General features: G+C 41.2%; 3 long non-coding RNA genes across 7 annotated transcripts; 1 reads left to right on the top strand and 2 right to left on the bottom strand.

Annotated features, from left to right (window-relative positions):
- Nucleotides 1-57,931: 57,931 nt before the first annotated feature.
- On the bottom strand, nt 57,932-59,848 carry LOC147753197 (uncharacterized). Its single transcript, XR_015311920.1, has 2 exons — nt 59,277-59,848; nt 57,932-58,710 (listed from the first exon to the last, which is right to left on the bottom strand). It is a non-coding gene; the product is annotated as an uncharacterized LOC147753197 (long non-coding RNA).
- A 638-nt stretch (nt 59,849-60,486) lies between these two features.
- LOC111262468 (uncharacterized) lies at nt 60,487-100,143 on the bottom strand. 5 transcript variants are annotated; one of them, XR_015311914.1, is made up of 4 exons: nt 81,704-82,010; nt 81,279-81,342; nt 80,460-80,513; nt 60,487-60,929 (listed from the first exon to the last, which is right to left on the bottom strand). It is a non-coding gene; the product is annotated as an uncharacterized LOC111262468 (long non-coding RNA). The 5 variants fall into 5 exon arrangements; XR_002681620.2 differs by lacking the exons at nt 60,487-60,929; nt 81,704-82,010 and adding exons at nt 77,684-78,061; nt 99,917-100,143 and having other exon boundaries at nt 81,126-81,342; XR_015311916.1 differs by lacking the exons at nt 60,487-60,929; nt 81,704-82,010 and adding exons at nt 77,684-78,061; nt 99,917-100,143.
- On the top strand, nt 90,277-102,844 carry LOC111262469 (uncharacterized). The gene is made up of 3 exons (XR_002681621.2): nt 90,277-91,474; nt 101,351-101,796; nt 102,065-102,844. It is a non-coding gene; the product is annotated as an uncharacterized LOC111262469 (long non-coding RNA).
- The last annotated feature ends 41,335 nt before the right edge of the window (nt 102,845-144,179 follow it).

Genomic DNA, 144,179 nt, shown 5'->3' with positions numbered 1-144,179 from the left:
CCATCACACATCGATTCGGCCGGGTGGACCGAATGAGGTCGTATACCGAGATGTGTCTACGTGTACTGGTATGTGTGTACCGGGTCTCGACCGACGCTACTGCTGCCGTCACGCGGCTTCTGGGTCGATTAATACAATCGGCAGTCGGCGCGGCCGCTTGCGGAGCCCGATTGACTGAGATATAGAGGATAGGCTTCTCCTTTCTTTCTTCGAGACTTTTCCTTCTGTAGAATCGTCTCAGGGGAATTCTTCGGACAGGAGAACTCGTCGACCCACCCATCATCACTTCTTGGCACTACCTGGCTCTGTTCCTGCGAACTTCTGCGCGGGACTGTTCTGCTCGTTAAAGACGAAAGTGCTACTGATCGTTTGGCCTTCCAGCATTCTGTCTGGGCTGCTTTCTAATCGGGGTACCAAGCGATGTTCGCCAATTTCTGCCTCGAGCCGTGCGTGCTGCCTGCACAACAGGCAAGTTCTGTGCACACCTCAGACAACCCGTCTGATGTTGCCGCTGTGACTGTCAGCTAGCGAGTGAATCGACAATCGGCGAGGTATGACTCCCTTCTTAACTACTCTCCCCTACTAGTACTACGACTGCAAACAGCCTTTCTAACGCAGACGGAAGGTCGGTAAGCCGTGGAAGGCAGCGCAGTGTTCCCTAAGGGTTCGACGTGACCATAATTTTGATTACATCGAGAGTCAACGAGAGGGCGCTAGGCGGAAAGGGTCACACTCAACACTAGCGTGCCTTGGCAGCGGGTGTTGAGTGAAAAGACGCACCTCGACAAGAAGAAGCCTAATCAGAGTGGAGTTAACAACAGCAAGAGCAGCAGCACGTCCAAGCAGTTCAGACGGACGAACGGCTCAAGATAAAAACAAAGTGGCGAAATGGCCAGACGCTTAAGAAAAGGCCGATGGCTAACGCTGTAATTCCAAGTCTATTTGAAATCATTGCAGGGCACTGACCCTGTAAAAGCGGCTAGTAGATCAATTGAATAGCGCTCCCTCAATTTATTAATGTTTCATTTCAAGCACGAATGACCGTGTACTTTGAAGCAGTTAGAAAAATCTGCTTAGGAAAATATAGGAGTGTATGTTTTTCTTTCCGGATTGAGGGGTTTTCTGGGCCGGCGGCCCACTTCTTTTCCAGAAGCTGTGTTTCTTATGTTGAGTGTAACTTTATACACTACTCAGTTCGATAATAGCAGACACGGTGTATCGTTCGCATTTTGCTATTGATAATGTAAAGTTCAACATATGTAAATTCATCTAATATATATATATATACTAATATTTTTTACGCCACTTTGTTCTCGAGGTAAATACGGCGCCTTTGTTTTGATTTTTCTGCTTGCCTATTATCTAAACGGGATTAATTGAGATAACTAAGCACTAAATTTTTTTTATTTAGTTTTTTTTTCATGTGGGAAAGCTGACGCATGACATTATTAAATTGAAATATGCTTGGGGCTCAAAGCACGGATCCCAATGACAACGATTTATTTATTTTCCATTAAAATCAATGGCCATCTCTGGACTTCCATATGCCACACTGATTCCTCTTCAAAGTATATCATAAAAAATTATAGAAGTAAACAGCATGGAGTTAAATAGCTCATACGTAATAGGCATCTAAAGTTGTCCGATTTACTGATTAGTGCTTGTGCGTAATGGACTAGGCAGCATATCTGTGTCAATGCAAAGGTGATAATACTTAAAAGATTAACTTCAAATTTGTGTTCAGCAACTAGCACGATAATGCACCATTTTTAGTTCAACTTGCCACATCCGTTAAACTTGAGATACTAAGGAATAACAGCGTCACCAACTTGCAAAGGTTTGTTTGGCTAGGGAAGAAAATATTGTCGCATATTTAAACACTCAAGCCAATAATTACATTTAAGATTAGTGCTTGTACATACGCTCGTGGCAGTATGCTCATACAATCAACATCTTAAGATGTTTGTGCCTTCCCTCCGTCCACATCACTTATAGCTGCTTAAGCTGTTGCCTAAAGGAAACGTATTCGTTTGTCGCTATGCATACAGCACGATTTTGACACTTCAAAGTTCCTTCCTAAGTGGAGTTTTTGGCCTACATACAAGAGTCCTACAAATGACTTTTCTGTTGGCTACAAAACAACTAAGATGCAACAACTGTCAATGTGTACTGATGTACGGGAGCTTATAATTTCAGTGAAAACCTTCGTCGACTAAAAAAATCCCATGCATTGTACCCTACCGCCTGCCGTGCTTCCCTCCTCCCGCCGTCCAATTAGATTCAGGTAGAAATTTTCTCTTAAGTCGTGCTGCGACATGAAAAGACACTGGACCATTACTTTGATACGCTAATAGGGTTGGTGGCTATCACTCTCTAGTTTTTTTTGCTACTGTTGCAACTGCTGTTGTTGTCGCAGGTGAAGATCTTACTCCAGTCTCACTCAAGCTGGTCGTCACTGGGCAACTGAAGCACGCCATTCTTCTTTTCCTGGTCTTCTCATAATTTCCTCTTGCGTTAAAAGTATCTCTCAAGTAGTAACTCCAAAGGCGACATCAGTTGCCAAGGCTACACAGCCAGCCGATTAACGAAGTTCACGAAGGAGGTGATCATGCTGCGAGCAGTTTCCATTCCTAGCATCAGTAAGGGTCCTCCCGAAAGGCCGGCAATATGAAACGAGACAGCAGGTAAAACCTGTACGACAGCCAAGCAACCGAGGTCATCATGATAGCTGTGCCAGTTCAATTTTCATAGAAAGTCTCAAATGTTGGCGGTCCCAGCAGTGCACGTTGCTTCAGGATCTGAGCCTGAAGTGCGGGAAGTTATGACGTAGCTGCGGAGTTAAGTTTTTTGCGCGCTATCCTGAGTCTGTTACCTACATGACATGCACATTTATGCCGTCGCCTGCTTGTTCACATAAGTTATACTCGAGGAAAGGTTTAGGTAGAGGGAGCTTTTTCGTTCGTGCCGCTATCATCGGCCGTCGAAGTGGCTTGGCGTTTCTACGTTGAATCATCATGATCGTCGTCGTCGTCGTCGTCGTTACCAATGAGAGCTCTATGGGCATTTACCACAAGCGCTACACGAGAAAGCGTTGGTAGGATCTCTCTGTTTGCTTTTGTGTCGCCTCCCCGATTCGTCCATCTGCCCGAACGTAATTACATAATCATTGTCTTAATAACACTTAAACGCTGTATCGTGTTACTAACACTGATTTTGCTACCACCAGCGTCGCTAATACCATTTGTGTTCAGTGGCATTTGTACGTAGTAATGGTACAGACAAATGGTGAACGTATGCTTGTATGAGATTTTCGTGGTGTACCAGCCCGTGCGATGGGTGCAGAAGTCCGTGTTCTTGAGCGGCATTCATCCGCATAGGCACCCCTAGATAGCACAAAACTTGCTATCTGCAGTAGCGAGCATTACGTTCAACCGAAGTAAACGCGTAGATTGAAGGAAGGATAGCAAACGTTGGGAAGAAATAAAAAAACTGAAACACCGAGAAACTTTGTATCATTTTGCTTTGAATCCCTAGTTGTAGTACTAGTCGCAATTGCTGATGTTCAGTATAATAGTACTCGTATCGGAGACATCTTTTCAGGCGCTAAAAGATGTTCATTTTATGTTTGTAACACATAATCTAGTAAACTAAATATTATCTGATAATTCGGAACTGTAGAAGATAATTAACACTGGCTATACGGTAATAATGAGTATGTAAAGTGCGAACAGGTACCTTACTTTATTACAAAAATAAATACTTTTCGCTGACGATCGACTGAAAGGCTGGCTACCCAAACCTCTGGACACAGGATATGTACATTATGGAATATCATGACTGCTGATTGAACATATAATACTACCACAACCCAGGTATTTAGTAGTGGCAAACTCATTCATCAGTTCCTTGGCATCAAATCATTATGAGCCATTGATGCAATCATATTTCAGACGCAGTCACCTTGACAGTTTTGCTTTTATCTAAATGTCCATATAATTTATTCATTTACTGAATTAGCAAGTAAAGTCTTCTGGGGTACAATGGTAGTACACGGTAGGTCCTCCGTACACAGATTCACTATTTATATTAAAAGATGACCCTGAATAGCGCTGCAGAGTGTTACTAGGGGGATAGCTGCCGATTCAGCCGACATTCGGCTTAAATGGAAGAATCGTGTCCTATGCGCGAGATGTAGTACAACTCAATCTAAAAGCATCCGATCTGATAAATACATAATTGTGATGTTTCAAAGGGTGGTGTGTTCTGGGTGACTGATACGCGACTCCTGAAGTGCCCAGTCACAGAAACTACAGCTAGCAAGCATGCTGCTGCGCTGGTTAAAATCTCAGTGCTGGCAAAAAGTTATCATTAAGTGTTAATTAGGAGTTATTAAATAAATTACTAGTTGCTTGTATAATTTTCATATCGTTTCACAGGTTACTTACTCCAGTTAGATGGGGGCGGGTCTTTGATGTTCTACTTAAAAAGAGGTGATTTCGAGGGCTCGTCCAGATACGACAAATAACTAGTAATGCTAAACAAGAAGCCCCCGCTATTTTGGGCTAGCTTGAATTTGTTTCATAGTAAGCTAACTTCTTAGTTTTTTTCTCAATTTTTAGTACACCTGTACTTATGGAAAACGTGCATAAAATTTCTAAGATTTATTTAACATTAGTTTTACGCAGTGAGGTTCTTGTTTACAACTCATACGCATCATAAACGAAGACCAATAATGATGATTCTGTCGACAACGATGATAATAATGATGGTTCTGATAAAAAGGTGGTGATGATAAAAGGTTGTTGTTTGTCCCAACGTTATTTTAGCGTTACCTAATAAATGTCCGCCTGAGTAGCCAGCATTAGATAGCGGGCTAACCTTCGTTAAGACTGTATGCAAGCATACATTCAACATGCGCTTGAGATCGGTGGATTCACACACGGTTGGATAATGACGGTACTCTCTTAAATAAATAAAAACAAAAATGGACACGCCGTTATTGTCTAAATAGCTAGTATTTACGAGTTGACGCACACGAACTATAGCGTCAATGAAGCGAGATTGTCGAGGTTTTTAGCAAATCCAATTTAAGCCGGTTTAAAGAATATAGCCCACGGCATCTATTGAGGGAAACACTGCGATAACTTGATTACTTCAGCGTAACCAATTCAGCAGAGAAAATTCATTTCTTGAAAACCCGGCTCTGAATCCGACTTGTTTACTCGTAAGAGGCCAGTTCCCAGATCTAAACATATATACATACATGCATATTCAATCTTAGACAGCAGTGTCGAGTTTTCAGAGAGAATCTGATGAAGCATCACCTAAAGAGAAATAGCCGCTCTTTCATTTTATATATATACATATATATATATTTCTAAGTGGAATTCCAACTCAGCTGGTGATGATGGGTGCCAGTGGACATCGTAGCATTAGTCCATTGAAGATTTAGCTGAGCGCAAACTCTAAGGTTCACCTGACTCACCTCTAAGGTTTGACCATCTATTGATACCGTTGGTCAAGGCATCAAGTCAGGTTAGCGATCGGTTTAGCTGCTTGGCCCCCGAAAACAGCTTAGAGAGGGCAATACTTCCGCTTAGCTGATCTGATATCCTGGAATTGGAGCCAGCCCTTCTGCGCTTGCTGCTAGCTACACTGGTTCTTTTCTTTTTGCTACCTATCGACACATACAGATGGCATTGCACACATATTGCGGTCTGGCTAATATACGTGGGAAGCGCCCGACGTCACACAGCAACCATGCCCAGACTGCACCTTTCTGTAAGGTTGAAATGTCGTCTACTTCGTCATTGGATTGCTGAACCGAGCCCCCCCCCCCCAGACACTGGGATGTCTCCAGCCTTGCAACAGTACTAGCAATAGCACAGGCCATTGCTCTGATCTAACCGGATTACTACTAATAAAACTGAAAAGGCGTTCGCTGATTCGAGTTGCTGTACATCATGGATGGCAACAACGAGACGGTGGTAGCATTACGGTTTGCGACCAGGTCAGAAGCACCCGGGGCCTAAAAGCTTTATTCGACTCCGAAATCTGCGCTGTTAGATACAGTTTCACGCCTCACCAACCAGCCCGTATACGCGATCGGCTAATAAACAGCTCTGTTTCGTAACTGGCCCAGTCTGTAAGTTGGGGCAGGGCGATCGTGGTCTTCGCGCGCGGACAGCGTCGCGCAACCCGACGGCTGTAATCTACGGAAATAAAGAAAGGAAGAAAAAAAGACAATTGCCTTATCAGGCTTTTGTCTTAGATATTGTCTCGAATTTAATATAAAGCACAGGAGTTTTTTATATTGTAGCTCGATATACGATGTTGGCTAGTGTTGGTTGGAAAATGGGTCGCGTAGGGATGTTGTTCATATTGACTAGTTATATCCTAGCGGTTATTAGTTCGTATTCTAATGACTGACTAAAGGCGAGCAGCGGCGGAGTGCTTTCCAGAATAGCTGTAAATATCAATACTGCTATTCATTTAAGTAATGGAACCTACATGGGTGTTCTGTAAGGGTTCCAGCTTCAATATGAAAATAATCTTGTTTGTTAAAAACAGTCTTGTTTTCTAATTATGTATGGATTGTGTTGCGAAACTATCGACATTTTAGCCATGTTGGATACCCAGCTGTTGTTCGTTTGCGTCAGTCGATGCTAGTCTTGGAGAAAAGTGTTGTTCCATCAGGACGACCAATAATCTCACACGGTCAGTGGTTACTATTGCAAAAACTCGCAACTAGGGTTCGAGTTGACTGACCACCGAATCTGGCACCCAGCGACTTTTTTTTTTTTCTATTTCTTAACATCGAAGTTTTGCTCGAAAAACAGAGATTTCCATCGAATGAGCAGGCGAAGGCACCAATGACAATTTTAACGGGCTGAAAAGGTGGGAGCTGGGGATTATTGAGATATAAAGTACTATTTGGTAAAAAGTATCCGTTTGTGCGTTAGACTAGAATTCCTTTCGGACGGCCTACGTAGCTATAATTCTTGTGATACATATTATACTAATCTAGCAATTCGTTTTTGGTGTAGGAAAGGCTATCTCTCATCTCAATCATAAAGACTTCAGCGAAATGGAATTGATTTAGCCTCGTTCGTAGAGACCTCATAGAGCATGTTCTCAAGTTTATTGGGTAGTCGAAGGTTAAGTACGGTTACCTCATTTGAGATCTTGAAATATTAGCATGTTGCACTATACACATATGGAATTTCTACTTGTCTCTTTCCGATAGCATTGAGATACATTTAGAAGAACCATTGGGACCAGCCGAATTGATAGATTCTAATTTCGATCTGAATCCATCTCAAAACTTACTTTTAGGTAAGGCAGTATTATTCCTCGTTGATGTACCCAGCCCAAAAGCGTACCGAACTCATCGAGGGCATAATTTGTCACAACGCAGCAGAGACCTTGACGCTGTTTTATGCTGAAATCAGACACAGTCGAACGAGATTGACCCAACAAAAATAACAAGCGAAATTGCGGGCCTGTTAATAAACTAACTACTTTGTTTTGAGATGTTGAGTATAATACTAGCCTTATAGCATAAAAGTGTGAAGTCACCCATAGTGGTATGTTTCTTCGACTAAGTTCTCCAACACTTCTATAAAAATATGAAAAGAATCTAAACGTACCGGGAGGCGGAGAAGGGTAGATTATGGCCGGGGCAAAAGCAGCTTGAAGCGTAAATGGAAATGGGTATATTGATGGATACTGTCAAAGTGGCAAAAAGGTACACAAGTAACGACCGTGAGAATGCACTTATCATTTCACAAGGATAGTTTCACTCAATCGATAATTTATTATAGTATCAATGATCTGCGGTCTGATTCGCCGATGTAAACTTGTGTTTTGTTAAACACTAATGTTGGCATTGTCTTCGCGTTACTACACGCAACAAAAGTCACACAAAAAAGAGAACGAAGAAGCCAGCCACATGAGTACAGACCTAATGTTGACGCGTGAACTACAACACGTTTGAATTTCTTCATCAGACCGCCTGGCAGATGTCATCTCGTTGCTGATTCTGCCGTTAACAATAACTGTTAACGGTTTTTATCGCTATAAGGTTACGACAATGATTTTATGCTAAGAACAGAAACGTGAGCTACAGAAGTGGCTGTAGTAAACGCCACTTTCGGGTATGTATGTGAATACTGAACGGGCTATTCGAGAGTTGCTGGGTTCCTCTATTTAGATAAGATGATTACGAAATGCTAGACAAATCCGATTAGAGACGGTTTATCAGTAACGCTAATGATAATGTCCTTGACCGCAGGCGAGAATGGCAGTGACGAATACATTGCAAAAGCTGATCTAGAGGTATCTTTTAATTTTTTTTCCAAATTTTTTTTCCTGTTTCAAACTGTAGTGTAACGACGAAAATTTGACAAGGACTTTGGGTCCTATCTCAGTAAAAAATAATCGGGATCGTTTTTCTTGTAATCGTACGCAGCAATTCTCAACTAACAAACGCAGGGTCCCTCAAAAACTTGTGCGGCTTGATGAGGTCCGTGTTAAGGTTTCTACCATAGTTGCGCCTAGTATTCCACAAAAGGTCTCCATGTGGTAATTGACGAACAGTTCAATAAACCTTGCGGGCCTTGTCTTGCAATAGCTATCGATGAAGCGTGTCTTTAACGTACAGTTCTCAATGAGCAGGTAGATAGGCCAACAAAGCCGAATGCAATGGTCGGCGTGATCGCTAGGGCTCATTCTACTGGACTTCAGAGTAATGGCAAGAGTAATGTTTTTGAGTCGAAATCGAGATTCAACGACCAGAGACTAATACCAATAAGGAACTACGCGGTGAGTATTAAAAGTGCATCTGTGAATAACGGACGTAAGGACTATGAATATTTGCGTGACAAAACAATCAGGGCAACGTTATCGTTGAAGCATCACTGAACTATTTTTTGTCCTATTAAACATTGATTAGCGAAATGGCTTCCATTTCCGCTATGACTGTAAATACGCCAGACTTATCGTGTCCTAATTAGACATTCCGTTACAGAGGACTACTTGTCTATTCGACTGGCACGTAACCTAAGGTCTACTTTTGCGGACTTCGTCGAGAACTAGGAAAAATGCTCAGTGCTGCCTAAGCAATTAGTTTTACTTCATTAGAATTGCGTGGAATTGATTATTCCCGATATACAAATCATGTTTGCCTTTCATAGACATTGCTGTATGTTACGGTCGTAATACTGATCACTGATTTGTCCTACGCCTACAGCTATAATCATAGTAGAGTTCCCTTGGATTTGTACCGTGGCGAAGTCCATGTCAAGTATTTCGATGTACTAGAGTTCGATTCACCTAGCTCTTCTCGTTCCATGAGAATAGGTCCGTCCGTAAACTTCTTTACAGCAAAAACTGGGTACTACTCGTCGCAGTATAAAGCCACTCAATCATAGCATAGCAAGAGTGCCAACCTCTCTGAACCACGTTCGTTGTACCATTTTGCCTCAGACTATTAATTTCGTTAATACCCGTATATACCTACAATATAGAAAATAGATTCCGTCTGATCGAATAAAAGGCGAAGGCTAGTGATTCCGGGAGTTGAGTCATTTATTATAATATCATTTACTATAATAATAAATGGATAGATATATACAATAATTGTATTATATTAACTAATGATTGAACTTATTAAGAACTATTACCGGGCGCTTAGGCAACCTTAAAATCAACCTTATCGTCCTACGTCAGACTTGACGTTGTCACTTGTGGGACGGGAATTATTTTTAGCTTAAATTCAACTCCAACAGAATCAGACAATTCATATCTAGTAATTATTGCGTGATCCGATTTTCAGATCTAGTAAAATGGTTCTAGCGGCTCATCAAGTAAGCCATATAGGCAGACCAAGTTAGGTAACTTAAGTAGAGAGTAATTATACAATAATTGACTTTGAACGTGTTTGTGCACGATGCCGAACATCTCCTTACATCTTTTGACAATGTTGGCTATGCGTGTCCAATACCCTTAGCGAATCGCCTTCTGAATAAGTTCCATACTAAATTTGTTTACCGTATTGTTTGGTGCCCTCTTGCTTGTTGCCCCGCTGACGCTTCAACGCAGCTATCCGCTTATGTATTAGAACACCAGCTCCACTAACATTGCAGAATAGAAGGGAAGCGGGTATTTAAGCAGAAAATCATGTTTTTAGCCAACTACCTAGAAATAACTTGATAGCTTAACAATTTTCCATTGGACGCCGTGCAAAATATTTAATTATACCTAAAAGTAAGTAACTTCAGTTGAATATCGGCTCGAAAAATAGATTCGTTCTAATTCCTGACTTTGGTTTATGGTAGTTCCTATTCGCACTGTATATCAATACAAGCTATCATACTGGTTAAACATTGAATAGAGACACAAATCTCATGTGCTCTTTTTTTTTTAATGAAGTGTTTTCAAAACTAATATATGAAATACCTAGAAAATATCAATTAATAACTTGTGATTAATAATAATAATTATAATAATTAATAACTTGTGAAGCCGATGACCTAAGGTGTCAAAACTATTGAATTCACGATCAATAGAGAAAGGAGCGTGTCGTAAGCTCGATTTCGTCGAGCTTTCTTAAAATCTCCAATATATTTTAGAGTCCATTTCGAACTATAAACTGGAGCATCATAATTCGCACACGTTTGATGGGTCAGATGTAAAAGGCGAGTGGAAACAAGTTCGGAAATAACTCACTACAAATGTAACTGTATTCTAGTATATAGAACAGAAAGGGTAGCAGAACGTTTGTGCTTTCAAAAGAAATTTTTCGCGCATTTTTTTGCCCTCTCCTGTTACTCACGTGTGCTTTTAGACAGCGGTATGCGTTTGGAGGCACGAAATAAACTATAATAATTGGTAGGTACAAACCTTAAGTACATCTCATACGATTTAGTTAACGATCATATTATATATTCAAATAATAATAATATTATATCGTATAATAGGCGCTATTGCGTGAATAGCTTAATATATCTAACATTAGAGTTTAATGATTGCAGGTAAGAACCATGTAGCCTAGGCGTAAGAATAGGTCTGCATGGATACTTACCTTCTCCTAAAAAATGAATAATGTCGAGATTTGCTTGTCCTACAGGATGGTTCGAGTAGGCAGACTCATCCCATATGTATACGACTAATTAACCACCTTTCAATATTTCACAAAGAGCCTATAAAAAGGTACATATCCGGGACGAAGAAAAAGTGTGCTAGATAGTGCTATAACTAAAAACGCAAAATGGTTACGTGTAGCGTAATGTATGTCAAGATGTATTTTATTACTAGGAACAACTGATAAGCGGGACTGGATTCCTGAAAAATCTCTACAACTATATATAGATTATAAAACTGTAGTCTATTTTGCCATGTTTGCATTTCCTTGGCCGAGCATACGTTTGGTTATTTTTTAAGCTTTTTTTTTTTCAGTTTGATAATATGTTTCCTATTTGCTTTGGGAAGCTTTACAAACTCGTTACCTTTCGATACATTTCGTCCTATAGGACACATACTTCATACCTCCGTATATTGAACCTAAAATTCCCTACCTCAGCTGGCTTGGACTATGTTCATGGCACAATTTGTATCGACGATTGGCATGTATTGCTTGCCGTTCTATAATCATGATCCAAACATTGATGGTCCCTCCCAGAGACACCCGTAAAAAAAGGCCAACCATGCATACGCCATCCAGCGTTCGACGCTTGAGAGGCTTTTAAATTTTTTCCACCCGCCTTTTTTATCACTAGCGTCCGTACATCAGGCTCATATACCCCCTAATGCTTATTTCTGTTTGCTACTCGCGATCAAATAGAGCTCGTCTGCCGTTGTCTTTCATGGCGGCTGCGGATCGTTCCGTCAATGCGTAATACACCCGTCACATATTATATGATTATGTACTATCCTATGTGAAATAAGTAGCCGCTTAAAGAGAATGATGGAAAGAGAAAGAGAGAGGCAGAATGCGGGGCTTTAAGAAACGGATGCGTATTTGCCGTTCCGCCAGTGCTTCTGTGCGTATCACACCCAATTTTCTTGAATCGTGGACTCTTTTCCTTAGATCGTGTAAATTGCCGCCCATTTCTCAAAGACATCGTCCCTTTCTGTTACTGTTAGCACAACCGTCAGCAGCGGTTTCTGGCACTCCCGCCTCAGTGCTCCTGGTCACGAATCCTGGAAGAGGAAGGCATCTTGCGACAGCCGGAGAAGATTTTGTTCGGAAGCTGCTCCGCTTTAGAACTCTCGCTTTGATATAGTCCGGCTTGATGGGCTGTCGTACTGAACCCGCGTGTCGAGGCGACCGCCGACTTCCTAGCGACGTTGCTATGGTGCACGCTGTAGAACCTAGCAGCTGAGGTTGGAGCGGAGGCCAAGACTGGCATGAGCCTTCTAGGCCAAACTGGAGTTCTATTATGTCCTAGATTTTCTGCTATGGCCCAGTGAGAATCACGAGCTGTAGGCCAACGTATCTGGCCCAAATGGAGCAGACATCGAGTTTTGGCCGTGTCGCGTCCGCCGCTTCTCAGACTACAATAGTGGTCCAAAAAGGCCCAGTCTGAAATTCAACGTTAGTCGTCCAGATGGAGGGTCTAGAAGTGTCGAACCAATGCCAACAAGGAGAATACGGAGGCTTCCACAAACACTTCGATAGCAGACACTCATGGCGTAACCATGATCTGCCGGTCTATGCGGACGCGCTACGCAAACCTAAGGAATCACGAGCAGGAACTAACCGATTTTCTATCTTAATGAGTTCGACAAAGCGGGTTTCAGGAAAGTTTAGCTACAAAGCAAAGGTGCTAGTAGTAAATCTAGAATTGTGATGCACAAAATGATAATCTGTACAGGGTAACCATGTGTGCTTGTATGTTCATTCTGGGCTGGTCCATATTGAAATCAAGCAGATGTTGTTGAAATTTTTGTAAGTATTGCAATTGAACTTCTCCATAAGAGTCTTCTTTTTGACTTTCGAGCATAGCCTCTACTATAGTTTTGACAGCAGTACACTTACGTAGATCAGCCACAGATGTGGATTTTATTTACTTTCTAGACTAAGCTATTATCGCACTGAGCTTGACAGACCAGCCTAACGGTATAGTCACTGTTAGGAAAGATGCAAAGAAGAAACGTTACAAAAACAGAAAATTTCTCACTTCCATTAATGTTATCCGATGTCTTCGAACTAATCAAAGCGACCCCTTCGTTACAAACTGCAAATTATGATCCTATAATATATCACTTTGTTACAGACTGCGGCATGTTTCAATGGCATATGCAACAGCGTTAGCACAAAGTCAACATTATGAATATATTCGTAGTTACGCGCATTATTTGTGTAATTTAAATACGCTTGAGTAAGCTCCAACCATTACTATCATTAAAATAATATGAATATTATCTTAATAACGGTAATAACTGACGTTAATTCATAATAATTCATAATTAAAGCACGTATGAAAATTATACGTACTGCGTAATGATAGTTGCATCTTAAGGTATTTCATAGAAGGACAGCGTAGCTCAATTGCTGGACACGAGGTAGAGCGGTGTCAAAGAGGAATCAGCTAATTTTTTCGAACTAACCTTGGCATGTTTTTTCGAAATAGAGCACACGGGTGTTTGATCCCTGATTAACCTCTCAATCACCTATCTTGTCCGTCCATCAAAAGCCACCTTAAACGCTTACTTTGTGCAGAAGTTTAGTATCTGCTTCTATAATATATAAATATAATAATCTATAAATGGCTTATTTTTTCGTTGTTACGCCGATGCCTCTATGTTTCGAATTATGAACGAATTTTACGCCTAGGATTGTCGTTAGGCACTTTATCAGAATACGAAACTAGGAAACTACGTTAACCTCTAAGCCCATGTTTTCGACCAGGCAATATACAAGCCAAAAATTAAGTCTTACATCTAATTTATCTAAAAGGTAACACGATATTGTATATCATCGTTGGCTAAGCGTATGTTTCTTGTTTTTTGTTGCGTGACCATCGCCAACGCCACCGTTTTTAGCAACGTCCTTCAAGTTGTCAAATTGCCAATGCAAACGATAGCAGTATGTTGGTATTTTCATTACTTTTAATGACAGATGAACTCAGTTAAGTTAACGCATTTTTCTTTATTAAGGGAACTATCGTACACGCGGGCCAGTCACATGTACACATTGCATGTCCTTACATTGTATTTCTATTGATCGTTGCATCCCTTTCACTGCATCAATACAGTATACTGTAACAGAGAAAAATGGTACTATATATCGTGTTCGAGAAATGAGTATTGGCGAAGACACCTTCTATAATGATTCTTTACTGAATTACGTGTAACATTTTAAACAGTGAAAACGTTTGTGGATTAGAATCGTGCCGCCTAGCTTTTACGGGACTTTTTCACAAGGCCACAGATTGAAGCCTATTCAATCGAAATCATAGAACTACTTCAAACGACCTCGACAGTCCGCCGACGACTATATCGCGCGGTGTAAATCTATAACGAACTTCAATAATTTTGCCATTTCGCTCGAACATCGATTTCTTTTATGCTTGTTTTCGTAATTTACGCATTCGACCGATGAATAACTTGCACTGGCAGGGTATCCCTTGACAAAAACAAATTTTCTGCCGTCACAAATTTTACGGCAACGTAACTATAAGAGGCTCAGTTGAGTATGCATTAGATTCTGGTCTGGTTCAGTCCTTCCCGTTATTCGCAACCACGAAAATTTAAGGAGTGAGCCAGACAGGGCAACTCCCGCGTTCGGCTGCCCCTCCAGTACAGCGCTTTATTGTACATTTTAAGGTGATACCAAAGGAATTTTGTCAGATGCGCGAGATTCAATGGTCGATCATCCAAATGCTAATTTGGATGCGCGCTCAGCCTGGTTCTAAGAATCAAGTTTTAATGCGATTTACTGGTTGGCCGAGCAGAGGCAACACATCCGTCAGTGTCACAGGCGTTGAAAGCCTGATGCGAACAAATAAATCATCACACGCTGATCTTGGCCATTATTCCCTTGAACAAAACACTTGTTCTGGTTCTGAGTAGTATACGCAGATTCCATTACGCTTGTACGACATTTCATCTGATTAATTAATCGATAGATAGTAAACACGTCGTCTTTAATCTAAAACTCACAAAAGTATCTTAAAGAATTAAGATGAATAGAGTCTTATTTCAGTAGATCTATATAGATCTCAGTCGAAACATAGGTCGTTAGGCTACAAAATGCCCCGAGTGCAAAATCCTAACGCCGTAATAAAAACGGCTGTTAATGAACTAAATTACTCACGTACCATTTCGTATGCGTGGTCACGTAGTGAAGGGACGAGACGATATTGGCTAATATGGGGACACTTACAGGTCATTTTTTCTTAAAAGTTCTGTCTTGTCTCTCAAATCCAGATGCTTATGAGAGCATATCGTGCCGACTCGATACCTATAAAGAACCGTATCTCACAAATACAGCTAAGTGCTAATCTAGCATGGACTTCGCATGCATCGAGTGCTAGGCAGTGGTACAGAACCCTTTACGTGTTCAAAGCGCTCATCTGTCTGACCATTCCACCAGCAGCAATATAAGCCGATGATTAGTCTGTTTTCCATGCTGTTGTTCCTGTTGCAGCATCTAACGCCCCATTTATAAGTACAGTAACCACCTAACCCCTTCGATAAGCATATAAATACAAGATGATTCTATGGAAAAATAGTATCTTCCGTAATATTTGTATGGACTTCACATGGATGACACCGCTGCCTTACCTACTGATGGTGTGTGTGTATATATATATTACTATTTGCACGTGAATCGTGTCTTCTATGTAACATAAAGCCGCTGAGCCGCTTGGGGATGGAGAGACAAGTATTCTCTCTGCTTATTCTTTTTTGTGTGCTTGCACAAACTAAATCAAGGTAACCAGGTCGCTCACAAGCTAAGTGGAGTGGGTTTTGCAGTTTTACAAGCCTGTAACTACGGCTGCAGATAGGGGGCGGCACTTAGGAAGAGAACTCATCTCGCATTTATCTTGCCTCTAGCAGGCTTGTGTCGGATCGTACGTATCTGGATGGGCACTTTACGCAAGGCAAAGGGCCACTCCGTCGCAGTGGGAAAAACTCGACGCAATAGAGCCACATGGTAACTGACGGCAGACAGTTGCCCCACCAATCGGTAAGGTGCGGAGCCACAGGAGCGCGCGAAATGCGGTTTACACTGCAGTGGCAAGAGAGACATTTGCAAGACAGAAGCGAAGACGACGATGAACAGTGGTGCGATGTGGATCGAGGCAACAGCAGCATCGGCGGCACTGGCAGCAAAAGGGGCTGCAGACGCGCCAGCATAAAAAGACAGTGGCAGTTAACTTTTTACTTAATAGTACTTCTGTGTGTGCGCGTGCCCTCTTGCGTTCTTTCTCCCTCTCTTTCTCATTCTTGCTTGCTTCTTTCCTTCTCCTGTCCCTCGTCTTTCCTTTTTCACTGACGCCGGATGATCTTGCTGCTTTCACGCGAGCTCCGCACATAGGGGCCTCGAGCAGTACGGTCCAATCTCACGCCATGCACGTTTCTTAGCTAAGCGCCGACCGACCGACCACACAGCCCACGTCCCCCTGGCAACCCGCCACCAGCGCTTCCTCTTAGAAAGGCTAAGAGAAGCCGCTACACAAACTTCACGCTGACGCTGCCAGCATTAAGGTGTACCACGTCTCCCTCAGGTAATAAAATGAAAGCTTACAGCTAACTCACGGTTGCGGGAGAGTGAGAAATAGTGAAGTCCGAGGGGAGAGTAAGAGAAGACGCGTGAAGAGTGCCGAACGATGAGGAATTAACAGCAGGGACTGCTTAAAGAGAGAAGAGATAGTCACCGGGAGAAAATGGCTAGATCACGGAGAACCTGAACGTCCGACAGAGTAAGTTCGATAGGGGAAGAGCACGGAGAACGCCGGGAAGAGCGCAATATAGGAAGACGCAAAACGAAAAAGAGCAGAGGCGGATCAGCCGAACCGCGCAATTATGAATTAACGTCGTTCGTTGAAGTCAATGAAGGTAGCGAGCAGAAACATGAACGAGTAGGCGCAGAATTAAGGGAACCTCGTAAATCACGTATCGAGGGAGAGCGTCTGGTGAGCTCTGGATGTTTTTATTTTTTTTTTTCTAAACTATGAACAAACGCCTGCTTATTCGCGTTATAGCATTTTTAGACAGTGCGATATATACTACTAATTTCTGGAAATCGGCTCGTCGAGATAATTCTAGCTGATTGGAGACTTCTGGCAAACTATCGGTGAAAGACCATACTTTGCGCGGCCCTAACGCGTGCCAGTCTTACCGCCTACACAAATGGCATTGGCTAAAGATTGATGCCAAGTATTCTAAGGCGACAACATAAGTGTTTGTTTCCATGAAAGCCGGACCATGTAAGGCAACGCTCTCTCTAATCCGAACGGTCAACACGTTTTGTGCACTGGCGTTTTACCCATTCTTAATAGTTCAACGGTTCCATAACTGAAAGTAACTGAAATAGATTTGCATCTCAAACCGTTAAAGATAATCCGCGCTATTCTGCGAAAATGGTAGGTTTCTTCGCTTTACTTAACACTATCGTTAGAAAAGTATAGACGTACGAGTATGTGAGTTTCGAAACGCGTTATAGATAAATGGTCTTTCTGCCATGTATGATAACTCTGGAAGGTCTATTCATATGTTAAGAAGGAATAAATATACACAGATATACATTAGAATTATTAGTGAACCAGAGGTGCATGCTAGTTAATGCTAGTAATGCTGTGTTTCCGCTAGTAACATGATGACTGTTTCTTAAAAGGTTGATACGGACATACTTCAAGCTATATTTTGCACCTATATTAAAGTGACAATAGGCTCTTCTAGAAGTTGATCAACTAAAATTATCCTTTATCTTACTGCCCCTGGAAGATGCTTTGAATAAGTTTCGAAGATCATACAAACATTAATGGTATGCGGCAATAAAATTTCTCCCAGTCTTATATAACGGAATATATGTATGCATCGCAAATTACGCAAGAGGTTTCATTGAATGAAGAAATAAATAGTATATATATATATATATATATATATATATATATGTAGTCTTACTGCAACTGGTTATAAACAGCACAGTATGAGATTAGATAAATTCTACAAAACATGTGCTCCCCAGTAGGCGTCCCTTCATTGTCCTCTGCCTTCCCTAGCATTTTGTCCTAGCGAATTTTTTCGGTCGCGCCAGCTCTAGACACGAAGCGTGCGACGTGTTCTGTTAAAATCAGGGGGTGCCTGGTATTAGTGATATTGCACTACAGTTGCGGTGGCTGCCGGTTTCTGCATCTGACGTTGACGTCTTCTGCCTTGAGGCATTGGTGCGTTTTGCCTATGCTTGTTCCTAATCGCTATGACATAAAAACATTGAGGCCTCTGTAAAACGTATGCCGGTCAAAGGTGCATAACAGTTCGTTTAGTAAATATAACTCTCGCAGAAAAATTCTGCTAAATAAGCTGTTTTTCCAATACATAAATGAGTTTATAAGTGATCCGTTTTCGTATCGCGAGCATTACTAGACTAATGTAAATAATGGAAGTGTACTTATTATTTTTATTCGATTACGTAAGATCTAGTGCAGTATATTTGCCATGTTCTGCGAACTCAATTCGTTGTGAATTTTCTGGCGGAGCTGACTTAATTCTATTAAAAACGTAGCTGTAACAAATAAAAACAAAAAAAAAAAAACTGTAAATTTATAGATGAAAAACGTAGCATTAAAAGCCACGCTTGGATGTGTTGGTTGTTATTAAGCATTTATAATTTGAAACAGATTTTGTTTATTTCTTATGTTTTATCTTAGCTTTAACAATACCGATGCGAACATAGCTTGCAGTTTGCATTGTTTACAATCTGCTACACAATTATTATTATTGGCAAGGACGCAAAGTGGTCGCCAAACAACTCTAATTTCACTCGTCAGCTCCTTATTACAGATTTGATCACAATACATGGCGTCTTTTGGTAACAAAGTCACTTTGGGTTGGGTGCACTAGATTTGACCCACTCACCGCAAACGATGAGTCGCTTCTATCCCCGGTTGGCTCAGCCGTATAGTTGGGTCCAGCTTATTGTGGTCCTGTTTACGCCTAAAATGTGTGGCTTTCTGCAGCGAAAACAGTCCAAAAGAGGCAAAACTCAGTAATGATGCTGCGGCGGTAATGATGATTAGTGTTACTATTAAGTATCCTACAGCACGATCGAACACTATGGGGCGCTTAATGTTCAAAGATCACTGAATCTCGGCGACAGTGCCCTATCTGGCTGGTCTTACCAACTTTGTCTTTCATATTAGTTTTCTTTGAGAAAAGCTTCACCCCATCATTTCGTTAGTTAGTTTGTCTGTCATGTTGACTGTGACGATATGTTAGAAAATATTTATTATGTGCGTTATCGTTATTTTTAAAAATAAGTACTACTAAATATATGTTTAAATATGTGTACATCTGCAACCTCTAGATTCCATCTGTGAAGCAAATGTTAAAATAAGAGCCTATTTGAGTTAATAGAACCTTTGTTGAATCAGCAAAATAACCAGTTACGTTTCTTTGTTTGTAATTTCAGCTATTCTCACATTTTCTAAAAGTTGTCTTTAGATTGGAAAGGAAGTTCCTACGTTGTCAAAAAACCGGGTTTCTTGCTCCCCTTGTTTGTTGTTTATTTCTAATATACCGTTCCAGAGCATTTTTCCCGCTTTGTCCGCGTATTGCGCTGCGGGTACAGTCTCGACTGGAAATAATTAATCATAGATAGATAGATAGGTAGATAGATGTTGTAAGTAAAGAAGATTTATTTTTGACACCGTTTGTACTAAACAGAGACCAAAACGCTTCCGGAACAGCTAAGGACACTTGCTCTGTACGCGACCACGATACTATGGCTAAAATGACTGCTCGAAACGGTGTCCGGGACTTAGAGGATGCCTCCCCCCTGGCCGGCGACTGTTTGAATTTGACGACGACCATCTAAAGATACTCCTAGTGGAAGACGGTTGGAGAAAACTTGATAATTGACCGAAAACATAGGCTGTAGCCACATGATGATGGTGACCATCTCAAATCTCTTGGGTTTATACACGCTTGGAACCTGAATACGTAATGAACTTTCTAGATCTAAGAAGGAGTTACGGTTTAACCTTTTATCTCAACTCGACGTTCGGTAGTGAGCGTCACGCGGCCTTAGTGAACGATTTCCGCACGGAACTGTTACCAGCGATGAGATGTGCATAGGCATGAATCAAAGGTCGAAATGGGTAGTTTCAGAAGAGGCTCGGGTTCTAAACAGACTTTCATCCAAAAAAAAAGTTACGCTTTGCATTTGATACGACTGCTAGAATCTGATTCACTGGTAACTGCTTCCTACAAACCAGAGAACTGATCGCGAGCTCACTTGATTCAGTCATATAAAATTAATCAAACTACTTAAGAGAAAGGACCAGACAAACGAGATCAGATCGTTCCGCTTCATGACAACGCGAGACCGCATGCAGCAAACATCGTCAAAGTTGGTCTCTTGGACTTCTAAAGAAAAGTTTTATTGCAGCCTCCATATTTTCCGTACCTTGCGCCGACGGATTTCTAGCTTTTCTGTTTACTAGCAAAGGAAACTAGGAACCACACATTTGACAGTAAAGGGGTCTCAAAACATGAAGATTTCCCATGAAAATAAATAATTTCGTAGATTGACGGCAAAAGGTCCTGGACAATGACAAGAAATACATAACCTGGTAACTTAATACAATAAAAATTAAAAAACGTTGTGTTTATTTAGTAAAAATAATAAAAGAACCGCAGTAGCCTTCCTTTTTAGCGTGCATACAAATGTGTATATATATATATATATATATATATATATATAGCAAAATGTATTCTTTAACAAAATTATCGTTAGCAATGAGATCTATGGTCATATTAATGGCTACATGAGTACTTACACAGGCTTCAGCAAAATGGTGCGCTTATAGTTCCTATTATCTCAATGTTTTCTAATAGAATACGCCTGGCTAAATGGAAAGAAACATACATTTTCTAATTGATATTTCCTCCGTAGTATTGTATTCCCTATTTTGATAAAGAAGTACTATGCGAACACATCGTTGTCACTTTTCTTCCTGCCAACAATTTTTCTCCATTACGTTCATAAACATTTAGCTGATAAACACTTATTTAGTCTGTACCATATATTCCTAACACACGATAATAAACAATTTACGGCAGTATACCCTAACTACATAACTGTGGATCCCCTTTGACTGGTATAATAATTCAATTCATAAAGACGGACCTAGGCTGTGTGAACAACTAGTACGCCATTGCTCAAATATATTCAACGTAAACCTACGAAATGTTTAGTAAAAGGCCGAAGCGTTAGCAGAGTCTACGTTGATAAATCAGAAATCACTTAGATGATACACCAACAAATGTACCACGCGATTCCACTCGCCTCTTTGCAGTTCGGACAAAATCGTGAAGATCGCGAAAAAAAACTCGTTGCATACAATATAACTTTCGGCTTCTTTGCCAGGCTCACTTTCGCATCCTTCTGAGTGAAAAAGCCCCTCGGCTCAGCTATCTTGTATATCATACATATAGGCTGCCCACAAAAGAAGCCTCCGCCTTCGCTCCGAAAGTCCCTTATCCTTACGGTCTCTTTTCTAAACAAGATGACATAAATTATGTCAAATTTATAGACTTATTTATAGGCAGGGCATATCTGGGAAAGTTACTCCACCCTTCTGGTAGCCATCAAAACAAGGGCAGTCGAGCTGCACTGTTCGTGAGATGGGTTCGACTAGGTATGCCCTTGGGCTTTAGCAATAAAAATTAAAAAATCGACGGTAACAAAAGAGACGGATACAGAAATAATATAGAGGTTTGGATTTTTTTGGTGCTTTCAATATCGCCGACGGCCGCAAATCAGCTAAGCGTTTGTTGATAAGACTGTCTAACCGGCGTATTAGGTCAGTGAAGTAACATATGCATATACAACGAAGCAAAAGCCTTTTGATTGTTTAAAAACCTTCATTTTACAGTTCTTAAAATACTAATAAAAAATTGATGAAGACCAAGATAAAAAAATGTAGAGTGAAGACTCAAACTGGCTAGTGATTTTTCTCAAACTGCCAAAATATTTTTGCCGCGACAGTATATATAGCTCAGATGGCCTTTGCAATATCGTTGGCCACTAGATAGTGAATGAAAGCATAGAGCAATGCAAAACTTTGTTTTATATACCTGCGTATGTAACCCGAATGCATTGTTGTGGGTGTCAATAGAGCAGAAAATGAAAGGACTTTTCGTAGGATAGGGAAAGCGGTTATGATAGAAAACTCTGCATGCGCATGCCTACGACATACGACAGATGCATTTATTAAAACTTGATGGCGTGCCCTATTCTTTAGCAGATCCTGCGTTTAACTAGCGCGACTTTTTGTTAAGAGCTGGGAGTATTTCCGTCTTTGTCCTGTTGCAGCGGCGAATCACTGTGCCGTAATAAGCTTGCTCCGCAGGCCTTTTGCCATGCTAAGGTGACCGGAAGGTACGCAGTATAGGATCAAGGTAACCGACGATGAAATTCATGCGGTCTGCCACAAGCTTGACATCCTTCGTAGATCGCCAATACTGCTCTATGCCAGACCATGTACATTATATGTTAACGATTGAAAATGTTCCCTATGCTTTTATAGCGATCACAGTTCCTATAGCGAAGAGGCACTAGTCCATGGCGTTTGAGCCTTTGAACATTGCAATAGAGGAGACGTGTCCGTTTTTCGCAATGTAGCGTCTGTCGGTATTCCTTGCGTGCTGTTTTACGTAACTTGCTTAATTTAGACAAAAAGTGCGCCACGAAATGATATAAGTATTTTATCCGTTTGGTCTTTTGTTTCTCAATTTCGCATCGTACCGTCGCTGAATCCGATGCGCGATTCTCTTTGGGTTCATCAGGAAAAGATCGGATTGTCAAAGCTTTTATTATTATTATTATGAATAGAACATGATTTTCGATTGGCAGTGGTATGAACAAGTGAAAGTAAAGGCACGTCACAGTGTTTTCTTCGATACGTTGCAAAACAGTATTATAGAAAAACAATACCCTGTATACTTTTGGAATACGATATATGGAACGCAATCATAGATCGACATTAGGGACAACGTAAGATTACGCGTCTTTCAACGTTATAGAGAGCTTTTTATACTTTGAAATAACAGTCTAAGATTAGTTTTCTGTAAGCGTAAGCCCCTTCTAAAACAAACACTTTCTAAAACAAAAAGAGGGCTCAGATCCAAATCGGTTATATTGGATATATTTAAGTAAGAGCTTTTCTAATACTAGTGTTTGATTATTTACTAATTTTCGGCAAATATTTAATATAGTGCTTAGAGGGCCTATATAGACGGTGATGCAATAACATCAAAATCAGGCTTTAAGTATCATAGAAATGCTAGCATCACAGCCGTTAGCAACGAAGTCTTTAGCGAACTTTGGAAGAGTGTTTTTCAAGATACTTACGGCCACCTGCTGTGAAGAATTGAGCAAACTGCCGAAGCGGTACCTATGTCACACAATAGCTTGTCACCAATGCCTATCGCGAATGATAGTCGCAACATAGAAAATTATCATTTATGAGCGAAATCTACGGTCTGTATAATCTTCGTCGATTATTCCCTGTTTAGCTAACACACTCTGTACATACAAGGCTGTACATTTGGCAAGCATGATCAAACATTTTACACAGCTCTGCTTGCGGAAAGCTGTAATAAACGAAGAACCCTATCTTTTTTTTGCTCGAACTGTATCACAATGAAGCCCAGATCAGTTCTACCTGTACACACCAGCGTGGCTATGCCGCCACCATTGACAAAATAAGTCCTTTGATATGATAAGCTCTGGGAGCACTAGGGAAGAGTGGCTCTGCATGGGGTGTTTCCCAACAAAAACGACGCTGAGTCATTTCTTCTACCCTTGATGAGCAATTAACGAGAGAACAGGTCTTTCTCCTAATTAAGAAAAAGATAATTGGACATCCCTACGCTAGCGGCCGGGCAGGCTGTTTGGGCCTTCGAACTGAGTGTCCGACAGCAAGCACATGGGTGCAGCTCATTTTCCATCTCTTTCACCGCCGCTTTCCTAACGCTAAACAAGAAGGTTGCACGCAGTGTCCTTTTTTCTCTATCTTAAAATCCTTTCTTGATTCTTGGTGTCGCGTGATATCTTGAATGTTTTCGGTTCGTTCTATAATTATTCGAGTGGAATTATTGACGATTTTCAGAAAGGTTTCTCATCCCCAATGGGGACGCGGAAGGCGTGGGTCTGTGCATAGTACACGATAGAAATAACAACTCAATTTAGCGAATATGCTTAGCTATTTATTTGAATCGAAGGTGTGCGTCAAGCTTTGACTGGGCAAATTTGGTCGCATTGAATGGTTAGAATCTTGCGGTGGATCAAGTAGTGTATAATTACAAGATGCATGCCTTGAGAACGTGTGTGAGGGCTGAACTAAGGACAGTCTTAAACATACATGTGCAGGGCCGGCGATCATCAAGCTACACAACCCTATAACACCCTAATCGAAATTCGGAGAATGGCCATATGCACGGATTTAAATAGTAACGCGCACGTCAAAGCAAATAAGCAAAAAAAAAGAGTCTTTTTTTTTTAAGTAATAGCGTAAACTTGACTTCGTACTGTAGACTACGTTTATGAATTGTTTTCGTTGTGATTCTTAAATATAATTTCACAAGGCTAGTAGATCTTTAGGGAGAAGAGCTATGTATATTTGCCCCTCAAGACCATTAGACTTTGTCTGATACATTTATGATCATTTATGATGAAACTTTGCAAATCCTTTGTAACGTGTTGATAAATGCCCGATCATGGCTCGAGTTACTTGGTAGGATGGAAGGTCTTCAGTAATCACTTGAGTAAATAATATCAAATAAACACTTAATATATCTAGCAATATATATATATATTTTATATTTCCTTATACATCGAATGAAAACGATCTGAACGTTTATGCACTTGTGTTAATAGAAATTTGGTCGTCTCCTAACCTCTCGTACCCGTACGCTCTACAATGATAGTCAAAATAGTACTTGGATTCAAATGATTAGAACTTTTTTTTGGCTTGTCTGACCTCGAAGAGCTACACACACAATCTGAATGTATCAGTATGGCAAATCCAGACCTTTCAAGTCTATTTCCCTATGGGAAACTTCTGTCTGCGAACGTTTCATCTATAGTCAATAAAAATTGTCGATTTGATGTTTATTTTGACGTCTACAACCAGACGTAGCGGACGAAGTCGCTATAAGCACAAAGAACAAGAGCAGACAATAAAATCGGAAGAACAGCTCCTCTCTCGGTGAGGTGAAACACTATCCTACGATCTAGTGGATAATGATCCTGAATCTAAACTGCAATCTTCGTAGGTTGTTACATAATCTGCTGGGTGAGTTGGCTAGGACAGGGGTCTTGATCTTTTAATACAAAGTGAGACGGACGTCGGACTACGGATTGGTATCCAGTTGGGATGGGGGCTGGCCATGGCGGTTACGATAGACGACAAAATGCTCCCGCAGTCATCTCTGAACGCTTCAATTTTTCGAGTATTCATTTCCCCAGCTTGTATTCAAAGCCGGGCTAACAGTAATCAAGAAAGGCAGATAACATTGAAGAAAGAAAAAAATGTATTTGTACTTTGAATTGATTTGGCTACTAGCTAGCACTGTTTCTTATGGTAAAAAACTGCGGTCTGCTCCGCGCGGAAACGGTTTGCCCTCACAAAGATAATGCTTGAAAAGTACGCTCATGCCTTAGTCACCTACAGAGTCTTTCTTGAAGTGAGTTCCAGACAAAAAGGTACTGTTAGAAAATTAAAGTCTCTATTCACAGAGTACGCGGTTAACATCCGCAACAGTTAAGGCGTTGTCTAACATATACAACTTCGTGAAAATCGAGTTGTTTTATTACCCTGTGAAGCATATTGACAGCTTTTGCATAGAATTTCAGTGGAATATCCGCTGTCGTCGCTTATATAAAACTGGTAGAAGTGGTTGAAAGTATCGCAAAACCTTAATTAGCAGGTATATGTCATATATATGACTCCTCATTGTTTCCAAAAGATAGCTAGAACGTTGCACGATTTTTATCTAAATAACAATGCGCCCAAATATAGGCTGGTATTCGTGTGCCATTGTAAGGGTTCAATAATCGCGTCGTTCGTTGCTCTCTGCAACGCTCTGTAAGTGACATCTCTTTGAGCACATAGCCTTTCTCAGCAATGCATCAAAGAACAGTGCTGGCGCAAGAATCATGACTAAATGCCCCACCTTCATTGTATGGACTGCATGTAACATTAGGATGAATTGATAGGTCAAGCTTTGTGGAATTCTACGAGCGATATATTCAAGTTTTTCTATCTCTAATAATGTAGTTGGTAATTTGGCAATGCCAACACGACAATTACTAGACTTACTATTATTAGACCAGCTTTCAATAAGTTGAGAAAACTCATAGGTTGACGCCTCGGTTCAAGTTAACGGTGTTCTATATACAACCAACAGGCAGGCAGGCACTGCTAATAGATTTCGTTACACAATATGAACTACTGTTTTAGCTGTAGCCCTCAAGTATGTACGGCTCACCGACGCCCTTAATCAGGCCGAGAGGCCACTTCTGTGATAACTGGCCTCTAGCTGCGAATACTGACAATAACAACAACAATAAACTAAACAATAGCCATTGATTGTGTCTTTGATATGTTACTACTGACGTTTTGTCTGCACGCTTAAATAATATTAACCCTTACGTGTGCTACACTTTATAATTTAGCATAGCAAGTGAACCAGTTAGACGTATATTATTTCTTCGATACTAGTAGAATGTTCTCATTGAAGGATCCCCTCACGAAGGATAATTGTTTTTAGGCCTTTTTTTCCAACGAGCAAGTGGCCATGTTCTTACATCAAAGTGTCTTACTCGAGGGTGTTATATCTGTATTTAGTTGGCATTCAGTCAATGTCATGAAGAACAGCGATATCGAATCGGCCTCAAGCAATATGTAACCCCTATATGCCGACAAATACGCATCTATTTAATCGAAACGTCGGCCATTGGCGTACGCTGAAGGGTCTTTGTTGCCGGTCTGACGCTTGATCTGCTATCTATTCGGTATTGATTCGTCTTCATACTTCAGTACTACGAAGAGAAATCAACGTGAGTGGATATGTAGTAGATAGCAAGGTAACAACCCTTGAGTTTTGCTCCATAAGCCAACTGGCCAATAAGGCAGTAGAACCAGGTAGCTAGTAGGTCCTTTTGCAGGTGGGCGTTGGTGAATATAGCCGAACCGTCGAGCACCCTCGAAAATAATTAGACTACTTGACTGTCGATGTGCACGAGGTCTTCTGTGCGATTCTCTGGGACATATATACACGTATAGCATACACTTCAGCGCACTATATGTTGGATCGTCATGACGGGAGTGGCACCGACGCCCGCTTCCTAGGAATCCAATAGCGTAAATATATTATAGTGCTTGTATAGTAAGAGGGTTGAACGAACCTCTATGGACTGCGTTTGGTTTTTGTGGGGTATGCAATGTGCATGCACTGAAGGTAAGATCAATATGTAGTGTACTTCGCATTTCCTAAAATTGAGGTATTATAGCCGCGTGGTACAATATACAGCGCAGCTAAATTTCCGTTAATCCGGAGAGCCTGCTATGAATGAAGTAGCGAATGGGACGTGTTTGTCGTTCATGTCTCGCTATGGTAGCACTCTTTCTATGTAGAAAACAAGATCACGAGCTGTCGCCGCAGACGGAGTTGTGAGGCGTACGTTCTGTAAAATGCGTTCAGGACTCACTGCTTGTATCCATTATCCTATGACTAAAGGTTCATCGATCATAATCCTATCCAGAAGATAAACATTGTGTATTAAAGCATTTATTATCATGGTATCGAAATTGCCTAAGTATTTTCCTATGTCGCCTGTATTTATACACCTCCGGACACTTATTTCATTTTCAGTTGCATCGCCTAAAACATTAGATACTAACGTAGATACGTTGCATGCATAATGCGACCTCTGGGATCTCACTGCAAAAGGCGCTCATCAGACGGCCAGATCTGTCTAGTTCTTCTGTCGCTATTTGTGCCGAGTTTTATACCCTTAGACATGTAAAGTTCCTACGCGAAAACGCTTTCGACTTTGTGAGTGCCAAGCAAGGGACAGGAAACTTAAAAAGCACTCGAGCACCTCAAACCTTTGCTTCCTTTCCAGGCTTTAAGCAAGCAAGTGTCCCACCTGCCGTCTGTGGCCGGTTCCCTGCCCCTGAGCCGCTTGGCACTTTCACTTTTGAAACGACGATACGCCCCTACCGACGCTCACAGCACCCGGTCAAAATACGGACGAGACGCAAACGACGAATTGGCAACGGTGCCATTTTGCATAGAACAGTTAGCTCTGCTTACCTGTCCCCCGTCTGTCTGCTGCCTACCTCCAACAGCCTGGCTCCACCCTTTTTTATCCCTTTCCAGGCTGTTGATGCCTTGAAATGCAAACTTACACAAGGAGATAGAATGAAACATAGATAAATAAACAGACTGGACCTATGGGTTTGCTGTATCCAGCAGTACTCGTATTGGTTATCGAAATGGAACAAAGATACAAGGTACGGCGAGGACGTAACAAGCGTAACACCGGCAATAGCGTACGGCAGCTGTAGCAGGAGAATGAGACTCAATTCTTCACCGGGTGTGAAGTCCTATTCGCTCGTGGAAGAAGGTGCTGACAACGGCTGAAGCAGCTATGGACTGTTCGACGGAGACGGCACTGATAACAATGACAAGGCCGATAACAAAATATAAGAGACCTGTCAACTGCAAAGTGGTCCAAAGGACTAAAGCCGAAATTAAATATTACGAGAAAAATAAGGCCGTATGCGAGAACATCGCAAAAAAATGCTGAAAATAGGTTCTGTTCTACTACTTTTTGATGCTAGGTAAATATTTATAAAATTTAGTGTTAAATGAAGAAAATAAAAACTTTAACAGATTTATGTAGAAACGGCGAACCAAACCTAGTGTACAAGCAACAAACCGAAACGAGATAGATTTGTAAGCTGACAAAGAGAAAAGAACAAAAAAACGTACTCGTATCATTTTACGCTTGTATTTATCAAAGTATTAATTTTCAGCAATGCAGACGCCCTACTTTGGGTCGTGATTCGGACGGCAGCGAAAACACAACGCACAGATAATAATTTCAGCAAATTATATATATATATATATAGAGCATATTAAGGTTACTGTGTCTAAGGGCCGGTCACCGTAGCTATATTTTACCGGACAGCAGCTTCTTCTTTGCTAAATTACAATGAAACATGATGTACTGCGTAATCGTTACATCGATCAGTGGTAACGAAGAACACTTCGTTCTTGGCTCGAACTTCGTGCAGGTCTGATTGTCCGGTATCACGTACTGTTGTATTTCATCCTAATTATGATTACTAGTCTTCAGGCTACAAAGATCTTCAAGGCATTGTGGCAGTGTACGATGAAGCATGCATGAACTTTCATGACCAGGATCTTATATCTAACTTATGACAGCCGAGACATAAACAGGCGCTCGTTGTGAATGGGATATTGCTGCGATAACGCAATTGTCATCATGTTAAGCAATAATTAACATCAGGTATGAGCGTTCGGGACTAGGGTAGGCTTTGTAGCCAAAAATATATGTCTCATTGCCCTTGTGTTCGTCCACGCAGGCGCTGTTGTAGGCGCTTCCCGCGGCTCAGGGGATCAGAACCCGGAAAGTTGACTCGGTCGACGTCTCGTGTTGCGCAAGTTTGTTGGGATAATTGTGTCGAATAATTTAAAGTTTGTTCGATTATCAGTCATATAGTTGAAACCGCGGGGGCGGTAGCTTGATAGTTATTATAACTGTACTGACCAACCAGTTACAGGGCGACCCAGTATCTAGTAGTGGCTGTAGTAGACACGATGTGTATGCACAATCGTACGGCCTTTGTAGTCCTATTAAGTGTGTGTCAGCAAGTGTACATATAGGAAGGAGAGACAATTGTTAAAGTAGCACTTGGCCAACTAGGAACAGGGGGCAAAAAATGCAGAACTGCCTTCGCCTATACAGTGTAGTATTAGGTGTATAGCTAGCTGTATAGGCTATATAGTTGAAGATGGTTTTCCGACTCCACATAAATTCAACGTTTTCCTATCTTTAAAGCATGTAAAAATGTTCCGTTGAGCTCGACGGATCACGCATTGCTACGTTTTTAATAACATATTTGGTGTTTCTATTTCACCTTTTTCTATCTAACCTCACTTATTTTTCGATGCTTTTTAAATGAATTATTTTAGTCAAAACCAGGGGCTTCGTAGCTCAATCCACGCATATGTTGCTTTTATAATTGACCGTAGGTTTTTCGAACATCTGCCTATGCGATCTTTCTACACTTTAGGCTTCGTTAACTTTTGACGGTTTATACTTATAAACTTCTAAATATCCATATAGTTCTGTTTTACCAATCGTAAAAATCCACTTGATATCTATTAACAATTTGAGCGGCACGATTTGACTTGAGGAAAGGCAGCAAGCGACTGAGAAAGCGAAGGTGATTATATATAATTTTCTTTATCAGAATGCGTTAGTGAAGGCGGCCATGGCTGTCGGAATGGTTCGTTGCACAGTTTTAGGTAGAAATTAACACAAGATAATAACGGATAATTGCCAAACGGTATCATTCAGCGTAATTTATTTTTTCTTATAGCACCGGAACATGCTACAAGAGATATATAATGTTTTGACACAAAAACATAGCAAAAAAAGAAATACTAACGAAATAAACAGTGATAGCTTGGGGAAAAGTAAACATTTCATGAGTACCGCAAACAACTTGACAAAAAAAAATATATCACAAGAAAAAACAATACGAAAAACCTTGGCGAAGAAAGCTAACGGAGCTTCCGAATGTCGGGCTGCACTCACGATTTTTGAGCGCTCTATTTAGTAGCGAGGTTTCATTCGGTCGGTGGCAGCTGGATTTACGTGGCCTGGATCCCTCACAGAAGCAAGTGCTGGAATATTTAAAACGTTGTTGCCTGAGGCACATTTAGCTGATAATAGAGCGGCAATAAATTGCATCACAAGTCAGCACACGTGTACATAGCAAATAAGCGCGGGCAGATTTGAAAAAAATAAACTGGAAAATACAATATCAATGCTGTCCAAGCCTGCAACAAGATTTAAAATGTAATAGCAGTGACTAATTCAATCGGTACATCTGACGGTCAAAAAATGATGTAACGGCAGAATGTGGGTGAGAGTCAATATGCTTTATATCCCTGGCAGGCCAAGATACGACTGGCGATCACAGCGCGTTGGCAAAGGCGTAAGAAGACAATAACATCTATCGTGTTACAACAAGAGGCCGCCTCAGTGTAAAAGTTATAATGCATATAAAGGAACTCTGTTATCTTCTACGAGACTGCGAAAGGTATAAGCATTAAACTCGATAGTAAATTTTAGTACAAGAAAGGGAGAGAAAACACTTCCGAATTTAAACATTTGAGGAGAAACCTCAGCCGAATTGGAAATGGGAACTCAAAAACTTTGGGTCCTCGAGTCTTAGCTCGGAATCGAACCTGCGTCCTCCCAGTAGCGAGTACTCCATTTTTCATATTGCAGTCACTTAGATAAACAAAAAAGACTACGAGAATATTCTTAGGGCTAACGAGCCTAAAGTTTCGCGGAATACGCGTTTTCACACACAAATAAAATCCTGTTAGTCCGCAAAACTTAACTTTGCTGCCTGACGGTAGTTTACCATTTGCGGCAGTCTTTTAGATCTGTTCATTATAAAAGTCAACATTTTTGCTGATTCTGAAATTTGTTTTGGATTGAACTAGGTGGACATGTAGACACTTGAAACACATAGTCAAACACGTGTTGCTATTTAGAGAGTAACTAATGTACAACGCCGTATATGCTGTTCCGGTAGAGAAACGGAGCTAGCGAAAAAAACTTTGTTAGTGCCAGCTGGCAACAAAGCGCAGGCGAGCGTCAATATCTTAAGATTTCTTAGCTTGACTTGGTCTGAAAGAGCGAGATCAACCAAGGATTTGGGTAATAGTTTGGCAAGACAGACCATCGAATATACCTTTGAGAGATAAAAGTCCTGAGCTGTAACACATTTAAAAATAAAAAATGTGCCAGTCGCGAACATTTCCATATTAAATGTAGAATGGAACATCGCCTTTAAGGTGAAGATGGGTCTCAAAAATTTTAACCGTTCTCTATGGCATTCTGTGTTTCTTTGCTTAATCATCTACAGCAACTGTACAGACGTATCAGATTTAATAGTGATTTGTAAACCATTATCAAAACCTATTTCGCCAGTCCATTAATTTAAATATGCCCAGGGGCGGAGCAATGCTTTATGATAAAAAACATCCTATATGTGAGGTCATTAAGGTTGAGAGGTCGTAGGCCAATTATACCCTAGATCTTGCTGCCAGACAATTCGCCAAGTAAATTTTAGCTGTCAGTATATTTCAAAACAATTCAATGTAGAGAACTAGTACCGTCATCAGTCATGACCTCATAATCAACATGGGACGTCCAAATTTTGCGCAGATATAATAAGCTTTTTTCGACAATGCCAGTTTTGATCTAGTGAATCCAGCTACTGTTCCATGGTGAGATCAATGTGCCATGGAATATTCAAATACGTATTGTTTCTGGAAGGCCTTCCTGCTCTCGGCAGACAGTCTTCCTGAAAGCTCCGAGTCGTAGTCGAAAGTTTTAGCGGTTTTCAATTATTAATTTTTTTTCCACAAAAAATAAATATCATGGAACAAAAAAGGATAGAAGAACCAGACCATGTATGACAAGACCAGTGACAAGCATAGCTGGACAAAGTGCGTCTTATAATAGAACATTGCAAGAGAAAAACAACTTCTTTGTCTAGAAAAAACCAAACACGTGGCTGCCAGTTTCATCTTCAACACATAGCTACACCGCATCGGCAATAAATTAAAAGCAACGAAAAATCAAATGTTGTTATTAAACGCCGGCTAGATTGCTTTAGACCTGAAAAATTCGTTGGCCGATGAAGTAGATAATACTGTGTCCTTATTGGCCAAAGGTAGCGATTTACAACGCTTAACGATACAGGTAGCGCTTATAACCACTGCCAGTGCAGCCGCATTGAGCGCCATCTCTGTGTATACGGCACAGTCGCTCGCAATCGTGAGCGATTAGGTCAAGGGAAGTTTTGCATCCAAATAGCGCCTGAAAGCCGTGATTATATTTATCACAAGACAAATGAAGGCCCCACCCACCAGTTCCTCTTTACACGAGCAGACTTGACAGTCGTCCGTTCGACGCCGTTAGCGTCGTTTGGTCCAGTAAACATGAAGTGTATGAACTCTATCGCCAATCAGCGGACGAAACGCTTTTGACATTGTCGATGTTTATAACGTGTGTTAGTTACAACGGCAACCGCGGCAGTTGCGGCGTAAGATCACAGTCAGATAATGACAGACAATTTTTTGAAAGGACTCACTCCAAGGTAGGACAAGAAAAGCAAAACAGCATCAAGAATGATTGTCCTATTTGTTTTGTCTGCTACCACCATAATTTTACCACCGTAATTCTGCTTACGGTTTGCGTTCAGTTAATCGTTGTCGATTTCGTCATTGTTGCTGCTAGACTGTACCAGCACTTGCTGAGAAAAGTACGTGACACTAACTTTACTCCCGTGGCCGCCACTCGACTACTCTGACGACTACTCGCTGCATTGCTTTCCCCCTTCGTCAATTTTGTCTCAGCCAATTCGCTTTCACATACATACATACGGTTCTCATGGGGTTTCTTGTTTGGAAAATAAAAAAAAAACGCATGACATCATTGTCGTCGGTCGCATTATGCTCCCTCGTGACACCTCGTCTGCCTCACGCCTCTCAGAAAACCACATCTATTCCCTTGTCGTGGGCCTGTTTTGCGCAGTCACGGTCGTCTTCGCCGCTGTTGCCTAGGCTGTCTGTTTCCCGTATCGTGCAGCCTTTTCCAGGGCGTTTACAAGAGGCTTTCCTTCCGCTTTCTTTCGGCATCAAATGGGTGGCAAAGCCCCTTCACCCGTACTTTCGAGCCTTGGGCGATTGCGTCAACGACGTGTTAAGTGTCGACCACAACAAGCAGCCAGTGGCTCAGAGAGGGTAGGGTGACGGCAGTAATTTAAGGCGGTGGCAGTCGTCGTCTTAAATTGCCTGCAATGGTAGCGTTGTGTTGCGGTAAGATGTCTTCTTATTTTTTCCTCAATGATTTTGCCCCTATTTACGATAACAGTAGCGGTAGAAGCGAATCCTATAGTGACAGGAGCGGCTGCTACCGCGACTGCGGCACCACCAACGACAACAATCCAAGCAACGGAGGCCAAGTGAATGAGAGTTGAACATACAATAATGAACGGACGATCCTCATGCTCTCGTCTTTTTCGTCGACCTCTCTAAACGAATGACTCGTTGGCCCCCCAACGAAGGCTGCGCCACCATCGGCTCTAAACAGCTGAGGTAGGCTCCTTGAGCGTTGATATGTGAAGAAAACATAGTGATCAAGCAAAGCAACACAACTGATGTCTTCAAGACGTTTGAACAGAGGGTCTAAACGCAACCATCCGCCTTACCAGCTACTTCTTGTCTGGAGAAGGAAGGAGGGGGGGGGGGGGGTATCCTCCTCGTCTGTCGTTGCTGAGGCTGAAATCCCTTGGCTCCATTAGCTACTGTTTAGTAACGAATCAGTGGCCGTAATGCCAGTCCCGCTGAATTGAGCCAACCTAGTTCACTAGGACGAGTTGGCGCCGCGGATTGTGATTCTACATTTATAAAAATAGCTTGATGCAGATATAAAACATAAGCGCTGTGTCCTCATCCAGTTGTATCAAGGAACAAAGTAGATTGTAACAAATTACGATACTACACTCATTATTGAGTGCTTCTAATTATGAGTAAATAGTTAGACGCATGTAAGAATATTTGAACGACAGGACGGACAGCATTTATTATCTGGTGGTTTATTAAAATGATCCTACGTCAAAAATTAACAATGAACTTTTCTAAGCAGAACACGACGTTTCGACATTGCGTTTTTATGTGTGTGCGCCGAATTTTTGAAACGATCTTATACAAAACTAATCGTGTTTATTGTAGATGTAGATACCTACGCAGAGCATTGAGGCGGTGTAATCGACAGCCGCTATTGAATCAAGGTCGACCTGTTATTTGTAATGCACGCTAGCAAGAATTTAATATCAGAAGCAATATTTCTACTGTTCGATGTCATGTTCACCTTGTTCCTTTTCTGTTCTGCTTGTTTTTACCTGTCTAAAATAAGCAGTCTTTTCTTTCCCAGCCATACAAGACGAACATAGATTTCTGCTATTGCAATTTCAGTTGTACGTAAGGTTATAGGTTTCGGCCTTGGTTGGCTCTCCCCAGTCCGTTACGGTCCCACCCCAGTAGAACGCTCTGTGGTAATATCACTACAGAGCGCTTTGTCGGGGGGTGCGCACCATGTATATATATATATATAATGCAATCGAAGTGCCAGTACAGGGATTTGACGTCGAAAACTTAAAAAATAAACGGTAAAAGCTTCCTCGTACACACGAACATATATGCCACTGCGCAGGTAAGGCTTAGTCACGCGTACAGAATATGTGTGCGCCTGCCTGACAATTTTATCTAAAAGTTGTCGGCAATTACCAGCAAATTTTTAGCTAGGCTTCTATATAGGAAACATATTTTTCAAGAATTGAAGTCTGCCGCAGGACACGTCAGTGCTGCCGTCCTTAAAACGGTAATCAGTAATTCGCCCTGCACGGCCTGTGTGTTGACTATTTGTGGGAAAGGACGACAGTAATCCATGTTTGCTATTTGTCGACTGCGTTGCTTTACGACTGGGATGAGCAAGTTGCTAGGTCATCTTTCCTGGGTTTCATTTCGTTTCGTTTACTTAGTTTTGCCAGTATCGGTTGTGCCGCTGTGCGGAAGGCGTGTGACTGTTCAGGGCAGGAGGGCAACAATGCCGACGCGACTGGAACATGCGATGAAGAACCTGTTGAGACTAAGTTTGGGTTCGTTTTGCTTGTTACACAGGTGATAATACTGAGGATAAACTGTATCATAAAGAAAAAGAACATCGGAGAACTAATCTAATTCATAAAAATTTGTTTGATAATGCACTGACGTACTTTTTTGTACGCAGCATATATTCTTAAATGTCCTACGTCCGGCAAGCCTGAAGTGTCGAGCAAGTGACCGCCAAGTAGACTGAAGTTGAGATCTTGAAATATCTTGCAAGCTCGTAGATATGATAACCGTCATCATCTCGAATAAAACGTGTGAAACAAAAAATTATTCCTCTTATCCTCTTGTGTAAAGGTTATCCTTTATTGGATGCTACAGGATTTTTTCACACTATAGGTGAAATCCATTACTTATTTAGCCTTTTCACTGACATTCAATCGGCCTCCGTCGCACAGGTGCCTCGCTGTGCCGATGGTGTCTAATGTATAAGCTCAGATGACGCCCACTGACCCATACATATGTATACGTGAAGTAGCGCTGGCGCTCTTCCTGCCCCATTGACGTTAGCCTGCGGCCTGGAGTCGGCCTATGAGCCATTTGCAAGGCCGAATACCCCGCACCAGCCACCTAGCCCGACACCTTCCCCTTCGTTCATTGCCGAGGAGTCATCATCGAAGAACGCACTGAAAATCGTCATTGATGGCAATAGGGTACAGCATGGAAAAGATCGAGTGACAATAAAGTAAAAGGGGATACAAGGCAAAGGAGGCGTTTGGAGATCGTTTGTATCTTTCGGTATACATTAACAGGCCAAAGCTAGAAAACAAAGCTGAAATCAAGCCAACTAGAGTTGCGAATATCGGCGCAACTAACTTACCCTGCTGTTGTACTGGCTGTAAACTTTTCATTAATATGTGGCAGCCGTATAAACACGTGATGGTGGGTATGTATTAGGGTCGAGCCATCACCGATTCGGCTCAAATTGTGCGTAGATCCATCGACTCCGACACGGACGATCATCCTTCGTAAGGGTAACTTCGTTCTGCTCTTTCTAGTTAATGAACGGAATGGCAGAGGTGATGTACAGAAATGTTTCACTTTATCATGTCTTTTGTATCAGAACTAATCTGGCAGGCAAACTAAAGCTTAACCTTGTTGATGTTAGACATCCGATATGAGATAAACAGTCCTGTTGTAGTAATGGAGCTGAATGAGAATCTGATATTGAAATGAGGGATCCGATACATTATACATTAAAAGTCTTTACATTAAAGTAGGTACTGCTCAATGGTCTTATGTATAGTTTTGTAGACAACAAGTCTATCCTTGGGTGAAACAATAAATGACCAACATGTCACATGTACACCATATAGTCCATTCTTTTTGTCTTCTTTGCATTCTTATTTTTCGCTAAAATCGCCACGAACTGTTTCCCTGCCACCAACTTCCGAATTTCAGCCCGCCGTTGGTATCCATACATCGTTGACATCAGCGGCTCTAGCCTTAAAATGCTCTGGGATATGATTTGGTGGTCGCATATTCGATGAGCGGCATGTCTTCGTCTTGCCAAGCTCAACGCAGCGCGGCGTTCGATGAGGCTAAGCCATCACCAGCCGCTGCACCGTGGTGGTTGCTTCGTATCGAGATATGACTAAGGTGTGTTCTCTTCCTTCCTTGCTGTCATGATCTTGACGGGCTCACCGGAAATCTTCTCGGAAGTGATCGTGCTTCCGTTTGACGCGATAAATCGGCTTCGCTGCCGGTCGCCCCTCCAACTCCTTAACGGCTGGTTCCCTAGTGCCGGTTTCCGTCAGTGACGGTCACAACAACGGCGTCGACCCGGTTGCAACGAAAGTGTCGTTGGTAAAACGACACCTCAGCCGTCCGTGGCCTCAGCAAATGCTCTGTCTAGCCATGATCCCCGGTTGTGCTGCTAGTCGGCAAAACGCACACAAATTGCAGCTAGAAAAATCGCTCTTTTTTCTTCTCTCGTTATAAATCTCATAAAATGACCGTTTCATAAAAATCCGCAAGGATCTGCTTACAGTATACCGACAATCATCACCCATCAACGCTAACAGCATAAGTAGCGTAGAAAGAGACGACCCTTCGATCCGTTTGCGGTATCTATCTTTCGGCAAGCTATGTCTTGTTCGTTTACGTGGGAGACCCATGCTTTCAAAGGTGGCCAAGCAGGCGCTTACGGCAGGAGGACGTATGATGCGTTACCTTCCGAAGGTGGGGCAGGAGGAGGGTAAATCGCTTAGACTGAGGAACCGACAACAACTTCGGCCTCTACTAAGCAGATACGATGCGGCTCGAGATTCCACGCCTGCTGAAGCTAACGTGAGCTCACACAGTGTGAAAAATATCGTGTTTCAAGGGAAAATGCTAAAAAAATGCGGATTGGTGGCAACAGCAGCGGCAAGAGCTCTTTCTTTATGTACATCGATACGCCTGTTTTGCACGCCAAAGGATTTCAGCCCGATGCCACTTTGATATCAAGCTACGATAGCCTGCTTACTTCACTGTAGACAAAATAAATACAAATTGCTGGGTACAAACTGATCCGGATTGAAAAAGTGGTAAGTTCCGGTGTATTTCGGCATGCTCTCTTTTGGGATGAATTTGGATAAAGTTATAAGAATGTACAAGTAGATGTGCCGTTAATAAGCTAGTAAAAAGAGTACATACAATTTTTGCAAATAATAGATCCAACTATCAAATATATACGGTACGTATTTCGAATAGAGTTGATTTTGCAGTATTTCAGCTGTGGCATGACAAAGGACGAAGCACCGGTGCTTTTTTTTTACCTCTAATAGTATATTCTAGCTGTGCGTTTTCTAGTTCTGACGCACGTTATGGCGGATCGTTGAGTGCCTAGCGGTATTGATAAAAATAGTGCATGTGTTGCGTGAGAGCGGCTGATTCAACGACAGCAATTCAAGGTTTTTTTTTACATTGTGATCTAATAGTGATCAAAATGACGACCAACACCTCTCCCTTCCCTTTTTCTCGGGAAGTGGAGTGAAACCTAGTGGCTTTTGAAATGCATGTTAATCGGAAGGAAGTCTTGCCTTTGCTACCAGTCACATTATGTTATGGCACCTTTTCAACGCAACGTTGTGTGGATAGCCATTTCCATAGTTCGAAAACAGCTTAGAAGCGAATCGATACTGTAGGCACGTTCTATTTATAAAAGCGGTATATTCACATTGAGGTTCGGATTGAATGTTAGTGATGCTGTTACCGTTTGGTCATCCAGCCACCCATAAATTGGGGTCGCAAATAAACATGTCCATTGGTAAAGGCCATCAGGTACGGCAGACGTGGTGGCCTGGGTTCAAATCCGCGTAAACCTATTTCGTTTCGTGCTGGAAGCCATACACCTGTTGGGAGGCTTCACGACAATAGCGAACGTAAGGCTCGAAACTTTTAACTTCAGATACGGTAGCCCTAGTTGCCTTCGCCGGTCGAAACTTCTAATCAGGGAAACCGTGCACGCGTACCAGAGTGCCATTTGAAAGATAAGGACAAACGGGTATTTCTACTGCAAAAAACGGTAACGTTGCTACCTTTAAAATTTTTGCCCCTTCACTGCTGCTATCTAGCATATATAAGCTAACTGTCACGCAATACCCGTATCCTGATTCGAAAAACAGCCCGTAGTGATTTTTGAAATCTGTTTGCGAAACACTTCCTTTACCCAAACATGGCACTATATTACCGCTTTGCTGACTATTACGGACATGTTATTATGGAAACAAAGTAGACTGTGGTAGTACATAATACAATTGTGTATGTACAATAGGCCTTTCGTCAGAGCGGCAAGAACGAATTAATTAAATATCGTATACCGCAGTAAATGTTTGTATGTGAACATGAATGATGATCTTTATACAGTATAAAATAACGTCGTTCCTTCCTGATTTCTTGTCTAAGCTATTCGACGTACGTTATAATAGTTTATGAGTAATCGTAGGCAGCTCCAGTTATTCACGTTCTAGTAAGCCTAAATTATTCTATGAGTAGAGTGTGCCCAGAATAGGACGGAGAGAGACAGCAAGGTGCTGGGGGAGTTCCCGAACTCCGATAGGGTTACATGAATGAGTTAGGCTCCGTACCGGTTCCTCCACGTCCCTCGACCCTATGGGTACAGGCAGAAGAGCTCCCGTCGAAGTCAATACACTCCGTTAATCAAATGGGAACGGTGGTGAGTAGCGGCCCTATGAGATAACACGCTTCGATTATTGAGCATTTATGTTAGCTCAGATACCCCAGCGACGTATCGCCCTCCATACATATCTCCTAGGTCCGCTTGGCGGAGCAATACCGAGCGGACGAGCATGCTTGGCAAGGCGCCTTGAAACAACTACCGAATGAGCGGCATCGGGATTAAATAATTATGTTGATGATAACAGTTTTGTGATGTAGGCCAGGGAAACATTTTCTATGAAACACTATAATAACTTTCCGAACTTACAGACTCAGTGTGTAAAATTCTACTATAGTTAACTGTCGTCATTTTTTTCCTGAATTCTGTCAGTGAAGTTGTTATTATTATTATTTGTTACTAGAATTGTGACATGTCATTATTGTTAGCGACATTCTGGGCGTGACGAATCTTGGTCACGGCTTAAAAGGAGTGATTAAGTCGGTCTGCCGGCCAGTAGTCAGCGGACAGGGCCCAACATTCGATATAGATGGGACAGCGCGCGTGTTCTCTCTTATCATCCGATATATTACGATTTTGTCTGGAATCCGTCCTTTCCGTAATGCCAGAGATATCATTCCGACAACGGTGATAAGAGCATGTACCTTGTGAGCTGTGTTAATAGCGTAACCAACAACAAATATTGTCGCCATATCAAATAAATATTTTTGTAATTCTAGTCCACTCCTGCCGCAGTACATCATTTGCACCTGTTCTATAAAAGCGGCATCAGAGTTCGCTCGTTCGATACATGTGAAGCACATCATACGTAGTCAAAATTTGTCACGAAACGACAGTCGCTTCTGTCAGGCATACGTCAAGCGGCCTTAGAACAGGACACAGTGGAACTACGCTTTGTCTATAATGTATTACATGTCTAGTTGTTTGTCATTGGCTTCCGGGGTAATCTGTTTGACGAAACCACGACGAACCATGTCATGGCTTGTGTTTCATAGTAGTTCATGAACACGGTGCACTATACGTACGTCTTATGTTTGCTGGACATCATCATGGCGTAGCAGAGGCCAACGGGTAGTAAGCTACTATTTCTATTATCGAATGGCATTTTGTCTCTGAGTATGGATGTCCGTTACATTGCAGTCTTGATTGGCGCGCTTTTTAGCGCGCCCGTCAAACACGTGGAGAAGAGGCATAAAGGACGTTCAAGCTTATTGATCTAAAAAACCTGACTCGGCCAGAAAAGCCAGCAGTAGTCAGCCGATAGTAGCGGGGAGCGACGTACAGAAACTGTTAGCTGCTTTAATTAAATGTTTTCCAGATATCGAACAGCCACTGCTGCTTCCAGCCCTCACAGCGTCGTCACAGACAACCAACACCGCTGCGATGAATCGCTTGGCCATTGGCAATTCTTTCATGCTGCTCGCTATGTTCGCAAATAGGGAAAATAGAGAGGGTCATCGTCGACAACTCTATTGGTCTTGTGCTAGCCGTAAGGGGCCTACACGGACCACCTAGGCTCCAGCAAATCATCGATATCTGACGGACAGGAGAAGAAGGCTTAGTAACAACGCTTTATGCAGATCCACTATCTGATATTACCTAGGCACCTGATTTCGGACTTGCACTGAGTGAAATGTCTACATAGCAGAAGATATTTTGACTAACGGTTTAGTTTCCGTAAGGGCATTAGAGGAAAGAGATTGGCAATGGGGCGCATATCCGTTAGGGTAAGGTTTTGAGTAGATCTACAGCTGCACTGTTGCCTCATTAGGCTAGCGGTCGAGTGCTTGAAATGATGGCCCTGGGTTAACGACCCACATTAGTCAACTGATCATTAGCCAACTTAACGACGGAACAGCATGATTGAGAGGAGAAGAAGCCCTTTGGTTGCCAAAATCGACGCCAACTAATCTAATTAATTTGTTACCACGCTTCTTTATCGTTTGCCACTGATATAATGTGTAGGGTCAAACGTTAGGTACGGTGTCAGCGGGTGTGCGTAGAAGGTAACAGTGTGATAAATAAATAGAAGCAGTTTTCATTATGGATTTGGAAAGTATAACGGTTAACTTATATGCACATTATATTTTAGAATTTAAGATGAGTGTCTAGCTTTGGTAATAAGAATTGGATAAAGGTGGGTTTTACACAGGCGGCGAATCAGTCACCATAAGTTTCGTGTGTATTATTTTAAAGCTATGCAGTCTTAATTTCAGTAAGTACACATGCATGGTGATACAATATGTGTAATAGGACTATATAGAAAGATTATTGTTCGCGAAGATAGGCATAGAGCAGACGCTTTTTCTTTCAGGTGTCTTCTTGACTTGAAAATGAACTGACAGGAAGTTCATGCCCCTTCAACCAGAGTGAGCTCACTTACCCCTCGTAAGTTTCATGAAGGGCAACCGATTATATGGTGCGTATCGATACGCGGTATCGCAGAATTTGAGGTCAATACTCCAGAGCACAATAGAACCCAGTAAACTAGGAATTTTTGCCAATGTCATAATGAGGAACAGATACCCAAGTTTAAAAATAAAAGTTGACGTCTTGGCAAATGTCAATTTCGAAGAATATACAATTTGATTTTGATAACAATTTTTTCGAGTGAAAAAGCAAAGACATATGCGTCAAATGGAGGATCTGTTTTTTGTTTAACTTTATAACTATTAACTAGTAATTAGCTAAATAGTAAAAATATTGCATTCGTCACCTTGGTCCGCTCGGCTTCCTCGAACATTGCAGCCGGATATCTAGATAGGTCCACGTGCAGCTCAGATTCAGATATGTTATTTGGTGCGACCTAGTTATATAATTAAGCTAGCGAATTACTAAAGATCAAATTCTTTGACACAAGAGAATACTTTGGCAGAATTCAAGAATAATAGCGTTTTTTTCAACACGGCTTACACAGATATACGTACAATTTGTTCGTATATCAGCTTTTACTAGTACTAGACTTCGCTGCAATGAATCTTGCTAATTAGAAAAAGCTTTCCTTTAGTATCTATGCACAGGAATCAATATCGTCGTGGTTGTGTCAACATATGCTTAGCATTTGATAGAGCTGCTCCTCTCAGTGGTCAATCACTCTTCATGAGGCGCCCGTTTTCTGTCCACGCGCCTTCCTCCATTCCCTCATGTTACTTTAGGTAACCCTTTTATTCTTTTGAACGAAATGAGGCTGTTGGAGCAAAAGTTGTCAACGCCGCAGCTCGATGCCATACTTGACCTAGTCCGAGTGTCCCGGACTGCCTGACTGACTGGACTAAGTGCTTGAATATTAGCCTTCTTTATGTGATCACATCATCATCAAGACAGGCAAGACGGGAGCTCCTGTCACCCAGCCCCACCGAACAGCTTGCCGGTATTGGCCAGGTTCCAATCGAGAAATGAACCGAACCTATCCCAGGCAATAGAAGTGAATGGTCGTAATAGCAGCAGCAGTATTCAGCCAGTTAGCCTTTTGCTTTACACTGTCTGGTGGCCAAAGCCCGCCGGGCAGGTTCTCTAGGGACTTGCAGGTGAATCAGATGATTGGCTGAAGATCAAATATTGGACTCAGTCGGCGAGGAAGTGAGTAGGAGAAGAAGCAAACGAAAAGAGCTAGGTAAAGAGTAACGGAAAATGCGGCCTGGAGCTCTCAAGACGGTGGCAGTCTTGAATAGAAAGAGGAGAAACGAACAAGTAAATCATCGGAGGAGTCTGAGGCCCTGAGAGATAATCTGCAGTCAGCGGCTCAGTAGCTTGTTCCCGGGTGAATCGTGCACGTAGATGGGACCGCACGACCGAGCAGATCGGAATAAAGCACATGCAATGATATTCACATACGGACAGCTGCTACTGCCGGTGCTTCACGTACTCAAAAAAATAGAATGATAGTGAAATGCATCGAACGTGAAAGTGACGGCGGCGGATCGAGGACGAGCCACGCTTAACAGTCGTGCGGAAAATTCTGACCGTTATCAATAAAAGGAGACAGCACTTGCCAATAAGCGAAAAAGCTGAAGTACACGAACGAGAGATTGAAAGAGTGGCGACAGGATCAGTAAATCAGCTACAGAACCTAAAGATGAACAAACGGGATAGGTGTAGTGACGCAAGCATTCGAAACTGGGCAAGACGTTGCCGCAAGTCTATAGCAATAGAGTGAAAGGCGAAATCCGATGTCGAATAGGACCAATAGACGAAGTACGTAGCGCCGGTCTATTGACATACAGTTCCACGTGCATTTTCAATACACACTTCAGATAGCATTGAAAACATCTTGTAGTTGACTGATAATACCAACACTGAACTCGGCCAGATGACGGTAAGAGAGTTCCTTATAGATCAGCTCTAGTAATAGCAGGTGAATGTTTGTTGATTGTATGACAGGGCATGAAATGATAGGGGGAAACATAGCGGAAGGCAACAATGATCCGTTAGGAGACGAATCAAAAACAATAATACGCTGATACTAGTATAGCAGAAACACGCTACAAAAAACAACCTTAATCCGATCTCTGTCTATTTGAACTACTATGGAGCATTCAGCACGACCCGGTACGTGCCAGGCATACAACCTATATGCAACCGGCTTCTGAATGTTTATATGGGCCGCAAGTTACGTATTATATTGCGCTTTGCGTTCAGACATTAGCTTTGGCAAATAGAATACATTTTGAAATTTTTATTAGAGCATATTATACGTTGCTTGCTACATCGCCGTTCCATGAATCGTCCGTTCGTTACATATTCAGCTCAGTCATGTTAACTTCATACTGACGGATAAACTTGACGGATTTACTTACTTAGCGAACGCATTTGCAACAACTACTTAATCATTTGATACAAGCCTCTTCTCGTTTAATTTCTACGGTTAAGGCACCTGGTTCATTTGCTGCGCATCGCCATATGTACCCCACCCCCTCCCACTCTTGGCCGTATGTATTTGTTGTGAGAAATGTAACAACGGTCAATGTACTGTGAGGCCGTAACATTACGGCAATAGAACCACAAATGTATCACGAACCAGCCGGTCCTCTCGGACTTAGTGTGCGTTCACGTCGGTACACTCAAAGCACGAGCGGCTCTCCGAAGGTCGACTCTCGTAAGCGACTAAACGCGATCACTGGTGTCCACCGACGACATTCTCTGAGTGATCAGAATCTCACAAAACAAGCGGGACATAGGGAGGGAAATGACGACAGAACAGGTTAGAGCTATGACAAAGATGACGAAACAATGGTACGAGACCTAGAAGGCAGAAAAATAGACGATGGCCCTACACACAGACGTCCTTTGCTTTCAGATCTTGGCTGACTTCGTATCCCACCCATCTGTTTCTTCAACGGACTAAGTCGTCAGGACGCATATACCGAAGGAAGGATGCGTGAGAAAACAAAAGGTCAATGAGCCAGCCTGGAAAACAAGTACCATCAGAAGCTGTTATTATTACGATTGTTTGCCTGCTTCAAGTTTGTACTACAGCTGTTTGAAGTAGCAACTGAAATGAGACTGAGTTTACGTCATAATTTGGTTATCATACCTCAGCTATCGCCTCTGTTGATGGAGCTCGGTAATTGGGGGCACCAGGTACTGGCGTACAGGGAGTCCGTGGACTAAATGTAACACACAGCGCCGGCGGGATTCCTGAGTATGCGTTCATTTACGCGTTTCGTAACAAAATCGTTTAGCCTTCATACAAATTAAAGAATTATCGCGCAGGTAAGGAAGAGTTTATGCACGCAAGTTGGGCTAACGGAGAAAATGTGGGCCAATGCAAGCAGCTCATCTATGGATTACTTAGGTAGTTTGTTACCATGTGCTTTTTCATGTCGGCAATCAGGCTACAGGGCGATATGCAGCAAAAACGACCGATTATGGGCAATTTCTCTATTGAAGTACCTAGTGAAACAAACACGAATCGCACATCAGTACGCGTTTGCATGCATCGTGCCACAGAACATAACGTATGCTAACACCACTAGAATAAACGTGACAGGTTTAGACGTAAAAGAGCTCAGAATGATCTGCTAAACATTTCTAGAAAGTTCACCTAAAACGAAAATGTCTTTGTTTTATATGAAGCTGTCCGATGTCAACATTATGTGGACTATATAACAAAATGCCGTATTTCTATCAAAGTAAGATCATTATGCGAACTGTCTCATAGTCATTTCTTTACTGACGTTATATTTAATCTATCCAAACCCGGTCTGATCTTGAAACTTCGTCTTCTTTTTTAGGATGCATTTCTGAAAAGGTAAACGGACTGTTTCGGAAGAGTCAAATATTTACGAAGTAGGACTAATGTGTGTATCAAAGAAGTTCATAAAATATACGAGTTTATCAATATAGATGCGGCTTTTTATAGGCCGTAAGCAGTGAAGGGCGATGAAACAATTCCAGGAGCGATGACCATGATATTTTCCGGTGGTCTAAAAAATAAGGTTAGACTCTATAAGCGACTCTGTATCTGGTCAGTTGACGGTAATAGACTAATTCCCGACCTCCGATTGTCTCAGACGAGACAACGCCGGCCGCGCTCTCTCTTTTCGCTTTCCAGAAGCCAACTGGAAATTGAAGGAAAACTCGATAGAAGATTTCGTCAACGTGTCATGTTTTGCTTGGCTTACAAAGCAGACTGATCTTAAATGGTAACACTCGGTATTCGTAATGGTAATAGCTTCGTTGGCACAAGATGCTAGTTTTGTTTAGCTACAGCACGAAATATAAAAGTAATTCATGTAGGAAGTACACGGAAATGCACGGAGAATAACATGAGCTCGGGCTATTAGATAAACCAATAAAATATTTTTCATCTTAACAGTCAGGCGGTTTCGGATCATGCTTGCTGCGTTTAAGCTATTGCAACCGTACTATCAGGCTGTTGACTTCGGTCGTAGTTTTTGGCTGAGAACGGACACCTCTAGAATTACAATAGGTTCATATATCAAATTTCTACACAGGGACCCAAAATCAAACTGGACTGCCCTTTTGCCATGCGATCCCCTATGACTTTCCTGTGAGGTAATATATAAACATACGAATTGTATGCTCAAGTGGAGGATTAGGATACTTCTAGTACTAGGCCGAAGTCTGGCCTATGTTGAAATATCTTGCAGTTGACAAAGTAGATATGCTCTGCCCTGAAACAGCTGTTCCTATCATCTAAGGTCGCAAGCCCTGTACACAACCATACACGTTCTTTAGCTTAACTTTCGTAGAAGCTGCACGTGTCGTTCGATACGTTGAAAGGTAGTAAAAAGTAATACGGACATATTGTCCATAAATTGAAAACCTTTGCCCAGATTTTAGTTAGTATGGCGGACATCGTTAGATCGCAGCAAAATACCGGCTTTCTGCAAGAATTTCTACGCTGGTATCATTATATATAAATAATCAGTAGCGGGTGAAATGAATCGCCAAAGGCAATAGCAATAGTGGCATTTTCTGATTTTTTTAGAAAAAAAAAAGCATAAGAAAAACGCTCTTCCTTCTAGCGTTGGGCAGGAAGCGGTACAGAAGCGAAGTCGGCCGACTGCCTGATACGATGATAAGCTGGCAGAGATTTTGGGATTTAGAGAATGTACGGTTTCCTCCCCGAGGAGCTGAATGCCAAAGCAAGATTTACTTCGACTGGGCTGGCAGAGGCCGATGCTGCCGATCAGTTAACGTCTTTCATAGCGTTCATATGGAAATCACACGGGATGTGTTATATATTTCAATGGACGCATTTTTACTACAGGACGACATATCGTATCAGAGGACGCGTACGATGGCGGCCGTCTCCGGGAGTCGTTCTATGTGAAAGCCAAAAAATTAGGCTAGTCTCAAGCGTTCCTACATTCTTTTGCTGAGAGAGCCCTGTCGCCACTACCAGTACCGTCCCGAAACAATGAAAGACGGAAGGGTGGGGAGGGAGAGAAAGAGCGAACCACTAACGATGAAGGTAAAACTGATAAGGGTAATTATTGAAAAATGCAATTTGAGATTTGCAAAGTTTACTCTCTTAGGCCTCGGAAAGGAATTTAACTCGCAAGACCAAGCTGTCTCTAAGAGGCTAGGCCGGTATCGCTATAAAGCTAAGGGTCCTACAACAATGAAAACTAGTTTGTATAGAGCTAAATAGAATTCATGCAAACCTGCACTATGGTGGATGCTCGCCACTATCGGGTAGTTTGCTATAAACACGTCATAAACGCCTATAATTAAGTTTCCCAGATAAACTCACAATCAATTTCCCCATTGATACTTTAAATGAAATTAGACTGGTACTAACAAACCAACTGTTTCTCCAAATGAAATAGCCACTGTAAGTGTTTTTCCGCTAGATCGAATCTATCTGCATGCTACACAGCAATTTATGTTGTTTTATCAGATTTCGACAAACATTCCACTTGATTGTCTCGCAGGGTCGAGCCAATGCACGTGGGCAGCTCACAGAGGTCAGAGAGGACGTCTGGGTAATTGCATTCCAATTACGTGTTTGCCCCCTTGTCGCATCTTCCAGGCTCGACGCCCGTTCTAGTCGTCGCGATGACTGTCCGGTAGTCGAAGCTGTGCCTTCTTGCCTTGCTGGATTGCGGTTGCGTCCGTCTTAATGGATGTACTGGAATTGGTTGTTAGGAAGAGGAGGTCCAGGTCGAGCCAGCAATCTCAGGGCTTCCAGCAGACGACCCGTAAGGCATTAATTGGAGGTCGCGCAATGTGCTTATTGGGTTTTAAGTCTTATCCGTATAACAAATTGCAAATAGTGAGATACTTTGCACTACACTGAGAGGAAGTAAGGTTTTTGTCGAGAACAAAGAACAACGTTGAGCCGTGCTCATAGACAGTATGCTGAGTAAAGGCTTAGTGGTTAGAAGCTACTCCAATGGTCGGTAGCGAGTAAGAATCGCGTCATCTATAGTACGCCTAAAGGCGGACATATATATGTTGGTGTTTTTCATAAGCTGACACACAAGAGATCTCCACTCTCTCTATTACCCATTAATGCACCCCGGTTGTTGTTTTAAACATAGCAAATGATCTATACAGTAGTAGGCGATATTAATTCACATTGTTTAAATAATAAATCCACAAGCATATGTAAGCAAAGTCGAATAGGATGCACTGTATCGTTGTGTGATAATAACTGTCGGCGGGCAGGCATTTTGAAATAGCCTTGAAAGTGTAGAGGTGCCTATTCTGAAAGGCTTACGGTCAAGCGCAAATGTCCAACAGTGATTGCAAGTCCTCATCACGCTACACCTTTCTTAGTAAGTACAGCTTTTGCAAACGAAAATGCCGTCTGTGTATCCACTAACACAATTTGGCATAGACACATCCTTATATGGTCCAAATTTGACCTGAGCGTTCGCTTTGATGAGGTAAGTGACAATGCAGAGGAGGTTCGGAAAATAGCTGGCCTAGATAGAGGCCCAGTTCAATTGTCTACCACTGCCATCCACATGAAGAAGTACTTGAATGCTACACGGTAGTATCAAGCTGATTGGCACTGCCCTTCAGGACTCATAGCCAAGGAACCATGTATGTGTACTCTTAGGCCAGGTCCTGTTTGAACGACCTAACGAACAGCAAATTGTGTTTCCTCTTATGTTCTTTCTTTCGGTGTGCGTCTTTCCTCTAAGTGGTTGTAAAGTTTGTTACCCTTAGGACTTTTTTTTGTGGATGCTTAGATCGAACTGTTTCTTGGAATTGGATCCTTTTGCGTATTTAAGATACCGCATATATGAAGTGGTCTCGTCATTAGACAAAATGCCATTTTATATCAAAAAAAGCATAGCAGAATCACTCTGTTACTTAAAATGGATCACTAACATTTCACACTGCTAATGTTTGCAGTTACTGCATTACCCTCATTACCACGTTATCACCCCAAGGAAGCGCTGAACATATGTGTTTCGACCAGAGACCATGGCTGAGTACAACTGTTATATAAATGTATTCAGATAAATGTGCTTCTAGACCTAAGTAGGACTTTTTTCCTATAGAAGAGAGAACCTCGACCACGCAGGATCAGAGGCGCTAGAGAAATAAGTTAATTAAAGTCTTTATTTCACTCGGTAGACACGTTTGTTTGCATTCGATAAACACCTTAAAGTCGACTGGATGATAGCCGGACTATTGATCTAAACTGTTTTTGCAAAACATTGGGAGCAGGATCGCCGTTCAATTCGTAAATACACATTATAAAAACAATAACATAATTTGGAACTGTTTTAAAACGGCTTTTTGCATCTATTTTTGCGTCGTATTTGACTTCATAGTGAAAGTTAATAGTGTAGGTTATGGTGTGATACGCGAGTCTCCTACACGAAAGTCCTACACGTTAATGACCACTTAAAGTTCTACCTTGCACACCGCATCCAAGCCACCGGCACTCGATTTACCGAGGCATTTTGTGGTGATAATAATTAGTTTTGAACAGCGACTTGGACCAAGCAATTTGGGTAGTGATCAGGATTCAGGGGACTATTGCACAATCGCCGAAAAACGAAGTGGTTATCGTTAGCAAAGGATGTTGTGTTAATTGCGACTCATATTGTGCCTATGCACGCCAAGTTACCCTACGTTCGAATACCAGACCCCCCCCCCCACCCCTGGGCTTCTTTCATAAGACGTAAAGAGCACTCTGTGGTGAGGGGCTTTAACTATCGCCATTGATTTAATGAGTACATTTCGCGTAGATGAAACTAGATGGCATATAACTTACAAAGCTCGTAGATTATTTCGCTGTTGGGGGAATCGTTTTATCAAATTGTTACAACTTATACATATGATAATTATGAAGAATGATCATGATTTAACCATTTTATAAACGGATCTAGTAACGTTGTTGCCACAGTGCAAACGGCGTTGGTATACCAGATAACTGAACCCGTATAGAATCTCTACCGTTATATTCCTACTGCGATTTGATTTATCGACAATAAATTCGTTTATTTTCTAAGGTACGTCAAGATAATTTTTCATCAATGGCTGATCCTTTTTATTGCTTCTATTAGAATTCATATGTTTCTGATAAGATAGCGGCCGATTCGGTGATGGTTTCTGTGCACATATACTTTAATAACTAACTCTGAAACTTCTGTCTGGGTACAGTTAAACTGCGCTTCAAATAAGCGACCATACAACTTATCTAGTCCGATATCTGTAGCAGGACTATTAGCCAATACTGTTAGGATCCTAACCCGTGTATATAATATATACAGGACGAGATGAGTCGGAAGCGTACCTGTAGACTGAATAGAGGAACTACATGTTTGCTCGCCAGTAATCCTACATCACGCAACTGTTGTTAATAACTGTTAAAATCAAATGAAAAAAAATAGAAAAATGCAACTGTCCATACCCTATACACGTAATAACATGCCCCTATTCTCGCTTCATATATGATTAAACGTTAATAGAAAACGTCAGGATGTGAGCAAACCATTGTCATCGCCGTAATGAATTAGTGTCAGCTGCTATCTAGGGACTTACTTATAGAGGAGAAGATACTAAGTTTTCTAGATTCCGTAATTTTCTACGAAAAAAACATATTCCTCGGTCCTTACGTCTCGTGCATGCGTAAGACCGCATAAACGCAAATCGATAGAAATGACACCTTAATTCCATTGTTAAAAGCATATGTATTGTTTTGGCGGTTCGATTCTGTGATCCGACCCTTGGGTTGAATGTACTTTTTCTTTTAACTTTTATTTAAATATTCCACTTGGCTTAAATAGGATAAATAAAACAAGGATAAACCCGTTGAAGATCTTTACGTTGAAGACAGTTGATTTTCAACAAAAACACATGAAAGATAAAATCAAAAATAAAGTTTATTCGACAATTTTATCATTACTGGATCTATGAAGGCAACATTAAGAGGAAATTCTTACCATTCGAATAGTGTCACGCTAATACGTACTCTTTAAGTATAATCCTATCATATGCACTATACGTCAGTGAAATTATATTATGAGTGGTAGCAATGTACAATACCCCGTTAATTGAGCAGACTATTACCCCTTATTATTCGCACCTTGCTTTACGTCTTTTCAGCGGAACACAAACGGCATATGGACACGTCTAGATTGTTACTAACAACTGACCCCGCGTTACGAATCTTCTTTTCTTGCCCTTAGATTTTGCCTTGATATTCTGATGGGTTGTTGTTTATCGACGTCGTTCTTTATAAACTATTTATTCCTTTCAGATAAAATTTGAATTCTGTCGTACAGATTTACAAAAAGTGAGATTCGCATGAAACCAATGACGATTGACGATATCTGGCTAAAAGAAACGTATGCTCGACCGATCTGAGCAGCTCGCGCGAGCCACTCCAGGGGTCGATCGTTTGAATCCACTCTAATGTGGTGCCGAGGTTCCTTCGACTTCAGCCATAGCAGATCGCGAAACGTTGACAGTATTGACATACATACACACACACACACACACACACACACACACACACACCCGTAGACACATGGAGGCTCACAAAAAAGCGAGAGATCAGCCTGAAATGGCTATTCTGTCCGGTGAAGAAAACGACGCAAGAAGATCAAAGTCGAGTTCAACCAGCGTGCGTATGCAAATATACTTCATGAAGCCGTCAGAGAAAAACGGTACCAGGAACAGAGCTAACGGGTGCCGGCCAACAGGACGCTTGGGAAGGGGGGGTGAGGGTAACACGCATGAAAGTGGGCGTTCAGGAACAGGCAGCCCATATGGAGGGAGACGGAGACGAATATTTATGCCGATTTTTATGTTGTGACATTTCGAACCTACTTGCCAAGACAGCGCCAAAGTAATGCTTCGGCTCTTGCCGATAATGACCGTGATCCTCTCTTTTACATGCCTCTCGTTCACCGACAATACTCGTTCGAACAGAGCGAGTAAAAATCATAACAGCTCCAGTTTTTGCCTGCTTCAGGGGCTGCTTCAGCTGTGACTGCTGTCGGCCCCCTTTCGGATGCCTCTGTTGGTTGAACACATTTGAAGAGCAGATTTAGGCAGAAATAATGTCGAATGAGGAGCAGGTTTGTGGGAATTGTCGGACGGTCTTGATAGAAATTATCAGACAGAAGATCGTCGTTGATGAAAAAGCTACCTATGGCAATTATAGTAGAAAGTAAAAAGGCGATTCAGAGACAGAGGAATAGCAATAACGCGAACGGCAAAGATAGAAGTGACGATTGTACAGGAAAAAAAAACAGATCTAGTTATCTGATCCGGACGTTACGTAAAAATTATTGCCGTGTAAAAATTGTCGGTCCTCTTTAGAGATTGCTTTAAAATGGACAAGAATAAAAAACGTAATCAGTTGCTGATGGTAATTGCAGTACTCATTCCGAGTGTCGTTTGTTCATCTACCACAGTAGACAAGTGTTTCGAAGGCTGTGCAGAGTCAGAACGACTGAATGGAGTTTTCGGCTGAAACGTTCGAGGCTCTTGAATGATAGATAGTGTACGCCCGCAAAAAGCGATCCTTATGAACCTGAAGGCTGACGATAAATCAGCCCGAACGGATACATTACCAGTAAGTTGTTTAAATTTACCTGGGCGAAGACACGAATTCAAAGTTCGGTTACTTAGCTGGACAATATTGGTTATTCAAGTCAACGTTCGCAACGTGTGTCCAAACCTCAACGGCAAGCGAGTCCCGCTGCGAGTCGTTCTTGTTACAAATCCTCTCGTCTTGCTAGCCAATTATTCAGAACTTTCTATGTAGTTTGCTACAGACTACAAGAGCCGTTGAACGTAGTACTAGAGCTTTGTCATTGAATCATCATATACGTTCATCGCAAAAAAGGATTAAAGTGTTTAGTGTGAGGCTTTGAATACTGGTGCCTAGTACCAATTTTATACAAACTCATTTCACAGTGGACGCATAGCGTCCGCATGTGTAAATATAGATATACGAGACCTTGAAGTATTGGTCAGTTGAAGTTATGGTAGCGAGAAATTTTAGCAGTGACAAACCGAAATGAAAACTGGAAATGGAATCTACCATCCCCAGAGGACTATTTCATTTTCTACAAATGCTCTGCTTTTACCCAGTCTTGATGCGGTGTGTGTATTGTCACTATTATGTGTTTTTGTTCAGTGGTGGTGTTTTTCAATAGGCTTGCTAGAAACTGTTACTTTTCTTTGAATCTTGCTGCCGCTTTAATCATATAGTAATAAACAAACATCAGGTAAATTTCATAGCCTCGCTTTGTGGGGTTTATTATATAGACATACTTCAGATTCGCTCGCAAGTATGATCTTCAGTCTAGCACGTGCTTACGTTAATTGCTTAATGTTTTTATGTTACAATAGAAGTTTTATGGCTAGACTTTTTGATTGGTTATAGTTTCAGTACTCATCTAATTGGTTTCTGTTCATCGGGAATGGAGAAGCAACAACGGTAATGTATTTAATATTCATCGTTGACATGGCAAACTCTTAGACCAAGCGAAGCTTTGCGTGTTTCCGCCTTCTTGAAACGGGTGCTTGGCAGATGCTGGTGAAAGAACTCGGGTAGAGGCACTGCCTCGCCGAATGTCAAGTCAAAGTAAAAACGGCAATCGCCATTTGTCTTGATTGGCTCGAAGAGTTCAAGCCTCGCGAAGTGAGTCAGAAGGGTCAGAGACATTGAGAAAAGGGGCCAAAGTAAACGAAGAGGTCGACCTCGCTTGTACTTCAACGGCTCGTAGCACTGGCCTCTAATGAATCAATGAATTGATATCGCAACAAAAACAACAAAAAAGCAACAGTGATGAATTTCAAGTGGCACGCATGGCAGAAATTCGCGCGGCTATGTTTGCGGCTGGCGCAGAAGCATAACTATAAAAGCAGAATGGAATCATGGGTCGCTGCAAAGACCAAGATCAAGATATGGATAAAGACAGGTTTTGTAATACACGCTGAAACAGCTTGTTCTGTGAGCTTATTTACGCACAAAGGCGATACGGTTAAGGTCGAATCGTAGATCGTATTCTCGAGGAGTGAATCTGATGTTGTCATTGATAAATATACCTAAGCAATCTTGAAATTAGTGTAGGTATTCGAATAGGTCGTCTTTGACCAAAAAAATTGTCGAGGTTTAAAGTAGAGCTGATGTGTTCCATTACTTCATTCTTGAAATATGTTCCACCATAACATACTGATCTGTGCAATGGTGCAACAATTTGTGATTTCTTTATAGAAGAGAAAAGGGTCCTATTTTATATTCATTTTGTTTGTATGCCGCTCGATAGATGTCGCCAGTGTAAAAGTAAAAATAGTTTGAGATGAGAAGGACTTCTGGATAGTGGCATACTTTATATTTGACTACTTTGGGAAACGCTTAAAATATAAAACCTGAAAAGCCAATTGTTTTCTGGAGCATTGCGAAAGAACCAAGTAGACATCGGCCAGTACTTTTCTAGGGGAATCTACCTTTTCTCCGCTTTCTATTACACGTTCATATATATATATATATATATAGAGCTTACTTGAAACATAATTAAATAGCACCACTTTAGTGGTACGCACCTTTTAGGAGCTCAATTAAATTTTTTATAGTATGAAGACTTCCATAGGTGTGGGACGCGGCTTGATTTCCAGCAGAAGAGCCTCATGTCATCGAATCTACGGCCACACGCTCAATCGTTGTTATTATTGACACCGTGTAACGACGAAGGGGTCGATGGCCATCCAAAAAATGGTTTGGGCGTATAACAAGCAACGCTATCTTTTTAGACGAAAACCAAGCCTAATAAAATAGTTGTTAATGATCGTTTGACCGTTTTTTTTTTTACTTTGAAAGGATAGTGTCGTCTGTAAGCTGTCTTGCTCGTCGCATTATATTCTTCATCACAATATAGATTAAGGGGAATATAGCTACTGCAGTGCATGAGGATGACACACATATGTAATACAATGCGGTATACCATTTTAATTTCTCAAAGCGGCTTATCTAACGTTTTCAATACTAACTGCCTTTTCAATCTAGCTTTAAATAATCATTTATTTGATGAAACTATTTCTCATTGCTTTTCTTCATGTAACTATCGACTCCACCCAAATAATTTGGAACAATTCTGTATGGTACTAGATACAGTAATATATAATAGAATAACCTCGTTACATCAGCCTCTCGCCAACGGAGCCTTCCTCGTCGGATACAACCGTATATATAGAAGTATGCCTATTGGGCCTATTAAGTACCATTCGTTCTGTATAGTATAGACTCAGCCCCCGTGTTGATTGTAGCGGTAACTTTTCTGTTGAACTACGCCACACAAGATAGTTATTTCACTTTTCTATCTACATCTGAGCAATGCAGCTTAATGTAAACTGGAACACAGATAGAAAGGTGCTGACAGGAGGAACTTGTGGCTCGCTTTAATAGCGATAGGCGGGTCTTCAGGATGCAGAAACGCGGAGCTGTTGCCCTATGTTGGACTATCCATTGATGTTGTCGTACCAGACTGTAAGTGATGTTCCATGTCGGCTAGTACCAGGAAGTGCTGGGAAGAGGCTAATAACGAGCGACAAAGTAAACTAAGAACGGGGAAGCATGCGGGGGTAAAGGGAACAAACACGACCCATTTTGATTCGCCACTGCTGATTCGGGTCGAATAAACGGGGATACACGTTCGAATATTCACCCAGTCATTAGCACTCGGATGGGCTTCGCGTAGCAGACAGCTCTCGCTTTTACTTCTGCTTATTGCACAATGTCAATGGCTAGAAGATTTTAGAAAATGCCACTGAAATCACATCGTACAGGCACCACTCTCTAAGTGACATTTGGGATCGAGACGATTTAGCATATTCATCAATTGACAGGGTAATAGATAAAATCAACGGTTCGACATGGAGAAGCTGTTTGACTCGAACTCCAGCGAAAAACCTATATATAGCCTCCTCACAAGCTATTAGTAAAATAAACAGAACCAAATTGTGATATCGTTTAGCTACACCCGTCTAACGGTGGCGAACCGGTTTAATGTATAGACCTCGCAACTGGACCCAGATTTACGCGTGAAACTTTTCAAGCTTTTTGAAAAATACCCACCATTGGCACAAGTCATCATAGACAAATGTGAACCGGTCGAGTGAATGTATTATTTTTTTTTCAAATGAAGTTTTATTATCGACTTCGCTCTATTTGGAAAAAAAAAAGAATAGATTATTCGTTTGGAATTTTATGATTCTGGAGAATCGCGTTACATGGATGCATTGCTTGCATATGTTACGCTGATGCAGTAACTTACGGTAAAAGTAGCTGATAAGATACAATATCATTCTTTAAGTGTCTCACTTTTTACTGCAAGCTTAACGGTTGTCCACATAAATGTCACTCAGATCGTACAAGCCGATAAAGCCCCTTGAATGTGTGCCTTCGCTAGGAAAAACTGGAGGGTAACACTTCGACGTGAGTTGAAATAAGACTTTGAAGCAAACATTTCTGATTGAGTCCTTGGCCCCGCTTAGTAATTGCTTTGAACAAACCTAACCGCATAAAACAAGCTAAAGACGATACAAGCCTGGTCATTTATGTGCCTTTTTAATTAGTTGGCTTGGGCTACGAATTAAAGAAATTCGAAGGGCAAATTTGATGAACAATTGAAGTCCAATTTTATATTAAGACTATTTGCTTCTACTCACTTTTCGTTATCGCATCTTTATGTATGTATGGCTCTAACGCTCACTAATTCCATCTTTACTCTTGTTGTGTTTATAAGTTCCTCAATTAGTAGATTGAACTTAATTAGCTTATTGTGACTTTTTCTTGATCATCTTTTCTTCTAGCAAGATTACGTACTTTCGTCAACCAGTCGAAAGAAGGAGTGTTCTGGACTGTGGTGCCAAAATGCATAGCGACTTGTCTACGCTCCCCGATTTGGACGCCTGTTTGCGTTGGGGCCAAAAGCGGAACAACCAGCGGCCTCCTGATGCGTTCTTAGCATCGAGCTTGATCTCCTTGTTCACCTTAGAATAAATGTGCTTATTCCGTAAAGAGCTCGTAGTTGCCCCGAGATAAGATCTGACAAAAAGTTGTTGGCCTGCACAGGGAACAGCCAGCCCACATCCCCGTCGTTCTGACGTGGTTAGCCTTTTACTGGCTTCCTATCAGGAACTTGTAATTTGGTTACGGAGCTGACGAGCGATCAAGTAGAGCACGAAAAAGGAGAAGCTTCTATATGCATATTCCTAAGACTACCGCGTTGAAGTCTGGCTGTCGATGTTGCGAATGCCAACGGAACGGTGAAGCCGTATTCCCGGAAGTATGCGAAGGCCGAACAAAGTGGCGTGTACTTGTACGGACAAGGCATCACCGTTCCATACTAACCGCCGGCTGTACTTGTAGCGCGGGCGATGCCTCCGAATGACTACGACGACGTACGAGGATAGGGAAAGAAAGAATTGCTTTCGACGTGAGAAGCTGACGCATACTATTCCCGCCCTTACTTTTAGATAAAAACTAAGGAGAAATCTCCGTGTCATTGATTTGATTAGACGAAAATGAGATTAGGCCTGAATGGTATGTATGCCTGTATACTTCTATGGGTTACAGGCCTTTACGAGTACGATTACTATACGCCGATATAGTAGGTTGTGTGTCATTCAAAGTTCCTATTTGACCGTTCTTCTTAAGCTATCCAATGTGTATGGCCTTGCTTGGGACATTAACAGGGATATTGATAACTACAGTTGCATTGCAATACGTATTATGCGAACCTATTACATGCGGGCGCATGTACCAACCGAGATGTACATGATGGTCAATTAAGCGGAATTCTCCACTCTTAACTAATTAACCTTGAAGCTGCTGCATGTTTTAAGTCATATTAGGTAGGGCAGTACAATAATTACCATATATCCTACTCAATTTTATAACCCATCTTTCAACATATTATGGGCTGTTGTGAATGATCGATGCAAATGGCATACCTACCTTGCTAACAGCATGTTTACGGTGCGTTTTACCCGAGTCCCGTAATCTATATATGGGACAGGCATTCAGTCAGATATTGTTTCAAGCGTAGACAGCCTCTGCTTGTGTTACACCAGCTCGCGTCTGTTCCAGTGTTGTCGATCGCTTTAGGGCTAAAATCGGCCCTTTGTCAGTTGCAGTCTTTCTACAGAACCTTGTGTGTAGCATACCCCTTCCCTCTGTCTCACTTTTGCACTCTCCGCGCGTCATTTTTGCCGCTGGATGTTGCCTGTAGCAGACTGGAATTGGCGCTCCGCACACAGACACGCGTTCGAGACCCATCTTTAGGCCGTTGAAGTTCTCTCCAGGGAAGCATTGATCTCGCTTTCTTTTTCCCGGTTTTTCATCCCCAACCCGAATGTAGACAAAAGGAGAACAAGGTGATGTATTTGGCCCATTTAGCATTTTCTCAAGTATCTAAGTTGGCTTTCGTCCCGCTCTTGTCGTTCCTGTTGCTGCTGGCTGTATGTAGGCTGCTCGATCACTCAGGACAATTGACATCCGGCCGAGCCTTTGCGCAGGGCGATGAAATAGCGGCTGTAACAACACTTGACGTAAACGTGTAGAAATCAGGCTATGTTAATGATCCGATAGAAATTTGAGGCGAGACAACAGACCTTTATATGAGCATGGAGTACAGGGAAGAGCACACTCAATGTGACATTTATACAGAGCTTTATAGTTTACTTTGGGATATGAGACCTTGAAACAGTGTGAAATGCAAGGAAGAGGTAACAGTGACCCTATAACAAAAATCAGTGATAATAAGAGAGCCAGATCGAAATATTCAGCTAGGATGATGCGTTGAGCATGATTGTTTGCAAATCACCTTAGGAAATAAAAAGTAGTCAATACCATATTGATTTAACTATGCGCTTGATAGAACGCTTATTCGAACGAATATTAATCATTATTTCACAAAGCTATAGTAAAAATTATTTAAAAAACCGATAGATAGAAAAATATATTGATATTACAGGTATAATTTGTTTTCCACCTGTATACGAAAATTTTTTTTTTTTTTCATCCAAGAAGACAATCACACTAATCTATAGACGTATGCTTGTAAGTGATCTCACCTTAAAAACCAATTATTAATGACCTTCTCAGTCGTGCACTGAGATGTTATCGGCATTTTATTAACATGTTTGAATTGTGTTTCAAAGTGGGTGTTTCCGAAAAAAGTTAAGAAAACGTATTCGTTTAAACTTCAACTTCTATCACCTTACCTGAGTTTACCTGTGACGGATTTCGTGGACGCATTTGTAACGAAGATGCGCTTGAAAGTAGGATGTGGTTCTTTATAAGGTTGCCCAACAAAGACGTGTCCATAAACTTGAGCCCATAGCCAGCTGCTGATTCGCAGCTTGAGCCGCACTCAACACAGAGATTATTCACACTTGAGATCCAAGCAAGCTTCTATCGAATGGAATCGAAGCTGCGGCCTGATGATCCTCTCGAAGTTCGGCTGCTGGAATCTTTTTACCAGGGTGGTTCGAGACCACTTACTCAAGTCTAAAGGCAAATGAGCCAAAAGAAACAAACAACTTATCTTTTCCACCACAGAAATTCAGTTAGGGATTCATAGCGTCCAACGCTGTTTTGTTTCCGCACCTGTAAAACGATTGGTTCCCTTCAATCCTTACTTCTAGATGACGGAATAGCTGGTAAACGCCAGACCTTAATTTGCTTGGACTTCAAAAGGCGCTTGTTACTAGAATTTTAGCTATCTTTGTCTTAATCTATTCAGATGTATTTTTTTTCTAGATATTTAATGATCTGACCCAATTAAGTAAGGTTCAAAGGACCTTGATGACTGTACACGCACATTCGTATAAAAGTTTGTAAAAAGCTCTGTTCATATCTTAACGGTTTCCTCTACTAGGATTTACCAGCGCTTCTTCTACATGCGTGAATTGCTACCGGCTTCACGGATGACCCATTTTTTTACTGGCACATTAAATTTCTCTGGGGCTACGACGACGCGCTTAAGAGCGTATTTCGCGCCTTGCTCAACATATTATCGTCATTAATAGTGTTTGAACATATGTCGCATTCCGTATCACGTGGTAGCCCAAATTTCTTACATGTGACATAACTGGCGAAATGTTGCCATGCAGTGGCGGTCGACTCGGCCGGAATTTTCCCGACCCTTCTAACAAGTGTAAGTTAACCTCAGCCACAGGCTCTCATTGACGAGGCTATCCCGAATTTTTCCGATAGAGTTAAACTGGACTTTTAGTGAATAATGCTCTTCAACGGGACAGACGCTGCCTTATTGGAAACCTTTACAGACAACGAAGACGAAGCAAGGCTGTCAATGATACCTCGTGGGGGAGTGGAAGCGTGGCTAGGCACTATAGAGCATAAAATTGGTCGTAGCTTATTATACGTATATATTATAACTAGATATCCGTGCTTGTGCGGATCTGCGGCTGCGTTACAGGCCATTCAATATGCTTCATAAACGGACATCGTGTGCGTCCGCGACCTCACTGGCTTATGTCAAATTGATGGTCACCGTCCGGACTAGATGACCTCAAAGCCGTACCAGACGAGGCAAAAATCTGGTTTAAGGCACCGTGATTAACGTTGTGGTCCCGTGATACGTTAATCATGGCACCTTCCAGTGAGGAAATGCTGCGATTTCAGCAAAGAAAAACAAGCTGCGGCAATCTGATGCTCTACAAGACCCATTCGATCCCTGTTTATTAGAATACATAGGGTAGCCCGATACTTCTAGCAGTAATTTTCCTTACGTGCACCACAGATCGTCTGCATAAAGTATCTGATTACTTATTTGTAAAGTCGACGATTACCGGTTTTACTATGTAGTTCTTATAATATAAAAAAATACCGTAGTTTTTTTTGTCTGCAGTTCCTTACCGCCAACTAGGCAGACTAGATTTTCTAACAAAAATTTTATAATGAATTCGATGTACTTTCATCTGAGTTATCTTAAATTATTATTAATAAAACAAAAAAAAAGGACATTTGCTGCTATAGCACGCTCTAAGAGGCACTAGGGGCAAAATATCTGAAATTAACGCTAATCAGGATTCTAATCATCATAACAATTACTCGTAATTGAAGTAGATTTGTCGAATTATGAATAGCAAAAAGCACAACAAACCCTTCAAAAAATCAGATGTGCATTAACAAACGCACCTGAAGTTCACCTGAAGATCGTTTTACCGAAACACATATGCGTATGATCTGTAAGGTGAATCCGAATAATTACTCAATGAAGCTGTTAGAATCCTCTTTAGAGCACAAGTTTGCTACGGTCGATAATCTGTTCACTGCAGAGAACAGGTTTATATAAAAATTAACCTATTTGGCCACATTTGGAAAATTAGCTTACCTCTCTCAACTGAGGGGATCTTCACTCTAGATGTCCAATATGATACTTTGATTGCTCTTTACATCTCACGCTCCTCGTATAACTTAATTAATTACTGATTGAAACAATACTAATTGCAAAGTGTACATGATGACTGATGCAGTGGTAACCTCGACCTTCTTTTGTTGGCAGTGACTACTTAAGGTACTGTACTGCTTTCGCTAAGGCAAGTTACATCGATACCTCTATCCAATAATCAACGCGATTATAAATCCCTGGCACTTCCCTTTGCGTTTGATGGGTTCGGATCCACAACGGCGTACGGAAAAAGCAACCCGCTGAAGACTAACACGATGACTTCCCATCTAGCGCTAGTTCGAGCCGTTCTTACTCTTCGCAGATTTCTTTCGGATTTGACCCCTACTTTTTATCCTTTAGTACCGGCTTTCATCTTCCAGGAAGTTCGGAAATCGGCTTGTCAGGGTCGACCCACTGCAAAGGGTTCCAGCACTGGCGCAACCTGGGAACAAGTTCGCCGACCCCATCTTATTCCGGACCAGCCGTCCATTTCTGCCGTGTCTTCATCATTCACGACTTCATCTTACTGCCAAGATCGCACATTTACTTTCCGTTCGCTCGTAAAGTCCCAGCTATATTTCTAGAGATGTCGCCTTCGTTCATTCTCACAGCAAGAGATTTTTTCTCGGCACCCCTTTATACTGTGGGGCTAATTTCCGCCTCGTTGCTTATCATTATCTGCCTGCGCTGAGCAGAGCAAAGACGCAGGAATGGAATGCTGATACTGGAGGGGCGTCAGCAGGTATAGACCTACAGCACGATATAGCAGGGGCAGAAATGGCTGCAACAGAGACAGCAGCAACAACGCCAGCCCCTAACACCGAAAACGTCATTACTGGCGGTAAAGTAGCTTCTGTAGCATTAAAGAAGGACCCGCCAGCAGACCTTGTACCGGCCTTCTCTTGAAGTTCTTCTGAGGGACCAACGCAGTGGCATTGCACATTACACATGCCTCTATGATGCACTTATTATATATTTATTTATTTGATAGGATGTGCCATGTGGACCATATGGTCCTCGGAATCATCTACAGGGAACAGCAGCAGAAGCTGAGACAACTGGGGGCAGTTAAGTGTCGCATTACAACTCAGCGCATCAGTGTTGTCAGATTTGGAATAAAAGGCTGTCACTGTGACAACGGCTCTAGATAAAAAAAAAATGAGGGGAAAATAGGGATGCTACTAAAGAAGAGAAGCAAAATGCGTTGAGCTTCCGGAAAAAATGTCTCTATAATCAGCTAGGTATTGCTGTAAGTGCGAGAGAAGCAAGCCCACTTCACTGGGCTAGTTGGATCGTGACTCGATCGACAGAGCAAGGAAGCCGGAACGAGTTGGCAGCCGTTAACAGAATTCAGCCACCGCTTTGCTCTCCGACGGTTAGACTTCTTTAGCCTATTTTAGGTAAAGGTGATTCTCGCTATGAAGTGAAGGAAATGCTGTCGTACCTAAACAGCTCGAATGCGCCAGACGACCTATTTTTACCCTTCCGCTCTAGATATCGCCAGCCACGATTTTTCATGGGTCGGAACAATTATTGAAGAATTCACGATCAAATGTTTATATGATATAATACAAAAAAAAGATACGTACGCGTATTCTACATAATGTCTGCTCAATTTCAATGGTATGATATCGAAGAAAAGTTAACGTGTGTTATTTTTGTCAGATTTTATGTACCCTTTTATGTGACCAAATTGTCAATTACAGCAGGCAAGACAAGATAGCTTATTACCGCCCTTCTTTGCACCCATTTACAAAGTAAACGCGAAAATAAGGATAGGTGTGCACGACATAATTATCTTAATGTTTTTGTATCACAACGGAAATGGCTATCAAAGAGCCTGGCCTGCCGTTGCGTCAGATCATTTGATACGTAAGTGCATTCCCCGGTGTGCTCATATGCTTCTGAGTTATCGTACCTTAGCATTAATGTTGACAACACTGCTGACCAACTGCGGCGGCATCGCTGGTAGACGTGCAACAGTACGCATAACGACACTTGGTACAACATGGTCCTTGAATCAAGAAACAGCCTTGGTTGACCAATGGAAAACGAGTTTTTCCCTACCTCGAACATGTCTACAATCCTTTACCGTTGCTGGGCTTTTTTCTCCGAGAAAAAATATCTTAGTTGTTCTTGGCTTTCTGTAGGCGACAGGGCAAGCAAAACCTCATCTAGGCTCTATAGTTGGTACTTAGTTGGCACCCAGACGAGCATCCTATTTTCTATCGTCTGTAGATACCTCTGAAGAAATCACATTCGCAGTGACAGGCGTCGCCTCCGGTTTCCAGTAGTTACAAAACTGCCTCAATAGTCCAGCTGCTACCAATGCTTCCCATGGAAGGAGGAGGAGCTCAGGCAGAAACAACCAGAGCGGTGCAGCGGGCTGCGTGCTGGACGAGACTGGCGGCAAACCCCAGGCGCAAGGGGACAATCACACGATGAACTGAACGGACAATACTAGCCGAAGTGCACCGCAAGCTATTTACGGAAGTTTTCTACAGTCGATGATAGTATAGCATGGAGCAGTAGACGGCATCAGGACTGCTTCCATCACCTCTATCTGCAAAAAGCACCACAAAACGCTGGCGTTTCAGAGCTCGTTCTTCGCTCTTTTTAGCGGCAGTGACAACACGTACATTGGCGACATTGTTTTGCCGGTGTTAGCGCTCCAACTCTGCTTTTGCTGTTTTGGGCACTATTTTTCCTGCAGCTGGTGGGCAAACAAGAAAGCACATCTCAGAAATAAGAGAACCCACCACCCCCGGCGCTACTACCACACTACATGCTTTCCATATGAGCAGTGCAGCTCATTAAAAGTACCATTGTCTTTGTCTGAACCTCCTACCATTATGATCGGCCGGCGGATCGGTTGCTCGGGGCGTTAGCTGATTGCCTCTCGCACATCTAACTCCTTTTCTCTGCAGGCGGGGGGGCTTTCCCTATTCCCCAAGATGAGAAGACCAAGTGAAAAAAAAAAGGAGCAATTGTAGTGTGCCAAGCTTATGCACTGTTAGAAGCGGGGGAAACCACTTTCGAGCACTGACAGGCAGGAGCCTCAATTAACGTAGCAGCGTACTCATACGTTGCCCCTAGTTTGCGGTCGCTGTATGACGCTGGAGGAAGACCTCGGTTGTGTTGGCACCGCCGTCAACGAGCTCGTGAGAACTCATCAAAAGGACGAGAAAAGTGAGTGCGGCTTATTGTTGGTGGATGATAGCTATCCACTGCCATCTACATTGTGCTAACTGTAGGGTCCATGGAAAGAAGAGAACAAGAAGGCCATTGTTTGGTTTTAGTCATAGACGCATACGCTATCGTCGACATCTTCTTCTGTCCCTTGCCCCTGGCTTCCCCAGCGATAGATAACAGTACGTCTAAATAAAGAGACAAAGAACAGTAGAAAAGGAAAGAGAGAGAGAAGGGAGACGACGACGGCTGTGATCACTTAAGGTGTTATACATCATTAGTAAAATAGAGGAAGGGAGCGGACTTCGCTTGGGGTTTCACATGAATGTTTTAATCCAGTAAAATGTACTGCCTTTAGTTAATCTGTATTGCAGTTTAATTAACAATTCAGATTCATGAGTCATCATAAAACATTGGCACGACGTGCGTCTGCACGCTATTTATCCTAACTACAAATGGTGTGTTAGTTTTAACAGTACGACTGTAAAAAAAATGTAAATCTCTGCTGGCTGGCTTCATATATTTATGGCACTAAAGCTGACACAGTGATCAAGGTATTCACGAATTACCACTTATCCCGAGTGCACTACAACCGAAACCAGACGCAAAGACCGTAGAGTGTCTATGAAAGGAATTACCAATCCAATAGTTGGATAGCTTTGCTATGTGCGAAACCTATCTGCGATCTAACTGAGCAACGACTCAAAGATAACTGTTAGCTAACTAACACCTCGGATCGACAAATTGGGAATTTCGAGTTCCGATACTGCAACTCAGCTCCGTCCATTGTCTTTTCAGAGAGAAAGAGATCGCTGAGACTCGAAGTCCCTTTTGTGAGAACTCTGAAAAAAGCCGGCGAGGCGAATGGCAAGATGGCGACAAGGAAAACGCACCTTATATGGACGTTACTTTAAGGATACTATACTCAGAAACACTGCGAATTGCATAAGGGCATAATTTGCTCTGCGCCATTTACTGTGTGTAGTATACTAACACAATATGTGATACCGAGAATCTTTCTATCGTCCAGTTTTGAATGGAGCAGCATGGTGGCTCCCTGACTACGCACGGCGAGACATACCGATATAATAAAGCTCATATGAGTTGCTTATAGCGTGAATTTAGTGGAATTTATAAATTGCACCGGGCGAGACACCCAGGCTAGATCGGATCATAACTTTACCAACCGATTAAAAGTTTCCAGAATATCCTCGTCTCAGAAAAGAGTTCTGATGATTCCAATATACGAGTAGTAGCCGAACGGCTTATATTTTGTTTGGAACGCTGATTACCTTCACGGTGAACGAGAACTGCTTGACAATTTATTAATACTATAAACGAAGTTGAGATGAAACGTTTATTGAAGAGGTCACCTTCGCGAACTACCGTTCCCTGCCTGGTTATTCACACTTTAGACCGTCAGACGTCGGCTATGTACTTTGAGATTCATTGAATAAGAAATTAGTGCGTTCCAGGCCGTTGGCTAAATATTGATGGCTCTCAGAGCTACACCGGGAGACGACGTGCGGTGATTTGAATGAACCTCAATACCCATATCCCATATGGATGGGTACAAGTGTAGCACGTCTGAAGCAGTAACTATTTCTCATCATATTTAGCTATTTGATCGAATACAAACAAGTCTGGGCTGGACAGAGTATTTGCATCTAAGTCCTCTTGAGAACTGGGCGTGACGTATGTGCGTAACCGCTTTGTAATTATCAACTAGGCAGTTATTATTTGATTGAAACTGGAATCCCGACAAATTGCTCGGCTAGGTTTGTTTCACCCTCTTTCAGCGTTGCAAACTTCTAGAGATTTCAGAGTGAAAGTTCTAATAATAATAATAATAATAATAACAGAGATAACGGAACGTTAGACTCTGAATATCTTTTGACGATTTAAAATTGCTAACCGCAGGCTAAACACTGACAAACAAAATTGAATTTGACTCTAGGTTCGCCGATTCCGAAGATGGTACCATTTACCAAATATTAATAGCAAAATCGATCGTTGCGGTATAATGAAAATGGGAGTATTACCCGCTATCACATCGAGGCGATTCGGTGTGATTACATTTGGAAGGGTGGCACGTCAGAAACGGATGCTGGAACCTACGGAAATCGTTCTACCATATGAGTATCCGAAGCTGACTATATTGATGAAATCCTTGCCACCGGAAAGGAAAACCGTTACGTGGATCGTGCCCTCTATTCGAAAAGAAAAAAGAAGTTTCTCCCGAAGGATTAAGGGATTTACGAAGTGCGGTTCTCAAATAGGCGGGATCGATAGGAGAAAGAAGGAGAAATTAGAAACATGATTTAACGTCCAACACTTTTTACCACTCTTCTCACGCCCTGGCCGAATCAAAAAGTTAAGGCGAAAAGCGTCCAAACATCTGCCGCAGGGCACGAAAAGGTATCAAAGGATCGTCAATCGACGCTCTTCAGAGGCGTTTCCATTCTTGAATGTCTCATTTTGCATTTAGATCGAAAGGAAGCTGTGTACACAAGAAACAGAAGAGACGGACACACATTTGCTTAACGGACACAATACATTTACACATTGAATTATTGTAGAATACAAAGGCACATGTGCAGATTCATGTGAAGGGTTGAGATTGAATCCGATGCCATAATTCTGATAGCAACTACTACAACTATGAACGAATGAATTTCGCTTACGCAATTCAGTATGAGCTATTCTTGTACGTGCACAAAAGTTTAGTTTCGTAAAAAAAAAAAAAGGATTATAAAGTTAACAACTTCGAAATAAGTTCTAGATGGTAGCAGCCACCTTGTCGAGCCGCAAATTCGTTTAATTGGATTTGATCGACTGTCATTGTTTTTTGGGCAGTGATCTCTGCTGAGCAAAGCATGATCATGCAGTGCTTAGCAGATCAATGATACGCGTCGCCGGAAACTGCCCCGGTCCAAAATTATTCGACAAATCGAAATTGCGATGACCATAAGATCCACAAACAGCGATAGGCTCGCAGTGGTTTGCAATTGCCGTAACTTTTCTATAACAAACAGAAAAGATTCCGTTGCGAAGAACCATACCACGACGCATTGAGTCACAGTGATCGAAAGGTCATTTACAATGTACGCCACTGTATAAGCCATTTTCAAGCTGGATATTCGCTATATGTCGCGACAATGCATAGATGTAAGTTCAATTGCTTGTGAACCCCCTACAAACATAATTTGTACATTAAATACTTGGATAGAACAATAACAATATCAACTATATGCTACAGATATAACACTCGGGTACACTTGTAAGCCCCAGTTTCCATACAGTGTTTAGACTTTACTTTAGCCGCGTTTGACCACGTTGATGAAGATATGCTGGGGCTTTTTCTATACTTCGGTTAAAATTCGAGCATGAAAGACGATGAATATACAAATTGTCTCTTCTGCTTGGTGTTTGCTTCTGGATACGTACTTTGAGCTCTAAACTTTAAGTTTTTGAAGCAATTCCAAACAGCGCATTCCGAGACTTTTCGCGGAATAGTCAACTGAAAGTCAGCTAGAAAAATAATTCTGATAAAGTACATATTAACAGAATTTACAATAAACCACCAAAAACAACTTAATCTGCTGCCTTCGTCTCTGTCGTGTATCACCATTTCGATTTCTTCCACTTTTCCCGTTATTATTGCCATTGCGGATGTTCGTGCGCTGTTATTTTAGAACTAAATTCTACAATAATAATATGATTGCGTTTTCTTTGGTCTCGCTATCTTTTATCCCATACCTGCCCTCCACTGTCGTTTCTTGCCCCTTCTGGGCCGCTTAAAGTTCGAAGAATTCAATGAGAAACGATGCCGATTTCTCATTGTTGTATCTTCGCAGCGGTGGCAGCAGCCATAGTTCACTGGGCCTTTTTCGAATCGTCTTGATATAGCGCTCTTTGTACACAGAAACTGCTCACCTGAACGGCGTGCTATTTTCTATTGGAATCTTTCTATTTCTCTTGCAGCTCGAAGTTCATGCTCCAGCAAGTTACCTAAAGCGAAGCCTGCGTAGTTTTTAAAGACGGAGGTCCGCAGTCGAACATAGCAGCCTAATGGTTCACTAGCATCGACCAGCGTCTACCAGTTCGGCCTAGTCAAGCAGCGAGCTTAAGCTATGCTAAGTTAGCTCTTTCACCAGTTTGCAGCTACAGCAGCTGCGGCAGCCAGATGGAATCTGCTGACCCAGCTTCAACTTCTTCGCACATACGAAAGCGAAAGTATTGGACTGAAGGAAGCAGTCTCGACGGAGGTCAAAGGGAGTCGTGAAGTTCGTCTGGAGTGAGGGCGGGTTTCGTCTAAGTGACAACTTAGTTAGCTTTCCTTTTCAGATGAGCGCGTCGCCTGCCGTAATGCTTGTTTCGCCTTTTGTTTGTATCGCTTTTAGTCCTATCTCGCTAATTTTCTAATGTTTTTCTAATGTTTTCTAATGCTTCCAGGGGCCGGCCTACAAGTCACACGGACTTGCTGCAAAACCAAAGAGGACATTATACGAAAAGCAGGACTACGCAATTTCACTTAGCATTCTGCCGAATCGATAAATTCTTAATGTATTGATTACGTGTGTGAGCAATACGTTAAACCGGGGAAAAAGGCATCACTGTATGAATAATACGTATGACTCCACCTGAGAGTAACTGATTAGAGCACAAATGATTTGTTTCCGAGTGAATTTGAAAGGTCGTTTTGGGAAAATACAGTATATGACTTCAGATATCAAGATGATACTATATAATTATGGTCGATTGTGAGGGACGTTGTGGGTTGCGCATGAAATGTTTAGGAACGAATAAGGGCAGATTTTATGCTGACGGTATATATGATTATGAAGCAACTTTCGTATTTGTTTGATAGTTATTACAGGACATTGCCTTTGCTTTTGTATCTGCTTTTTTTAGTCAAATTCGTTTGTGAATCTGAAATTACCTCGTCGACTTAGTGCTCTCTGCTATTCGCTGAATGAAGGGGTAAATTTTTCGGTTCACCATAATAACTGTAAATTCCTACTGTTCACTTTGTGCGATAGGCTGCATTTTTGCTATTTCATGTTTTTTTTTTTTTGGTATAAGGACAAACCGTGAAATCATGTCGACAACGCAGATGTGTAGCTTTTTTCTTTTTTACTTAAATGTGAAACCAACTACTATGCCAACCCAGGAATCATACGTATTAATATGTGCGCATATATATTTGAGATCCAAAAACGCAGTGCGCGATATAACGGCCCTTATTTCATTGTTTCTCGGCATGCGAATGCTACGTATAATAAACATCGTTAGAGAAGGCCAAAGTTATGGCTACTCAATTAGACCTATAACAGCCTGAAATAACCCTTTAGTCTGAGATAAGCATTTCTTTCGCTAAATGTCGATGGTCATATACCACAAGTATAAATACGTCTACCGAAATAATCATACGTCGCAAATTTCTGTATTATTGTATTTCCATATTTTTATAACATATTAACAGTAATATCATATTTATCCTTTGGACTCTAGAACTACATCAAAGATCAGCAAAATACAGGCGTACAACATACGGTAAGATGGGTAAAATACGGCTCGTGGAACTCATTGTTGTTACAGGAACATCATAGTACGACAGATACGATTAACTGTACACTATAGATAAAATAACTTTTTATGACTATCCCCACTTGGTATATATATATATATATAACTTCTAATCAAGTCTATGTTGTCATGTTGATTTAATACCATACATAGGTTTGTTGTCTTACGTATCCTGATTCATATACTGTCCCGAAATACTGTGCTCTCGGCCAGCCATTATGGCCCTTGCTAGTAATCCATAGATTTACACAAGGGTAAGCGATGTTTCGTGTTTGTCACCATTGTTTTTTTTTTATATAAGGTCCTGCCATCGTAGTATTTGGGTAGATTTTCTATGTCGTATTTGTGGTATCGAATGTGTACTTCGATAGCAACCCATTCCTCAGTTATTATCCTCCCTTCCCCCCGTAACTAATCTTACTAAATGCTAGAATGACATTTTTACAGAGTTGGACAGCTGACCCAAAAGAGGCATCGGCCTTTTAATCACTAGTTGGAAGGCGAAATCTGGGTACGTGTTTAGCTGACCCGTTGGGTTTTGCCTACAAAAAGGCGGAAAATCCAGGTATCTCAATTGCTATTTCGGAAATACTTTAAAAATGATAATATTGACTACTAGGAATGGCTGTGAGACGGGATATCCCACAATCCCGAGCTTATTTCAGATATCATGAAACTATTAATGCCCCTTCAAGGTTTCGCTAATCATGAAAAAATCATTCTCTCATTCTGTAGTAGCGGTAGTAATATATACGTTTTAATTACTTTTAATTGGATCACTTATTCAAACATCGGTCTGTATAGCTTTATTTTACATGACCCGTAATTATTTCAGATTTATTATCAAAATCTATTACGACATTTTCACCACACAAATAGAGTGGACAATAAGCATGTTGCGGTACATCTGTGCAGTAAACACAAAGTTTTTCGAATTACCTTGTGTGTTTATTCATAGTTTTTGTTACCGATTTTTAGAAAAGGTTTTGAAGGGGAAATGTCGCCAAAACAATTTTTTGGCCGGAAACAGGTGCAATCAAATACCTTCTTCTGGCATAGAATACCTTGCTTGTCTGTGTGCTACTTCCTGCCCGGCAACAAACACCGATTTCCTCGAGCTAATTTACTCGTAATATCTTTGCACGCACCATATTGTCACATTGGGCCGAAAATTCAAGAAGAGCCGTTCGTGTTTCCTTGCGACATCAGTGTGCCACAGCCAATGCGCCAAGCATCCAGCTGCAGACATGACATATCTAGCGAAGGATGAGCGATTTTTTCTGTAGTGATAGGCAAGCAACTTCTTTGTACACAAAAAGTCATAACTTCGCATTTTCTCGGTCCTATGTAGCTCTGCTAGACATTAATGTCTGACCATGATAGCTATATCAATAAGCGACATGACTAAGGCGGTTACTTCGTATCCTACGATGATTTGAGGCTATTTATGTCACTCCTCTATGGGTTTTAGTAATGACGGCGATATTCTAACTTTATCCTTTAAAAACCACGTCCCGATTTCTGCTAATTTCTAAGGAAAGTTCACTGTGTTCCTTACAACAAAGCCACTGCAAGTAAAGGCAGCAGTGGTGTCGATGTCGTTTTAGCCCCTAGAACTGTTTCCCCGGTGCCCCCTATCGCCGACACATAATTGGCCTGATTCTTTATTGTTGTCGTCCTCCATACCCGTTTCGTCCGGGACGGCCGTGAAGGTCGGGGGACGAAGGGTGGTCACAGGCAGGAAGAGACGACAAGGAACGACTTCATGCTGCGTAGGATATGCTTTCAGAGACGTAAAATTTTCAGGGTTTAAAATGTACTCTTGGTCCGGCGGGGCTGAAACGTTAGTGCTTACTGCCTGTACCTTTTTTTCATTCGTTGTCCTCATCTCTCTAGTCGTCAGCTGGCTGCAAACACCACCAAAAATCTTCTGCTAGCCCTCCCGCTCTGTGTTCCAACCCGAAAGAAGTCCCGCTGGGTGACCAAAGTTGCCCGGCGGCATCGAGCAAAAAGGAAATAACAGTCAATTTTACTATGGCTGCCCGCTGCCGTCATCGAAGGACAGAGACGCTACAATGAGTAATTAGCAGGGCGCAGTGGTAGCGTGGGCGATAAGTTCATTCCCCTTCCGATCTTCGCGGCGCGTAAAACGACGCAAGGCCAAACCCGACCACGTGAGTAACTTAACTGCAGCCAAGAGCATACACCCAAGAACTTCCATGTCTCATTGGACATAAACGACGCCAGGGCATACGCAGAACACTTCGAAAACACCCATCTTTGTGCCACCCACTGCTGCCGTAGAATGGCCATGCGTGCACATTGAGCTAAACGTCCGAATCCTGTCAAATCCACTGCCATCCATTCTAGAAGGTCCGTGTAAAGAGGGACAAAGTTGATCGACGAAAATGTGAGCGCGTAAAGAGCTAAAATGCGAAAAATGTCGGGAAGTATTGATGGGAAAAAGCGGCTGGAAGAAGAAAGAAACCTTTTGAAAGGCTAGAAAAAGGCCTTGCGAAATATTTTCGCTAACCCGATCCCCATATTACCGGATCTTCGGATTGCTGTCAGGAGAGAGCCAAACAATACGCCCTTGTCAACCTCAACAGAAATCATTTATTGCCTGCTGTGCCATATAAATATCTGAAATGCTCAACTTTCGAAAAATGACACGAATACGCGTATATGCAGGAAATTAAAAAAACCATCTTACGCCATGGTACGTGTCGCGGGACCGCAAACCAAAGAAGATATGTTCATTTAATTGTATATTTTTCGTACTTTACGCTCCCGCGCAAAGCTGTATCCTTTGAATGAACTTTGATATTTGTCCCGTTATATTTCGCTTTATCGAACCATTTACTAAGTCCTCTAAGTGATCGTTGTGAAAACACACCTCGCATTATTCGAAGCCTCGGCATTAGCTAAGCGATTATTTCGAGCTGTTAGTGTGGCACATATATGCTCCTCATCACTATTAAGCAAAACTGTCGATCTGTCTGAAGCAATAGGGACATAAACCAAATCGGTAGACCTTCACTTAAGCCAACTTAGGGAGCACTGAATAAGTATTCTCCTTGATGTGGCTAACATGGCCATCTGGCTAGCTTATCATAAAACTTCCTCTGTCAAGAGAGAACATTGATCGTGTTTCTATGTTACAGGGATGGCCCAGAATAGTGCCAGCACGCTAACGGCCCGGGGTCTATTTCGTACACTTTGGAGATAGCAAAATCTTGTCCATGCCGTTTATGACACTAAGCGTGAACTGGTGCTTTAATTAGCAATATGGGTTGATTCTATGTATATAAAATCATCCTGGCACCTTAATACCGGTGTGGTTACTTTGTGTACTGTCTAACCATGAACTAGTCTTATGTGTCTCGTAATACACCTCGATAAGATCTCATGAACCGCAGAACTAGCTCGCCCGTTTATTTCCGAAAGAAATCTGAATGCTGAAGGAAATATTCAACACAGGCCACTTGACTTTTTCAGATTTCTTATATGCTTTAACGTTATCTGAAACCAGACGGCGATATTCTGCCTATCTAGCCATCTGTCGTGTCTATTAGCTGCAGCAAGGATGCCGCATCTCCACTAGAACCGTTCGTTGAAGTCACAACGGTGATGTGATGTGATGTCCATCTGGGGCATCCGGTTCTTTGATTGCGATCAAGAAGTGTGCTTCCCTTATGATCCTCTCCCCCCAATGGTGGCGAATGATAGTTGATTTGTCGAAAATGTCGCTGCTGTTACTGCCATTACAAGCTATGCAGCGCTTGCTGCTGGTACTCTTGCAGCTGCAGCTGGCGACGCCGTTCCTCCATTGCCAGTTTGCATGGTTGAACTCAGGCGATGTCCAGCTGACGAGTACTCAAGCATGCGCCGCCTGTGAAGCTAGATGCCTGTGGCGAACAATAAAAAGATGTAGAAGAGTTTTCTAAAAAAAAGAATGACCTGCTACACTATACTACCACAAGCAACGAGCACGAGGCGCGCATACTATAATACATGATAACAATGGCGAAAGCGACAGTCGAGGAGCATTTTGCCATCTAGACTGATAGACCTTTCAGTTCTCAGAAAGCCAATTGTCAGGCGAGTACTGGTGAATGCAGGGAATGGATATTTTCGGCATTCTGAGACAGTGACCGCTGCCTGCTGGATTGAAGTCGAAACGAGCAGAAGCGGTAGCGGCAGACGCAAAAAAAGATGAACAATTGCGGCAACTCTTTTAGCCCATCTGTCCGGTCGTTTGTTAGCCGGATGATCAGTCGAATAGGCACATCCCTCAACACTCTCGCTTGAACAGGGCTTCTTCCCGCAGACAACGTTGTTGCTACTAGTATTGCATGCTCATCTGAACGATCATCTCAATTCCACCCTTCACCATCACAACGGCAGCGGTAGCACGGTCGGTGGACCACCCGTGACTAGTAGTCGACCTCGAGCACCCGGCTTTTTTCTATCGACTGTATGGGACTGTGCTGTGGTTTAACATACAAGTACAAATCTCGGTGGCATAACTGCAGCAGTTGTTAACTTCTATTGGAGGGCGTTGCTAACCTTGGCAAAGGCCAAACAAGGTTGTGCTGAAAGGGCCTTATTTAGCCACTGGTGGCCTTAAAGGTCTGTTGGCTAGCTTTGGATGATTTACCCTATCCGCCGCTAGCAACAACTGAAATGGTGGATGTCCACCGTAACCAAACGAATGCATGCCACTCGTTGTAAATGAGCAATGAGAAATAAAGCCGATGGAAGTCAACGCGTCTATGCACTTTATGGTGGAGTAGCGAGCGAAAAACAAGGAACAAGGGCAGACGAAAAAAATAGAAAGACTATTAATGCTAAGCATAATAAAGACAACAACAAAAGACAACTAGAGCAGAAATAACGAGGACTGGCCATACTCTTGATCAAATCAAAAGCAACGACCGGCTGCCCCAAACAAAATTCTACGCACGTTCTATAAACTAACTTATAGAACGAGCTTCTGTTTTGAATAGAACCTGTGGCCTAGAAATAGGCCAAAGTTTCTTGCGATCGGCTTTTTAACGGCTGGACAGACTTCGTCCGTGCATCGCTTCCGACATGGGTGGGAAGAACAACCACAGATCACGGTACGCCGACAACATAACCCAGCACTACCATAACATTCACACGTGTAGAGCAGACTCAAAAGAAATATGAAGTCAAACATTTTCTAAGTAATAGTGTTCGTTATTTTTACTTACATCGTTAATGCAATTTGATTAGCGGCGCCAGACCTGTAGTGAAAACAGCTACGTGGACCAAATCTTTGTACATACGCAAGCCCATTGTTACACGTATCCATCTCATTCAATCAGCTATTTTGGTGGATTTTTTATATGAGAAATATGGCCCTGTACAAACTATATACGAAACAGTAAGTTGGATTTAATAATTTTTGACCTAATATCTGGTGTGTCTGTTATTTATTGCATTGTCGAGATATAGTAGTATTCTTTTAGAAAATTCTGACTATGCGAAACGTATTTGCGGCGCACTATTTAGTATCAAACCGAGTGGATTACGGCGGAGCAAAAGGTCAGCTTGAGGTTGACGTCTTCGAAGAAGAACAGGCCGATTGAATGTTCGTTTCGTTCTATGCAAGTAAAGCACCTTACTTAGAATCCATTTTGATTAGGCTAGGTCTAAAGAAACAACGAGCGTTTATTAAAAGTGCATGATGTACCTTGGTCGTGTTCACCCATTTCAACCTTACTGCTCTTTTTTACATTCTTGTATTTAATAGTCTGAGTGACAGCTGTAATTCGGCCATAAATATTCCATGTCATTTTCAGTGAACTTTATTCAAATGAGTGAGTTTGTCCTGATCCTTTGGCCTTCTGCAAGGTTCACCAAGAATATTTGGTTACCAAACTTCTTCCCTGGGGTTGCTTACGGTTACTAATTAGGCATTTCGAATGGGTTGCATAAAGACAAATATGGCTATGGTCTTCTAGCAAACGCAATTATTCAATGCGAGCTTACACAGCGTCGGTTCTGACCAACATATTGAACTGGGCTATCTGCTTTGCTGTTACAGTTGTAGATTAAGTGGCTCGTTTATACTGTGATATAATCTAAATATATAGCTATCGTAGTATCATGGTATATTCTAACATAGTTAAAAAGACCCGCATCAAAACAAATAAGCGTCGTACGGAGTTTTATTGTTCTGTAGCATACGGTTTACTTTTTCAGCTTTTTAGAAATATAATTTTGCATGTTCTCAGAGACGCTAGAGACTGTGCATGAACCAGATCCGCCTAATTCGTACAGACGACCCGATCCCAACTCTGAAGAGCATATGGGGATTTTTATGAGCGCTCCCATTACTTGCAGAACATTCGGTTAGAACAATGGCCTCCTATACGCCCTCACTGATGACAGTGGACTCCGCCGTGAACGAAGATGGGGCTGGCATTGTTAGGCTTCCTTTTGTGTATTTCATGAATATCAGTAAGATCACATCGCTCCATCTTCTGTATCGAAGGCTCCGGCAAGCAGAAACCTTAAACTTTGATGACGACCGATAGGTAAGTATGCGGATTTAGGACCATGCTAAAATTAATAGGGTGCGCCTTGAAAAAGACCATACACAAAAAGAAGATGTGCTAATGTGGCAGATATACCTAGCCGTGGCCGCCATTGTACAGGCGTAACGCTTCATGGTATTGCCAGTGTCTACTTACTGCTGCTTCTGATTTAACGACAGCCTTTTCTTTTTGTCAACCACAAATCACCAAAAATTGTCTATTTTCGTAGCTGAACTAGACCTTTTCTTCTACGCCAATTCAGGTATGAGTGCGCCGCATTAATTTGAACAACTAAATATTGTTTAATTCTATGATTATTCTTAATAACTAATTTACCTCCGCCAGAGCCTCCGAAACAGATTTTACAGGATCGCTATAGACATTCCTACGTTTCATATCGAACACGAATGCTTATCCGAAGATAGATAGGAACATATTAATAAATCGATGGAAATTACTAAGCAAAATTGAGAACTAGTTAGTAGAATGACTGTGAAAGTACCCCGTTACTTCTTCGTATAAAACCATAGTAAGTCTGCTGAAAATTTGTCTGACTTCGGTCGATTACGCAGGACGAACCAGCAACTACCTAGGCTACTTAGATGAACTAGGACATCTTTCTGTTCTTCGTTTATAACATATTACATAACTCAGAGTTAAATTGCCTTTTGGAGAAGCATTTCTTATCACAAGGTCTCACTAGTGCCGGGCTGTCTTCCTACCATTTACGCAATTATCCTACACCTTCCTATAAAGAAAGAAACTTTTCTACCGAGGCGAAACATGTATCGTAGGATCACTAAATGTTGTTATGATGTTCAACCAATTTCTCGCATGGGTTCCTCGCAGCCTTGTTCCCATACCACAGAGAGCCCAGTTCTTATTTGAAAGCTACTCAGACGCGCTGTACAGAACGACGTGGGGATTGAAGAGATGGCCGAACGAAAAATAGATAGTTACAAGGCTAGCTCACATCTCCAAAATTGATTGAACACGTCGGGTGCATGTGGAAAACAAAAGAGAACTACATACATTCTGACAGCTGTTGGTCTCTTACTTAATTACCACACAATAGAACGGAAAGTACTATAACAGTAGGTCTATCGAAAATAAGATACATTTCCCAGACTGTCTTGGACGACCGGTGATAGAACGTTATCCGTCTGTAATTGCGTGAGTTTAGAGCATGTCACGAAAGAAAATTACCAAGCTATTGGGAAATACAAGAAGCCACAATCGGCAATATACACTAGAATTGAATCGATAAAAACATACTGCATAAGGATCTACATTCAATGCCTACGTAACTTGTCTTGTAGGTCGGACCAGAGTACCTAACTAACGAGGTACTAACGAATTTGTCCTGGGATCAACTTTTTCTGCTTTATGATTGATTAACTGTAGACGAATCGATCTGGGTTGGTCAAGCTTTTAGCGTCGACAATGTTTACACAGGAAGGAAACTATAGGAAAAGAAAAAAAAAATTTCTCCGTAGCCTTGAATATAACCTCAGTTAGGTTTTACAGAAGGCAACCCTTTTAGGCATTTTCAGTGGAAAAGAAACAACATGTCACCTCTAATTATTTTTTTCCAGATAAAGCTTTCTGTACATCAATTAATCGACCTGATACACTGGGACCGCGACGATAACATACCACACAGTTGACAATAACGGTGTATTGAAATGTATTGCAATTTTAAGAAACAATAACTCTACAGCTCAGACTTATCGTTAGTTAGCTCGTGGTAATAAATAAATCAAATTGGCAGTAGGCATATAGATAGAAAACAGAAACTGGGAACAAATCTGAACACTCAACCCACGTACGCTTCTTGCGTATCGACGCCAGCTGTACTGGATCCAAATAACCGATCTAAAATTAGCGCAGTTTTTTTTTTATAACTAAACATAGAATTCAATTTCAATGGTGTTAATTTTGACAACAATATAATAGCGTTCAAATACATGAGCTTATGAAAAAAAAACAAACGGAAAATGATGAAATTGATGATTTGGTACTAGTAATTTTTTTAATGTAAATTAAAAGTATCTCTCTGGTTTTTTCGTCTATATAATTGAACATTCACTCCACAGAGAAACCTCTGGGTGCTAGCCGACATTAATTTATCAATGGGCATCAAGCCTAAATGGTTGGCAAAAGGACCTTACACTTGTAGGTAACACAGCTTTTTAAAGTTCTCAGTTTTTAAATGACAACATGAACGTAAAACCTGCGTATAAGCTCGTTCCTCTTTAAAATGCGAGATGTCACATTTTTCAAAGCAAAGGTATCTAAACTGAGTAATTGTCTCTACCCGGACTTGTGGTGGCAATGAAATTTATACTTAGGTCGTTAGAATTTATGAAAAAAACTTACCTGTTTGTGAAACTTGTACAGAAGCCTGAATCGGGGCAGTGTTTCGACTAAAGGCTACAAACACAGGGAAGCACAAAAAATGCTTTTACGGGTTTTCGAGGTGATCAACACAAAATTGAATTACTCGACACTGTGTATAATGCTTATATATGCTTATATAATTGCTTGCTTAGTCATAGAATCTCTCGTTCAGGGGGTTATAATAATTGGACAGCCCAGCAAACTCCACAAATTGTCTAATAACTATAATTGAATTTCCTAACGAGCTCCCATAATTGCGTACCACTGCATGAACGAATCCGCTATGTTATCGAATGATTCACTTTTTGAAGGACATCGTGCCATATGTCTGAGCATCAATGCTTTCTCTGTCTTCCTTACTCACATATAGACTGACTCGTTCGTGGAGTGAGGACGCCGAGAGAATTACCATTGAATGAGGAAAAAGCTACCCATCCACTTGGCCAGGCACGTTACACTTTTAGTGCTTTGAGCAGAGGATTAGGCTTTGCCCCACACACTTCAAATGATCTCTGCTGCTATTTTTATTAACACTCAATGAGGATAATTGTCTTCACAACTAACTGCTCTTCCTCTTCAGTTTCATCCTAAGGAGTTGGTACATGAGAGCTACAATTCTTCTTGCAAAACAACATAATTGCGTACCTATACAAGGTGAGAAGTTAGATTGTCCGTAAAAAATTTGGCCAGTGCTTGTCGAGGCAGTAGCTGAACATAACCGACTAATCCGATCAACAAAACTAGTGATAGCTAGCTAGTTAATACACTAGAAATTAATATACTATGTCACAAAGACACCTTCAATCCCCACGAGAACGGATACGTGACAAATGCTCCATAGACGATGCCGGTAACTCACAAACTGCAATGAAAAGTAAAATTCAAATATAGCGATTAGGGGCATGATTCACAATAAACATTTGATAGCTAGCCTTATTATCATACAATTTACCCGCTGTTACCTAGAATCAGCTGATTTCTGGATATATATATCGCTACATAGAAGCACTTGAGCCAACGCGCCTATCTTTCTTTACTTTCATTCGTTTCGTATATCATGGACAGTCGACACACATCTTAATCGTGTAATAATCCTCGTTATGCCTGTGTTAACGAACTCGAACCGAAAGCCAGCCTCGGCGTTATGAAGAAGTGCATATGTATAAATGGTCGTCATTGAACGATGCCTGAATGGGGCGTTTCGGTTCTCTTTCCAAACGTACCGTCCTCACTGAGAAACTCTTATCGATTGCGTAATGTCTCGTGCATTTATTCCACGCTCGATTAACGTACATGGTTTCGCAATTTCCTCGCTGGCGCATCCGCCCTAAGGTCACCTCCTCAGCCTAGTCCCCTTAACTCAGTTCGTTGCCTTTTCTCTATAACATTTCGTACTTTTCGACCATAGTCACCCGATAGACAGGGCCAACGATATCGGCTTTTACAACCATCTTCTCCACTTAGGTTGAGCAGACAACCACTTAGGCGGTAGCCTAAACGGTGCCCTGGAAGCTTTCCATAGTCTTCTGGTTTCTTTTTACACACGGTTACATTTGCCCTTCGCTATTTCGCTTGTATATCTTGCGAATCGCTGCGGCACTAGTACCGCGTTAGGTCGGCACCTCCTCCCCTCCCGCCTTCGAATCTTTGCTCAGACGCGGTGTCGGCTTGTCACATGTTTCTATGTTGCGTTTCGATAAAGATTTATGCTTCAAATCCCTGCCATAGCCGCCCTGAATAGGACCTACTCTCAGGTTGGCTTGCCGCTTGTAGCACTTTGAAGTAAACGCAGATAGGAGTGTCGAGTGGGTAATTCCCGCAGTTGTGCCAGGAACTGAGCTGGCTGTCGGAGCGTAAAAACTCCATATAAAGCGTAAAGGGCGTTGTATGTAATTCCTAGAGCAGACAGAGAAAAAGGGTGTCTCTCCCTGTCGATGCACAACTAGGAAATTCACCAGTCGAATCAGCGCGCCACCGGCGTTATAGCCTAACTCAAATACATACATACGTTGAGCGTTAACTAGTGATTCGCGCGTTTGGGAAGAAAGAGATACATGTGGCAACCATTGAAACGGCTTTAAACCCTCAATGGCTTTACTTGATTTGAAATGTCGATAGTCTCACGGTGGCGGCATACGACGATGGCAATGACACAATGCGTTGCTAGATTGTACGCCATCAAAACAGCCGGAACATGGCGTGATGGAGTCATAGGTAAGATATATGGGAACACTCCACGAAACCAAATTAGAAGGCAGCGTGCAAAATAATTCCATTATGATGCGTAATTGTATGTTGTATGATGAAAAAGAAATGCGTGAAATCTGTAATATACATATTACCATATATCAGCCATATAGCTATTCTTTCTACAAAGATAACCTTAGGGCATTGTTTCGAAAGTCCGTCTCAACGTCACGACGTAGAACGTTAGTAGGAAAAACATATCGAGTCGAGAAACTGGATCGAGCCAATCCTAGTTAAAAGATGGGACACGGTGCTGCGGCCCTAAGTTTTCAGGACGCAACACGAAGAAACCACGAGAACTTTGCCGGTACACACGAAAAAATAAAATTCGGGCACCTTTAAATGTACGCATTGCATCTCCAGCGGCCTCCCCACATTTTCCTGTCGGTATCTAATGAGTGCCCAGAAATATTTTTTTGAAATAAATTTATCCTTAAAGTGTTGTTCGAGCAAATGGGATATTACGAAATAAACGGCCCCAGGCCTGTCCTTGTTTGTGCAACGAGGCGACATTAAGAAATGGCGTTGAACGACAAGAAAACGAGGCAAGAAGGGGAAATGGAAGTTAGAAATCGGTACGAAGCCAGTACAACTCTCGTATAGTTTGGAGGACAGAAAACGAGCTCCATATACGACGAGCAATCTCGTGCTCACGTCAAAAAGATACGATGAAGGAACCGCCATTCAGCGGTGTTACAGGATCTTTTCGTTAGCTGACAAGCTGACGAAGATTTTAACTTTTGCATCCTCATCTTCACTAACGATCGTACTACCTTACGCATAGTTCACTAAAAATTCACTTTAATGCATCCACAATTATGCTACATTTATGATTCTAACAAAAATACTATGATTTATAGTTAATACGATCATTTAGTCCTAAATAGAATGTTATAACGTTTTTTTTTTTACTTGGCTAATCATTGTGCTATATACCGGAAGGAAATGACGATAGCGGAATCTCTGTGAATGACTATATTTGTTTAATGTATTTAAAGAAGATATGTAATGTTATTATTACCATTTCGTGCAGGTAATAATATCTATCTAGAAATAAACTTAAGTTGCGTGCGGAACTATAACTCGATGCTTGGATGGACCGGCGTAGCTTGGCGGACACAAAAGGGGATCACGGAAATTCTAGATATTATCACATTATATGCTTAGTTTGAAAAACTTATTAAGTAGACGATGTTGTACTATATGAGTATTAAGCAGTTTTGTGTAAGACTGTAAGATGTTTAGTAGTCCTTCTCAGACTTATAATTGAAGAAGTTCGAAAGAACCTGAACTGACCTGTTTTCAAGACGACACCTTATCCAAGATAATACTGCCTTAGATTTCACAATGGATTCCTCCATGTAAATGTAATTTAAAAGTGTTAAGTACCTCACCCGCTTAAAGTTTCGAGTTTTACGTTCGGCATTTCCTTTACGCGTTCTATCACACTAATCGCTTTTCGCACCGCAAGAAGTGTCTATTTGTCCAAATTCGAACTCACACCAGAACGTATACCTAACATTTCCGAGCTTATACGTTATCCACTATCACGTGAGAAATACCATTGCTCACTTCAAATTATTTTTGGGTTTTTTCTTCCATTTTAAAAGAATCTACCTCAACTGGACACTTGTAAAGAAACTGAGAGAAACTCAGAAATCGTTCAAGCACAGCTTAAGGAAGCATATAGGCACTTTTGTCTGCGTAACCATTAGACCTTGATTCTGAAAGTCAAATCGGTTGCCAAGCTAGCAAACTACCATTAAAAAACTCAGAAACAAATGAAAAGAGAAAGGATTAGTGGGTAATTTAACTGACAAGCGCTTTCACTTTATACTACCATGCTAAATGGCTATAAATGGACTTTAGTAACCACAGAATTTATTGAATATTAACCCTCAAATTTCTAAAAAAAGGACAAATCTCAACCATGTAAGGCCCAGCAAAATAATATTCAAAACAACAGGAGACTCTGGCATCACAGTATATCAAAAAAAAACTTCGTTTTAAGGAGTGCCACAACGGTCTTTTACGGGGTGCAACCTTGATAGCAATCCAACCGGGGGATCGCAGCAGACCAACCCGAAGAGGATCTTACCTTCACTGCTTCCGCTAACGAGCTATATACTGTTGCTAGTCGACGTTTTCTGTATTCGATGCAAAAGGCAAATCTTCGATCTAGCCCTGAACTCCTAGATCGATTTATCCCTTTACGCACGTTCAAACATACTCGACGCATATCTGCATATGCACCATCTATATGGTTTTTTCGGAACACGCTAGTATCTTACAAGCAAAAAACTGCTGAGAAAAATGCTAGGCAAAATGCTTTGGGAAAAAAATACTCGAAATCTGTATAACTCCATAAATAAGTATTTCATTTCTACTTGCTATTGGCAAAGCCCTACAAGTAGTACTTACTTTGAAGCTTTTGACGCATGCATGCATATATATATATATATATATATATATATATATATATATATATATATATATAAGAGTTGTAGCTGATACTTTATATATATAACTAGTTCACTGTTTTGAGGACGCTCTTTTCAGATGAAAAACACTGACTGAAATAGCTTTTGCGAGAGCGGCGATGTATCGCTTCTAATAAACACTCAACTATAAAAAAAAACATACAAAAAAGCCATGGATTTTGCACATTAACTTATTACCCTTTACCAGTCCTAATTGGAAAAGGCACAGAGATTCGTATACCCGAGTTTCACTATGCTATAGCAGCTTACTCTAACACAAATTGCAATTATATCGCAAAAAAAAAATAGATTAATTTCCATTATGGGCCTAGTCAATCAAAATTATTACAATTAATGAATTGAATAAACTGCTGTCTGCAGCAACATAGACCATGAGTTTCGACACTTTTCTATATCTATATCTATGTATTTGCAGCAGTCTCCATTTGAAGGGACTCCCGAAATAGGCGTAAGATTGATCAGAAGAAGTTTATCACTAACCTTACCTATTGCTTACTTATTATTTCAATTAATAGAAAGAAAAAAAACAAAGTTATGGAACAACGTAAAATGAATACATTATTGACAGAGTTCAAAGATGGTAGTCAGATCTATTCAAGTGAATACAACTATAAGCTCAAGCCCAAATGGTTAACACGGTGCACCCGCTTGCGTGTAGTATATTCTACAACTGTAAACTAAGGCTTACTCATAACAGCCTAATAGGCTTTAGGGCCTGGATAAAACGAAGTATTGGAAGCATCAAAATGTTCAACAGCATTAACTGCAACTTTGTGCTTGAATGTTAAAAGATCAGCAAGTTTTCTCGCTATAAGCTCGTCAAATATATACTGCCAGAATTAGAATCAGAGAGACTATAGAAACCTTCTATCGATTTGAGGCTGTGACTTTTACAACAGGTCTCCCCGAGATGAGGTCATACAACATCTCCTGGCATCGGCGATCATGGATCCAAGTCAACGGCTGCTCGTAGCTGAATATTTACGGTATGAGACAATAAAAATAGTTTTGAAGTACAGTATCTTAGCTACAAAAACGCACGTATTACAGAAATATTTTAAGAACGTTTCTTTGCGGCACCCTCTTAAATCGTGCGCGTTCAACGTAAGGAAGTACATGCTATTTTGATTTCGTGAAAAGACCATTAAGATCCTTATTATATGAAGTCCCTGTTTGGGAATGTACTTATAAAGAACATAGCTCCAATGAGAAAAGTACGCTTTACGCAATAGTTGAATCCTGTATACTAAACCTCATGAAACATAAATATATTGTATTTCTCAGCAAATCGAAGTCCACATTTCACTTCTAAAAATATCGAGGTAGTCTTCATATTATCTTATCATCTAATCCGTTGTCATAACGCGTGCTAATATCACGACTGATATGTAGATCTTAGTATTACTGGGCACCCGACCCTGCAGGGGAGAAGGTGTGTGTATCGACGTTGCTCCATCGTGCCCGGTGTTGCGCGAGAAATATCAGAAATTATCCGTTCAGCATCTACTGAAAGCTTTCTCAAGTCGCACCCCGCTGATACATAGGGGGGTACATACGGATACAGTAGGGAAGTAGATACATAGGGATCGTTTCCGGCTACGTGCGTAAAGCCGAAATGTCGTTCCTTCCTGACCGAACATAGATTGTGTTGCAAAGTATAGAATATTTTTATGTAAGATTTTATTATCTACTTAACTAAACTACGGGGAAATGTCCCACCTTCAAATATTCTTCGTTTTAGGTATACGTAGCACTGAACCAAAAATATCCAATGAAAACCTATCTTTTTTTTTATATTTGTTCGTGGAATATCGTAGCCAACAATCTGTATAGGAGAGTTTCTGTTAAAGCTCGAGAAAAAAAATTTGACTTCTAAGGCAGCTACATTACGGCGAATTTCAGCATCATCGTGTTTCTTTTAAATGATTTCCGGCTTTTCCGGGTTCCGGATTTAAATAAATTCCGGCTCTCGGCTCGCTTGGGGAATCAGGTCACAGTTATACGTTAACGAGGTACTGGCCCAGACAACAGAGTGACTGGGTCTGCCATTTAGACAGGATAAAAAGACGGCCATATAATGAGCTTGGCCTCGACCCTGTACGAGCTGTGAACGGACATAAGCTTAGCGTAACTACGGCGAAACGGGTAAGAACGGTGCCATGCGGATGGAAAGTGAAGAATACACGGCAACGCTATGCTCGAACTCCGTTCGGTTGGCAAAAAATGCCGCCATTTTGCCCGTACGGCCTCATCATAGCTAGTGTCTAGATAACGTCTGGCACCATTACGAAACGCCGCTCGTAGGAGCTCGTGCATTTACCAACGAAGGGGTTAGGTCAGCACAGCGTAGCAGTGTACGACGTTAACGGTCTTAGGTTGCGGCTGAGCTACTTTTTCGTCGAAAATGAAAATCACAGGCCAAATATTTTAGTAGTATACAGATATACAAATAAGCAGACATGCTTCGTCCCAAAGGTGACGTACAATCTAATATTTCGCTGTGGAACAGATTCAATCGTTTTGTTCAAACGATCACCACAACAAATAGTTTGAATCAACGATCTTATCCAATATATCCAATAATCTAAATCGGTTCATTGGATTATTTTTGAAAGAGCAGCTTTACTCTTGTCCAGCGCTATTTTACGCGAGTAAAGTTTCACGAGCGAAATAACGAGCCGTACGTTGACGAAACGGTTATAGTTTTCCGTAAATAAGTGAGACATTATCGTTAGCGCTATTTCGTTCACTTGAAGCGAACAGAAAATCAAAATCATTGACGTCTTGTAAGCCCTATAGATAGCGTTTGAGCTATTCTTTCGATTATATTCTAACTGAACGATGGTCAGTTGGTTGTCTACGGTGTCCTCTCCTTTGACTCCTGCCGATGAAAGTTGGCCGTTCTTTGAGCCTTCTAACCCAGGCTTCTTATTCTGCACAGTTGGAGCCAGCAACGAATGTACTGAGCCTCTACCGAAATGAGCTTTGCAATGTGGTCACGTACGCCATTCTGACGGCACGACGACGCCACAGACAACGGAGTTGAACTGGTAGGCATTGCTTCTCCTTGTCAAGCTTTCTTCGTTATCTAAGTTCTACTGTCTTCCATCCACCGAGTAGATCTTGTCGGATAGCCAAGTTGGCCGGTGAGCTAAGAGCGACCTACCAGGCGGTGTCTGCTTAACGTAAGCCGCTCGTTATTATCTGACGGCCGGTGGCCTTTTCGGCCGCCGTCCCCCCTGTCAAGTCAATATACTGGATCCTACCTATCTGCCAAGTAAGCATTCTGCTTGGTAACCAAAAGTGTAGCTACAATAGCAGGATTTGTCGCAGGAATAGCGCTCATTGTTAAAAAACGAACGAAGACAGGGACCAATTGGATGGGTTGTGCTAGTTGTTTTCCTAGTTAGAACGACCGAATCGAAAAACGTCTGACTGCTTTCGACGATGTAAAAATGGTAAACGAATTGCTAATTTTCGAAAGAAATTTAAGCTGCGCCTCAGGGAGACGTGACAAACGTAACGTCCTTAGCTGCGTGCCGTATCATTATAAGCGTGAAGTCAAATGGCTTACGAGTGAAATTTTATTTACTGCGATAGTCGCGATTACACATAAGTTGTTTGATGGGTAATTTCATGTGTGCATTGACTTGCCTAATTCTAGCTATAAAAAAAAAAAAAAAAAAAGCCTCGCAAACATTTCTGCGACACGACTACTTTTATTAGCACAAAGTCATACTATTTTACTGAACTGATGAAATAACTTACCGTTAAAGTAGTTCAATAGCCTTTTTTTTCGATTGGGAGCTACCTCTCAGTGGTTTGCGAACACGAATACTGAAAAACTTACACGAAAATATCGAACTCAAAAACGAAATTTCTGAATTATCGCGTCACCCAACAGATGCTAGACTTATTTGTCATCGACTCGACCGGTTGGAAAATTCAATGATCCGTTAACTCTATACAGGGGGCTGATGAATGGCTGTCTCTTTTTTGATCGGCCAATTTTTTTTAATAACATGCTACTCTTAGTCAGCTGTCAGCAAACGGCTGTTATTATTCCCTCGATTGACATTCAACATGCATATATATAAACGTTCAGTGCTAAGTGGCATATTTGACTGTTTCAATCGTTGCGTTCGGCCTACATGGGCGCCTACTGATGAGAGGACGCGATCCTGTACAGCCACACAAAATGCCCTAGACAGGTCGTAATCAGTGAGCCAATGCTCTCCAATATTGTTTCTTACTCAAAAAACAGATGCAAGCACTGCTGGTTCCCTGACAGCAATAATGAAGTATTTAGTTCTCGAATATCGAGATGATATCACAAAACCAAAGACAACCCATGCATCATCGTAAAATAGAGAGTCGTGCCATTTTTAAATATAATCTCATACTTTAACTTGTAATATCTTATTATTATTACCGTGATAATAAACAAAAAATGCATCATATGTTGCTCATACGACCGTTCAAGCGAAATTTGTGTCGATAAAATGATAATGAATGCTTTTTCAAGGGAGCCTAATAATAAGAATGCATGATGTTTCGCCCCTATGATCCGTTGCAATGCACTAAATCCACCTCACGTCGACGTGAAGAGAGCGTTCGAAGTAAACACCATATAACGCCGCGTTTTAGAGTAGTACGCATACAGATGAGAGGAACCTTTCGTTGGAGCGTATTGCAAGAGATTTGTCGACCAAGCTCGTTCACCACTATAAACACTTACATGTTGGTTTTAACAGTTAATATTGTTATAATATCGTAATACTAAGTGAGTATCAACACTGACCCTATAGATCTATTTAGTACGTCCTGCCTCTGCCAAAATGGGCAACACGAAAGCCTAGCGTGCATAAAAATGTACGCGTCCCATTCTTTTACCAAATCTATAGCTAATTACATTTTCCTACACGGATAGACATGGAAATTACCCTATGTAGCCAACGATCTATCTCGAAATACGAATTTACCACTATCGCATATAGTCCACATATCTATGGCAACGCGCCGAAAAAGATAGCTCCTGTGGCAATCTCCGCGTCCTGACGGTTGGTGGTTTTTCAGAGAGCGTTGTTTCTACAGAGAAATGCCGCAATTTCAGACAGCGCTACTGTTCACTGTCTCGTAGCCGAAACGTTCAGAAATTCCCAAATGCAAAATGACGTTTCCGTCTATCGTCTTTCGTTCAGGTTCCTTGTAAAGACTTCTATGGCTAGTGGATTAAAGGAAGGCAGAAGATAGCGGAAAAGTAGCCATTTCTAAGGGGACGTGAGTCAGTGAACGAGAAAGAGAGCAACGGCTTACAAAAGGGTGTGTACATCTTCTGTGTATGGAGTAAGGCAGTGGCTGAAATGCTAAAGCGCTGAGGCAGGGAAAAGGCGTGCCCATGAGCGGAGTCTTCATCTCAACCTGCTTTGTGTGCCACTTTGCTGAAATTACGAAGAAACGAAAAGACCGCGCGTAGACAACGTACGCCCCAAGCGAGGGAGAGCACCTGAGGGAGAACGGCGTATGTCGAAAGCACGCGACTGAATCGTGCCAAGGCGAATGAACAGAGACAGAAATGTGGCGGGACATAAAAACAGCTTGAAGAAGCGCGCTGGCAGCGTGAAAACGATGGGTGACGGTGGGCAATTCAGGTTCGCATCTGAACGCGGATCAGTTTATAGCAACCGGCTGGAGACTAGACGGTGTCGGACTGTTGGAACCCCGTACTCGCAGAGGAAACAGCATCAATCCAGTGCCAGCGGGGACGTCGCAGCAGCAGCAGGACGAGTAGAAAACGTAGCAAGCGAGGCAGCAGAAGTAGGAAGGAACTGATGGTAGCGGCGGTTAATAGTAGCGACGTTGAGTAGGACGAAAAGTATGCAGACGTATGCTACTTCCTGGTAGACAGGAAACTTACTCTGGTCGGTTAGTTGTTCTTGCCAAGTGTCCACGGCGCGCATAGAAATGTCGGATAAAAACGTAGTTACGTCGCGCAGAGGCAATGTTGGCATTGTGCGTGAAGGCGGACTCGGACAAAAAGAAATCACAGTAGGAACGCTTCGACGATAGGGCAACCAAGACTTCATCACGTGGTAACGTACGCTAATTCCGGATATGTACCGTTGGAGAGAAAAAAGCAGCGGACATCTTGGTGACGCTACTATGAACAGCAGCATTGTGCGAGTCGGAAATGGGCTGTTCTAAAGAAAGTATTTGAAGGGATATGAAACGACGGCTTAATAAGGGGTAAGTTCACTGACTCCTTCACCTTAAAAGATTCTGCTCAACCCTACGAATTATTTAGAAATTTTAGCTAAGTACAACACTTAGTTAAATTTTAGGTTAAACTTTAGATATATAACTACTATGGTAAGCAGGCTAATCACGTGCTAGATTTAAAGAGAACACGTTTGCTTTAGCAATGGCAATGCAATTATTGCTTTGTTGGGAAAGTTAGCCTGATGCTATTTCCAATACTCTACTAGATTCAGCCGACTTTCGGAATACATTGAAGGAACCGTTTATTTACTTCAACAAGAATTGACGTCAATATAAGATAAAGGTAAAAACAGATAACAAATTTAAGTATTCATTATGCATCGTTTGATAGATTCCAACTGTAACTTAATGGCCTTATTTACTTTCAAAATTAGTCGTTGCTCTAAATTTTCCTCAAGAGTGATACTTGAGAAGGAGAATGAAGAAATTTATACAAACTGATATGAACCAGCAAGCTTCTTCTACCCCGCCTTTTTTCAAATCGCATATTGATGACTAACGTTAGCTGATTGCCTCGCAATGGTTCACTTCACTCAAGAGAGCTCGTCTTTCGCTTATACCACAAAATCGACGTATTGATCGCTGAAGTTTATTATCCTTCCAGGAACGTAGCCAACCGTTAACCAGGAGGCAAGCAGTCACCTAGAAAAGGGTGAAACTTTGCTACTGATAGGACGATAACGAATTTGTACTTTTAACGACTGTCTTTTTTGCCCATCAGGCTGCCGGACTCGGATATACTGGAATAGTAACCGTGGCATATGCCGTAGATATAGATGGTGTGTGCGTCGTACACAGTGAGGGCTCTTGAGAACTTTTAAGACTCTTCGAGATGGAAAAGATGGCCGTAATAATTGTTTGTCTACCCATTAAAAATAGCTTTTTAGGCCGACTCACTCTTTTTCTTCACCTATTCTATCTACTTCAAGGATCAAGTTGTAGGAACTATTGTGCACTTCCCGAACTATGGAACCAAGTTTAATAGTGAAATGTTTTAAACCAAATAGTGAGACACTATCATTTAAGCAATTTTAAGAAATAAAGAAAGATGAAAAGTTGAAGCTGTACGAAAATCGTTTTGTGAGCGCGATGCGATACAGAGAGGTCGTTTGCCACCTGTTGTTTCATAGCATGATCTCCAATGAAAATCCATAAAAAAAAAAAGAAAATCGGGCCGTTTAGGCAGTAAATAGGACCAATGCCAAAGGAAAAAATTTGCTTCGATTCGAAAACTCTGTCGAAATTAACGTTGAAATAAAAATCAATAAACAAATGAACTAACTAAAAGTAAATTTAAAGTATATCAAAAGGGGGTAAAGCGTCAACGTCTCTAGATAATTATATATCTTGAAGGAGTATAGGTTTGACGGAGCCTTGTATAGGACAACTAAGCTATTTTGATGTATGCCACTTTTTAGGAGCGGCAGTTATTGCCATCCAGCTTTTATACTCCGCAGAACAGACATGACCGAACATTAGAAGCTAATATTAGAACTATTATATTTAATGTAAGACTTTTTAAGTTAAGCTTATGCTGTACATTGAGGATTTTTAAAGCGCTGCGTTGGATGGATCACAAATAGATTTTTATCTGACAAATTTAGGCTCGAATGTATGAACGCCCTCCTGTATTGAGACAATATGTGGGGCTGATCACTATACTAAGATCATGCAAACAATAAAAAAAGAAGCTCGTAAATACATGAACGGACGCAGATGGGCAATGCACTTAAAGAATAACGAGCGAATTTAAAAGAAAATACTTTTAAAATAGTAAATTAATATAAATGTAGGCAGTTTCCGGCAGGGGGAATCACCATTCTCCCATGATCTCTGCTCATATAAATGTATGCCTATTTGATAGCACTGCAAGTGACTTAAGACTAAGTTAGCGGAGAGGTTCATCTGAAATCTGTACAAGTTAGGGAGAAAAGGCCTTCAAAATAGATGACTACCATACGGAACTCCGAAAAGATAACGAAAAAAGGTAAGGTAAAAATAGATTAACGCTACTAAGGGTTAGCTCTGTCACCCCTTTTTCCTGAATCACAATGTCCTTAAACCATGAAAAGGTAGATCAGGTATTTATTGATAACCTGTATTCAGTAAACTCGTGCCATACTTCGAATTAGCCTCTGTATGGCACAAAACCGTGACATGTGAAAGACTGCAGGTTGAACACAGTTCTACCATGAGGTTAGCGGCAAGATATAGCAACGAGACCTATGAAGATTCAGCAACAACCTTACGTCGTGCCAGCTGCGACGCCGGTTAGGACTGGTTGTGAATAAGGCATTTAAACAACACCACACACACGTACCATATTGCCGATGAAGGCTACCGTCACACATACATACATATGTGATATCGATTGATCGACAGGACAGAGCTCTCAATACATAAAGACTCGGGAAGATGCCACCATGGTGCTCTGAGTATCTGATATCGTACGCATTGCAAACGATAGCAGTCTTTTGACCAAACGGTCAACCAAAATAGCATACAGACCTGGGTTGTTTCAAACGCAATTAGTGGTTATAGTGGGTTTAGCTATAGAACCCAACTAAGGGGGTATGGTACCAACTGTGTAGGCCCTCCGGTGATTGTGAATCGAATAATAATAAACGGTACAGCTAACTCTCAGCTGAAATCCTATTTAGTGTGTCATGATGAGAAACGTCATGGTATGCTTTCATTTGTAGCAGGAAGATAACAGTAAAGATCGCAATGTTCTATGAATTTGTTTGTTGCGTTATTGAGGACTCCGATAGTGTGAAAAAGTAATTAAACCTCAAACCCAAGCGTCATGGCTGTTAGTTCGGCACCACCTTAAACACCTCGCTTACGAGATAACTGAAAAGGTAATATCTGTGGATAGCGCAGGTAAAATCGACACGAAGATTGGCCATGTGAAATTGCCGATATTGTAGGACCCCTAATGATGTGATATGACGAACAGTGTCCGTCTTTATACAAACAGTTCTTTTAGAATCTAGCCTTGTAATGAAAAAAAAAAAAATGTATAATTTATATTCAGGCTTTCTTTGGAATCAAACTGTTAATATGCTGTTACGCTGTATAATTCATGCGAATTAGAAAAGAATTATTAAGTTGGATTTCAATATCTATGTAGTTGCAGCAGTACGAAGGGTGGTCTTGCCCTTTGTTGGTGTGTCCGGCATATGGGAGGCTTATTTTCTATCAAATACGAAAGGAACCCACCCTCAGCCACGCACTCTCTCTTGAATCGTTCACGTCAACGCTTCACTAAGCACCATTATTACTTTATTATTAGTTTGATCTGGCCCAATAGTTGCCCGCCTCGGTCATTACTTGGGGGGTTCTTGCGGTATTTTTTTTCCTACCTTTATATAGTCTCGATCATTAAATCGTCATTGTATTAAATTGATCTCGTACGTCGGCTAGCTTGCGGTATTACAACAGTGTCCCGCATTTTGCGCCAGAGCCAAACCGTTCTCGCAAAAACGAATAGCGAAGTCATCAACAAACTGCGTGTAATAGTTAACCGTTTACATCTATAATGTGGAAACGAACGTTCTTTTTATTGCCAAACAACTTCAGCAACGGCTGGGGGCTAAATTTGTTGTTGCTAGCCTACACTCGCATGGGAAAGGTCCCCATTCGTCTGTTAGGTGTCGTTTGTCCACCGCCTCGGAAGCCAAACTATTTGATAGGCTGGGTGAAGCTAATTTACGGTGCGACGTGTTTCCGTTAAACGGTTTTGGTTCAGTAACAGTTTTTCTCGTTCGCCTGCTCACCCACTGTATCTCTCTCAGTCTCTTTCAATATTCATGTGCCCCTCCCCTTTTGCCTCCTTTGCTCATTCGAGAGAGAGAGAGAAAAAGAAAATACGCCGAGTATGATAAACGTCGTCTGCCACGATACGATCAAGGGTACACAGGAAAACACATTGACTGGACTGCCATATAGAAGGTATGCATGTTAACGCTAACGCCAATATAAATTGGTTATGTGGATGTCGACCAATAGGACCTCTATGGGTACGCTCGTGTGCGGCGTTGCACAGAGTGCGTGCTTGTATCTGTATGTGTGTATGTATGTATGTATGTATGTATGGATGTGCCATCCATGGACGTTGCAAAGCACACGGAGGGAGGCCACCTAGCTCGTATCGTATGTATGTATATATATCTATAAATGTAGCTCTCGACCGTAAATCTACGAAGTAGACGTGCATTAAAGTCGTTTTCGAGAGTGGCGCGAGTCAAGGCCTCTGGCTGCGTTGGGTTAACGAATTTGGGTGGCAAGCATCGCCGACAATAACAATGGCCGGCTGTGAAATAACGACGCTCAATATTCAGACATTGGTTGGTGGGCTGGTATGACGGCCGGCCGGCCAGCCGTTGCTACTTCAATTGTACTATAAGCGGCACACTACCAGTTTGCCATTAAGGCGTATGAAAGCTTAATGCGCTGTTCATAGTCACAATGGGTATAGTAATGCCTGTGATTGTCGCTCACCGCTACATAGAAGCCGCGGAATGAAAGAGAATGATCGAGAAAAGTCATTATTATTATACAGCAGCAGGAGCCAGTAAAACGGTACATCACCGATACTGACCGGGGCATCATTGTGTGACGCGCCGTCGTCGAAACAATGACATTTAACCAAAATGCGTACGCGGCAAATATCCTCAATTAGCGTGAATCATCATGCCACCACGAGGCAGGTTATAATACAAGTTATAGCGGAACAGAAAAACAGGATATCACACCTCGACGAAACTGCCAGCAAGCAGAGTTAGGGATAAGGGGGCGCAGGAGGACTACCATGATACAGAAGGCCTCAATGTAGACTGCCTAGAGGAAATATATGACCCGTTTATTTTGATTAACTGGTCTGTTTTCTACGTGATATGCATCTGGGCGTAAAAGGGGTCAGAGTCATGAAACTGGCATTAGTTATAATGAACTTTTGATTCTATTGCTATAAAGTAGCTTCTGCACAATGATTTTGCGGGGTACTATAGTTTTAATGATACTAGTAATAGTTTGTGAGACTTCATATATCTTATCCAGTATCAGTTAATTGTATGCAGAATTAACCAGCTATGCATAAGAATACGTTTCGTGTTATTTTATTTATCTATTGTATATTATAGATATATATATATATATATATATAGATATATATATAGAAAAATACCGCTTGTCATAAACTGTAACTGAGGCTCTTAGATAAGAACTTCGACCCTATGAGTTCGTATAGCTTCACTACAAATGGGCAAGAAATTTAGTAGTAGGAAAGTTACGATTTGTTCAAACGGTATAAGTGTCGAAGTCGACTGAAACATCTATAGGTCATCACTGCCAGCTGTTTATTTCTTCACCGCCCCGGGTCCTACCGTTGTGTCCTCGATTCAGTCAAATGGAAGTGTAATGACGATCTGCAATACCCAGGCCCTAACCGTTCGACAGCTTAGTTGAATTCGAACACATACCGTAGAGCTAAACACTTAGCTCGAGACATACTTTTTTTTTTTCAAAAACGCGGTTATTTTTAATATGCTTTCCTTCCAACATTTACAAACATTGGAAATAATTGGTTACAGTAGCTAATGACTATCTAGCAAAGTGGAAATATTTAAATAACGATAATGATCATAAATCGGTGGTCCTAATTGACTAGCTACAACAGGTAGAAGTTTATGCTGGTGACAACTGAGGTCATAGTCAATTGTGAAATACCTGTGCAGAATCTCTAAATCCGCATAGAACAATTTTATGAGAGTCTTTTTCAATAAAAAAAAAAAAAAAAAACGTTTTTATAGAAAAAAAGAGAATACGACAAAGCCAGAAGGACAAATATTAAGGTTGCCTGGTCACGAAGCTAAGCACCTAAATGCTTCTGTACTACCCGTATTAATAAGGTTCAAGGAAACGCCAGAGTCGAAATCTGTGGAACACTTAAAGGCCGGGGGTCGGCCAAGCTAAAATACTTAAACGAAACACGCCCGAATCGAACCATATGTATACGCGTACTTTCATATTGATTCTAATCATACACGGTATCCTGCAATTAGTGTGTGACTGTGACCCGAAAACTCGCTGGCCCGAAGCGACAGTCAACTTCGAGGATATCTAACAGCTTCTGTATGTGGCAATCACTGCATATTGTATTAAAAAAAAAAATCAATTTCATTGCTTTTTAGAGCCACTAACTCGTATATTACCCAGCCTATAGTCAACGAACGAACTTAAATGACGCCACTCTTTCATCATTTTTAAATGCCGGTTAAATAGTACTCCACCATTGGACTAACACATGCGCAATTATTGGGCCCATCAGCTTGTTGTCTGATACTTTTTGACCCGGTTCATCATCAATGGCTAATCTAATTGCTTCTCCACGCCTAGCAACACACCCGTTTTCCATGTCTACCGCGGCTCTGTAAGAGAAGCAGTTGTTAAGACTCGGTTGTAGCACAATCGACCAATTGTCTGTATCCCCTAGCCCTAAACATGGCGATGTGACAGCCCACAGTTCCCAGTGTTTGACGTAAGGGAACGGTGATTTACGCTCAAAGGTAACAGAGTACATTTTCGAAAAATATCTTCTGCACACAGGACTCAAGACAATGGATGTCCTGCGACAAGATAACGCTTCGAAGTTAGACTAGCGGCGCGATAGTCGTTTAGCGTGGCCTCAATGGTTAGTACAAGGGACGCTAACGGCGCTGCCATTAGCTTGCGTGAACATTTATGTTCGTTTCAATTGCCGCTAGAATTATTTCAACACTTTAAATGTATAACATTTGGCTCTGTAACAATCTGGCCAGGCTTAACAAAAGCAATGAATTTTCTAATGCAGTCACATTAGCTCGTTCGAGTACTACTGGAGATGGGCAAACTAAATATAGCACACATTTCTATATCTATGTAATCTTAGCGGAGTTTTTTGTTGTGTGCCAATAAGCAGCATCGTACTTCCCCTGAAATACTTAAAAGCGTTTAATACCGGTCCACTGTCATCTTGATTGACTTCTCTCCACCTAACTGATCCCTCTGGTGGTTTGCCTACAACGACTTCAGGCTTTAATAGCCATAGAACCCCGCCTACCTCATCGGTTGCTAACCTAATACGGATGAACCTCATATGAAAATTACTGAATGCTCTAATCAATGCTTTTTGACGTAGGAATCTCAAATGTACTCGTCGATGCCACCAAATGTTTCTGCACAGAATCACGGCTTTTTGTTAAGCGGTGGACCGCTTTTTGCTGTTCTTTGAAAGAGTGTCGCTGTTATTATTTGTCCGAGCAGTCCGCGTCTGACCCACTGGAACCTATACAAAGTCGATTCTAGCGTCCATATTGATGGTTTCTAAGAGTTCGTCACAGAGGCCTGAACCACAAACGCGACCTGTATCATTTCTGCCAGTATTCGCGACAGCACCTGACAACTGAGATTAGGCTGTAGTCCAAAGGTCGAGCGGGTGATATTCCACCTATTCAATAGAATTCTAGATTGGAAAATCTGCCATCGCGCTATCAGCAGCAGCAGCAGCTATGCTGACACCAAAAAACCGGTGCTCATGGCTACAGAGTTTACTTTGCTAAATAATCCTGATGGAAATTCAGTCTGCAGCTTACGACGACACACTCGCGCCGGGAACCAATCAGTACCTAATGGCATTCAAGTACCTGTTGTATGGAACACGTATAAAATAAAATACCGTGAATTTGGGATTTTCAAGCCAGGTACGGCCCCAGTGTTGTAGTACACATCTGCTATCAATAGCGAGTTTGGCTAGGAAGCGCTTAGGGGAAATAGTCGTTGTTGGACGAATACGGTTAGATTGCGACAGCGCGTATCTATTGTCTCAGCAAAAAGGGTAAGGACGGTGACAGCGGCGGTCGAAATATAATATAGCGTGATATACTCATAAAGATCGGTAAAGTAAACTAACCTTCGGCCATTTCAACTTTATAGCTTCGATCCTAAAAATTTCATTGTTAGGAAGGTAGCAACGTTTATGACATATAGTATTGTACAGGGAGACTAAATCAACCTAACGGATTGGATAGGAAAGAATAACTCGATTGGGAAAAGAAAAAGTTTACAGTTCCTAATATTGGAAACAATGTGAACGAGCTGCAACATTATATTGACAGCAACAAGTTCTCCGTCTATGTAAATTTCAGATATGGCTAAAAAATCATTTGGCACATTCTGTGTTTTTGATACAACTCATTCCGTGTTATGCGCGACGGAAAAGTAACGCTAATAAAAATGCTGAATATAAACATATCTGAATTTATGATTAAATGCACTGGTGACAATAACAGGGACGATTCGTCGTAAAATGTTCCGAAGCGTGCGAACCAAACGGAGTGTAAAATGCTCGCAGGATAAAAAGTAACTTACAGATGCAACCAGGCTAATATTTAACAGATAAGTTATCGCTGTTGGTAGTACTTCTCGGCGCGTGCTTGTTCGACTTTGATTGAACCCTTTATCGACACAGCCTTTTAGAGCACTCCAGCGTGTCTTTTCGCCGCGGACTAGTGACTACCGTGATTGTTTTTGTGATTCTCAGTAGTTACGAACGCCGACGAAGCAGACGACTATCTTCGTGAGAAAGGCAAAGGAGAAATAGTTGGTTTTCGATACGCCGCCGCGTGCTACCCGCTAGGAAATGGTGTTATCTATATAGTGCCATTATGAATACCCATAGACATCTTAGATTACGTTACAGATTGATATGTGCAGCTAGACAAAGCTTAACCTCGAATAGCCACAGTTTTTGTTAGCGATCATTGATAGAGCGTTAATAGAGCTAGCATTAGCTCCGTACCTCGAGTTGATCGAGCAGACGCTGCAAGTATCGGACAGCTGACGCCGATTTTAAGCTCGAATAGAAATAAAGCTTGCAATAATATTACATCGTTTGAACGTTAGCTAATTTCGAAATGTGATGCGTATTAAACGTGTAGCAAGTGCTGCGCTTACCGTTGCCCCCACAGAATGCTTATATAATTTGTTCCCTTAGGGCGGTGCTGGTTAATTAGATAGTCACGATGCGTGCAGAAAAGTTGCCACATATGCAAATCAATACCCATAACGGCCTTATTCAGCTGTTCAACGCTACGGTTTCATGAGTTTTATACACCGGTATAAACTATTATAATGTTTACTATGTACTGCCATTTTTCGCAGCATTTAATTAATTTAATTCATAAAACTATTCAAGATACAGACATACGACGTTTCCGTTAGGGAGGGAGGGAGGAACATCTTAAATAATCGTGTAGCAAAATCAATTATCGCGCAAAATGGGCAATAGGCCAGCTGGTATTAAGGACGACAGAAGATGTCAGCGACTTCGCATTCTAATATCATTAGAGAACTAACATTGCGTTGGGAACACCCAGTATATACATTCATGGATGGACACGCTTTGCTAGTGCGTGTCTCTTGTATAAAAAATAATAACGTTTATACAACTTATATGAGAAAAAAAACACTAGCTGGAGTGCCTGCTACGCGATCGGCAGCTTCATTCAACTAATCACTACCTGTTCATCATGTAATAGAGGTTCATGATTTAAGTAGTATTTAGTAATTAAAATATGTTGATTTTTAAGCAAATAAAATGTACAGCTAAGTAAAAACAGTGATGTTACTGTTCGAAGCATAAAGCGAACACTTTTCAGCTTATTAGACGGGCGGGGGGGGGGGGGGGCAGATAAAGTTCGACAATAATTTGTGCTCCAAGATAGGTATCGTTTCCTCATGCCGAAACCCCATGACTCCATTTCCTAGTTACTTAGAAAATTGTATTGCGTACCCTTTTTCCAGGCGATATTCAGAAACCCTACTGCGGAAACAATGAGCGCCCGGTGAATTACTTACCTGCAATTTGGCCCACCGCAAATAGTGGGAATGGTTGATAGTACTACTCAAACAAATGTACCATACATATATATATTATAGGCAACGGTGGAGCAGATTTATTTATTAGCTTTTTCGTGAAAAAGGCCTATGATATGAATGTAATGACGTACATACGCTTGTTGGGCATCTGTATCAGCCATGTCTTAGAAAAGAACACAAAGTAATACAGCTAAATCTAGCCATACGACAATATAGACTGTATACAAACAGTTGCGTTCAAGTTCCATTTACGAACCGATAAAACGTTAAACCGGGTTAATGTTCCGTTCCGTAGATGCTATACGTGGGGCAGTTATACGACTAAGCTTGGAAAAATGGCCGCACGATTGGTACACTTTTTACGGGACAAGGTACGCTAATACAGTTCTGTACTTTGCTTCGTTAGTCTACAAGTAATTTCCGCTAGAAAATCCTCAACTAAATAACAATCATAAAAATTATCATTGTTATTATTATGTCATCAATGCTGCTAATTCAAGTTATACATAAATCATAGTTAATGGCTTGCACTCATCTGTTGCGCAATACAACGTTTTTTTTTATTTGACGTTCAGCAGTAATTTTTCCATCCTCGTCTACGACCTTATACCACCCCTCTTTAAGTGCTCTTTATCGTAGTTATTACAGGAAGCTTGTCGCCATCAAGCGGACGTTGCCCCAGTAGTAACTTTTTCGGCTCAGACAGCTGCATGTCACGCAATAGCGACGACAGCGAAGGCGGCTGGCAGATGGGATGACTAATGTCGTAAAGCCCTTGTGTAAGAAGTCGCTCGGTCCAAATCTTGCTCTTCCCTGATAGGAACACAAGACGCAGGCAAGGCTCCCACGCGACACGAATGGTAATGAAGAAGGAGTGATGTCAAAAACAACCATGTCACTCAACAACTCAATTAGCCAAATCGGTCCTGGTGGAAAGGCGCAGGCCACACCAGTCAAGAGAGATCCTATTTTTTTTTAATACGACTCTCTCGAAATAAGTATCTACGTCCCGAATCGTTTGGCAAGAATCTACAGGAAGAACTTGTCGTAATACAGATATAAGGGTAGTTTCTAACTCGAATCTCGGAGAGATTGACATCTATCTTAGCTGGACTAGAAGGCGAAAAACGAACGAGATAAGGCAATGAGGCCTGGATGGACTATTATTTATATGCATTTTATGCTTTTAACCTTCTGATGAAACGGAGTTGTATATTCGGATCTTTAACTTATATTCTACATTAAACCAGATGCACACATCGTATGTGCATGAAACAAAGTATGTCATTATTATACCTATAACAGTTAGTGAATGTTACAAAAGAAATCGTAGATTCTATGGAAGGAATGACATCTGAACATGCATCTTGAACAATAAAACCCGTCAGGGACTTGAGCTATCGCCTCCAATAGACAGCTCTAACGGTATTCAGTCAATTACTTATAATCGATAAAGTTTTGTACTTGCCTCGTTTTACAATTTCGAATGCTTTAAGGTACTTGTTTTTTCTGGCATCGCAGATAAAACATGAGCAGGCTATGAGAAATATGCACTTCAGTTCGATACGCGTTCCCTTCTGCAAAAAACGGTTTTCTGTGTAGAGGGTAATCGTACTTCAACAAGTACCTGCCATTACGAAGACCAAAAGCGAAGCAGGAGAGTATTGATTCGACGATTGAGATGGAAGAAATTTCATCACTTCGGCTGGCCACACACTATAAACACGTGGCATGACGCATTACATGAATGAACGAATCTAGATGCAGCAGGCCATCTTTTTTTACCGGGTCGTCTTGAACGCTGGCGAAGAAACGCAGCTTCATCACGCTCCTTCTCTTTACCAAAATCCGATATCTGCGCCATCCACAAGTCGGAGAACAGATCCCAATTTGCTGGCAGGATGAACGTTCAACGTCGAATTTCCCTGTCACCATTAGCGCCAGTGGGCCGTGTAGTGGTAGACTGGTGACTATGATGATCACAAACAAGATAAGCAAATGACATTTGCGGAGGGGGGTCACGTCGCACTGATCAGAGAACGAACCCCTTACCAGCTAAACCAGCGAATTTCAGCGAACGGAAGCAAACGACCTAGATCAGGATTGTCGTTCAAATTCATGGGGGGCAGCGGTCGAGAAAACGCAGAAGTCAGGTTGCAGAGCTCGACTGTAGAACCAAGGGCAGCTTGGAATTTACCACTTAGAGAAGGAAAGAGAGAGAACAGAAGGGGGGTTTTTATCGACAGACATTCGGGATCTGGTGGACAAACCACTTGACAACGATGACGGTTTTCTTTGATCCTTTAAGTAGGCGACAAGCGTTCAGTGCGTGACAGAATATCGCTGCTAGAGATCCGTGAGCACAAATAATATAGTGACAAATGCAAAATTGAACTTCTGGCCTATCAGCTTACAAATTGACCATCGTTAATTCATAAATATATTCTCTCTTAATATAAAGGAAGAAAAAAAAAACGAATTCTAGATACTAAGTTGAAATTAGTACCAAATACACCAAATTAAATACAATTACAACGCAAGACGAGACTCGTCGAAAGCATTTTCGAACGAACCTTGTTTAATTATAACAAAACAACATGCCCCTCAATTGAAACGACAGACATGCAAGTAAGCACGCGTAATAGACGGGTCGTAGAGAGAAAAGGGTCCCGATGGCCAGTTTAATAGGTTTTCGTACTATCCCTTACCCACTACATAGCCATAAGTGAAGCGAAGAGACTGTGTGGAATCCCTTGTTCATGGCACCTTTGGAGCTAACTCAACAGTTAGCTCCAAAGGCGACTAGTATGCCCGTCGGCCGAAAAGCACTTTTGAGTTATTATCCGACGTGATCGCGCCTCATAAACGTTTCATTATGAATTAACAGAGGGCATACTATCTCGCACCGCGCCATACATTGGCCAGTTGCCGAAATCAGTGACCATCCGAATCGTTACGCAAGTAAATGCAGGTTGTCCGCACTCGTCCCGTTTGATGTTGTGATGTTACTCTCCCTTGCTCTTCGATCCCAACAGACCATTGGGCTTTCGCCATGTGTTTGTGTCCCGTGTCTGCGGTCTGGATCACATGTCTACAAGGAGAGCGTGATGTAGCCAATATGGCCAACAAGATGCTGCACACAATAAATCAGTTGGATATGTAGAAGCTAGCTATGCCGATCATGAGAGTCTACCGAAAGGGGCAGCGGTAAAACTGTTTATGCCACGGATGGAGGAGACATACTACCTACATGACATATATACGTAATATCTATGTTGTCGATTTATCATTGTAAACAACAGCGTAAGACGACGGGTATCTAACAGATTTGGTAGATGGATTAAACAAGAGAGGCAACCTATAATTTGAAGGGGTTCTCAGGGGGGAAATAATAATGTGCCGTCCGCAGCTGTAAAATATCTGAACGGTTTTTTTTTTTATTCGAAATAGACTAGACAAAAAGTAAAAGGTAACCAGCATAATTCCATGCAACTACGTGATAATTTGATAAAATCATATGCTTGTAGTGCTGAATCATGATTTTGTCCAAGCTGTTGGCTGGTTATAACAATAGATTAGAAAGCTCGTTCCTTTTCGGGCAATATTAAATGTAAACACTACATGACTTTTGGTATAAATGAACGACTAAACGAGTGGCTGCTAGTCCAAACTACGCTCGATTGTAAATAATCAAAGATCCTTTTTGTGCTTGGCAAACTTTTGCCCCGGTAGCTTTCCGTCAGATGTCGGTCTCTTCGTCTCAGTCTAAGCTGTGTTTTATTTGATGTTTACGTAATACATTTTCGTTAAACGTAAAACTTGTCTCAACTTGTTCCTGTAGAGAAGTGCAAGGTAACAATTTTCCTACAAATAGCTGCTAATGTGGTCTTAACTGCTTCGATTTGTACGACCCAGCGTACTTGAAGAGCTGTTAGAATAAAATCGTATAATATTATTTACGCTGCTTATACAGACTAATAGATTTGCAATATGAAGGCGAAAAAGGACACCATGCGCAGACCCACAGATGCTCTAGTGTATTAAGTAGTGTCTGGGTCTAACAGATTAATGAACGTATCCACATAACATGTAATATGCCCAATCTTCTTTGCCGTATCAACTGCCTCACACGTCTGCTGCTGATCTGCTCGTGTTGCCCACCCCAGATTTAGCCTAGACGCCCCCTTCGCCACTTAGCATCGTAGTCGCATACGCCGCCCGACCTCCACAGCTTTTACCTCACACCGACGCGAGTGTAGGTGACCTCAAGCGGACTCCATTAGTTAATGGGGCAGTTTCTGACAACACGTTGCCTCTTCCATTCTCTGTCTCACCCGCACAGAAAAGTTCGCACGGCAAAGCTCTCGCTTCGTTTATATCCTGTTACAACAGCAAACAAATACGCCGGTAATACACAGGAGAAAGAAACAGACATAGGTATATGGCTATACGGGCCTGCACGGAGCAAGTCGCTACCAAACGCAGACGGCCGCCCCTATGGTTCACACGTCTAACGAACAGAATGCGATGCGTCCGCACTGCCTTCAATGGAGCAAGCGGTGATGGGTGTGGGTGACGCGAACAGCTAACACCATGAGGTGTTGCCCCGCGGAAAAAAGCTTCGTATGCGTGTCCGACGTGCTTCCAGTATCGGACTTTCTGTACCAGGCGGTCTGTCCACGGTCCTTGTGAATAATGGGAGGTAGTTTCGTCTGGTCAATGCGTTTTCGTTCGCCTTGCCTTGCGTCGACGTGCTGTACAATGCCACGCTGGATGTCGTGTAACTCAACTGAGGCGGCAGGTCCACAGCGGCCGTTAAACAAGCTAATGACCGCATTAAGTACTGGCCATGAGATATAGAAAAGGAGCGGTAACATCGATATATCATAACACCAAATAACCATGTTCACCGTACGAGAAGACGCTGGACGGACAGAACCTGTCAGCAAATGGGTGGGATTTGACTCCAGCGACAGAGGTGAGAAAAATCTTACTGAATAGAAAAGTATATAGAAGCAAAAAGTAACGAAAGAATGCTTAACGGCAATACCGAACCTAAAACTGGAAACACAGAAGCAAGAAGTATCCTAGAAGCTGGTAGGTGATTAAAGTCATTTACTTTATAAGGATTGTAAGGTTAATGGTATTTGATTAGAGCATATAATAAAATGTATCAAATATGGCGTGAGAAGATTAGGATTTTTTTTTTTTTTTTGTGAAATTGACGCATACGACGGACATATGAATTTATTGGACTAAATAAATTAAAATAAAGCTATTTTTTATGTATACATATACTTTATGTATACAATACTTTACACACGGCCGAAAACACGGCTTCTGCCGTGCTTCCGCAAGATTTAAATATGTAGAGTTGAAGCGTATTATTCAATATAACTGTATACTGTATATTCAGATTCTCTGCTCTGTTTGTAAATCTAATCCAGGCCTGTTACTTAGGGAGCCAAATTTAGTGTGCCTCCTTATGCATGGCCGCAGAGGTTAATCTAATGGCAATACATCTAAAGGTCGAGGCCAAGATTCGTTTTTGTAAGAAAAAGCAGAAACGGGTAATAATTCTCGATGAGATCGGACGACAGTTTTAAGAGCTACTCCACACGCAATCGGCTGTAACTTGATGAAATTCATAGGCTACCCAATATATATCTACCGAGTTCGTTTTTAAAGTGTGTTAATTTAACATTGAACGTAAATCGTAGAGGAAACACGGAAGCCAAGCACGGAAGGGATCACAAGGATAAGGACTGCGCCATGTGGTTTCGTCGACTATTTCTATTTATCGGAATGTTGGTAAGGGTATGACTTTATGGGATAGAAATTATATGAGCCCATCAGTTTTTTTCAGCGCGAAAATCTTTAATCTACATTTTACTACTATCAAGCTTTTAATTTTTTTTTGCATGCACATAGGTCAAGATTTTAGTGCAACTCACATCACTAAATCTTTCTGATTGTCTAAATTTGAAAAAATGGAGCCTATGGGACAGCTGTGTCTCCATTTCACATTATAGCAAACTCCTCGTAAAAGATAACGAAATAGCATAACTGGCTCGTTATTCTAACACAGTTTCTCTAGCCAAAGCTTTATAAAGCTATATTTTCATTATATTACATGACCACTCTAAGGAATAACAAAGCTAGAATGAAGTGAGCTATATGGGCCACTGGATTTCGAGTTTATATGCGACCTAGTGCAATTGATGTTAATTGACGAGAAAAGTTATTCAAGTGATCGAAGTTTCATCGAAAACGAATTAATTATACTGAGCCAATTTAAGTTACATAGAAGAGTCTTTGAAAAATAAAACTTTGCATTTTTCATGGCACTGATTATTTGAAACGATGGCATTAATGAAATTTCGACCCACATAGCTTCATCCTACTTAACCTGTACCTGGCAGCCTTTAATGTACCGTTATCATTCAACCTTAGTTGGCTTTCCCCATCGTGCCCGTAGGACGAACACTTTCAGGGGCAATGTACAGCGCAAAAATAACTAACAAAATTCAATCCACGTATCCCGTAGCGGTCTCTCCATAATGCTAAACTGCCAAATACCCTTTTGCCGGTACGTGTTATTATTGAGTAACGATGTAACTTGTCAAGTTTGGAAAAAAACTATCGTAGTATAGAACGAATTGAAACGGGTTTTGAGCGATTCCTTCAATAACAGCGATATTTTTAAAAACAAATATAAAAACGTTTATGCCATCCTGATGCCTCGGCCATCCTGAAACCTTCACATCTCCGCCAAATATAACATGTTGAAGTGATTTGTAGAACGTGATTTTATAAATATTGTTTATTATTATTATTTTTCACGCTTTTCAATTGCCATCACTGTAGGCTAAATTGGACGCATACTTATTTATTTGGATTTTGGAAGAGCAGAAGCCCTATAGAATCATGACCCTTTACCGCCACAATTAATCCGTTTTGTGCCTCTATAATCATCTGCCTGTTTCGTAAAGCTCAATAAACAAACGGCATGTAAACGAAAGTTTTTCAGGGATCTGTCAATGACATGATTCAAATGAATCTCCCGAAAAGAACCAAGATTCGATGGTCCAAACTGTAATGGCATAAAACCATTTCTGGAGGGGAAAAAAAAAGGAGCGTTGCCAGATAAACCCGTTATCTTCGTATTAGTTACTTATACCCTGATATTTGTCCTTCCATCCAGTCATGTTTGTCTTACCTTTCCTGTTGAAGTTAACTAATTGCACTACTTAAGATTGCCTATAGCAGGCCTTCGATTTGGCCGTTGAAGTTCGCTGGCCTCCGTTTTATTACCGAGGTGCTATCTCCTTTATCTCGGGATAATAGCATACTACAACCAGTGACTCTTCACATGCGGCCTGTTAGTTTCCAATTACGCTTAGTCCATCGTGTTGGGCGTTGTCAGAGTAAACCAAAAACCATAATACTATTAATTAAGGAAAAAGAAGAAAGTTAACGAGTTTCAATATAAATGTTAATCAAATGAAAAAAAAAAAAAAAAAAAAAAAGGTTTATATTCGTCTTACCAGTTGGCCACGTGTTTCATTAACGTACGGTCGGGATTGTTGTTGGGCAGACTTGCATGAAAATGTTCATGCATCTCATGTAAGTACAAGAGAAACCGCGGGGATTTTTAGAAGGCTGACGGTTATAAAACAGACATTTAGTTCGCTCTAGGATCAGTTAGGACAAGCTACCATTTTGGTGGCTACCTCAACGATGACGTCGTGGCATTGAAATGCTTTTGATCCGAATCGGAGCAACAATTACATCTAGGAAGCTTCAAGTGCACAGAAGTGAAGTTCATTCTTTGATCCGTTAGCCTATTATGGTTTATCTATTGGCATTCAGCTGATCCCTGATTATTTTTTCTATGAGGTTTGTTCACTTTGAATTTCTGAATATAGCTAGGCCGTAATGATTACATCATTACGTACATTTATTTGCATAATGTCAAAAAAAATCATACACATGTAAGGTAAAGCAGAGTTAGTATTGTTGTCATGTTATCGCTCGGCCATGCATCATCTCGGCCAAGCTGCCCGAATGGTTCGTTACTGATTTCGCAGAAGATCTTCATAAACAATAAGTTTGTGCGGAGTCTGCAGGTACTGGTGTGCTACCAAGAGAATGATTTGTTTATTTTGCTTTCTTTCGTGCTATAGTTAAGATAGGACAAGTTTGCCTTGATCACAACGACAGGATAAAATTTCTCTCTTCCTCCTGTTATTTCCCCTTCTCTCTCACCCCTTTACGTATACATACATATATATATATATATATATATATATATAAATGTTAGCTATTGTTTGAGAAAACTTATGTGATAGGCTACTGTCAACGAGGACTATCGCGGGATTTTCACAGCCTGATTGAACAGAACATATATATATATCAAGATAAATTTTCATTACGTCAACACGTATTACATATACATTCAAAATACAAGGAAGCATTATTAAATATCTAACGATAATCAATTTGTCGATTTTTTTAAAAAAAGATTATCAATGCTGTCTTAAACGAATGCATGTTAGAAGAACTTCATTGTGACTCTGCCGGCGGTTTTCCGTGTTTCACGTGCATTGGTTAAGCCATTGGGCATTTTATCTCAGACGACTAGTTTCGACCCACAGGAAACAAAGCCAGGTCAGCACATGTCCCTAGCGCTAGTGTAACGCTATTCCGGAAGCTGGTCCATAATTTGTCTATAAAACGTGCAGACAAACACACGCAGTTACGAGGAAAGCGGAAACAAAAAAACATCAACTCTGAATTTTTGCCAAAAATGCTTCATGTTGTCAAGCCGCAGTGTAGCTCTCAAACATATAAATACATAATGCGGCACCAGCTGGTAAAATGTACCAATTCACCCAGCTCGTTTCTTTTAATATTGAATATATTACTCGTACTATTAAGTAACAGTGACATCTTCTGTATCAGGGGCCTACCTCGCCGTTTAGCTATAACGTAACGGTCTGAAGGCCGGGCGGGCTTAGACCATGTTCGCAGATTTAGATTTTATTCGTTTGTTTCAACAGCAGGCAATATTTCATATCCATAGCATAAGGGCCATGCAGGCGTGTGATAAACACTATAACCAATAGTGCGGCTGTTACAGTGGTCACCTTGATAATATCAAGAGCTTAACTAACACAGCTGAAGTGCTGCCTCACTCATAGTCTGGCAGACCTTTCCCTTATGAGACGGTCATATACAACGAGACGTCCAGGACCAGACTACGGATCGATCTATGACACCGGCGCTAGATAAAAATGACGATTCCGTATATTGATCTGTTCGCGAAGTGTGACACGGAGTCCCGGTTCGACCTAATTTTCACGCTGCCGCTATTAAGTGGAACTCTTACGTGTGCGGTCTTGACCGTCGCCAGTGCTATCTTCGCCATGGTCAAAAAGTTTAGAAATAGCGAGCAATGCCCATGAACTAATTGGCATGTTAAGTAACACGACCTGGGGCAACTTTTGGAGAAGTACGTGAAACCTCCTAGGAGTGTATAACTTAAATGGTAAATTGCTGTTTAGCAATAGGATTTGTCATGCAAAGATTGAGAACGTTTCCGTTTCTTTTGTTCCGTTGAAGTGGAACTAGTAAGACGAGACGGAGCAGTTAAATGATTCGTGCTCGACGTTTACTTCGAAAATGTCGTTACTATAAAAGGTGTCCATTGCTCCTAATAATCTAATGCAGTTAAGACGTCCTTCACCCTTATCTTAGTTGTTTGGAACTATGCAGTCGGTATGTACAGTGCTTCCCTCTTGAAGTTTGGGCCCGCCGCCGGACCGAGGCTAATATGGGTACTTTTGTAGATTTTAATTAACTACAAGATAATAGCAAATGGGGCATTTTTAACGATTATCAAAACGTACACAAAACAGGAAGGGGAACGCGCTTTGCGCAGCAAATCGGAACATTTATATGTAAATGTGTGCCTAGTTTGTGCGCTATGTAGAGACGAAAAAAAGACGATACACATGTGTAGCACTTAAAAGCAACATCTAGAGCGTTGTGTATACCGTTTTAGCTGAACGATTATAAAGGTATTCACTAAACTTTTATCTTTTCCTTTTCATATGAATGTTCTGTATCACCAATAAAAAAAGAGCTAATTTGAAGTAACAAGGTAATTTAAAAAATAGGCAAATTTGATGTAGTACATAAAAATGTACACATTTTTACGTTATATATTTGATAAAACTACTCTACAAACTTTAGATAAGAACAGTATAGTTCAATTTTATTTTTCTAATATCTGACTCGTTTACTTTACTGTAGTAGTTATTGAATATGAATTTAATCGGCTTTGTCATTCAGATAGCTTTTTTAAATTATTTTAACCTTTTTATTTATATATATTTATTAACATTTTTAATTGATTTATTGAATTTTTGAGATGTCATCGTAATTGAAGAGAAAGCCCAAATCTATTTTATCCCATCCCATCATGCGGTATGCTTGGTCATGTAGGACCATCGATAAGTTCTTTGATCCAATGACCGTCTTCAGCCGTCGCCCAAGTTCCATTTTTCTAAGTTGCGATATCATGTAAGGATATTGATCGATGCAGCGCTGCAGACGTGTTCATCTTTAAGCGTCGTAGAAACGCTGACTAGTATAATCAATGGTCCACTATTTTCTAAATGATGGTTTAGCTGCCCGCTTCTGGCAAAATGTATAATATCAACAAAAAAGATCTAATTCAATTTACGAAGCCAGCTTACAATGTCTTAAATAGAAAAATCAGCGCCGCAACGAGACATCGACTTGCGCCTATCTACTTGTATTCAAATGTAACAATTGCCGTTCATTGAAGGATATACATTGCTTTTTAACTAGCATTTCTATTTCGACTACAGATCCTAACGGAGACGCATCGTGCATAGTCTGCCAGCTTCTCTAGGCTTAAAACTAGGCTAACTTCTAGAGAACTTATCGACGTACAAACTCGCCAGGCAAAACGTTTCATAGAAAATCTTCTCTATTTCATCCAATCTATTCGCTTTAACATAGAAACTAGAAAGTGCGTTAACGTTTACTTCCAATATATGGTAAATCGTTTGACGGATTACCTCAGAACAGCTAGTTAGCATAGTTGTCATTTCTTTTACTGTTTACTATTAGTTGTAATATACTTTTGAGGGGGCCTTTGACATGGCAGAGAACTTTTCAATCAAACAAATTTCACTTAGGCATGAATTTATGAAGAGGCTCATGGGCTTGTATTATTGAAGGAAATAACATATATATTCAATTTGTTGCTGCTATACGAAGAAATATAAAAGAGTTTTTCGACAAAAAATCGACACTGTTTGCGTTTGTATTGCTTGGGGGCCTAATGTGCAGTTCTGACATTCATTTTTTTTGGCAATAGAAAGACTCCTCACTGGACTTGTTTGTAGTAGTCCTTGATTATTCTATTAATATTATTTAATAGATATTTGTAATTTAGGTACGTATCTTCGCATCCTTTAGGTTCGAGTTTAATTTTCTCTTAGCGCCTTTAGGGTTGTATCAGGACAAGGGTCAGCTATTCCTAAGTATTTGCTGGAACGCTCTGACAATGACAATATGTCTACAATAGAATACAGTCTATTTTTCTAGCTATCTATTTCAATCAAACCCTTTTTAAAGGAAAGCTGAACGCAGATTTGCCAGCAGAAAATATGATCTTTTTTGTATAAGGCGCATCATGAAATCAGGCAATCAACTAACTTCAAACGTTTTCAAAAAAAAGTTTTCCAAACGTGGTCATTTTTTGAAGTTGCAACGATTTGCTCGTTTGAACCATCATTTCATAAAAGCATATTCACTGTGCACCTTGACTATGGCCGTACTCAATTACTCTTCGGGTTTCTGACAATCCGATTCCTGAAATACCAGTAACGTGCGATAGAGATCAAACAGATGAAGTTTTCAGTATCTACTTTTGTTTACTTATATATATATATGTAATACTTTTTTACCAATTGGTAAAAATGAGCTAGAAACGGCCTTATGCGATGAGCAGATTAATCCAGGATAGTGGCATTTTAGATCATTTAAGTTCATCTAACATGTTTTTTCTCGAAACACGCCACCTAGGGCATTCTAAATGATGTGGCCTGATGGGAAGCCGTGCGTTTTCTTCCATATGCTCATGGCGACCCAAACAGCCTGTAGATCTTCCATAAGCACAAATCATGTCAACTAACGTTATGATAAGGAAGCTATTTTATATTCTTTTCTTGGCGAGTATATACATACGGGTCAACAGGTTTAACTCCCTTTTTTTCAGTAAATTGCTCAACGTCACGGCAGAGTCTCGCAAAAAACTAGGTTCCGTGTTTTTGATAATATCAGGCTAGCATAAGATTGGTGGCTAGTGCGGAAAATTTTCCGGGCTTTCGGCCCAAACCCTTCTCCGAATGGCAGCACTTCTTAACATGTCGTCATGATAAAAAATATGGCCGGAACCACCCAAATTGTCCTCTCAAACAGCTAATATATCCGTATTTTTGTCTGAGGTTTCATAGTTTTCTAGAAACAAAATAGGGAGACAGACGTTGTTCGTTACCAAACGATAGTAAAAAAAATCTATGCAAGTAATATCAACTGGATAATTGTTGAAACTGTCTGATTAAATCGGTACATGCGCGATTTGGTAGTCCGACATACGATAAAAGCGATTCTTCAATTTTAGATTAAGCGCATCCCAGCCGGATATTTTCTCTCTGCTTTATCCGGGATGTTTACGCCGTAAATACGTAACGAGCAGGTGAGTACTTAACGGCACCCACAGATAGTGAATAACGTGAACGAAAATAAATACAATCGTGCGCCATAGTGCTTGCTATTGGTATTTCCTCCTCTATTTTCTTCTGGCCAAAAAGTGAACCTTGTATTAAGTCATTAGCCCGCGTCGTACGACGCCCATTAAACTAGGAGAAAATTTTGCAAGAAACGATAAAAAACTTATTTCAAAGTTCTTTTTCCATTCTCAATACAGTTCTTTTTTTTTTCTTTAAAGAACAAGCTTGTCCTTATAGAGTTTAGTTCAGGCAACGGTGATATATTCACATACCGTACACGTACTATTGTAACTTTCACGCAAACGTGCACGTATTATCAAGATGTACTTTTAGCAGTTTTATCTTGCGTACGAATCTACGTATTGTGTACCGCAGCTAATTATCTTGGTGTTTGCTGATTTCTAATAGGATCAATTCTCAATAATGCGGTATGATAAGAAGTATTTAGGGGAACAAAGTTAAAGCCAACGGGTCGAAAATTACAAAACATGAACGAGATAGTTCCGATATATTTCCTTTGGGAGAATTTTAACAACGTCCATTTTTCCAGACCCTCGGTGACCATTTTTGTTTCTAACCGCAGCGATTCTATATTACATAATACGAAAGGTCACAGTCAGTCGATAGCGGAGCAGAACTGAGAATCGATCTGTCGAACCAAATGATATGCTTACATAACCAACCCTATTTGCTAGGGATATCGACAGTTTTGCCCCTCGATTATTCTGCCGGGCTGTCGAAGAGATTTACGTTTACGTAAGTAACGAAAACTAGCTCATTTTATCTGAGTTTTCTAATTAGAACATTTTGAAAATATGAGCTTCACTTCTGGTCAGTTGCCCTGGCTTGAATTTCTGTCCTGCATTGCGAACACGGGGGGAAGTGACTTCTGATTGCTGTAATCACATAAAAGCAAATATAACCTCCCTATAGGGTTAAATTATCAAGTTAACTTCTCCATCGTAGAATAGGTAAAGCAATCAACTACCCCTCGGGATTTGTTGTTGTTGCGGTTAATACCGACGGTGACGCCAGCCGCCACGCCGTCTTACAAGAGATACCTACAGTGTAGCGACAGTGGCCATCGCAAGTAGCTCTTCCTTTTTGCCTGTCTCTTATCGAGTGATCGACAATCGTTCGAAATAATCATTGCGATTAACTTATAAGAACGAGCCATCGTAAATTATGTTCTTGATCATTTTATAGTTTGACCGGAAATCACTACCTAAAACTGTTCTATTTAATTTTGATTCGCCGATAACTTTCAAAAGTTTTAACTGAATTCTAGGCAGTAACGTTGACGTAGCTATCCGACTATTTTGTCTAACAAGAGAGCAAAACTTCATGAAGGTCGTTCAAGTCTGAATATAAGAATGATGCAGGCCTTTCAAATTACACTTCAGCCTTCATAATACCTATAAGGGAACCATAATCACCTAAAAGGGAAGCTGGATAACTTTACTAATGTTAATAACTTATGTTAATTCAAATTGGCTTCAAAAAGCAAGCTAGTTTAACTTCGCAATAATTGTTTTTTTCATTTCAACATTGATATTAAATATATGGAAACAATATAATTTGATTTTTTGTCATTTCCATATACTTCGAGTGCTTACGAGAATGTGGTCTCCCAAGATATATAAAGTACGTCTGTACTGTATTAGACGGGCTCGGCCAATAGGGTACGTGGTATAACACACATTGAGTCTAGTTTATAAAATTAGACGAGCTTTTAATGTTTACCAGTGTTTCCTTCGGTCAACGCATGGGACTGTTTCTGCCTCCATATGGTTATCTGATCAAAACACATTCAATATGTAGGATTTCTATATACACTGACAATCTAGGGTATATCTAGAGCGATAACCATTTAGCTATTTCTCATTTTTATTTTCTATATATGTTTAGCTATACCGATAGCTTGAAGAATACCGCTAAAACGGTCGAGTTATGCTAGTTAGAGGGTGACTCGCGATCGAGATTGCGGACTCACACGTACCTACGTGTACCTGCCTGTTCTCTACAGACGAAATTTGACCCAACGCTGTATTCTTCAGGCGCTTCAAAGTGAGCAATATATCTAGCACGTTTCATTTTTTTAGAAAATCAAAAATTGGATATTACAAAACGTGCGTCCTGTTTCGTATTAAGAGCGAAAACAGGTGCGGCCATAAGCCATGCCACTGCTTCAAAATGCACTTGGGTACTAGGCTATGAATCAATGTTGAAATAGCCATTATTTGGCGACGGACGAGGGGGTTCTAAGGACCACCCTCGTTCTGGACCACCTATCACAAGGGAATGAATGACGGCGTGGTAAAAGCAAAATAGTTCAAGCTGAACTATCTTCGAACTACTTCCAGGAAGCTCGCAGAAGAGTTAGATACCGAACATGAGGTGTTCGGCTCATTTTGGCAAATCATTCGAAGCCTACGGCGAAGATTGCATTGACAAACCTCTATTTTGAACCAATAACTATCAGGGCTAAAATCATATATTCCATAAAGGTGATTTATTAGATTGATGTAAAACATTATTTACGCTTACGTGTCCTCAATCCGATAAGGGTTACGTTGTGTCTGAATAAGCGCAATTGAGTAAATCAAACATTGGAAAAAAGAATGTGATCTTCATGACGGCTTCGTCGTCTATTGGTACAGCTGACGTTGTTTTTTATCAACAATGAACACAGAGAAACAACAGGATCGATAAGAATGTGGAAAGTTAAATGACAGACAACTGTGCAAAAACTCCTTTACAAAAAACTGAATTACCCATATTTATATTGCTCCATATTTTCTACCATTGCCATCTCTTATGTTCAGTCTTTGTCAAGCTGACCCTCGTACTGTTCTCAGTTCAGTAAATCCTTGCTTAATGTAATTGCTCAGGTGTAAATGATCAGCAGTAGTGCTTTGCATAAAAGGTTAGCCTGTAAAGAGCATAATTGCATTTCTTGTCGATTTTAAGTTACGCATATCTTTTAAGTTTTCTTGAAATTTTCGAGGATCAAATAAAGTGTATCTAGAAAGTTGCCAAAAACTGGGTAATACGAAAATAAATCTAAGCAAGGATATGTACTTCGGCCCAAATAATTTACATCGTTTCAATTTCAGAGAATATATATATATATCTTAATCCTGTTGGTGCTCTCAATAATCTGATAACGTGTCTCAAAAAATTAATAAACCTTTGAAAAGACAGCAAACATAACAAGTTTAGGGCTATACGTGCAAGTAGGTTTAACTCTATCTTTAATAACATCCTGCCGTCGCAGGAACTTCGAGAGCAAGGTATGCCAAAGGCTCAAAGACGCACTCCAGATTTGCTAGAATTGACTCTTTGCATGAAAAGTCGATTTTATCGAAAGTGAAGTTAGGCCCTTTTGCAGAGAGGCCCTCCAAATGATACCTTAAAGTTTGTGATGCATTTCAAGTTGATTAACGTATCACTGCTTGAAAAACTGCCTCGTTCAACTAATTCGTGTTAAATAAGATACAGTTTTGTTAAGAAGCACACAACTGGTAATTAAGTCAACAATAGCATTATAAAAAAAAAAAAAAAAAAAAAAAAAAAAAGTTGTGTGCAACCTTCGTGAACAATTTGCTTCTAGGAACAAATGATGCGCTTCGAAATGCCATAAAAATGAATACGTATTAGTTCCCATCGCTCACTAGCAATCACATCGTCCACCGTTACTTCATATCCTCCGGCCGCGGATATATACTTCAGCTGTATACTGAAATCAGTTGAGATTTAGTCATTTTGAATCAACATGGCTCATCCACATGGTAAGAGTTGACAACGGAAACGAGTCCTTCCGCAACTGCCTTACGCCGATCTCGTGACTTTTACAGTAGCGAGACATGAACTACACTTCGGGGACCCAGAATACCTTGCTATCTGTGTCTGAAGCTCCATATAATCCAATGATAACTCTAAATTATGTATCTACGTATCCAGTAGTCATTGTTTTCTTTAGCCTCGTACAAAACATAAAAAAGCAACGTACTTTATTGTGTAATGATATTTATACATCATTGCCCAACCTGGTATTTATATTGCGTTTTGTTTATAATGCAAAGTACGCAGGATAAAAACATGGTTGTATTTTCCGGGAAGACGTTAATAAAATCGTAACTCCTTAATTCGTCTAACATAGAACATTGTGGATTTAAATTTACCCTCTGAGGTAATATAGGTAATTAGCAAAAGTATACTCGTCAATTTAGCTCACAAGAGCAATCTGCTAGTATACTGCGTAGAATGCTTTCGTCTGGTGGTAGACCTCCCGCTGATTTTCTTAAGGAATACATTTGCAATGCAACCTAGCGGTCAAGTTACAACTATATTTTTTGTTGTTAACTTACATGTTTTCAATTTAAAGTGTTAATAGTCTATCTGTAACTGATACAAACGAATGCGATTACATTTCTTAGGAACTTCGCAATGGTACGAAAGCTTCTGTGAAAGTAAAGGATGTCTAATAGCCACGGGAATGGATTTGTTTCAGTAAAAGACAGCAGTCCATCGATGTGCTCAACATGCAACGAATAAGGAAGTTCAGACATACTTACTTTAGTACTGCTATTGAAACATCAATGCTGTAGAAACACTTGCGACATCGAAATTGAACGTGCTGAAGGCAAAACTATTTGTGCATACAAGGCCATTGTTATTTTAAACTCGGAGAATTGTGGGCGTTGCTAGTTAGTCCATTACAAAGGACCTATTTGCATCTGGTGAAATTAATTAATATCGCTTTGGGGGCAATGTCAAAGATCATGGAGTTTGTTTGTTCTGGCTAAAGCTGAACCAGACAGCGAGCTAATTGTCCAAATCAACTCCCCAATATCTCGCCGTCGTGAAGTGTGGGAAGCCAACCCGTGACCCAGCAGAGAAGTTGCACTTGCTTAACTTTCGTTGGGACGTGTTTATCGTCCTAAAGAAATAGCTGGCATTGATTGTGAATATGGATTCATTTCTTGCCGATGTTAACCCAGCACTGATGCGTTTGGTTTTGGGAATCGCCTAACTGTTCCAGGGATAGATTCAATACGTCATATGTTTACGGCGTGCATTAACACACATCGCCTTGCGTATAGCATATATAAACTCACACAGTTTCCATTGGCCACTGTATCCGTCGTTTCCATAGCCCGGGACGTTCCGAGACTTAAAAATGTTGCATTATAATACCTTGACCTGTTAATATTTAAAGTACGAGCGTACATAAAGCTTTGTCGTAGTCTATTGTGGAATAAAAAAGAGAACGGCCAATAGAACATTTTGATCCTAGTCTCCAATGAACTCGATCGTAACCGGCAAATCGTTATACGCGGTGCGCCAATGGATATGACCCAGTTGAAAGCGTTCGCTCTGTGTGGTACACACTTACCAGGCTTACGGGAGCCTTTTGTGTTGAGTTTAAATATCCGAGCTAAAATAAAATCAAATTCTGTCGTCCATAAAAAGCTCATCGTGGTAAAACACATCCAGAATCAATATGTTCATCTATTCGCTTGGTACACCGAGGGTTCTGTTGGTGTCTACGTGATTAGAAACGGTACACGTTGGCAAAGGATAGGCAATTTGAACGGTAAGATTAAGTAGCTCAATGTGCCTTTTTACGCAACGACGTGCGTGGAAGAAATCGCTTTATCTTTTGCTGAAATGCCTATTTGTGGAAGGACCCCCCCCAAAACGAATCGTAAATAATAACACAGGACAATGGGCTTTAGATGAAAACCTTCCGGAAGGGCGCGTTAGGAGTACGTTCCATCTTGGCGTTGGACATCACACGATGAGGAACGACTCGACTAGCTATTCGTACGCTAGCAACCATAGCATTCCCTTTCGCTGCTAGGGCTTACGAGTTTGCATGCAAGCACGTAACAGGTAACAGCTATTTAGAAGTTATGTAGCAAAAAATCTGCATCAATTCAGAAACAATATGTGGTAAAGTTTTCATTGATCTGTAGCGGCCAGTTTTACACTGTGCAGATGTTTCGAATGGATAAGGCCCACATTGTGAGAATAGATCCCGCAAACGTTGGACCACGATGTCTGGCCTTAAATTCAGCGTCGACAGCTCTTGGACGAACGACCACTTCACAGATTGAGAAAAATAGTAAAATATTGTACAATAGAAGTATAGACATGTAAGTAAAATATCAAAATTCATACGATAGCACCATCCGAAAAATAATCTATTTTACTTATGATCGTCATCTGCATTAGGTCAAAGGCACAAACTTCCGACGCCGCTTGCCCCATCATAAGTTTAATATAATTGCGAGGCACATGGCCTCAAGCACAGAAAGTGATTCACGACGATCACACTCTACGTAAACATTATTTCTTATCAACGCAACGAATGAAACGACTAAATCCTTCGCTGAACAGACCACTGGTTCAAATGCCGCAATGCGTGCCGAAGTGCATGCGTGCTTCATATGATGTCCACAAAATGTATCTTTAATAGTAAACCTCAAAAACTTGAACTGAAAATTTATTCTCGATGTGTTTAATATGGCAGCAGTATAGGATATCTCCGTCTGCTGTCAATGATTCCTGCGAAACATACCTCGGTAAACATACGGCCAAGCTTCAAACATAAACCTTTATCGCTTGTTGATAGGGAACAATGTTAACTAACACAAAAGGTGCTACCAAATATAAACGTAACATCGTTTATTACTGATAAACAATATTATGATGCTAAAAACAAAATCCTACCCCTGATTACAACTCTTCAAAATAGAGCTCTTACTAACTGTGCGTTTAAGGATTCTAAAATCTTTCCTCAGGGGTATTTATAAAAAAATTTTACCTATCCTAGTCGGCAATAGTTTTTCTCAAAATGGCAACTTCCCGAAAGCCGAGTTCTATGAACTCGGCTTCAGACTAAAGGCATTTCAATTTGCGTTTCAAAATAAGCTAGAAACATTCTATCTACTCTGAAAGCTTGAAGCGCCTTTTCCTCAGGTGAATAAAACGACTTCAGTCTATTCTATTATTTAGCTGATCAAATTACGTTGCCGGCGATTGGGTGCCCTTTGTTGACTGTGTTGTTATCGCTCTGGACTCACGAAATCCCAGAGACTGGTTTGCTCGAGCTTCTATTATGACCTCTACAATGTGGAACGCAAGTAAAGAGTGACTTTTCGAACCAGTGTTTCATAACCAGCCCCTCTACCCCTGTGGTCGGACTTATAGAAACACACATAGTATTGTAAATTTTCGCCCATGTACCTTTCAGGGGCGAAACGAGTTAATTAATCGTAAGCGAATTAGAAAACTCAAAGCCAACAATTTTCGTAATCGGGTTCTCATTTACCGTTCATCGGGTCTCTCTCGCTATTATTAAATATATATATATATATATAGATAGAGCGATGTAAATAACACAAAACAACCGCCCTAATATATTCCGGCTGACCGAGTTCTTTACATTATCTACTATTACAATTTTATTTGCTACTTGAATTTTTTTATTTATTAGTACAGAAAAGCGGTTTGAAGGCTAGAATCATTATCCTAAATGAACACTATACGAGCTGACGTCTTCAGCGGGCCAGAGGGAGGTAATGGGGAAATGATTCAACTGGTTAGAGACAGTAATGGGCAGGGTGGGGAAGTAACAAAAGGAAAAATATATGAGGTAAAAGGAAATCGCATAATGGAAAAGTATAAAAAAAGAAGTAGTTTGGATCCGAGCACCAAGTAATGATAAAAGTTTCCTGAGACAAGAAAGGGGAGTAGTTGCAAACAAAGGTTGATATTTACAAAATGTAGCAAAGTCGTGTGTCTATCTATGGTTGTACATGGTACGGGGACATTACGAATTTCAACGTTCACATCTATTTTTAGGGATAGAAAAAAATTATGAAATCCAAAGAAAAGAGCGAGAAAGTATAATAGCGGTTTTAAAGTGTACCGAGTAATGCAAATAAATATTTATTAATTAGTACCTCGTTTTTGACCCAAATCATTTTGTTCTCTATGGAAAGTTGACCTGAGGTCTATTCTACTAAATAGATGTTCATATTTTAAAGAACAAACGCTTTCATATTTCTCTAAAAGTGATTGTTTTCTATTATCTTATTTAAGCATAATTATTATAATTCTTTTATTTTACCATAATTTTCTCCAAATGCATCCCTCGTTCAGTTCTCACGCATACCACATTGAATAGTTGAGTAATAACTTCTATTCCTATTGAAAATCAAGGCCAAAAAATCTCGCAAATATCCTTATTTAAAAGAAAAAAGTATGTTTATCAAAATGCGTTTTTTGGCTATAAATCATATGCCAAAGCGACATGCTGTAGAGAGGTCCATGAAATAACTTGAAAAAAAAATGTATATTATATGAATTATGAGAATGTGCGAGATATATATACATACATATTATTATTACTACAAGAATATGCGAGAAGATACTTTTGGGAACTTCACCATTTTTTTTTCGGAAATCCATGAGGAGCACAATGTAGTATGAGCCTTTGTGTGCGTCTGAATAATGATAGAAGAATGAAAGATCGATTAAAAAGTAGGAACTTACTAAAAATATGACGTCAAGTAAACAGGATAGTTATAGCATTTTTTTTGATAGTTTAATTAACGCCGTCAACATAGCACAATGAAATTGCATAAGTGATACTGATTAATTAGAAAGTAAATATTTGAATCGTCAAAAAGGGTGCTTATCTGTGCCGTTTTGACTAGATAATCGTAGGTGGGAATCACTGGAAAATCAATTGCATTTCTAGTACAGTGAATCGCTGACAAAGGCTTGTCTTAGGATTTGGCGACCCTAAATTGCGCGTCCAAAAGGGGCCTGCGAAAATAGAAAATGACCAACACCGTCTGGTCAATCAGCTTCCATCACAGTGTAACCGTTTAGACGGCAAGTTACTTGCTAGCCCGTAAAGCCATTAGTACAGAAACCGCTCAAAGATTAAGATTAAGTAATTGTCGAAGTCTATATCATAAGGACACCAAGAAGCGATGGCTCCTTGAAATAGGATAAAGTGTCCTACAAACAGAGCGAGCCTACTAGACATTATCTCCAGAATTTTTCCTGGAAATTTGCATCTTTCGGATTCTTGCACGACAAGTCGTACAGTCGCATCGTAGTTTCATCGGGCTGTCTTTTCTACCCTGATTGCTGCAAAACTTATTTTCCTCTTCGGCCAGATCTGGCCTCGTATTGGTAGGAAACAAAGTGCGTTTTTGTTTTTTTCCACCTGATCAGATTTTGTTCCACAGTGAATTAGCTTGAGTATATATATATATATCCTAAAATGTAACACCTTTTTCTGTTTGGAAGCGAATCGGAAGTGGTTGTGTTATTGCGTTTCGATGTTTCCCTATACAACTTCTTGGTCGTATTGTACTAGAATTGTTTTTATCGGCACAGCGATCCTCGTCGGTTCTGGCAATTGTCTATTTATTGCGCGCTGCTAATTTTTCAGTTGAATTACGGAAGACTTTTGAAACATACAGCATGTTTGTACCATGTAATTGCTATAAAAACGAGCTTTTTCATTTAGCAAAATGCTGTTTAATTTCATTAAGGAAAATCGTACTGCCTGAGCAAGGAGTTTTTTACGAAGTACAATCCAGCGAGTTGTCGTATTCGATCGAGCAGTTGTCCAAAAGTGCTCTTTAAGGGGACCCTTTCGACCTAGTGATTTAAAAAAGTTGCAGTAAGCTCGTCGTAATCGACGGACGAGCACGCAAATATGGTTCTAAACCGATTCTCATGGCCGAGCACCGTGTACAGCAGCTCGATATCTGAACTCAGTAAAAACGGCAGAAGAACGTCATCCGCTAGACGATATCACTGGCCGTAGTCCCATATCGTGTGTAAGTGCTCAAACCGTTCGTTTGGGCGGAGTCTAAATATATGAATATCTATGCAACTCTTCGCAAATAGGGAGCTCCACGCCGAACTAGACCATGTCCAGCAGACCAGTTTGCTTCCTTTCTCTCTCTCCCTTCCTATCTCTCTCTGTCGCTCGCTGACAGCAGCGTCACGGGCGACGCCTGAAAGAATGCTTCTTTATTATCCTCTCTTCATGTTACGCCCGGGCTGTTACTTCATAAAAATATTTATATAAGAGCAAGACTAATAATAATGTTAATAATTCATCAACAACGTACATTGAGAACAAAAGGGTCGTTGGTACGTGAGGGTTCGAAGGAACAGGCATCCCTCATTAAAAGTTCATGTTCTCTTCTCGTGTGAGCGTTTTTTGCTCAGTCGCTAGCTAGGTAAGTGCATCGATGTCGCATCTCCGACTTTTACATTTGCTAGTCGACAACGAAGGACATGCTGTTGATACACAACAATAGCAGCGCAATCTAGTGAAGGAAATAAGAACATTTACTTTCATTAGCAAGAAAAATAACGGAACAAATCGAGGAGGAATGAGGGCATCTGCCAAGAATCGAATGATAAACATTGCCCATTGCACTCAAATAACTATACAATATGTAGAATACGCCAGAATATACAATATATGTAGACTTCGGTAAGTTCTATTATTTTTAATGATTAGTCTTGGTTGATGGTAAAGCCGTATGCGAGGTAACCATATATAGGCAAAAAACACTAACGGGAAGTCGTGAAAGAATTACAGTTTGGCTTTTGTTGAGACTTTTCATTCGGATCTCCACTATCGTTTAAGCAATAGATGTGGTTTACGCGTCATCTGGTAAAACATACTTGTTGTGTTCGGGTTGATAGGTTATACGAAGACTTCGATCCCACCGCGAAATTCGATAAAAAAATATCGTATAACAAATTCAGTTCTTCTAATCGCAAGACAATATTTTTTGAAAATTTTATATTCAACGCGTTATTTTCGCTGATCCTTTTTCCTGTTTTTTTCTTCATTGAGATATGTTGTTTTCCCGAGGTAAGTTCTTAGCTGATGTGTTTCATGTTCTAACCAATTTCAGTTTGCTATCTCATGTCCTCATATAGTTTTTTCTCCACTCTATCGAAGATCGCAATTTTTGTATGTTAAAAATCGACCTATCCGTTTTAATTAGAGAGTTCGAGGAAGCTTTTAGAAGAAGGCCATGATAGTAGGCTTGCAGAACAAAAAAAATATTTGGCAGTCACACAACAAGATAATCCGGAATATCGTGTGCAAATGTGTGATTTACTTACAAAAAAAAGGACACGAAAATAGTTGACAGGAAAACATTTTTCAGACAAGAACCTCGTTATCCAATTAAATGAAGCTTTCCTATATTCGTAGTTGCTAACCAACCGTTTTAACTATACACTCATTTTGACGAAGCCTGCCTTCTCTATTTACACATGTGGGTAAACGAACTCTTGCGAACAGGCGTCCTCTCAGAAACCCAACTAGGCTTACATCTCGCCATACAGCGAAGCGTCCAACATCAGTGTGTTCGTTAGCAGCTTCAGCGTATTCATGGAGCAGCTCCGATATCATTTAAATTCAACAGGACACAAGGTCGCATGCGTAAACGGTATGGTGGAAGTGAGGAATTCACGCTGATTTAGCTGCTAATAGTTCTTCAACTAACGACTTCCCTTAACAAGACTCTCGCACGAGCACTTTACATTCGACCAGCAGCTAAAAGCCTCAGGACAGTACGCTCATCGTATAGAAATGCTCCTTGCTATATGTAGTAGACCCGAAACGCTTCCATACTGACCCCTGCACTCAGCTATTCATTGAATCAGCGAATTTTCCGTTAGTTATTCAATCAGACCATCATTAAAGAATTCAGCGTGAATCAGAATTTAAACGTCATATATCGAAACACCTGCTCATAGCACGACATATAAAAGCTGGGCTTATTGCCATTACAGAGCTCGAAATTGTACACAGATAGAATTCAATGGCAAACCAATTCGCATCTAGCAGTATGCTTTAGCAGAAAATACAAGTAAGAAAGAGGAATTAGGTTATACTGCCATGCCTCTTTCCTTTTCTAACAAAACTCTATCTTCGAGGAACAGGCTACAGTTTACCTATCGATGCCTTCGAGTGCGCGTAAACCCCTAACGGTAAGTCCAATTTGAGAGAAGTACTCCATTTTCATTTGGAGCAATTGAAACAGAACTCTTCCTACTTAGCTAAGATTTGCGCTTAATGGCCGTATCTAGCGTTTGGCCTATAAAAACTACATGGTCGACTTTGGGACTGTCGTGGTCAGAAGTGTTCGAGATTGTTTCATCAGACGTTCTCACTCTGCTGTTACGGGAACACAGAACAGGGGACGAATCAGGGAAGGCTTCGATAGCGGGAAGTATTGAGGGGTCAAGAAGGCCGTTGCTAAACCCCAATGAGAAAACGATTGTTTAGATGCTACCACTTGGCCAACACACCCACACTGTGAGTGGCCTGCCGTCGATTTAAATGGCGCAAGGGGACAGTAGGCCAAGAGAAAATGGAGCTTACAAATCGAAATATATGACATCGATTAGCGCGGTGATCTTGCGGAATAGGTGTTATCAGAGATCCAATACAAAAGGTGGAAATAGCTTGTTTAGCTATTCGTTTGGCCGTTAGAGAAAGATCTGGGGATTAATATAAAGGACAATCAGTCAGCAGGGTGTCGAAAAGTAATATTAACTATGCTTTATGTGTCGCCTTTGAGATTTTAGATATCATTATATAGCGTACTGTTTTAAACGATTTTTGGTAACAAAAATGTTGCATTTATGGCGGAGTTAGGTGCCGCAGGTTTCAATAAGAAACAAACGTTCAGTCTCGAGACTCCGAGATCGTACCATAGTATTCATTATCAATCGTTCGTCGAAAAAAGTGTGACGCTAATTTTAATTTGTAGTAAAATGACGAATGCGCATTCTATTGAATGTAACGTGTTGAAAGAACAATGTGAATGAAAGACATTTATATGGTAATACTACATAAAAAATAATTGCAAGGGCTCGCAATTAATTTAATTGCTGGAAAAAGCATTGGATTTATCGATGAGCACGGAATCAGTAGCGCACCAAAGCTGTTAATTGTAGCGCTAGTAAACATAATTCTATAGCTAATAGGTCGAACCAAACCTATCGCTCAGATCCTATACTTTCGGGATTGAATTCAGATATTCGGATACATTTGTCTGGTGACTGTATCTCTTTAGCTGCACGCTAGAATAGAATATTTCTAAAAGTTTGTCTGTATCTATCTAGATCGTATCTGCGCATGACAGCTCATGGCATTTGTGAGCGATATACGCATATTTCAATCTACAGGACCCCCCTAGCCCGTTTTTTTGCAGCTATGTGTTAAGAGCGGATAATAGAGAGCAAGGCACGCGCAGGGCCACACTGCTCAAAAGGTGGCTAAGAAATCGATGATAACGTCTCGACGATCGATGTAAATTTTCATTCGAAGCCAGCTGCCATTGTTACCACATCCACCTTCGTTCGGGACCTAATTTATCGTTAATGCTGTTTGAATCGTGGATTAACCTAGTCTTTTACTAATTTCAGCCATCAGTTCGCTGTACACGACACGAAATGACTAACGTTACGCCCGCGAAAATTCAAATGACCCTGACACATTGTACGAGTGATATAGGTAACTGCTGGTGGTGTAGTTAAAACTATGACGTTGTCTTTTGGTCGACCCTACGAAGTGCTCGTGTATTCGTTGCTTGAATCTGTTGAAAGCGTTTGAGCATGATGACGCTGCACTAAGTGAATGGTGAACGATTAAAAACAAATTATAGAATAAAAAATTATCTTTAATAATACTTTTTGTCCGTTCTGATGAAACAAGATGCGGCTATAGGCTTTTTCTATATCTTACCTGTGCTCATATAGAACTTCACACTGAAAACACTACGAAGTCAAAACGCTGAACGAAACATGGAAGGAGTAGTGGAAATATAAGTGTGTAAAATGCTTATTTAAGACCTATCGATTTTGTTCAATTTCGGTTTAAAATTTATGAATAATTTTCTTATAACGTCCTTATGAATTTTCTTTTTCCTCAAATTAAATATTTTCACTTATTAATTATCAAGTAAACGATAAAAATAGCAATAATATTCAATTTACAATGCTTGTGCTCAATGTTTCTTTGTCTAATCCGAGGCGTTTTCCAAAAAAAAAAAAATGTCATTGCAAAAAAACAAGCTTCAATAAAGCATTTTATCATTTAAAGAGTGCTTTTCTTCTTGTGTTTATTTGAAAAGCGTTTTTACACAACACAACATTTCACATAATGAGTAACTACCCGGGGATATACGAATAGAATAATGATACACATATGTCTACGAAATCATAATTGATGCGTTTTAGATGCCTTAGGACAATGATAAAATGTATAGTTTTACCTGTAGAAGAATATAGAAGAATACGTACCTGTTTATGATAGGACGCGTGTGCCTTCGAGGGTCATCTGAGAACGTCTGTTTCTTTCGTTCGTTTTAACTAGCAGGGCAAATCACCGCTTTTGTTCCAGCTGATGTTGACATTGTATTTGGTATTCATCGCGGTGAACGTACGACAGCCAGAATACCCATCAAATTCGAGACGTGGGCCTGAAAGTTCTTCATCGGTTGTGGAATGGTGGGCGAGATGCGCAGATGGCAGTTCTTGCTGACAGGTGCGGGTTTCGAACGTCATCGTTCGTCGAAGGCGGCGGAACACGCGGTGGCTGCAAGGATCGTGGCGGCAGATGGTGAAGCTGCCAGCTAGACGCCCAGCCCGGGCAAGACCCTGTCTTAGGAAGACGACAAGGCAAGAAGAGCAAGGGGTAGCTCGATAGAGAAAAAGGGTTGTATTGAAGCGGAAATTTATCCCGTTTCACTGTTTCTTATGTACTGGTTAGTGCTCTAAGCTTTGCTGACGTTAGTGAATCCATTAAATGTGCGACTATGCAGCTTAAGAAGGCTGAGCAAATCTAGTCTGCAATCTTTCTCGATGTCAGTTTTGGGGCATCGCGATCTAAGGAGAACAACGAACGAATCATGCGCGTTTGTCAATCCCTGCGTTTTAGCTCACCTGCTACACCATCTGGGGCATGTAGTCGTAAGCCTTGTTAAAGACTAAATCCGACACGGATTCGCGTCTAGATTCGCGACTCGATAGCCTAAAGCGTAGCAAAGAGTAATTGTTAAAAAAAGTTTATTCGCGCCACCGTCTTTTTTACACTTGCGGACACATCTAACGCTCAATCAATGAGCAAGCACCACCATTATCTAGAGAACTATTACAAAACCGTAACTAGATGGCCACTCTGTTACTGAAGCCTCCGCGTCAACCTCACGGCTTTCTAGTGACTCAGCTTCCCGAATCAGTACATTCTGATCAACAAGGAGCCTTTTGATGTTCCATTTTGCTTTACTACCAATTTCGGTTTCATCATGATGCAGTAACACGGTAGCGTTCGAATCATACATGTGGTAGCTGATCCAGCCATTTTGAGCCCGCATATTTCTTCGAAGTCTTCCTCCCAAAGCCGCCAAGCTACGTTCAGAGCCTTTATGTAAAAACAGAACCGGTTGAAGTCGAACGCTCATGGCCTGCTTGGAGAGTCTATTTACGCTCTACTGACCGTTAAATTGAAACGAAAAACTCCGCTTCAGCTTTGGAAATGTTTAAATGTACGTTCGATATCTTGTATCTGTTCGTAGGACAAATGCACAGGTACGCTGCAAGACAGGTGAACAGTTCGGATTTGAGGTTTCGCTACTTCTAGTCAAGCAGAAGGGGAACGTTAGTGCCTCATTTTACTCAGTTTGAAAACAATTGGTTCTCGTTGAAAAACGGAATGAGTTCGAAAACACGTGAGTGAAAAACTGTCGAAGTAACAGTTTGCAGGGCGATCGATCGATCACATCCAATTTAGCTGTACTACACCTACATGACCATGATACGTAGACGGAATGTTCATAATTTGGGTGCTTGGAAATGCTTCTTTTTGCTTTACTATTTTAGATTATTATAATTGTTATTATTAGTATTGCGCTATCCCTCCAGGACTTACCGGTCGTTACGGCGTATTGATTTTGATTAAGCAAATCTACATAAGTGGAGAGTAAGCGTATTTCAGGTTCAACAAATTCAGCAGAGAGTGTGGCGGAAATTAGTTTTATCCAATAGGAATTAAGTTCGCCTGCTTAACTGGCCGTTACTGTGCAATGTAGTGCAATTTAACGTCGAAGAGATTTGCTCCCGTTGGGCCTAAACATAAGTCTAACAATATGCCTATGGAACTGAACGTGTACGAGCGTTGTAGATATCAGGAGTAACGTTACCGTTCCTTGCGGTAAATGAGGCGTAATCTTTCCCTCTGAAATTCAAAACAAAGGAAACATTCTCATTTTTATAGATTTCGGTAAATAACACGTAACGTCTGCGCGGCATTAGCTAATCCATTTGCCGTTACCCTAGCTGTTCCAATCTGTCCCTGATATTCTATAGATGTAAAAATAATCAAAACGGCTTAAAATATCGTATTCATGCTTAAAACCATACTTTCGGAAAACCATTGCGTCGCAGTGAACCTATTAATAAGTTAGCAATAGTTAGTAAATAGAATTATGTATAGATATATTATACGTAATTCGAAAATGGATGGCATCGTGCCGTATGAAAACGTGGGCCGTATTTAAAATAAGAATATGTGCGGAGCTATATATGTGCGGAACTAAAAGCTTAGGTTTTCAAGTCTGATCTTAGAGAACTCGCCTAACGAGTTTTTCAGACTCTTATCATGTTCATCAATGTGCTGTTACGATGTTTTTCCAATGGTCATAAGAAGTTGTAACCTAACGGTGCTAGATTTAAAAAATATGGCCGCCGCAAGAAAGTTCTTACTCAAACTCTTGCTGAGAGGCTCTTTGAACTCTTCATTCAGTTTATTGGATACCTTGTCCCCTAATTTAAATGAGAATGATTGATGATAGTCGCATCGACACGCCGACCGTCTTTCATCAAAACAAACTTCGACTGGTCGTTACCCATCTCGGATGGCAAAAGCGAGATGATTTCTCCGGATTCCGAGATAAATGCTTTGAGTTTTACGTCTGATACTTAAGTCGTTAGGCATCGCTGCCGACAAAAGACGTCCAAAGTGACTCTGAGGTTAGCAAATCTCTAAAGGGCAACAATGTGACCACCGTCTTAAAGGCATTTGTATGTGCATATCAGACGCTGCAAAAGTTGGTCGTTACCCCTCTCCCTTGTTCTAATTGCATTAGGCGCATCAGGCCATCTAACTAGGTCACTCAGTCCATGGTCCTCCTGTTCTGTGGTCGGACGACTTTTGTTACGCAGTGATCCGAACAAAAGCAGTAAAACGTATGCGTATAAGCAACGAAACAGTAAGTCCCACCGTAGCCGCCTAAAAGCAATAACGGGCATCGGATCTCTGATTCAGCATTGGTTGGTTGATTAGGCCAGCAAGAAAAAATTGCGTAACTCTTTCTTGTCACGAAACGAAACGCAAGTAGCTGTCGTTATTGCCGTACCGTCGTAACATGTCGTGATAGACCGAACACGCTTTGAACACACATAGCTATCAGAAAAATTTGCATTTAGTTAGCTCGTAGCTCGTATCAGTCCCTCCATTAACTTCTTTAGGCCTTGAATCAGCTTTTGATATAATACGAAACAATATGAAGATTTGTCTGAATACTTAATATTGCGCAATGGCAACTGAGACGTACGTAAGTAGTCGTCGGGACTTTTCGCGGCATTGCTTGGCTCGTGAATTTAAATATGGACAAAGTTAATGATATAAAATTTATTTGCAGTGTACCATTGATCTTATTAACTAGAAGAAAAACTAGGCTTATTTTAGTGGGCGGAACACAAGTATATCAATCGTATCTATAAAAAACATCTATGCGTATCTAGTCAAAAACAGGTATTGCCACTGAGCCTCTTAGCACATGCATGAAATTCAATGACGAATCGATTATTTTCCTCCGAACTCCCCTGAGTATCTGAAGTTGGTTAATCAGATGTAGCAGGCAAATTAGCAGACTCTTATTTCATTTACACACTTTTAGTAAGATTTTTTAAGTTCTTAAGTTAATTAACATACATACACTGGCGCTGGCGATAGAAGAAACGCTCCGTGTCAACGCAGTCTAACTAGATTCCGTGTTCACAATTGACAATTCGTTAGCTTCATCTATATGCTCGTACGGTTGTACGGTGCTAAACGATATCTACAAAGCGCAACTTGCGGTCATACTTGCTCACCACCCCTTTTGTCATTCGATGTGGATTTACGTATGGTCTTATCTAAAGGACTAGAGCGTGCCAATATGGCCTTATTTTTCGGTCTGGAACTGATCAGCTCTGCCATTCCGGTTGAAGTAGCTAAAACCCGCTTGAATGACTATAGGTGTCATCAATCGATCGGACTAAATTGAAGACACAGTATGAAGTGTCGTCAGTTGTATTCGAAGCTATCGAAGCGTTGGCAGCTGAAGCCCAGATTGTACTCGATGGTGTCCGTAAACAGTTCAAATACATGGATCATGACCATGCGACCTAAAAATTTTTAATCGAAAAGATTGTCTACAGATCATTGCGATCGCTTACATGAAAATCTTTCATATTTGAATAGAAAGGAAAACAGCGCTTGTATATACGTTATGATCGCCATTCAAATGATTAACTAACGCGTTCTGTAGGCCCTTCTTCCGTATATTTATCACTATAAACGGCTGCTTATTTTAATTTGCCTTATATATGAGCTTAAAAACGATAATTTACTTGCAAGTAGGTTCATCTTTTCTCATTATTAGCATATCGTGAACCTGAATTTCTTAAAGCTATCGGGCACGCCCTGTTCAGATGAACAACGTAAAACGTAATTATCGTGTCAATCTATTTATAGCCAAGTTAAATTATGATGACCTTCCACACGCATAGTCTTCTCTCACAATGTGACTGTGATAGATACATTGTTAGCACCCTTCGTAAGCAATACGAATCATAGCCTAAGGAACGATTAAGTTACAGGTGAAAAAATAGACATCGATTATAACCATACGTACGGCAAATGCTAAAAGTAGCTAAAACTCCTGTATAATATGCCCCCCCCCCCACCTAATTTAACCCCCAAGTAAGCCGCTGTTTATCTAACTACAGTTGACTGCAGCTGATACGTCGGCAGAATGGTTTTCATACAAGGAGAAGGCCTCGGGTCCACGATCCCAGGAATGCTGTCACGCGTTTCGGTTCTTGTATCTGTGTTTATACGTTAACGAATCCCAACTGGCCATACGCTACTTGTCCTTGAAATGGCAAGTTTTCTCTTAGCACAAGCTTCAAATCAATCGGCCCGATCTATGTAGCCACCTGGCGAAAACAGAATTTAGACGTCAGCTTTCCCCTATAGCCGTTGCCCCTGATTAAAGCCAAAAGCCATAGTTGATATCCGACTGATCGTGCCTCGATCAGATTAATCTTCGACCATTATCAAGCGAACGTGTGCGGATGACACAGAGACCCACTGCCTAACAAGCATCTGCAGCCCTCATATGTATATTGCGAATCCGGACTGGCGCAGCATTGCGTCCCGCTAAGGCTATTAGTAGGCTTGCCATTTCCACTGTTGCCATTGTTCAACATGCTTTCTAGGCATTTCAAAATCGGAATTATATTGCACTCTGCCGGCTGGACTACTGTCGACGTAAAATAACAACGCGGAGGTTATCGTTGCAAAACGTTGTGCTACTATCTTTTCTAAGTCCACCATACGCAGAGAATGTAAAGGTCCAGAAAAAAAAAAGCTAACTTATTAGTCGCTACACTGGTGACTGGCTTGGCAACTTTACTTCAGAGGGGCTCTGTGGTATAGGCGTCCCTCAGCCACGAAGGAACATGACCGTTCTTTTAGCACAACTGTTTTCCCCGACCCCAATGGCCAACTCTAATGTGCTGTACGTTATTTGAGTTGCGGTATCTAGGTTTTCAGAGTAGCTGAACTACTTTTGCTCTCGACCTGTAAACTTGTGTACACACCACGCGTAGATTTGAGAGGACGACAAATACTGACACAACCGGAGTTCGTAAAGTCAGCTACGATATAAGACGAGATATCGCCCTAGACCATTGTCAAAAAGAGCCCCTTGGGCGTTAGGAGTGGTCTGACCCACTGACAAGCTGCTTGCCTAGATTGGCCATGACCGCGGGGCATGAGAATGGCGTGGGAGGATTGGAAAGCTTGGCAAAGCTGCATTTAACTTTTAATGAGGCACATGGCTGCTTGTGATTCTTTTTTTTTCCAGTTTGTTTACCGCCGATTTACCAACGCGACGGCGCTAGTTGACACTGCAACAAAAGTAGCCAACGTTCTACGTTTTGGGTCATACGCTGCCCTGATGGTGCATGGCAGCGTTTCTCGAATAAGCTTGAACTGTTTGTGTATGTGTGCATGTATTTTTGTATCAAAGGGTACTTGGCAATACCGAGTCGGCGCATAATGTCATCAAAGATGCGCCTTATTTATTATGAGCGCTGAACTCAAGAGTTTTTTCGCACAACGAAGGTGGAAAAGACTAGAGCTAAGTTTAAAGTGAAGCAAAATATAAGTTCTCAGTTGGAAAATCTCCTCTTTGTCATTGTCTTTGGAATAAAAAGGCAAATTCAAGTTGAAGCCGATGCTGTTTTTGTTGTATTCGTTGTTCTAACAATGAGATCATCACACACCAACTTCGTCACCTGTATAGCTACTTTTACTCAAGCATATATGCCTATTGGCTAGTTACTACAAATTATTTGTTTGTTATCATATGTTTGTATCATATAACAGAAAGATTACTCTGTAGCTCGACCTAGTGCTTATTTTGCTCGGATACGTTCCATCACCGGGCTTACGGATTTTTGCCACAGTGGCATGGTTCGTCGCAGATGATGAACCCGGTTGAACGCATCTGATATCTACCCGCTCGTACCGAGTTGGTTTTGTCGACATCGAACGGTCTACTGGCGACGTTTTCGTGACCTGTCTTCGTTAGCAGGGCGGAACCCAGACTTGAAACTGGGCTAAGCAGACTACCACAACACGAGGAAAGGGAAAACTACAAAATAATGACATCAACCAGTCATCCCTTCCGCCAGAAGCACGCTAGAAGCAATGCGAAGGAGGCAAACCGGGAATAAACGTTGTGAGAAAGAAAAGCCTTCATGGTTTGCCAATGAACGTCGCACGGCCAACTTCATCGTTCCCTTCATTTTGTGTTGTGAAAAGCGTTGGTGACGCTAGATGACGAGTGATTCGAGACGATGAACGTGAGAGAACTTACCCTGCGGCCGTATGAACCTCCTACACTTTACGATACGAAAATGGCACAATTTCTCTGCGTTGGCGACCGCACGTAATATATAATAGGCATGTTCATGGAAACACGAAAGCCTGACATGAAAATTTTGGCCCTTTCGAAAGTAGTAACCTGTGACAGATGTAGCGCTGAACACGGCTTGTCTTTCCGCTTTCTGGTCATGCTGGCTGACAGCGTTTAATAACCAACGATGAGATAGAAAATTGTACGACTTTCTTTATTTATCGAAACAATTTGTTTTTACTAAGTTGCAAGACATTGGTCGATATCTACGCGGAAACGAACGCGATGGTAACGTTCAACCTATCAAGCAGTCGCCTCAACGATAAATATAGCAAGGTACTTACGATAATAACACTTGTTTCTAGTCCTTAGTGCTTTTGAACCGAATTCTAATTTAGAGTATTGAGGACCAGAGACACGTTGCGGTGTCTGCGCTACCAAGAAGACTCCACTTCGACAAACAAACATTTACATATTATAAACATTAACACATTAGACGAATCGCAAACAGCATTTCAATATCAATCATACTTTGGGCAGCAGTACATTGTCGAAGCATGATTGTGCCCCTCGCCATATTGACGGATATCATTACAATTACCACTTATCTCTAATATTAGATGCGCTTAATTTTATTTAAATTAATTCGAACGTTTTAATACTAAAGAATGTTTTCAGTAGAAAAAAAAACTTGCCGCACTGTTAAGCAATAATAGATAGAATAGAAGCAATAGGTTGGGTGCAAAGTCTAACAGCGAAGACTCTTGTTGTTAGAAGTTATTCCTCGTTACCTTTAGCCGTTTCGTAATCCGAACGCGGTCCCCGCTATAACTACAAACATCACATATGATATCAAATGGGTTTTTTTTTTAAAATTTTACACGACGACCTGCGGGGCGTTTGGAGTCTGTAAGTATATTACACATAACGGTGTGCTTCCAACATATGCGGTTCGAAGGCACAAGGGGAAATACATTGAGAAGATACCAGAGAACTTTGAACATACAACGTAATAATTGTGTAGTATGCGGCCCCATAAACTTCCACAGTTTTTTTTTAATATCGCATAGTTCTCTACAACTAATAACAACTATATTAATAATAATGAAAATGTTGGAGTCCCACAGGGGCCTGTGTCGATTATTCACGTATTTTTGAGTAAACACAACCTCTGACCCGCGCGCACTTCATGCTATTATGTTTTCATAAAAAGTTAGCTAAACCCACGCTGCTGATATTAACTTCTTCTATGAATTGATTCAGCCGGAAACAAAATAGGTAATGATTCGACGAGGTGGAATAGATGCACGACGCACCCATTTACCTCAACCGACGTATAATTAGAGAAATAAAAGAAGAAGAACTTGCGCGAAAACACATTGCTGGGATTGATATTAGCTCTGCCTATTAATCCTGTCGCCTTTCGAATGAAAGTTATCTTCCTTTCGTCATTTTGAAAGCAGCAACTATTTTGTCATTCAGAATTAATATTCTATCGAACCACTCGATTCTAATAAAAGCAACAGCCATGTTAAGGCCATTTGATGAAGTCTCATTCGACACCGTCTTACAAATATGTACCTTGCCTCTCTGACCGTGTTCATAGTAGACGGTCAAGGCCAATCGGTAGTATCATTGTTTTTTTGTACTATATCGAGAAATAATATACGCTGCTGCTTTAAGTGGTTACATTTAGGTTTATAAAATGCGTTATGTCCGCAGGCCCCAAGTGCCAGGCGGCATACAAATGAACACGGCCGGTTTCACTGACGAGGCTTCCGGTCCCTCCATAAGTTTCTCTCGACTGTAAGAGAAAAGCAAAAGTCGCGATACCGGTTCCCCAAAACGAAGCTGTAACAACAACGCCAGCGACGGGAACAGCTCTATGAAAAATAATGCTATGAATCGTGGTCGGGTTAGCACAGGAATCTCAATATTTTTGTCGTCAAAATCCAAATCTTTATCGAAGAAACTTAACGAAAACATTGGGGGGTCTGTGTAAATGCAACAATTCCCTTGCCCCAAGATCCCTTTGAAAAATCCCCAGACATATGTGTTCGCCGTCATCACGATGATGTTCTTGATATGCTACCACGTGTTGGACGTCAATGCATTTCTATTATGTCTTATCCTTTGGTAGTACACTTCAATTTGTTATGTTATACATTTCAAGATGAACACCTGGAAAGGCCAATAACGAATAAGAGCAGTGGATCAGAGCAATTTAGTTAAATGAGCGTCCACGAAACACTGTCACAGCTGCTTTGAAAATACGATACTTCCATAAAAAGTCTTATCTGGTTTTCGTAAAATATATAGAAAACCTAAAATATACTTTTTTTTTTTTTTAATAGAATCTTACTTCATTGGAATAATACTTTGAAGCAATAATTGTAAACCTTGTAAAGCATATGTGCAGCTAAAAAGGAGAAAGATATGTTCAACATTATGAGAATAAATAATTTCAAAAACAGTCATAGAAAATAGGATAACAAAAGGTTGCGGGTCGCGAGGATCAACTCCCTAACTGAAGGAGTCCGTCACCTAATTTTCAAATACAATTTCAATATCTCCTCCAATGTGTGATATCATAACAATATAGCGTACAAGTTGCATTAGCGAACATGGTAAAATTGTCCGCATCGTTGATTCAGTTAACAGAAGGCTAATTCTGGCGCACACAACAAAACAGACTAGTAAAAAGACTATAGAACGTAACGGAATAGAAAGAAAAACAGTGTATCTATCTTAAGTAGAGTTTTTAAGTGAAAAACTGCTAAACGGCAAGTTTGGTTAGTAAGCAAAATATGGCACAAACAAAGGATACCTTATTCGGTCCAAGTAGCATACAGGAACTTTCATTTCTTGTTCGATGGCGTCATTTTTACACAGATATTGTAACGTCAAGGTTGATAAATAACCTATGCCCCCTGTTACTTAACAATGCCCTAGAGATCATGCCAGTTGTTTAATAGGTGTTTATCGGTTAGATTCAAGGCTGGCTGTGTCAGACTTAGCAGCCCTAGAAATAGTAAGGGCAACATATTTAAAAAAAAAAAGATGAAGCTTACACACATTCACAGCTGATTGCCTTACGTGCTTTCTACCAGCAACAGCCTCTTATTCATGGAACAATTCGAGACGCAATTTTAGCTCACTGAGCCCTGTTCGTCAGTAATTGCAATGATGAATTAATAGACTTTCTGAGAACAAGGATTGTCGTTAACTGGAAATACAAGAAATCTTGTTGGCACTAATAAACGTGTCCTATCTACGACCTGTGTCAGGCCAAACGGCTCGCTTTCACTAGTCGAAAAGAGCAATGCACTGCGGTGTACCCTTAGAAATTAACGCGGCTTAGCCTTCGACAGGACAAGTGTGGTAAATAAATAACCGAATAAATATCTCTAATAAATAAAATGAAACCATATTTGAATTTCGAGTTTAGTTCATATTCAGTGTTTCAGACATGTTCGCCAGACAGATTATTTGCCCCACCGCAACGGTAGTAATCGTAATAACTATAAGTTAATAATTGATGTCATCCAAGTGCATTGTTGAACTCGCCAACAATGATTTCAACAGCCGCCATGTTCGGTGCTTGTGTAATTTTTTTCTCTCTAAGATTCCTGTGAGGTACGGCGGAACGCAGAAAAGGTTTCGCGTTCCTGGGCAATTCAATGGGCTTCCTGATCGGGCTTTCGGATGACTTTGGAGGTTCCCTTGCTAGATCTCGCATGTTGTATGCTTTGTGCGCCCTGCTCGTCGCCCTCCGCGACGCGCCTGATATGCACCCCGTTATAGTGCTCACGGCCTGTCGCCCGTGTGTAACGATATCCCGCACGAATCTCCAACGTTTGAAGCGGGTCAGACTTAATGGTTATTAGCAGGTTTTTGTGAATGGCAGTTGTCCTGCTTCGTTGCCAACAACACGTGAATCATGCTACTTTACGTGTCTCCCTATTTTACGTTGGACCACGCATGCATAGGCTGGAAATCGATCGATTTTAGTTGTCACAAGTGCATGTATATAAGCAAGGGTCCAAATTGGAATAAACGGAAGATTTAAAAATCGAACGAACCTCTCTAAGGTGAATATAATTGGGGTGACTACCAATGAATGTGGATTGACTGCAACACACAAACGCCATTTAGGATCCTCAGTTAGGTTCAACTGACAGATGTTCCTGGTTAATGTAAGGTCCATTATAACCCAGTTGCAATAATAGCACGCCTCTCTCCTTTGAGCGGCACATTTCCGGGGCTATATGCAGAAACTGCCTACCACCAGCAGGCAAAGCGATTAAAAAGGTCAGAACGATCTAGAAAAATGGTCTAATCGAAAAGTAGATCGATACTGTGAAAATACACCGCACAATGTTGTTCCGCTTCGTTTCGTCATGACCTCAACAAGGTTCAGTTAGTACTGCAATAAGGTTCGTACCTAAATGCTAATTTCGAGGGCAACATAGGGTAAATTTGAAGCAAGTAAAGACGTGAAAATTTCGAAACGGAACGATCCTAACAACTCGCGTTGATCCTAAGAAAACGGGATATGGTACGTATGGCGAATAGCACCTATGCGCATATTTGGCGCTCCGGCTTCAAAAGTCACAAGTACGATAGGCGTACTAAGACACATCGTAAATAGAGACCACATTTGAGTAAATGATACCGACCTGCAGATTATACTGACGTGACAAACACCCTAAGACAGCTTTCATTAGGAAAGAACGTTGAACATAAACGACGAGCGTTAATTTTTGGCTATAGCAAGACTGGAACGCGCTTTCAAACTGCAATTGCCAGCTTCATTAATTATAGAATCAACCATAGATTTCGAACTGAGACAGGTTTCTCTTTTTGCAGGGATCTTTTTCTACCCTAGAGGCTCTATCCTTTGATACAAAGCTGTGATTTTTACTAATTAACCTCAAACCGTTTGATTTGAGATAGTTAGAATGCGTAAGGCGAAGCCTTGTAGTAGGCACGTGTACTCGCTTGCCGTACCGCTACGACTATTAAATGCATAGGCATGTTCCGTCTAGCTATAACCGATCTCTCACCCATGCCCATTTATATCATGGAACCAGTCCCCACTGTATTACGGGTACGATTGCCCATCGTCAAAAGATTAGCGATAGATAGAAAAAGTCAACATATAGCCTATACTTTAGATCGTAGTAGCAGGTTAAGGAACGTTTGCTTCTTATCATTATGGTTACTCGACCTCTGGTCCTAGCTGTTACATTGTCATCTAGTTTATGTCTTTTTACATGTGAAGTTGGTGTAATTCTCTAGAAGTGGAAACATTAAACAGTAAAACACTCGACACCTTCTTCATCAATTATAGTTTCGTTTCCCCCTATGGTTTTGCGTACTTACTGGCACTTAAGAAACCCCTTACGGGAATTTATTGCTCATGCTGTATGGTTTAGATATAGGTCTTACCGGACTCATCTTTGCGCGATTTTTCAGCGGCCCGTCTGCACTCAACGTGGTTTGGGGGTAATTTTGCCCACTTGCTTAACTTGGTAGGTGTTCATTGGCATGCGCAGGTTTTTTTCACGTAAATAGTTAGTACACAGTAAATAACTCTAATTCAATTTTTAACCGCAATTACGAAGTAAACAATTAAGTGTATTAATGCGACCATAAGTTAATGATTTTTGCCATTAGTTATTAAACAGTAAAAAGACTGTTCTTTAGGCATTTCCCGGTGTTATCTCGGCTCGACAAATCGCACTCAAAGGAGCACACATTACACTTGTTGCAGTATTTACATCCTTCTTATTTCTCGAGATTCGTTTCGAGCAGCAAAGTCGTAAGACCGGCGCATAGGTCAGCGGACGCAAGAACGCTATAGCAATTGAACACTAAGAAAGCAGAAATCACCTTCGGGGTAATCGAATTGACGAGGTAGGAAAGTGTTCGGAAATCAAAGCGTGGATGCAAAGTCAGTCGTCGGATATTATGCACGGCGCTCGTTGCATGGCGTACAGACGGGCGGCGTACAGACGGGCGCTACCTACTACCGGCACCGCTACCACTTTCACTGATCACGGCCATAGATCGAATGCGGTGCAACTCTATACATCGTACAGTGTACAACTAACCAAAAAGGAGCGAAACAGTCCCAGGGCACCTACAAAACCCCCTAAGGCTTACAGCTTCAGTTTTCGCTGGCTTTCTCGCCCTATCCCCCTTCTCTCGCTTTTACATACATCCATCTGCGGATACTGAACCTGTAGCCCGATGTGAGCGCGTCGATGTGTGCGTACAGGACCACGCATAACCGAAAGCATTCACGCAAGCTTCGAGCAGTTGGTCGTTTGACCGATTTCCTTTTTACGCTCATTCTTCCGCTGCGGCAGCGGCAGCCACCGCTATCTTGGCGTTCGCAATTCCCAATCCTGTATTGCTACCGTCGCCTCGCTGTGGATGACAGGTGCCGAGTGCCATCTGGATCAGCTGATCTGTGTAATCGGTTTTCTGTGTAGTCTCTAGGATTCTAACGCTCGGTAGATATTCGTTGGTATAAACGAATTCACCGCTTACCGTTTTCGCACTAGTAGTCATGACGAGCTGAGGGAAAAAGATCGCAGCCGCGCTTGCACCCGCTGCGAGTCGAGCAGCAGGTGTATGCAGATGCGCCCACTGCGCTAGTGTCGCTAGGGCCACCTTTCTACTGGGCCCACCCCTTTCAAGGCGTTGGCCGGCAATACCTCGACGTCTCACGGGCGACAGCCCCTTTGCTTTCTTCCGTCACTGGTTTCTCTTCTTCCCTCACCTCTTGAACTCTCCTTCATATTCCCGATGTGTCGGTGCCTGCGGCGGAGAGAAAAGGCCCCGTCCATCCCGATGGTGGAAGTGGCTGCTTCGACAGTTCGAACCCCCATCTGGTCTCCCATTGCCCCACTTTTCAAAAGATCGCCGCGCATGGAAAGAGAAAACTCGGGCGCCTCCCTTTTTTACTCGGCACAGCACGCCTCTGAAAAGGATGCTTGTCGCTGAACGCACTATTTTGGTGGGCCACGCTTTGCGAGTGTAATCCAACCGGATTGTAGAGGGTTTTGAACGCAGAAAACGTATCAGGCGCAGAACGCAAAGATCGCTGACAGCTCGTTTCTTCAGCAAAAATGAGACTTAAACTGAATGGAGATACCACACTTCCATTTTGTCATTTTGCATATATCGCGGTCGTCCAAAAAATCGCTGTCTACGAAGTTTAGGTAGGTTATAAGAATCGTTGGCAGGGTACGCTATTGAACCGTTCATATGAGAAAAAGTGATAGTACCTCTAAGCAGAGATGGGGCTTACGTTTCCGGAAAAAGGCGAACGTAGAATAGTGAACCTTTTTGACGACGATATTAAAAGTGCACGGTGGTCGGTTCGTTTAAGCTGCAACCGGCGGTGTCGCTACCGCTGCTAAGACAATCGGATGACACATCAAAACAGGAAACGCTTGCAGTGGAAGGAAAAGCAAATAGATAAAAAAATCTTTTTAAAACAGCAGACGCGACAGGACAGGCAGGCAGGCTCTCCTTATGAGCGCCTTTTCAGCCCAATTCCAGTGTCGTTTTCCGTTATTTTCTTGGGGGCATGTATGAAGTAAGGTGTAAAAGACTTCGAAGTATCGGCTAGTCAATTTCTACCCAGACGGTCGTTCTCAAGCTGTGAAAAGCAGCCTACCAATGGGCAGATAGGTATGTTTGCGTATGGGCAATACGCAATCGTCAGACTCACGTCAAAGAAATTATCGACCAAAGCACTTGTATTTGGAAAAAGCTGATCTTGATAAACGTACTTATGCAATACTACAGGGGGGTACTGTGCAAGTAAGAACATAATTCATAATGGCACATCGAACTGCCTCCTGAACTTTTTAGATTAAATTATACACTGCTATCATCTTATGCAGTAAAGTCTATGAACAAAAATACGACGATATATATTACCTATGTAGTATGCCTTATTCTATTTTGAAAATTGCTAGATCTATGCATGCGTTCGAGCTTGAAGTACCTATAGAACGCATTGAGGATAAATGTTCTCTTATGACTGGCCTGATACTTCGTTCCCTTTTGCCCGCTTACTCGAATCGCATCTTCTGTGTTCTTCGTTCGGATGGGATCTTATTCAAATGGCAGGGCTGAACAAATTTTTGCGACAGCTGTTCAAGATTTACTTAATGAGTGGAGCTATTCCCAGTTGAGTTAGTGAGTAGCTGTGCCAGAACGAACTCAACGGCTTCAAGAGAACAAATATGAGAAGCAGTGCCTGCCGAACTGGGAGGCGGGCACCCGACAGAAAGTCGCATCTGGCCCAAATGGGCCAATCATTTCTGCAAGGCTGACGGCCAACGTTTGAGAGCCGCTAAAAAAGTACAATTTTCCGAGACACCAACTCATATAACAAAGTAAATGAATTTTACGGAAAGCTAAACGCAAATGGTAAAGCGATATTCATAGCGACCTGAACCTGTTGCTGAGGAAATTTCGCTATTAGATAAAAGAAAGACGTTGGTTTACATTCACCACCGGGTATTTTCACATAAATCAATTATCATTTGAAATTTTTCCATTTTGCATTGCGGCATC

This window comes from Varroa jacobsoni, unplaced genomic scaffold (genome assembly GCF_002532875.2).
Source record: "Varroa jacobsoni isolate VJ856 unplaced genomic scaffold, vjacob_1.0 scaffold_664, whole genome shotgun sequence".
Taxonomy (NCBI): domain Eukaryota; kingdom Metazoa; phylum Arthropoda; class Arachnida; order Mesostigmata; family Varroidae; genus Varroa; species Varroa jacobsoni.
The sequence above is the reverse complement of the archived record's forward strand: the minus strand, read 5'-3'. Positions and strand labels throughout refer to the sequence as shown.